Below are 108,614 nucleotides of genomic sequence, written 5' to 3'. Positions count from 1 at the left end.
CGTTATCTCCCCTGAGCCTCTGTCTCCTCATCTGTGACAGGCACCCATGGCATAGGGCTGTTGGGAGGATCCAGTCAGGTGACATAGCTCCAGCCTTTGGACAGCTCCTGGCACATGTCAGCTAATGAACATGTGTGAGCCCCTCCACTCCTGGATGTGTTCTTTGTCCCCATCCACACATTTTCCTGTGTGTGAATGGAAGGGATAAGAAACTCAGTGTCAATGTCACTGAAGTTTAGTTTATGGCATAGCTCAATAGCCGAGTGAGACCAGGACTGCATTTCCATGGAGCCAAGACTCTCCAGAAAAAGAAACGGGATTCCTATGATAAAATTCCATAGTACAAGGTGGAGGGAGAGATCCAGGGGCCAGTGTACCCCAAATCCCAACAAACAGGCTACCATTTATTCCACTTAGGCACAAGCCCAGTGCTGACACCCCCATCCCAGAAAGAGCTCAAATGATGTAGCCTCGTGCAGCTTTGGCTGTGAGAAGCCAGGCTGCCTTACAAACCCTAGGCCACCTCCACGGGCATCAAGATCTCAGTACCTCACTCTTCCACGCTTACTCACTTATTCCAGGAACTGCCAAGTTCTGAGGGATAGTGCTCAGCGACCCTCCTTCCTGGCCCAGAACAAGAGAAGATGCTTGATGGGGTGAGCAGGTTGGGGTAGGAGGCACAAAGGCCTCACTATTAATATCAACAATAATAGCTCTATGACTATATAGTTACACGCTAATAACTGACCCATCGTTGCACTTGCTCAGGGCCAGGTACTGGGAGGAGCATTCTGTTGCAGGATCGTCTCTAATTTTGATGACACTTGTAACACATCATTAACTCCTTTTGCCTTTGAGGAAACAGGCTCAGAGAAGTTAGGAGACCTACTGAAGATCCGTGGGGCTGAGATGCAAGCTCAGGATGAGATCTGGAGAAGCAGTCCCACCTTCTCGGAAAGCTACCCCCAGCCAGTTCCGTGCCTCTCTGTTCTTCATGCCTCAGGCCATCTGCACTGCTCAGTCCCCTCCTTCGCCTCCAAGTCCCTTGGCCCATCAGCCGCTCATGACTCGGCAGGGCTGCTTGCTATGCTATGTGGCCCCTCCTCCTGCCCCCTCTCCCTCCATCTGCTTGGCTGTGTTCCTCACAGGAGCCTTTTTGAGTGAATTCTTCTCTGCTCCTCTAGGTCTGGTGGTCAAGCCACAGGCATTGGCATCAGACTGACCTGGGTTCCAGGCTGGACATGGCCACTTGCTGGCTGTGTGTCCTCAGACAAGTCACTTTGCTTCTCTGAGCATGGTGTCCTCAGCCATGGGGGAACGCTAGAGCTGGAACATGGAATTATTGGAGGGCAAAGCTGAGAGAAAGGTCCTCAGGCTTCCAGCCTCAAAGTCTTCTTTGAATTCCTTGAGTTCTTTGGCTTCAGCTGGCTTGCGCTGGGTTTTTACTTGCTCCCAAAACACAGCAAAGCAAACTGGAAAGCCTTTGACTAATAAGGCTTCTGTTACTGCCTGGATTATTCGGTCCAACCTTCTTAGTGTGATGTTTAAGGTCCTTCACAATTTGACCTCAGCCCACTTAAAAAAAAAAAGCACCTTTGAAAACAAAGTAGTATGGAAGTATAATTTACACACAGTAAAATTCACCCATTTTAAGGGTACAGTTGGATGAGTTTTGACATGTATGTAACCACCCCACAGTCAAGACACAGAACTTTTCCATCCCCCGAGCACATTCCCTATTGCCCGTCTCCCATTCATCCAGCCCCCGCGGCCACTGATCTGGTCTCTGTAGATTAGTTTTGCCTGTTTTAGAACTTCATATAAATGACATCAAACAGTGTGTTCTTTTTGTGTCTGGCTTCTATCTCTCAGCATAAGGTTTTGACATTTCTCTGTACTGTTAGGCACATAAGTCGTTTATTCTCTTTTATTGCAGAGAAGTACTGGTCCTTTGTGAGGAGGCCCCGCCGTTTGTTTATCTCGCCCCTGTTCTGGACATCTGCCTTTCGACCCACTTTCTTTAGCCACGTCTGCTTTTCTTCCTCCCTCGTTGCACCTGTCCGCCCTCCAGCTTTTAGACTCCAGTGGCTCCTGCACAGCCCTGCACCTCCGCATCCTCCAGCCTTTGGGCCACTCCTTCAATCTGGAACGAGCGCTTCTGTTCCTCTGCCTGGCAGACTCCCTCAACCCCGGGGCCCAGTTCCAGCCATTCCTCTTCTACGATGCCTCCCTGGTCCCCTCCCTGCCCTGCCCTGGGCTCCTGGGGCTCTCGTTCCACTTGGGTGGCTGTGATGACATTTATCAGGTCTTCTGCCGGGGGAAGCCCACGTCTGGCTCCTGGGCCAGACTGAACTCCAGGAGAGGGAACAGTGCCTTACTCACTCCGTGTCCCATGGACGTGGCCCAGTGCCTGGAATAGAATAGATGCCTGAGCACTGTCTTGCCTGAGAAACAGACTCTATAAAATCAGGATGTGGATTTTCACTTCATCCTGAGGGGGATGAGGGAAGGCAGGCGGGTCACCTCCCAGCTGGGGCCAAAACCGTCTGGGGAGGGATCAGAGAGGCTCCGAGAGAAAGGAGGGAGTCAGTCTTTGAGCCCAGTTCTTCCTGCCTGAGCTTGGTTGGCACATCCAAAGCCCCTTCTCCCAAGCCTGAGACCCCGCCCAATGGAGACAGGCCTGGGTCTCTCCTCACAGCCTTTGGGTCTGAGAGCCTTAGACTCAAACCTTTTGCCCCAGTGAATGATTTGGTCTAACCCTTGGGAGGCAGGAGGGGCTGTTTCCATGCCTGGGACCCAGAGGGTCAATCTTCTTGATGTCCTCACACATCCCCCTCTGTCCCGCCCTCACTCCTAGGCCACAGGCCTGTACTTGATCTGGCTAAGCCTTTTGGCTGGATCTCGAGGCAGAGTGGGGGTGTGGGTATGCTAAAAACAGCTCTTGTCTTTGCAAAGGGGAGTGGTCTGGAAAAGTCCAGACTAGGAGTCCTCGGGGGCCACTTGACATATTTATTGCACAGTATTTAATGAGCACCTGTCCTCCTGGAGGGGCTGCAGGCGCTGGGGACACAGCAGTGAGCACAACAAAGTCCCCTTCCAGGAGCTTCCATTCCACATACACCCCCTTTTTGGGGGGTAAAAGTTTTTATGAGATATAGTTCATATACCATACAATTCACTCACTTAAAGTGCACAATTCAGTGGCTTCTAGTATATTCCAAGAGCTGTGCAACCATCGCCACAATCAATTTTGGAGCATTTTCATCTCCCCAAAAGGAAACCCCATGCCCTTTAGCAGTCACCTCACATTGCCCCCAGCCCCAGGCAACCAGCAGCCTACTTTCTGTAGAGATATGTCTATTCCAGACATTCCATATAAATGGAATCACATAATATCTAGACTTTTTGTGTGTGTGTGTGTGTGAGGAAGATTGGCCCTAAGCTAACATCTGTGCCAATCTTCCTCTGTCTTATGTGGGACGCCGCCATAGTGTGGCTTGACAAGTGGTGCTAGGTCCATGCCTGGGATCCAAACCTGCGAACCCTGGGCCGCTGAAGTGGAGTGTGCGAACTTGACCACTACGCCACCGTGCGGGCCCCTAATGTGTAGTCTTTTGTAATTGGCCTCTTTCACCTAGCGTGTGTTTTCAAGGTTCATCCATGTTGGAGCACGTGTATGAAGTTAGACGGGCAGTTCAGAAGACCACCTTCACTTCTGATACCCACTGCAAGTTCACGTGTCCCTAAGACCACCATTAGAGTTGATGATTTGCTAGAAGGATTCACAGAATACAGGCAAGCTGTTTTACTCATGATTATTGTTTATTGCAGCTAAAGGATACAGCCACAAGAACAGACATGTATGGCAGAGGCCAGGAAAGTTCCAACCATGGAGCTTCCAGTCGTCATCTCTCACGGGGTTGTGGACAGCATTACCTTCCCAGCAATGATATGTGACAATATGCATGACTGCTGCCAACCGGGGAAGCTCACCCGAGCCTGGGTGTCCAGACTCCCTCATTTATTGGGGCCCCTTCACATAGGTGTGGTTGACCACCCACGTGGCTGATCTGTCTCCAGTCCCTCTGGAGGTTGAGGGCACTCAGTGCAGGGGAGAAGAGAAGGTCCAAAGAGAAGTTCAGGCCTCCAGGTCATAGTCTTTTCAGAAAATCCACTTGGGCCCTTGGATTATGGCAACCCAGTTTCTGACAGCAGGGACTCAGGGCTTGGGTGGGGGAATGCTGGGTTACTCTGGTCAGGCCCTCCTCCAAAGAATTAAGATCCCAGTGCATAAGACAGGGAGATAGGAGTGAGAGGAAACACGGTGCGTGGTGGGCTAGGGAGGAGCGTTCAGGAAAAGAGATGGTCAGTCCTGGGAAGGACAGTGAGGGGCCCAGTGAGACTCTCTCACAGTGCTTGGGAGCCCCCTCCCCCACCTCCTATCCCCAACCCCAACGCTGGTTCACGCAGGGAAGCGATGGCATCCTCCCTCCTGGCCCCCCGAGGCTGAATGCTCACCACTCCAGGGTCCTGGGTCTGGCTGCCCAAGGATTCTGTGGTGGACTCAGGAGGGGAGACCTCCAGCACTAGACAAACTCCCCAGGTTTTAACTCTTACCAAGAATGGGTCATTTTTGGTAACTGCAGTGGGGGAAGCAGGAGTGGGCTGCTGGGGAGGGGTGCTCAGGATCCCACAGTGGCAGAACCCAGCAATTCCCTACATCACACACCCACCCCCACACCCCCACACTGGCTGTGAGTACAGACTTGTGCATATGCACAGACACAGCATATTGCTACCCTCATATGTGCATCTGTGCACACAGACACACAAATGCATCATGAACACAGTCATGCACATGTAAACACATACCCACAGATGTGCCCTTGCACACACCTCGGGCACACTTAGACCCATGCTTGCTGTCTGTGTGTGCCAGTGCACACCTCACAGGTTTCTGCCCACCTGGCTCAGGAAGGCCCAGAGCTCCTAAGGGGACGCTGCCACCTGAGCACTTCTTTCTGCCTACCCCAGGGCTGGTCCTTTGGGAGGGTGTAGGGGTCAACCAGAAGGGGGAGTGCCCAGGGAGTTCCTGCCATCAGCACTGACTGTACCCTCCTCTCCCTGCACCTCCATCATAGGCCCTGAGGCCTGCTGCCAGGACCTGAGCACTCCCAGTCGGCTTTGGGTGATGGTGGCCACCCCCCCACTCTCTGTATTGGTGGGGGTGGGAGGGCAGCCGCTGCAATGGATCTGGCCTGGAAAAGGACAGTGGCGGTGGTGATGGGCACAGATGATCTAGACTTCTCCCTCTCCCAGGGCCCCACCTACTCCCCACGCCAGCACCTCGGGACAGGCAGCTGGAGGTGGAGAAGCCAGAGTGCTCAGAGCCCCTGTGGGATGGGCAGGAGGTCACCGACTCTGCCCCCAGGCACCTCAGAGAGGACAGGTGCACAGGGCGGGCCCAGGGTGGCTAAACCCCAATGCAGAGGGCAGGAGAAGATCCTGGGGGGAGCTTGGAGCTGAGCAGTTGGCGCCAAACAGGGCTGGAGAAAAGAGCTGTTGCTGGGCAGTGGCGCAGGGGAGGGACAGAGAATGGCTCTGGGACTGGGACCTCCCTGCATTCCCAGGATGGGTGGCCAGGCCCTCCCCTCCCCCCACCATGGTTCACAGAGCACTTTTGTATGGGTTATCCCCTCAGGTCTACACGGAAACTGTGGGTGGATACTGCCCAGCCCAGGCCTGCCTGAGGCCACTCAACAAGTTGTCCCAGTGCTCTCCACAGTCCTTGGCTGTCCCCTCTGTCTCTGCCCCAACCCACTCTGTAAGTGTTCCCTTGGCTCAGGGCAAAGGGGGAGGGAAGCAGCACAGGGCGTGTGTGTGTGTGTGTGTACATGCAGCCCTCCTCCAGGTCACCAGTTCAAGTGGAGACACTCTTCTCTCCTTTCTTTCTGTCTCCAAATAGCAACTCAAGTGCCTCCTATAGTCCCCAGGGCATCTACTCCCACTGTCCGGAGCCTCCCTCCACTCCCTCACCTTTGGCCCCCACCCTTGCCCTCTCCAGAGTCTACAGGGGTGCTCCAAGGCACAGTCGGCTTGGGGAGGTCTCAGCAATGGGCAGTGGCTCATTGAGATGGCTAGCAGGACGCCCTTTCACTCCCAGGGTCTGCCCTGCCTTTTGCAAGCTCTTCCCCACTCTGGCGATGGGCTACCTGTTCCTGGCTCCCTTACATGGCGCCCACAGCGAAGCCCTTGGCACCTCAGTGGGGGTACTGGAGGGAGAGGAGGACAAGAGAAGTGGGTGGCTCAGATAGGGCTGGGCAAGATGCCACTAATGGGTGTGTGGGCAGCGGGAAGAGGGCATGCTATCCGTACCAGATACCTGGGGCTCCAGAAGCCCTGGGTGGACCCCCACCTTCCCCAGAAGGACCTGAGGTCAGTTAAGGGCACATCAGACAGCCAGAGAGAGACTAACTACCCACTGCCAAGCTGGCACCTAGCTAGAGCCTGCTTAGACCTACTCCCAGAAGGGAAGCACATTTGTGGAGCAGCTTCTGTGTGCCTGGCACTGTGGCGGCCGCTCTACATCTGTCCTCTCCCAAGGTGGCAGCTGTTAGCCCCATTGTACAATGAGGAAATTGAGGCTCAGAGAGGTTATGTAACCAGCCTAGGACACAAACACCACGTGGCTGAGTCAGTATGTCAATACAGAATTGTCTAGTTCCAGAACTTCCCACTCCATGGGGTTGTGGCCGAGTAAAGCAGACAGGCAGGATGAAGCATGAGTGGTGGGCTAGGGCTGGGGTGGGGGGACAAGGGCAGGGAGGCTGCTTCTGGGAGAGGTTTTGGGTCTCTGTCTTCTAAACGGGCAATCTGATGTGGGTGCAGGGCAGGCTAGTGGTGGTGGTGGTGGAGGGGGTTTCAGGGTCTTGAAGGTTGTGAGGGGAGCAAGGGGCCAGCACACCTGGCCCTCCAGGGGGGGTTTGGATTGGTGGTGGTGGGGAGGCAAAGCTACCTGTCTGGATGCCCTGTTGAGCCTGGGCTGGGGAGGGTGGGGATACAGCTTTTTCTTTAGAATTGTGGTTTCCAAAGTAAGCATGCACCTAGAGGTGCACAAGATGATCCTTTGGGGTGTAAGAAAATGCTGGCACTTCTGTTTATAGTTTAAAAACATATTCATTTTTAAATTTCCTTTTTTAAATGCATATTTTAGTTCAATAGCATAGATATAATAAAACATAAATGTAAACATATGTAAATATATATATACGCTCTAAGAGTTCCAGACTTTTTTCTACTGAGATATATAGCCAATAGAAAAGGTTTCCAGAACAAGACTGGCGAATCGCAGGGTGGGGGCGTGGAACCGAAGCGGGTGGATGTCCGGGAGGAAGATAGACTCGGGATAGCTGTTGGCGGCCCCTGCTGGGCATTACCGAAAGTGCAACATCACTCAAGACAGTCTGATCCGCTGGAAATTCAGAACGCCCGCTCTGAGTTGCATTTCTCTCGCGGCCCTGACTCTCAAAGCCCTAGGATGAACATCCACCAGAGGGAAACCTTGATTCAGGGGAAGCAGTGACACTGCCTGCACCCTTGTGACCTCTGAGGCGGAGGCAGGGTGGAAGACAGAGGGAGACTGAAGCTGGCACCTTGTCTGGAACAGAACAGGAGCATCCTGCTCTGCATTGAGAACTGTTTCTCTCCACTCTGTCACCTCCCCGGGGCTGTTGTAAAGAACCAAACAATTTATCAATCGTAAGGTCCTGAACAGATGTGATGGGCTGGCATTTTATAAGGCTCTTATTAGAGAGATGATTGCTGACTGACTAACTGGGGGAGGCAGCTTGTAAGAATAATGAATTGGGCTCCACCTCCCTAGTGGGCCAGAATCTGGGATCCCACCTTGTCTTGGGGATCCTGAATGGAATTGAAGGTTTGCTGCGGGTTGTTATGGGGTAATAGTTGCCTGACTGAGTAGTAATTAACATTGTGGAGGATTTCAAAATCCTTCCACTTCCCAACCAAATGCAAATAACTGAGTGATTCCCTGCCCAGAGGTGGACAGGTGAGAGTGGAGGGTGTCCTTCATCATGGGAAGGGGACTTCCTCCTGAGTTGAATTAGGAGGATCTTCTGACTTGAAGGCAGAGGGGGTTGGAAGCAGTGTGCTCCAGGAAGCCTCTTTGGTCCGAGACCGAAGCCTGCAATTCCAGTCCCCGCCATCTGGGGTCACTAGCTATCTTCTCCTCCCTCTGTTAAGGTGGAGGGCCCCGAAACCTCCGGGCTCTCAGTAGTTTGGCCTGGTTCTGTGGCTTTCTCCGTACCTCAACATATTCCTTCCCGAGTTCCGGGGCGAGCTGAATTTCTTGGGACCCGGGGACTAGTTCCCTGCTTCAGGGATGTATTCCGAAATCAAACCCATTTCTGAGATTGCCAAGCAAGTTTTCCAGGTGCAGGCCACTTCTGATCTTAGGAGCCCAGCTAGCAAGGAACAGGGATAACCCCTGCATATTCCAGAGGACAACTGGCGACGGGGAGGAGGGGGGACGACACGAAGACGACGACATCGAGACCGGAATAGTACCGCGGTAGGCCCCAAATGCGCAGCGCACTGAGCGAAGGGTGGTCTCCGGGCTGAATTTCCAGTATTCTGAGGCCATACAGTATCTTTTACTAGCAGGTCTGGGGTGGAGCCAGAGGCCGGGCAAAGGCGGGCAACTGGGTTTAACGCTTTATTTACTTCTTGAGATCGAACTCTGAGGAAGGATAGCGAGTTACTTCTTTCTGTATTCCATAGATAGATAGACCAGCTCGCCCGTGCAGGCTTATTGTAGGGTCTCGAACTCCTTCGCGAAGACGCTTCCCCTTTTTTTGCAAATTATTCTGGAGAATCTGGGATCCAAGTATCCACCATTCGAGTCCTTAAAAGGTGCCCCTGAGCCGGAGGCCCTATGGGGCTGGGTCTCCTGCTCCTTGGGGGTCTCCCTAAACTCCTCTGGTTCCCCTTCCCAGTTGGGAAGCACGATAACAGGGAAAGTGAGGCATGCCTGGGACTGGAACGCGGGTCCAAACTGAGAGAAGGGGGCGGAGTAATCTTTCACCATCGCCCTTTTAAGGGATCTCTGGGCGCCAAGGGACACCAGTTGGTACAGGTCCCAGTTCGTGCTTCCCCGAGTGGGAAGCGAGCAGGGGGTCGTGGGCTGTGCGGTGTCTCCCAAACCCCCACCTCCCCGCCTACCCACTAGCTGTTCGGAAAGACGACTTTCCCCGGGTCGTCCCACGGCGTCCACATCCCCCTCCCCTTCTCTCCCCTGTCGGTCTCCGCCCCCTCGCGCAGAGGAGGCCTCTCCGCTTTAAGAGCCTGGTAGCGATTGACAAGCAATAAACGCGGAGCGCCGGGCTGCGCTGGAGCCGCCGGGAGATAGGGGCTCCCCCGGGCGCAGGTAGGCGCCCCCTGGTCCGGTACCCACCCCAGGTCCCCTGTCTCCTCTTCATCCTTGCACGGCACTTGGGGCCCTATTCTCTGGGTCCAATCTCCCCCGGCCCCTTCTCTCAGGCCTGTCCCCTCCCTTCCCACCTCCCGCTCCCCCCTCCCCTTCCTCGGGTGCTCCGAGAGAGAGACCAAACCCACTGCCCATTGACGCTGGCCCCCGCCCCCGCGGTGAGGGCTCCAGAGTGACGTAGGGCGCAGAGCTGGTGAGCTGTGCGGAGCCTGGGTGTCCGCCCGGCTTCTCCAGGCGCTGAGCGCATTCGGGGGACTTTGGAGCCGGGCATTACGTAAGAACCGCGCTGTTTGCGCTTCCGGGGGGTGGGGGCGCGAGACAGGGGTTTCGTGGGTCCCCGTGGCCCCGTTGTTCCGTTGGGAGGCCAACACCTCAGTCTTCCCTGGGAGGGGGTCCCGGGAAGGGGTGCGCTCCTTCTTCCGCCTCTCAGGCTGTAGGGGGGTCGGGTCGGGGTCGGGGGCCAGGGTTAGGGTCTGGTGACCTGGGAGGGGATCCGTGCCAGGAGCGAGGAGCCAGGGTCGGAAAGTTAGGTCAACTAAGGGGGCAGAGTGAGGACGGGGGCGGGGGGGACAGCCATTCAGTGACCTCATCCCCCTGGTCTCCCGCGGGCGCGCACGCAAAGAGCCTTCTTTGATGGCTCGCTACACGCCCCCCTCCCCCCAGGTCCTAGCGCCCAGCGGGTTAGGGCTGCGCTCCTGGGGCGGGGGCGATCTCATGGTGGGTGCGTGCAGGTCCGCCCGGCCTCTAGACCCCCGTCCTTCGGCCCTCAGTCTAGCTACCCCTCCCCACGAATTGTCGGTCTTCAAAGCGCCTTTGTCAGACCTTTCTCCGCTGCATCTCTTTGTATGTGTATTGATGGAGGGGTGGGTGTGAGGTTGGAGGAAACCTCCCCCTCTCACGCTGGCCTGCATCACCTACCGACCCTGAGTGATGTGGATAGCCTGGAGGTAGGGGTGAGAGGGCACCTGGGCCCAGGCTTTTGGAAGTCGAGGTGCAGGTTCCCAGATGCCTGGGCCCCTGACCTTGGCACGGAGCCAGGCTGGCTCGCCTGGCACTGCTGTTCTCCTGTGGGCAGAGCCGGGCCCCGCCCTCTCAGAGGCTTGGGTGGGGGTGCGGCAGAGCTAGCTGATACCGTGGGAACCGACTCCCCAGCGAGAAAACTTGGGCAGGCTGGGCGAGACTTCTGGGGACAGGATCCCGCCTGCCTCTTCCCTCCCTTCACCCTCTAGAGAAGGAGGCTGTCAGGAGTCCCCTCTGACTGCCACTACCTCTGTCAGGGAGAGCGGAGGTAGCTAGGAGAAGGCTTCAGGCTCCAGTTCGCCAGGACCTGGGATGGGGAAGGAAGGGTTCCCTCCTGGCAGCTGTCTAGGAATAGGGACAGCAGACGTTGGCACCGGAGGCACTGGCTGGCACAGTAGATCCTGAGTGTTTCTCCCAGCCTGGGGTGCTGGCCTGAGGGGGGGTGCCCTTCCTCTCCTTGAAGGCTCTCTCCTTTCATGTCCTCAGGGGCAGATCCTGGAGGAAGGGGAGCTGTCCCCTCACCTTTGTAGTTTCTGCTACCTGGACTCAGGTGACCAGCTCATGTCTGGGAGGGGGATGGGAGCAGAGAGGGTTTTATTAAAATCAGGTAGCGGTCCCTCTGGGGAGAATCTTTTTTTGGGAGGAGATGAAGTTGCAGCTCCCCCACCTCCAGGGCCCAGCAGGCATTCAGACCTAAAGTGGGCACTGCCAGCTGCTTCCCCCCACACCCCCACCCCTGCTGTGAGCCACTGCCTCCTGTTGTTATGGCAACTGGGAATTAGGGTTTTCTCCAACAGCACAGCCCAGGAAGGCAAAGGGAGGAAGGGTGGTGGGTTACCCCCCTGCCCCCGCCCCTGGAGAATGAGGGAGCCAACCTCAGCTTGGGAAGGCCCTGGGATGGGAGCTGGGGCTGTAAACTCATGGCTGGTTCTGCCCAGAGTCCCCTGCTGTCCTTGTCCCAGCTCTGGGCTAAGAAGGGGTGAGGGGAGAATGAGGAAGCCAGAGAGGCCTTGGGGAGGTACGACACCATTTCTGTCAGCCAGATGGACAAGTGTTTGCGGAGCATCTACACTGTGCTGGGCCTAGGATCCAGAGGCAAATAAAACAGGTGTAGCTCTTGACCTCATGGAGCTTACAGTCTGGGAGCACCCATCTTTCCTGCTTTTGACTCAAATTCTGGACTCTTATACCCACTTCCTCTCAAAAAAAAAAAAAAGAAACAAACAGATGGCAGGCAGAAACACTTAATTATTTTTGAGAGTCATAAAGCCTGGGTGTTCATTGTCCCTTTCTTTATTAGCTTTGTGACCTTGGGAAAATGAATTAACCTCTCTGATCCTCTGTCTCCTCCTCCTCCTTGGAGAAATGGACATGTAATATCTGCGTTTCCTGCCTCCCAGGACTGTGGGATCATCCAGTCTCTGGGCAATGCCCTGTCCTACCTTGTTAGCTGATCCTGAGGGGGAACCCCTTCCCCATTGCTTTGCCCTTGTGCCTTCTCATCCTCCTCTCTCCTCTCCTCCAGGAGAGACATTTCAGAGCCCTTGCTGACCTCACCATGCCTGTGGCCGCCACTAACTCTGAGACTGGTAAGAAGGGGGTGAGGATGTTCAGAGGGTGCCAGGCAGGGACTTGAGGGTGGGGAGCAGCCGTCAGGCAGCCCCACAGCTCCCTGCAAGAACCAGCTGCCTTGCACCGCTGCTCCGCCCAGCCACTCAGCCATTCTTTCAGCTGGCTTCTATGACTCTGCTGCACCTGCCCCATGGTGGGGCTGGAGACACAGCGCAACTCACCTCTGTGGAGGGCAGGGGGATGCGTGCCCCAGAGATGATCCACACTGTTGCTGGAAGGCAATGGCCTGGGGCCAGGCTGCTTAGAGCAGGGGCCTCTAGGAGCTGGGCCTTGGGGGGTGGCTTGGGGATGGAGGGACTGCAGCAGCAAGGCCTGGGGCTCAGAAGTTCGTGGAGCAGTGCCCACCAGATGGGTGGGGTAGACCAGCGAATGCTAGAGATGGGGGCGTGTATGTGCTGTGGTGCAGGAAGCTGTGCGTGGAGAATGCCAGGTCAGGAAGCCTCAACTTGGTTCTGTAGGAGGTTTGGGGGCAGGGGAGTGGGCCACCCAGACAAGCTCCGAAGCCTCAGGAGCAAGCTACGTAACCTCTTGGAGCCTGCGTCTCCTCTCCTGTGAAGAGGCCGAGTGAAACTCCCAGGCTGTGGTGGGATAGCGCAGTACTGTTAAGAATATTCAGTTGTTGTGCTGTGCTGCTGGGGTACCTTGGCTGATTAACCTGTGACCTTGAGTCAGTCACTTCCCTTTTAGGACCCAGGTTTCCCCATCTGTAAGATGAGGTGATGGGACAAGATTAGTGTCCTTAACTTTTATCGGTCCTGGATCCTTTGATCCAGGTGAGAATCTGGTGACAGCCACAGGCCCTCATTGGAGACAAATGCTTCTATGTGTGAAATCTGCATTCCACTCCGGGGGTTCGTGGGCCCCCTTAAGTGCATTCAGGGACCCGCCAGGTGAAGTTCCCTGTGCTAGAGGCTCACTAAGCGGCCTGATAACCACTGGAAACTGCTGTGGTTTGCCCTGATGTATCCTAATTTCCCCTGCCTGCATGCTTGCCGCCCGTGCAGCTCCTCCCTGCACTCTGGGCCCTGCTGCTCCCTCGGCAAGATGTTGCCCAGTCTCTCCCATTCTGGTTAGCGTGGGTGGCTCCCCTGTCCCTCCCCTTTGAGAAACTGAACCAGGAAAGCGAAGGCTGCTGTGGTAGGCCAGAGCCCAAACTGTGACACCCTTGTCCCCCCCCAGGAAAGGCCTCTTCTCTATGCAGTGGAGGGACTGTGCCAGTATCCCTCAGCTTCTGCAGCCTGGGAGGGCTCAGTGCTTCCACCTCCTGTCCAGCCTGCTGTGCCCCCGGGCCTCTCCCCCTGCTCTAGCCTGCCTGGGCCCCACTGTAAGCTGCTTAGGGGTTAATTAAGCCCATCCCTGAGCCCGTGATTAAAGGTCTATCAATCTGGGGCTGCCCAGTAAACCCATTAATAGTGCCTGACAGGAGTGAAAACGCTCCACAATTTGGCTTCCCTGCTGCCGGCCGCTTGATGGTGGTGTGGTAGGATGGGGTGGGGGACAGGGCAGGGAATGGAGCCCAGGGGTGTCGGTATGCGGCCTGCTTCCTCTGAGAACTCATGGGGCCCCTGATCCCCCGGTGTTGTGCCATGGGCTGCTTCTGCCTTCCCATATCCAAAGGAAGGTCAGGAGCAAGCTGCTTAACCTCTTGGAGCCTGCATTTCCTCTTCTGTAAAGAGATGATGTGAGACCAAAAGGCTCTAAGTTTCTTAGCCTCCCCCTCAGGCAGCCCTCTCTGCTTGCTCTGGGCTGGATGGGCTCCAGGCCTCAAAAATCTAGCAGTGGGTTCTGCTCCTTCTCATTTCACGGTCATTACACTTCCCACAGACAGCTGCGCCCTGGCCTCTGGGGTCAGGTTCACCACCCCCTGCCCCGGGAGATCCCTGCCTTGGGCTCTGCAGAGACTGAAGCTAGCAAGGTCCTCTCCCACCCTTCCCACTGATCAACATGGTCGTTGTCATTGTGGAGGGAGGGAAATGTGTTCCTCTTGCAGAGAGACCCCAAGTCTATTTCTAGTAAGGTGGAGAAACCCTTTTCCTGAGGGTTGGAAGCAGGGTGGAGATGTATGGGTGATGGCCTGGGCTGAGAGTTTAGAGAACTTGCCCCTGGAGACTCCAGACCTGCAGCTTCGCCCTCTCTTCCCCCTTGACCCAACTCCTTCCTTTCTTTGAATAAGGCAGGGATGTGGGCTGCTTTCAGGTGGAGCTGTTCCTTTAAATCTCTCTCTCATCCCTGGGTTAAAGTCCTGGTGTGTAAGCCCGCCTGCTGCCATGGCAACCAGGGGTGCAGTGCAACCTGGTGCCACTCCTCAGGGAATGGCTGGCTGCTGGCCTCATGTGGCCAGGGTCTCAGAGGAATAAAGGTTCTGGGCTGGGGTTAACTGTCAAGTCCCCCCTTCCTGCCCACCCTTGTCCCTGTTGTGGGAATGTGCTGTCACCTTTTCACTCCTCCAATTCCAAGATGCCTGACTTGCCCACTGGGCATCACCCCCTTACCTAAGGGCAAGAGCTAATGGGAGATGGGGGAGGGGAGAAGCCGCTGCTGAGATGTAGGGTCAGAAGGGCTTGAGGTACCCTTCCCTGCCCACAGTGGTGCTACCCGCCTTCCTTTTCCTCCCTGTCCCCTCACCACCCTGCCCCATGGCTGGCAGCCAAGGGGAGACAACTGGGGCTTGAGGTATTTGCCCTGTGCCAGAGTGGTGCCACTGGTCCTGGCGGAGAACTGAGAGTCGTACTTGGGGCCTTCCTTTGATCCTGAGGGGGTCATTGGAAAGGGGCCTGGAGAGGGGACATAGAGTAGAGGTCTGAGGGCAGGAGGAGGAGGTGGCACAGGGTGTATTTGAGGAGGGACTTCCAGGAAAAGGGGGCGGGAACTAGATGGTGCCAAGTCCCCACCCCCTTGGGTTTCGAGCTTCCGAGATCAGGCCGTCCTAGGAGAGGGATTCTCTCTTTCCCATTGCCCCCTCCCCACCTGTCTGCTCCAGTCAGGGTTTTGGCCAATCAGCAAGGCGGTTAGAGCGGCTGAGCCTTGCTATTGGCTGATCCTGCAGAGGGCGCTCCCTGAGTCCCGCCTCCTCCAGCGCAGCCCCCTCTGGCTGGGAAGGCGCCCACGGTGGCGTGGAGGCCACTCCGGCAGCCTGGGCGGGTGGAGGCGGCCATGGCGGGCAGCCCAGGCAGCGGGGCCTCCTTGGAGGGCATATCCCTGGGCTCCTCTGAGGAAGCCGAGCTCCGGAGGGAAGGTAGGGGAAGGCAGGAAGGGGAGTTTGGGGTGAAAGCTAGACTGGGGGTTGGGGGCGTCTGGAGAGGTGCCCTAGGAGTGGGCTCCCGGGAACCTAAGGGTGTAAGGGCATGGCCCACCAGGAGTGCTGGCCCGGGCAGAGGGCACCGGCTTTCCCTCATGGCTGGCGGCTGGGGAGGATGACAGGGGAGGGTGGATTCCAGGATACTCTGGCAGAGTGGGAAGGGTCCTGCCCTGGCCTTTTTCTGAGCCCACTAAGGGCCTTGCAGGTCTCTGAGCAATGCCAAGCCCAGGCCTGGGAAGGAGAGGCCTGGAGGGCAGCTTGGATGTTGTTTCTGGAGAAAGTAGGGTGGAGGAGGGGGAAGAGGGTGAGAGTCCAGGAGTCCCTGAACCTTGTCTGCCTGCTCCAGTGTCACTGCCCCCTCCTCCCCATCCCCCTTCCTTCCTGGAGGAGGGGGCAGTGACAAGAGCAGTGAGAGGTGCCAGGAACCATATCCGCCCCTCCTCCTCCATGGCTTGGGTGCTGTTCTGCAGATGTAGGCGTGGGTGGCAGAGTGGCAGAGTAATGATACCCCCTGCCCATCTCTGCCCCCAGCTGGGCACACTCTGCTTCTTCCTTCCTTCTCCCAGAACCTGCCATAGCCAGAAGCTCCCACCTCTGCCAGTGGGTGAAGACAACCCCCACTTCAGATCTCAGCAGCCAGTGCTGTGGCCCAGCACCAGGTGTTCTCATGTCCTTGGTTATGTCCCATCCCAGGCTAAGGGTTTGCTGATCCCTGAGATGACTTGGTCCGACCACTGCACTTGGGTGCCCACAGCCATCCCAAGCCCTAGGGACCCTATTTCCCCGACTCCTGCTAATGTTCCAGGCCTCAGCTTTGGCTTCCCATGATCTATATTAATTTCTCAATGATTACAGATCATTGTCTGTCAGAGCTAAAGGGCCTGTAGACACCATCTGGTCAAATCTACCCATTTTACAGGAAGGAAAGACTGAGGCCAGTGAGCAACAGTGACTTGTGCAAAATTACACTGAATGACTGGTGCAACTGGTGCTGGATGTTGTACAACCCTGGCTTCCTGCATGACTGCCTGCTGGACTCTAGGTCTGCACTCAGGGACATGCTCCAAATGCTGTCTCTCTCCTTCCTGAGCCCGCCAGGTGCGGGTGGCTCAGTCCTGGGGCTTCAGCCCGTCTAGAGATTGAGTGAGGCACCTGTGGTTTTCTGGTTCAGGGCAGAACCTGGAACCTGACACCTGCTTCCCTGTCTCCTCTCCCCCACCTCAGAGTCCACTTCCTGCTATCTGGAGCCTCCCGCCTGCCCAGGCTGGCATAACCTGGAGTCTAGAGAACAGGCCAAGGAGACTCTCCCTAGCCCCCCAGGGCCCCTGCCCCAGGCGTTCCCATGCTGATAGGGAGGGAAGTGCTGTTGGGCAGGGGCTGTCTTCTGTGGGATGTGGGGTGGGCGCGGTGGGGTTGTGTGGTGTATTTTGGTCTCCTGTGCCTTGCTGGAACCTGTGTGTCTCACCACCTGCACCTTCCCCCCAGCCATGCAGCAAGTCCTGGACAACCTGGGATCCCTCCCCAATGCCACGGGGGCTGCGGAACTGGACCTGATCTTCCTTCGAGGCATTATGGAAAGTCCCATAGTCAGGTCCCTGGCCAAGGTATAGTGCTCCAGGGAGGTGGGCACAAGGGGACTGGGTCTGGGGAGGCTCAGTGGGGATGGGGTGTTAGCCACAGGGGGCCCTGGGAATGGAGCGTGTGGCACAGGAGACCTGTGGAGGGGGGTGTGCCCAGGTGAACACCCATGCCCAGGTGAAGAATCTGAGCGACTAGAGGTAGGAGGTCTGCCCCCACACCTGGCTAGGGAGTGTGTGGATACGCCCGTGTGGATGCACGGTTGGTGGCTGCCAGCTTGTGGAGGGTGTGAGTGGTGGGGGCCAGCGTGCCTATGTGTTGGACTCTCCAGAGTTCATCCTGCCTGTCCCTCTGCCGTTGGGCGTTCTGTGCAGACATCTTTTCAAGGTCACCTGCCACGTATTGGATGGAGCAAAGACTCGCTAAAAGAGGAACTTATAAAACCACTTGGTCATGGCAGTGATAGCGGCAGATACACTAGGCATTTTAGGAACATAAAGGACAGATGCCCCACCTAGCCCGGAGTGGGCAGGGAAGGCTTCCTGGCGGAAGGGCCACTTGAGCGGAGTCGTAAAGAGTGAGGAGAGGAGGGAGGGCGTTCCAGGCCACAGGAAGAGCTTGAGCAGAAACAGGTGAGAAAGAGCCAGAAGTATACAGGGGCTGTGAGTGTCGGTGTGAGGCTGGAGCTGCAGGGGTGAGACAGGGAGTGTGAGCTGCGCAGATGTTGGCGGGTGTGGAGGGTGCTGGGGGCTGTGCCTGGGGCTTGGGCATCGTCCCGTGATGTCCTGTGAGTGACGTGGAGCCTTTCGTGAGCTTTAAGCAGGGACGTGATGATGGCAGTGGACGTTTTGGGCACATCCTTCTGGCAGCACATGGAGGACAGAGGGAGGGTCATGGCTGGAGTTGGAGAGACCAGAGTTGGGGGTGGCGCTGAGCTAGACCTGTGTCACAGGGCTTGAGGGAGGGGAGGCTGGAAGAAATATTTTGGGAGTAAATTGGCAGCACTTGGTGTTTGGGTGTGAGAGGTGAGGGGTGGGTGTGGAAGGCCCCTGGGATTCTGCACGAGGTGGGGGTGGGGGGGAGTGTGAGGCTGGGGCCGCCTTCAACTGAGAGAAGAAGCAAGCATGGTGAGGAGAGAGGCGGACCCCTCGAGGAAGAGGGAGGAGGTGAGAATGGTGTGAATAGCTGTGTTGGAGGCAAGGCTGGGAGTGGCAGGGAATTATGCCTACTTGCTCAGATTTCTGAGGGGAGGGGGACAGCCATCTGCTGGGAGTTAGGGATCAGAGCTTGGGGAGGATTTGGAAGGGAAGGTTTGACTAGTTGCTGAAGAGGAGGAGAGAGGGACTCCGCCAAAGCCAGGGAGCAGAATTGACAGGGCCCCAGGCTGTCTGTGGCAGGTACCCGATTGCCCAGGGTGGGGGTGACTCAGTCCAGAGATGCGGAGATAAAAGGGGTGGCTTTGGTCCAGGACTTGTGCTGGATGGGGACTCTGGGAGGCTGAGTGCAGGGGATGGTGTGAAGGGGACAGGGGAGAGGGGCTGAGAGCATCACCTCTAAAGCCCAGGCAGGCCAGGGAGGGGAGAGGAACCAGGAAGAGACAGAGGCAGGGAGAGAATGGAGGCGCAGGCCTGGGGGCTCTCTGAGGTTGCTGTGTTTGGAGAGAGAGTGTAGCTGGAAGAGAAGAAGGCAGAGGTCAGAGAGAGGGAGGTGGGAGGTGAAAGATTTCCAAGAAGGACAGTTCTGGGGGGATGACATGACAATCTAGGGTGTGGCTGCAAAGGATGGGCAGAGGTCCAGGGATGGAAGGCTCGGATGTGGGATGGCGTTGGAATCTGGGGCTACAGCAGCTGTTGAGGTGGGGAGAAGACTGAGGCAGTCCCAGGTCTGCATGGTGGTGGGGGTGACTAGGAAGTCGGTAATGACAGTGACAGTGGGGAGGGAGAGGGTGGTACAGGCAGCTACAGGGTGAGGATGGGGACTCAGCTATGACCGGCTCTGGCATGGGGTGTGGAGGGGACCAGGCCCCAGTGGAGGGAGAGAGCTGCTGCAGGGGACACAGCCTCGTCACGTTGTCATCTGTGGAGTGGCTAAAGGGTTGGGGAGGTTGTTAAGGATGGAAGATGAGAGGGCTGAGAGGGTCCATAGTGGGAGGTTCTAGGGAAGAGAAAGCTGAGCAGATTGGAGGAGGTTGGAGAAAGGCAGGTTGCTCTTCACTGGGTGGTCAAGGATTGTATTCATGTATTAAAAATAGAAACAAGGAATTATGCATGTCTCAGACACAGAGAATGGGAGCTCCATGAGGGCAAGGATGTCTGTTGGGATCCCTACTGTGTCCCCAGAGCCTAAAACAGTGCCTGGCACATAGTGGCTGCTCACTGGATATGTGCGAATGAATGAATACTAGAGAGTAGGAAATTACATACCAGACCTCGGAGTGCCCATCTCCATGATGGTGTGCTGGCTGGCCATATTCGCTTGAGTTCTGGCTCTTCCTTTTTAAGAAATAAAAAGTATGACACAGTCAGTGCCTCCCTGCGTTTCCTCGTTTCCACTGCTTTCCCTCCCCACAGATAACCGCTGGCTGGAGGTTGATGATGTCCTACCCCTGATGTTTTCATGTCTTGCCTACGTATGTACTTTATGTAAACAGTGTGCCCCCGCATATGTGTTTTTCAGCTTTGCATAATGGGATGCTAGAGCGAGCTGCTTAGGTTTTTGAGATTTCTGGCTCATATGCGGAGTGTGGGTATGGACATGAGTGTGGATGTAGACAGAGAGAGAGATGGGTTCATGGTAACTGGTGTGAGGAATCCCAGTGTATGACAGAGCCCAGCGTCTTCATTGATGAGTTCCCCTGCTGAGAGACAGGTACCTGGGTGCTGACTTACCTCTGCTGGGGACAGTGCTGCAGGGAACGTCCTCATGGCTGTCTGCTGCACGTGTGAGAGCTTCTTGAGGGTGGACACTTGGCAGTGGAATTGCTGGATACGTGTGTTTTGAACCTCAACATCTGTGACCTTCCGAAGCTGATTTCAGAGTTGGGTGTATTAGGCCACGTTGTCTCTGGGTCACGTTAGCCGTTGCTTCAGTAATGAGACGGCCAGTGAAATGTGGAGGGGCTCTCGGGATGGCAGACTCTCAGGGTGAGAAGGTCCTCTAGCCAGCCCCCTCCAAAGCACAATCCCCTTCAGTAGCCTTCCTCTCTGCTGGCTTTGTCTGATCCATTTGACAGCTCTCCCGTGATGGGACTGCTGGCTGGCTGGCTATGTCATTCACTCCGTCATTCAGTTACCCATCAGCTCTTCAACAAACTTCTGTTGCATGCTCACCAAGTACCAGGCACAGTGCTGGGGCCATGGCGATGAGCTGTCAGAGAGTTTGTTCTTCTCCCGATGGAGCCCAAGTCTCATTTTCTCGCTGAGCTCTGCATTGTCCCAGACCTGGGGCCTCACAGTTCAGCCTAGTTGAGAACTTACCATGTGCTGTATCAGACTGAGAGTAAACTCCCTTCTCCAGAAATGTTCTTGGGGATAGCTGGTCAGAATTTCCTCCCAAGAAATTCCTAGTGTGGTTCCAGATGCACAAAGCACAATAGAAGGTGGTGTGGACATTTCTCCAACTCTGAGACCCCCAATAAGAGGCTCCTGGACTGAGGAACCCCAGTGATTTCTTCTCTCCGTCTAGTTGTGAAATGAGCAGGAAGTGACTCTCCATAAAGGCCGGTCTGAGCTCCTCCGTGTGTGTGTGTGTGTGTGTGTGTGTGTGTGTGTGTGACACTGCAGGGGGGCTTTGCCACCCCTCTTCAATGGTAGAGTTTCTCTCTCCACTCTTCAATCTGGGCTTGACCACGAGACTTGCTTTGGACAGCGGGACCCACTTCTTACTCCTTCTCAGCACTTTTAATGATTACGTCTACATAGGTAAATTTCTAACCGAATAGACAAAGTACTTTGATCAAAGATCCAGCTGCAAACACTTGGTTCTCCTGGCGAAGTGACCCAGAAACCCTCAGGAAGGGAATCAAGTTGGATCTGCGTGTGGTGGCTGTTAACCTCCTTCCCTCTGCCTTATGGAGCGGCTTGACTCTCTTCTCTGGGGACGTGACAGAGGGTGTGGGAGGGGCCAGCCTGGGTAGATCTGGGACCAGGGAGGGGCAGGGCCTGAGGGGACTAACCCAGAGAGTTAAACACTAGAGGGAAGTCAAATCTGGTAGGCAGATCACAAATCCAGGGCGTTGGCTGCAGACAGCAGGTGGCAGCCCTGGCAGGTGGGTGGCATCTGGGAGGGCTGACATGGATCCAGCAGCAGGTGTTTCAACAACAAGCAAGGCCAAGGTGAGGAATCCCAGGCAGGTGACATTCAGAAATTCAGGCAAACTGTTGCCAGTGGGGACATCTGCCAGCTGGCAGGCCTGGGAACTGATCCACATGAGATGAAGAGGAAAGAGATTAGGGTTTGGAGTCAGAAGATTCACTGACTGGCTGTGTGACTTTAGTATGTCTGACAACCTCTCTGAGCTTCAGTTATTTTCTTCTGAGAAGTTGAGATAATGATGCCCATCTCTCAGAGTCATGGTGGGAGAGGGGAGGTCATGGACATGGAAGTGCTTTTTAAACCATAAAGAGTTGTTATAATGTAGTTTTGGCCATCGGCCTGGAGTTCATAGGGAGGACTCTAGTCCTATGGTGAGGCTGGGGTGAGAGAGCTAGCAAAGTAAGACAAGGCCCTAGAAGAATGAGGGTCAAGGGAGGTCACTAAGATAGAGACTCTTGACCAGGGGACGTGACAAGCAGAGGCTACAGTGGCAGGGAGCCAGATGGGTCAGTTAGCTCTTGCTGTGTAACCAAGCACCCCGCCGCATAATAGCTTAAAACAACTGTGCTTTACTTCTCATGATTTTGGGGATTGGTGGGTGGTTTTTCTGGTCTGGGCTTGCTGTGTTGGGGCCGGTGGTCTAAGATGGCCTCACATGTCTGGTGGTTCAGCTGGGAAGGCTGCCACGTCTAAGATGGGTGGTCTCTCCTCCTGGGAGGGTGGCCCAGGTTTCTTCACATGGCCATCTCAGCAGCAAGGGGGGACAAGCCCCAAATGCCAAGCAGTTTGCAAGGTTCTGCTTACATCACGTTTGCTAATGTCCCGTTGGCCAAAGCAAGTCACACGGTCAGATCCAGATTGAAGAGCAACGTTACCTCCTGCACACCCGTCTCAGGCTTCTCTCGGTATGAACTATTTAATTATGAGCGGGGCTTCAAACGAGAACTCCCTGTCTTCTGCCGAGATCAGAGAGGTTGGAGTGGGAGGGCGGAGGGAAAAACTTTCCAGAGAAATGGCTGTGTGGCCTTTCTGCTTTTGCAGTCTACTGCTGGCTCTGGCTCAGGAGCTGGCAGATCTGGGTTCGAGTACCAGCTCCACTGTTAGCTCGCTGGATCCCTGGCCCAAGCTTCTGCTCTGTGATGAATCTGAGCCTCTGCTGTGCTGAGGATGATTTTCAGAGGACAATTAAACAAAGGGTTACCGCAGAAATTCAAAACCACTCTCCTGGTTTTGGGACCTGGGCCTTGTGCCTGTCTTACTGCAGTGTGTGCTGTACCAACAACATGGCTTTCCAAAAATAGGTGCCCAGAGAGTGACACCACAGCTGTGGGGAGCTCAGAGAGTCAGGAGACTTTGACTGGAGTCCCTGGGGTATGCCAGTGAACTGCGTGCTCTTAATGAATTCATTCTATCCTTTCAGTCCTCGGACGCTTTATTGGACTTAATGCTGCTAATCTCACAGGGGCATTGTGACGGGTAAAGGGGACGATGTTCTGCAAGTGTGCTGTTTGGCCATCGAACATGCACATACCCCACGGCCCAGCAGTTCTGCTCCTGGGAGAAACTCTCACATGTGCACCAGGAGGCACAGACTAGAATGTTCACAGCAGCATCATTCGTAATGGTAAAGCCTGAAATGACCCACATGCCTTCCAACTAGAGAGGAGATAAATAAAATGTGGCCTGTTCACACAACGGAATATAATACAGCGATTAAAAGGGAGGAACTAACGTGACGTGGGAAGGAAGAATGAATCGTAGCAAGATAATATTAAGTGAAAAATTATTTCACTTACTATTGTTTACTATTATTATCCTAAGATTTATGCTTATTTCATATGATTAAATGAAAAAGTTGTTCCTTAATAATTATTAATAATTATTTGCTTATTAATAATAAGCAAAGTATTTTGCTTATTAATAATTATTAGTAATTAATAATATTTCTAATTATTATTAGTAGTAATTAGTAATAAGCAAAATACTTTTTCACCTAATATGAAACATAGGAATAAATCTTAGCACAATAATAGTAAACAATAGTAAGTGAAATAATTTTTCACTTACTGTTATTAAGTGGGAAAAAATCTGGCTCCCAGAGATTATATATGGCATAATTCCATTTTTTTTTTTTACTTGTGGAAGATTGGCTCTGAGCTCACATCTGTGCCAGTCTTCCTCTATTTTGTATGTGGGACTCCGCCACAGTATGGCTTGATGAGCAGTGTGCAGGTCCGCACCCAGGATCTGCACCCACAAACTCCAGGCCATGAAGCAGAGGGGCGAACTCAACCACTACGCCACCAGGCCGGCCTGTTAGAATTCCCCTTTTTTAAAGGCAAAAATAAATAAAAACAATATTCATTTTAGGAATATGTAGAATACATATAGGTACAATAAAACTATGTAAAATGGGAGGTTACCACACGATGAACGTGACGAATCACGATGGTGGTTTCTGTGGGTGGATGGTTGGGTGGGGCAAGTGGTTAGATGTAGGAGATCGCTAAGATCCTCGTTTTTGGTTTCAGTGGTGGCTTCTTAGATCCTCATTATAGTATTAAAAATATCTAGTTTAATACTGACTAACTGAAAGGAAGCCGTGCATGCACCAGCGATGAGAATATATCATGACCCAAGGATTGTACTTAATCCCACTCTGAGTGTCCAAAGCCCGGAAAAGTGGGGTGCAGATTGTGATACACGCTGGGTGTTCTCAGCCCTGGGCTGTCAGCTGTTCACATTGGCCCGGGTCGTGTTTTTTGTATTTGAATGATTAAATGTTCAAAGTCTCCTCTGGACCCCGAAGGTAGAACTTCGAGACCTGAGCTTTTATGTCTGTGAGTGAGACACCGGAGCGGCCTCAGGAGGAGCAATGGATCAGCCTGGGGAAGGGTCATCAAGTCAAAGATGGGAGGGAGGTGGCTTGGGAGACGGGCTGGCTTCCCGCTTGGTCATGCAAGGCCTCCTAGAGAAACTAGTTCTCCATCCATCAATGGAGCAGAAGATGCTGAAGCTAAAATGAGTGACCTCTGCGCTCATGTCAGGACACCTGGGCCAGAGCCAGCTCCTGTTACCCTGAAAGAGCCCAGCCGGGCTCGCCGTGGTGAGATCAGTGCAGGCCTGAGTGCCTTTGTTCGTTCTTCAGACACGGTTCCTGGGGCCCTAGACTCCAGCGTTGACCCAGACACGTGGTAACACAGAGCTGGGGAAGTTCCTTGGGCTGTGCTGAGCTAAATGACTGGGGATCACGTAGGGATCGGTGGACCCTTGCAGGGCATGTCTCTGCCCTCCAGCTTCTGAGGGACATCAGGGCATAACAGGTCTCCGAGTGCTACCCCTTTGCCCCTTCGATTGTCCGTTTCCCCAGCAGGAACATTCTGCCCAGCCAGGCTGTGGGAGTCAGTCTGAAATGCTGCCCACCTAGGAGAGGGTAGTTTAGGTGACTGTGGGGCCAATGTGCAGAAAGGAGCTAGCCTTTATTGAGCACCTGCTCTGTGCCAGCCACTATGTCCATCTCAGTGATTCCTCGGATTATCCCTATGAGGTGTCATTAAAATCTCCCCATCTCATGGGCTTGGAAAACTTTCTGTTGTGACAATTTTTGAAAATATCTCCCGATCCCTCATCATTCATCACCCCACTTCAACATTTAACAACTCTTGAACAATCTTGTTTCATCCATACCTCCACCCACTTCCCTCTCTCCTGAATTATTATTATTATTATTATTTTTAAGATTTTATTTTTCCTTTTTCTCCCAAAGCCCCCCAGTACATGGTTGTGTATTTTTAGTTGTGGGTCCTTCTAGTTGTGGCGTGTGGGATGCTGCCTCAGCATGGCTTGAGGAGCGGTGCCATATCTGTGCCCAGGATTTGAACCGGCGAAACTCTGGGCCGTCGAAGCAGAGTGTGCAAACAACCACTCGGCCACAGGGCCAGCCCCCTCTCCTGAATTATTTTTAAGCAAATCTCAGACATAATTTTATCTGTATCTTAGTATGTGTATCTGAAAGATAATTTAAAAAAAATAATCACAATACTATTATCATATGTAGAAAATTAAACAATAGTTTTCTTATGGATTTTCTTCTTCTTTTTTTTTTTTGGTGAGGAAGATTCGCTCTGAGCTAAAATCCATTGCTAATCTTCCTCTTTTTTTGCTTGAGAGAGATTAGCCAGGAGCTAACATCTGTGCCAGTCTACCTCCACTTTGTATGTGGGATGCCTCCCAGCATGGCTGATGAATGGAGCGTGTCTGCTCCTGGGATCTGAACCTGCGAACCTGGGCCACTGAAGTGGAATGTGCAGTAGTTTAACAATTTGGCCATGGGGCCGGCCCCTGGATTTTTAATAAATGGTATTGGGACATCTAAATAGTCATTTGGAAAGATATCAAAGTATATCCATACCTCACACCAAACATAAGAATGAACTCCGCACAGATCAGAGATCTCAATGTGAAAAAATAACCATACATGTACTAGAAGAAAACAAGGATCTGTGTGTGAGGAAAGCCTTTCTTTAAAAAAAAAAGGGGGCTTCAAAATTCAGATGCATAAAATATTAATAAATTTAACTACATTAAATATTTTTTTGCATTGACAAAAAAAACCATAAGCAGAATCAAAAGACAAATGACAAACTGGGGGAAAATATTTGCAAGAAATCTCACACAGTGCTTCTCTTCTTAACATAGAGAATGTTTAAAAACTGGGAAAAAGAAAAAAACTAACACCTGGTAGAAAAACTGGCAGAAGACGTGAACAGATAGTTTGCAGAAAAAGATACACAGATGGCCCTTAAACATACAAGGAGATGCTCAGCTTCACTCAATAAGCAAAATGCAAATGCAGCCCCAGGGAGAGATGGTTTCTCATCCTTGGGATTGGCAGACATTCAGAGGCTTGATCGCACTCTCTGGTGGCAAGGCCTCAGGAAAGTCTCTCCTCAGTGGTGTGGGAGGGCAAGCGGCCCAAGCCCCATGGAGGGGAGCCTGTCAATATCTAACAAAACCACATCTGTATTTACTGCTTGACCCAGCAGGACTTCTAGGAACTGCCATGGAAGATGTTGTCCACAGCTGCAGAACAGCTATGCCAGGGTTATGCACTGCAGCTTTATTTGCAATAGTAAAATACTGGAAACAATTTAAATACCTGTGGAGACTGGTTGAATAAACTGTGGTACTCCAGTCACGCAATGAGTCAAATGCAGTAATTAAAAAATGATGATAAAGGAAGCTCTTTGTGTAGAGCATAGAGTGATTTCAGGGCGTATCATAAAGTAAAAATCCAAACAATAAACCAAATCCATTAAACAAACAAAAACCCAAGCTATCAAAGAGTGTGTATAGTGTTCTACCTTTTATGTAAGGAAGAAGGGGAATTATTTACTTATTTTTGTGAAAAGAAACAGGTAGGATAAACTAGAACCTGATGAAGACGTTGCCTCTAGAGTGTGGGAGTGGATGAGGATAGAGGTGAAACTTCTTTGAGTTTCCTTTTTGTAGAGATCTGAAATTTGAGCCACGTGAATGTTGCACGTATTCAAAAAATAAGATTAAATTAAAAGAATGAAAAAAGCAAACCATGAAATTAAGTGCAGATAAGTGAATCGATCTATATAGCAAATTTTTAGCATGATCATACTGAAAAAGGAATTAATACAGGTAACTTTTCTCACAATATTCTGACTGTACCCTACGTGGGATAGATGCTAAGGCTGTACTCTTTAATATGGTAGCTGTTAGCCACATGTGACTATTAAATACTTCAAATACTTAAACAAAAATGCTGGTATAAAACTCAAAATCCAGTTCCTTGTCATCCTAGTCACATTTTTTTTTAAAGATTTTATTTTTTCCTTTTTCTCCCCAAAGCCCCCCGGTACATAGTTGTATATTCTTTGTTGTGGGTCCTTCTAGTTGTGGCATGTGGGACACCACCTCAGCGTGGTTTGATGAGCAGTGCCGTGTCCGCGCCCAGGACTCAAACCAATGAAACACCGGGCCGCCTGCAGCGGAGCGTGCGAACTTAACCACTTGGCCACCGGGCCGGCTCCCCTAGTCACATTTTTCAATAGCTGCAAGTGGCTAGTGGCCACTGTATTAGCACAGAAAAAGAGCATTTCCATTAAGTTCTTTTAGACAGCACTATTCTGAAGACAGAAAGAAGTGCAGATGAATCTTGATTTTTACGTAGTGGGTTTGTGATAGGTAGTAGAAATAGTTTAGCAATTCTGAAACTTTCTTGAATATTGAAGGACAGAATAAGTAAATATATTAATGTTACTGGGAAATAAGTTCTCACTGAAGGAGAAGGGTGATACAAATATGGAATGGGGGAAAATCCTGCAGAGTTTGCTTTTATTCAGAACTATCAGTATTGGTGGATGTCTGCTGCAGACATGACAACCCAGAGGCAGTGAGCACTGAGCGCCCAGGTCTTGGTTTCTAACACCATTCCCTGACAAAAGGAGTCAGAGTTCCTTGGAGAAATTGCTGATTCCAGACCTGGGGTGGGGCAGGTGAGACGAGCCTGTGGCAGAGGGAAGGTGCCCAAGGACTAGTGGGAACATGTGAAAAGGACACAGGCTTTTTGTGCTTGGGGCTCCTACTGGACAAATCTGGGATAAATTGAGGTGATGAGAATAGTGATGGTGATGGATTAGAATACACTGAGTAAAAAAAATCTGTAGTGATATGGAGAGAGAAAGAGAGGGAGGCGGGGGACGGGGAGCATGTGGGAGAGAAAAAGGAAAAGCTCTTTCCTGTAGTAAGATGCCAAGGAATAAATGTCAAAAGAATAATGGAGTAAGGTAATCACTGTTTTGCAACCCCCCAGATAGTAATTGATTCAGGCAAGGGTCATAAATGGACACTAAATCCATTAGTGAAACGTTGTTGGGGAACGGAATAGTCTCACGGTCGCAAGGTGTGGGGAAGACACAAGATCACTGACAGAAAACTCTTGCCAAAGTGATTAACCTGAGTCTAATCAGGAGGAAACAATCATGGCTCTCGGGGAAGCATCAGGCCTCACTTGTTCCGTCCCCACCCGCAGGCCCACGAGCGGCTTGAGGAGACAAAGCTGGAGGCTGTGGGAGACAACAACCTGGAGCTCGTGCAGGAGATCCTGCGGGACCTGGCGCAGCTGGCCGAGCAGAGCAGCACCGCCGCGGAGCTGGCCCGCATCCTCCAGGAGCCCCACTTCCAGGTTTCCGCCCAGGCTGGCATGACGACTGGGGGAGGGGCTGGCAGGAAGTTAGAGCCAGGATGGGGCAGGGACCACAGGGCACTGCCCCATGGTCACTCCTCTTTCCACCATCTCTCCAGTCCCTCCTGGAGACCCATGACTCTGTGGCCTCAAAGACCTATGAGACACCACCCCCCAGCCCCGGCCTGGACCCAACGTTCAGCAACCAGCCTGTGCCTCCGGACGCGGTGCGCATGGTGGGCATTCGCAAGACTGCTGGAGAGCATCTGGTGAGGATGTCGGGCAGGGCCAGAGGTGGGGTTTGGAGGCGGGGTTCAGAGTAACCGACCGGGATCAAATCTGGTCAGGAGAGGGCTAAAGAGGCCGATGGGATCAGCTTTGCCCAGGGAGGGGCCCACGCAGACCCAGGAGCCCGCAGGCGCTGTGCCTATGAGCCGCACACATCCGGGCGCCTGGGCGCTCTCCATTCGGCCACTTTCCTTCCATTAGTGCTCCTATAAGTGAAGAATTCGGGTGGCAGGATGGAAGAGGAGGACTCAGGGCAGGGGCGGAAGGGCGGGGGTGGGAAGGGAGAGGCTGTTAGGAGACCCTTTTGAAGATTCTGACTTGGAGCAGTTGGGGCCTCATCATACGCGCTCTCTGTCCCCCCCAGGGTGTGACGTTCCGCGTGGAGGGCGGTGAGTTGGTGATCGCACGCATTCTGCATGGGGGCATGGTGGCTCAGCAAGGCCTGCTGCACGTGGGTGACATCATCAAGGAGGTGAACGGGCAGCCGGTGGGCAGCGACCCCCGCGCGCTGCAGGAGCTCCTGCGCAGCGCCAGCGGCAGCGTCATCCTCAAGATCCTGCCCAGCTACCAGGAGCCCCATCTGCCCCGCCAGGTGGGCCCCTGCACCAGGCCCCTCACCCGGTACAAGGCCCAAGGGTTGGCTGACAGGGTCGTAGGCCTCGGGGCAGGATCCTCTGTTCTCCAATCGGTGTTCTCAAAGCAAGACATGGGGCTGGACCTGCGGGCTGGGGCGGACGACCCAGCCACCTACAGGCCTCCGCGTGTGGTGCACATGCACCTTCATGCATTTACCCTGGTCTTGGACAGTCATGCGCATGTGCAAGGGACGTGTGTGCATCCAAGCCCTGGGCTACCCGGTTGTACACGTGAGCGCCTGCATCGTGTGCAGTGGTCCGCGTGCGTATGTGTCTCTGTGGGTGTGCAGAGATGTGTGGTCACGTGTCCTGTATAGCTGCCTCCTGGTTGGTGGATTATGGAAGTTTGGCTGCTCTACCCGCCTCTCCTATTGGCTCTCTAGCGTCTGCCAGAGCCCTCTCCTCCAACGGGACGGGTGGAAAGATGGAGGGATCTTGCATTGGATGCCAGGGTCCTGTCCCTCACCCAGTGATCCTGCCTTCTCAGTGGGTGGGGCCACGGCCCCAGGCCTGAGCAGATCTCCCATCCCTCCATCTGAGTCCTTCTGTTCTGGATGCCAAGGGAGGCTGGTACCAGAGAGCCCGTCTAGGCAGCCCTGGGGGCATCACAGCTCTAGAGGCAGTGCCAGGGCCGCTTGTATCTTTGTGAGGGGAAGGGGCAGAGGGTGGACCGTGTGACACGCCCTCCCACCCCAGGTTGGGGGTGGGAGAGGGCACATCCCCTCCAGCCTTCCGCTACTTCTTCCCCTGACCCTTCATTGATCCCCGGCCCAGGTATTTGTGAAATGCCACTTTGACTATGACCCTGCCCGAGACAGCCTCATCCCCTGCAAGGAAGCGGGCCTGCGCTTCACCGCTGGAGACTTGCTGCAGATTGTAAACCAGGACGACGCCAACTGGTGGCAGGTGAGCCCTGGGCACCCGTACAGGCTCTCCAGGTATGGCGTGTGAGGGAGCTGAGGGCTCGAGGAGATGTCCTCTCTCTCAGGCAGATCTCTGTCCCACGTCCACTTCAGGCATGCCACGTGGAAGGGGGCAGCGCAGGGCTCATTCCCAGCCAGCTGCTGGAGGAGAAGCGGAAGGCTTTCGTCAAGCGCGACCTGGAGCTGACGCCCACCTCAGGTATGCGGTCCCCCCCTCAGCAGAGCCTAATCTGGGATCTGACATGGCCCTGCTTGTCCTCACCAGCCCATCTCCCTGTGGCCAGGAACGCTATGTGGCAGCCTTTCAGGAAAGAAGAAGAAGCGAATGATGTATTTGACCACCAAGAATGCAGGTGAGTATTGGAGGCCCCCTCCCCTGTCCTCCTCTGACGTGGCATGCCCCTCCCTCCCCCACCGATGGCTGGTTCTGATGCCACCAGCCTTGTCCCTAGGCCACGCCCGGTTCCTCCCTGCTGCCCTGGCCCCAGCCCTCTTACCCTTGGCCTCCCCGAGAGCCCAGCCCCTGATGAGCAGTGCCATCTCCCTGTGTCCAGAGTTTGACCGCCACGAGCTGCTCATTTATGAGGAGGTGGCCCGCATGCCCCCTTTCCGCCGGAAAACCCTGGTGCTGATCGGGGCTCAGGGTGTGGGTCGGCGCAGCCTGAAGAACAAGCTCATCATGTGGGATCCAGACCGCTATGGCACCACGGTGCCCTGTGAGTGGGAGCTGGGCCTGCTGGGTGGGGGGCAGGGAGCAGGGACTGCCCTGGGGCCAGGGCTGGGTCTACTCAATGGACATCTGCATGGGCACCAGGTCAAGCGATACCTTTGGCTGTGAGGTGTGGGTGTGCGCCCTCTGTGGGTGGCTGGGGGAACTGCAGGCTGGGAAGGGCTGGGTTACCTGTCGCTGGAACCTGTGGCCAGGTGGGCTGGGCTGGGCTGGTCTCTCCTTTCCTTCTCTCATGTTTCACTTGCTAAAAGCCCAGCTAGGGACCCATGTGAAACAGGGCTGTGAGCCGCCTTGTGTGCCCTTGTGGAAGACAGAGCTTCTTGGTGACAGAACCAGTTGGGGTGGAGAAAGCTCCTGGTTCCTGGAGGCAGGAACCTGAGTGCTGACCCCAGGTCTGCTTGGCCTTGCTCTGTGGCTTTGGGCTGCACATTGCCCTCTCTGGGCTTCAGCCCCCCGTCTGTGAGCACTGGGTTGGAGCAGGTGATCTCCGAAGGTCCTGGCAGTGTGGATATCTCGAGTCTGTGTGTGTGCCAATGGTGAGGGTGAGGGCAGTATGTGGGGGGCGGCCGCGCTGCGAAGGTAGGCTGTGCAGCCGTGTGGAACGTGTGTGTCTGAGTGGTGTGGCCTGCCTTGCCCGTTCTACTCCTCTTCCCCCAGACACATCCCGGCGGCCCAAGGACTCAGAGCGGGAAGGCCAGGGTTACAGCTTTGTGTCCCGTGCGGAGATGGAGGCCGACATCCGTGCTGGGCGCTACCTGGAACATGGCGAATACGAGGGCAACCTCTATGGCACACGGATCGATTCCATCCGGGGTGTGGTTGCTGCCGGCAAGGTGTGCGTGCTGGATGTCAACCCCCAGGTACCACCCGGCCTGCTCCCCCTGCCTGCCCGATGTCCTCTCTGCTCACTCTGCTTGCCCCCAGCGCTGCCCCTTATGTTTCCAGGCACTTGTCTCTCAAGCACCCCCATAAAACCCCTCAGCTACTGCTAGGGACCCAGCCCACCTACAGCCTCCTTCTCAGCCTCCTGGGTCCCCCACTGTAGTCTCCTCCAGTTACCTCAGCCCCAGCCCCTGTCAACTGTCCCTCTGCCAGTCATCCCCAGGACCTGCGTCCCAGAACCCAGGTACCCGTCCTCACTCCCATCACCCAGATGCCTGTGGGCATATACTCCCCCACCCTCCTCTCCTGCAGGCGGTGAAGGTGCTGAGAACAGCTGAGTTTGTCCCTTATGTGGTGTTCATCGAGGCCCCTGACTTTGAGACCCTGCGGGCCATGAACCGGGCTGCGCTGGAGAGTGGGGTGTCCACCAAGCAGCTGACGGTGAGGGGCTCTGAGGTGTGGTGGGAGGGGCCTGATCCTGGCCCGGGTCGGGGCAGGCTGGAGCTGGTGAAGAAAAGGAGGTGGGAGAGGCGCCCACCCGAGGTGTCAGAGAGGGAGAACTTGACAGTCTCGCTTTAAGGTATGGGAACAGGTCTGAGGGAGGAAGCGCCCGAAGTCTCATAGAGTCAGGGACACAGGTAGCCCAGGGTGCAGGGGCTTCTGCCAGGCCCACTGCTCGGCCCACTCAGCAGGGACAGAGTGCTGACCAAAGGGAGCCCAGAGGGCCAGCTGGAGATCTGTGGCAGAGGTGGGCCAGCTGGGCTCAGGGTCTTTGCAATGGGAGGAAAGGCTGAGGGAGGGGGGAAGCGGTAGGCTAGGAGTCTGGCTGGAGGGAGGAGTTAGCAGCAGGGAGCGGGCAGCGCTGGGAGGAAGGCTAAACTCAGGCGTTGCAGACCCCAGGTCACCCCACCTCCAGGTACCCCTTGGAGCAGCCTTTCCCGGGAGCTGTAGGGTTTGCAGCGCTCTGAGCTCAGGGGTCCCTCTGCTGGCCATACGGGGTACCGCAGCTCTCGGAGCGAGGCTGGCTGGGCTGGGCTCCCCTTTGCTACAAGCCCCTTGGCCACAAACACTGCCTGCCGACTGGAGCCGCTGGGACACAGCCGGGCCAGCCCGAGAGCTCCTGCCTCAGCTTATTTAAGTCTGTTTTCAAGTTCCCCTCCCACCCCTGCCTGGCCCGCTCCCCCTGGGTCTGGGGTGGGGGTTGCCTTGGGCACTGTGGGCTGCCGGAGTGGCAGGCGAGGCTCTCAGTCTGCCTAGGTGAGAGGCCTAGTCAGACTAGAGGGAGCACTGGCTTCAGAGTCAAGTAGACCCTGTTGAGCCACTGGCCAGCTGTGTGACCCCTTTGTACCTCAGTTTTCTCTGCTGTAAATGGGGATGATTAATGCTGCCCTGTAGAGCTATAGCGAAGATTAGGCCATTGCAAAGCAGGTGGGGCCGTGCTTGGCATTTACTAAAGCTATTTCCTTCCTTCCTTCCTTTCACTCATCTGTCTGTCTGTCCGTGGTTGCAGGAGAGCCACCTTGGGGCATGCAGGGAGGGGCTCCTGCCTCCCTACCCAGGGAGTCCTCACCTGCCATGGTTGGGCTCTGGGGAAGGGCTAGATGGGGCAGTTGTAGATGCCCCTGATGATGGGGTGAGTGGGGGACACTGACGGGCCCCCTTGTGCCGAGCAGGAGGCGGACCTGAGACGGACAGTGGAGGAGAGCAGCCGCATCCAGAGAGGCTACGGGCACTACTTTGACCTCAGCCTGGTCAACAGCAACCTGGAGAGGACCTTCCGGGAGCTCCAGGCCGCCATGGAGAAGCTGCGGACCGAGCCCCAGTGGGTGCCTGTCAGCTGGGTGTACTGAGCCTGATCACCCGGACCTAATGCCCTCTGGCGTGTCACCCAGAACCCTGAATCCCTCCCCTTCCCATCTGTGACCCCCAGCCACAATCTTTAGTTCCCCTGGCGCTCTGGCTCTCCCTGGGTTACGGCTCCTGGCGGGCCCGAAGTCTGGCTCCAGCGCAGAGGCGTGCACTGCCAGGGAGGCGGGCGTTCATGGGGTACCTCTATGCCCAGGTGCTGCCCACTCCCGATGCCCATTGGCCACCAGATGTCCCTCTCTGAGGGCCAAGCAGTGCCCAGGAGTGTGTCAGAGTCACTTCCATAATGCTCAGTCCAGAGAGAGAAAAACTACTTTGGGACCATGTGGTCAGTAGTACACTGCCCCCTGCCATCTCTCTCCAGTCACCTTTTCTCCTCTGGACTGGCCCCCCCCCCCATTCCTCTGTTCCTCCCGCCTCTCACCCCTGTGGCCTAGGAGCAGGCTGTAGGCTGTTTCCATGTGGTCAGGAGAGTGCATGGCCCCATGGCCGCCAAGCAGGCCCAGGCGGTGGTGCCAGCCTGGTGCCATCCTGAAGACTGGGGGAGCCAAAGCACCAGCCAGCGGCCACAGCCGGAGCCGGGGGCAGTGTAGCTCTCGGCTCTCTCGGCATGGGGCGGTGTCCCACGAGAGGACGTATCCCCGTCCCTCCCTCATCCACAGCTTTTCACTGCCGGAGTCTCTCCACAGACTTCTCCGACGTGCCCCTGAGAGGTTGGCTCTGCTCCTCGCAAGGCCGGGCTGCAGGGGTCAGCAGCCCAGGTCGGGGTGGGGTGAAGGCTGAGCCCTGTGAGGAGCCTGCTTCTACTGACTGAAGAGCCCCAGGCTCTCCGTGGCCCCTGGTAGGGGTGCGTCCTGCTTCTCAAGCCCGTTTGTCCATCTTGGTCTTCTCTGGCCGGGCCCACTCACATCAGGGCTTCCTGGGGGGCTGAGGAAGGATGCGGAGCAAACCCTGCGAGCACCAGGCCGTGGAGCTTGGGCTTGGCGAAGGACGTTTGTGTGCTAGCAGTTCCTCATTGCACAACTCCAGGGGGTGCCCTCCACGTGGTTTCTGTGCAGTTTATGCTCCGTATGCTGTGGGGCCTGGTCTGTGTTTCTGTCCCTGGCGTGTGTGTGTCAGGCTTGGTTTTTGGTGAGGAGAGGCAAAGGGTGGTTTTGCTTTGGAGGTCACTCTTTGGGGCCTCTTTTTTGGGGTTCCCCATCAGCCCCCATTTCTTATGAGACCCTTATCCCAGATTCCAGAGGCTTGGCCCTCCCCACGTGTCTTCCTCCAGCTCTCCTATTGTCCCCCAACCCTAAATGCCACTCTCCAGTTTTGGGGGAGGGCAATGTGTAAAATAGGAGAATCTCTTTTAAGAAAAGAATGCCATCCTAGACACCCCCAGGCATCTCCTCCCTCCTCTCTGTGATCCTTCCTGGGGTGAGCCTGTCCTTGCAGGGACCACCCCAGCGCCCCACCCCAGGCCCCGTGCTTCCCGGATCTGAGTGTCTAATCTGTCTTCGCTGCAGTGTCAGCCCAAGCTGGCCCCTGAACCACTGTGTGCCCATTTCCTAGGGAAGGGGAGGGAGAAGAAACAGAATATTTATTACAAAGTTAGAAATATATTTATTATATTAGGGATCTCATTTGCATTGGCATAGGATATGCAAATGAGATATAAAGGTCAAGCCTGCTCCCATCTCATTTGCATAGCTCTGCATCCACTATGCAGTGATGTTTATGTTCATCTTTTCCCTCTAGTCAGTGTTCTTTTATTCTCAGTTCAGCTCTCCCTTGCTTCACCCTCACCGTGAGCCTAAGGGGACTGGGAGTGGGAGGAAAACGGGGAGTTTTGCTGCTGGCCTGGGATCACAGCATCATTTGCTAGCGCCCTCTTTTTGTGGGGACTTGGGAGTAGAGCAGCAAGGATCTGCTGTTGTGGCCACTCTCTCCTCCTTGGTTAACCTCCGGAGCCCCTTGGACCACAAGGAATCTTCTCTGATTGGGGTGAGGGCAGCCACGCATGGGGGGCTGGGCATGTTGCTGGGGAGTTGGCACCTGGCTCTTTAGGGCCAGTCTCCAGTGTTGATGCTATTCTGGCACCTTCACCTCTAGTGATGCCTGAATGGAGGGCTGGGCCCCTCTTCTGTCTCCATCCCTCTCTGAACTGTGTCCTCCGTCCCCTGGAAGCCCCATTCTACGTCGGAACAGTTGCGTGTGCCCACCCACCATGTTAGCTCTGACTCTGTCCTCCCTCTCCCATGTGGACACTTGTATTTGCGGGACCTCAGGATAATGAGGACCCTGCGCCCCGCTGTCCACACTCAGTCCCAGCCTGGTTGCCCTTTCCCTCTCCCCTCCCTCAGCCATCTAATTCTTGAGCCTTCTCTCTGACTGGTTTTCTTTCTTTTCCTTTGATTAAATGTGAAAGCAAAGGCTTCTGGGCTCTGTTTCTCTTTGGTTGGGGTTGGGTGGATGGTCGGGAGAGGGGGAGAGCGGGGAGCACAGCACAGATGATTCTGGAATGAAAGTCGGAGTGACATGTCTTGTGTTCTGTGATGTCTTCTGAAATTTCCTGCCCCCCCTCCACACTCCCCATCCCCAGAAGATGCTCTTTCTAAATGCCTGTATCCAGGAGTCTATGAGCATTTATGGGGGCCAGGGGACCCAGGAATTCCATGGCTAATCCACTCAGCTTCACCTGGAACTTGCTGTGTTGCCTTCAGCAGGTCCCTCTCCTTCTCTGGGCCTCAGGTTCACCCTCTGCAAAAGTGTCATGGACTCTTCCGGTGCTAATGCTAGGATTGGTTCTAGGTACTCAACAGCGGAGGCCATAGAGAGCTGGTTGAAATGTCACCCAGATGTCACCATGGGGGTATTTGTGTGTCAAATCCTTCAGGGTTAAGGGGTCAGCCTTCCTTCCCACCTTGAGTTCTCCCTGGATGCTCGCTGAGGATTCTCAGGAGGGGCCTTTGGCTGTGCCCTTCTCGCTGTGACAACCCAATGTGGAACTGACCCCTTTCCTTCAATCCCCCAAAGCATCTGCTCACACAGGGACGAGCGTGGGACTGACTTCACTAGTGATTTGGAGGCAGCCATAGGGGCTTATGTCACCCACCTAACCGCTCTGATGAGAATTCAGAATCGAATATTAAACACCCCAATCTGAAAAGCCCCCTGATCGTTCCTAGCACAGAGAATGTTTCCCTGGTCCTCTTTTCTCCCTGGGTCTCCCTGCCTCCCTCCATATTGCTGGGCCCTCTCCTGTTCTCTTCTCTCATTTCTGCACAACCCTCTTCCCATTTCCTGGGACTCCCCTGGAAACTCAGTATTTCTTTACCGTGCCGAGCAACTCTGCGCTTGTACCTTTGGCTCTCAATCCTGGCTGCACATGAGAATCGCCGAGGGGTTAAAAAAACTGCAACTGCCTGGACCCAGTCAGGAGTTCCAGAAAGGCTAACTGCTGTCACTAAGAACCATAACATCTCCGCAGCTTGACACCTTTATTATTCACGTCTTGCTCACGTCACAACTGATGGGGATTGGGTGGCACCCCTAGCAGTGACTCAGGGATCTTGCCTCCTTCCATCTTGTGACACCACCATCTTTAATGAGCAGGCTCCACAGGTGTCATGGAGGAAGAACAGAGAGTAGGAAATTGCTCAGGGATTTTATGAGCTAGGCCTGTCTGCCCATGTCCATTGGCCAGAACCTAGTCACGTGGCTCTATATTCCTGCCAGGGAGTCTGGGAAATGTAGTCTTCTTGGTGCTCAGGAAAGGAAACAGGATCTAGCCAGTCTCTGCCAGACTGGGAGTGAAGCCTGGGAAACCCTATGGTTTCAAAGCTTCCCATGTAATTCTAATGTGTAGCCTAGTTTGCTGACCACTGCTTGTCTGTTCCGACCGTACCCTCAGGGTGGGGCAAATTTCCTCTTAGCCCCAAATTGTCATCAAGGTATCTTCCTAATAAAGACGATTGAATTTCTAAGAGGAATTGTGCTACCGGTTGTTTGTTGTTGTTGTTTTAATCCCTTTTCTCTCCTGGCACAGTAGCATGTGGTTAGAAGGGCAGAATGGATTCTTATTATAGTTGGGAAAACTGACCTAGAGAGCTGAAGGGCTTTGTCCAATGCCACGCAGAAAGTCATTGGCAGAGCTGGAACCAGATCCCCAGAATCCCGGCTCTCAGTCTGGGGCTCCCCATCCCCCTCCCATGCTGCCTCCCAGAGATGGACGGGGATTGACTGGAAGCCCTGGTGGGAGTGCAGCTGGGGAAGAAAGCACCACTGGAGGAGGACCGTGGGCTAAGAAAGGGACTATGAGGGAAAGTGGGGGCCACCTTGCCATCCCCAGATTCAGCTCTTCAAGAGATCCAGGCGCCACCAGTGGTTGAAGTATCACAGTCTGAAGCCGCCTGGCACCGGCCCACCTCCCTCAGGGCTGGGTTTGGTGGTGACCACAGACCTCTGGGAAGGACACGAGCAGCCGTGCAAGAGAGCAGGGAGGACCATCTAGCTTGTTCCATTGATCGATTTATCTAACCTAATTGCTATTATCAAAGTTTTAATGATTTAGAAATTTCTCTCTTTTACGATCTGCTAAGAAAAATTTCCAAATACTGTCTTGATCAATGATTTTTTCTTAGTCATGCCTTCTTGTTTATTCTGGAAGGTGCACTCTAGGATCATTTTGTCCGAGGACATCCTCTTCCTATCGGGGTCTTGACTGGAATTGCATTAAATTGGTCCATTAATTTGGGAAGAACTAGGACTCTGCAGCGCTCAATCTTCCCCTCCATGACCACGGTCTGCCTCTCCATGGACGCCGCTCCTTTGAGCCCAGGGTCCCCCCACTACCTGTCTGCCAAGCAGCGCTGTTCAGACTGACGTGTTCTCTGATCAGCAGCAATGTGATAAAAAAGACAGGACAGTGCCTTCCTCATAAAACAAAATTCATTCCTCTTAAAGAACTTTATCCCAAGGTTCTCTCTCCTACCCCTACTTTTGGGGTTAAAATGGTCTTCCTTTTATAAAAGAGCTGTGATGTTAGATTTTTTTCTTGTTTCTAAATGTATAAGTTGACAAAATATAGTCTGGAAATTTTGTGGATCTGCAAAATCTCAAAGTTTGGATTAGATCTCTCAGTAAGTTTAATCACACAGGTGCTCTGTGTTTGGTTGGGTATTTTGTATTGGGGTTGCTATTGTGAACAGGGTCATTTTTTTCTATTATGTCTTCTAATACATCATCCAGTTCCTTGAAAAATTATGGCATGGAAACTTAAGCATTCATTCAACAACCATCTGCTGAGCCCCTTTGAACGAGGCAAAGTCCCTACATCCAGAGGCCCAGAGACAAACAGAGCAAATGGAAGATGGTCTTGATCAGGACACCATAATGAGAGGCTGTAATGGGAGCACCAGGCAGCGGAGTGTGGTAGTGGTGCCACGCGCTGGTCTGTGGACCGTTTCATCTGTGGCAATATGAGAAAACTAAGAACAGTGCAGAAAGTTATCATCAAGCTGAATACGTTTACTTTTGAGGATTATCCTTTATTCCGATATAGTGCTTGTAAATTTTATTCGATTGCATGCTGGTGTAAGTAATACTCCATTATTTTTCTAACTTGAATCAAATCTTTCCCTGAACCCCTGCTCATCAGAGTGGAAAGAGGTACAATCTCAGTCCTGTTTTGGGGGCTTCTTCCCTTCCCTGGAGTCACATGAACGTCTAAAGGGCTTACACGGTGCCTGGACAACGGGAGTCAGGGGTTCTGGTTCAGGCAGAGCAGTGAACAAGGCTCCTTGTGCTTTTAAACAATGAGAGCCTATGTGAAACAATTTTTATTGTGTTGCTGGGCTTGTGGGAAGGAAAATTTCCAAGAGGCCACAAAACAAAACGACCCTCATAAGCATGGTGAGTGGACAGGAAAGGTGCAGTAGCCCTAGAGGCAAATGCCAATATTAGCATCACATTTGGAACATTAAGTAGGAAGCCAGGAGCCAGGTGAGGTGACCTGAGATTCTGTAACTAGGGAGCTGGGAGGGGGCTAATCTGACCCTAAGTTGCTGTCACGTCCTGGACTCTGACAGAAGCAAATGCAAATCTTCTCTGGAGGAAGGTATCCTCAACATCAGCCCCTAGATTTTCCATAGATTAAGATCATCCAAACTTGAGCTCACAGAGTGAGATCATGAAATACAAAGAAAAAACACCGTGAGTGATAGTCAACATGAACAATAACATGTTTGTATCTCCAAGGACTTTTGATATTAGGCACAAAACGTAAACTAACTATGTACCTGTAAAATGTTTAATGAAATAAAAGATGGCATTACAAAAATTAACAAGCAACAAGACACTGGAATGACTAGTCAGGTTTGAAAGAGAACCACCTAGAACTCTTGGAAATAAAAAAATATAATGATTAAAATAAAAACTAAATTTGGGGGTTTAACAGTAAATTAAACAAAACTGAAAAGAGATTAGTGAACCAGAAAGTTGCTCCCCTGAGGATGGTCCTTGGACTAGCAGCATCATCAGCCCTGAGAAATGCAGACTCTCAGGCCCCACCCACAACTACTGAGTCAGAATCTGCAGTTTAACAAGATTCCCTAGTGATTCATAGGCATATTTGGGTTTGAGAAGTACTAAACTAGAAGATAGAATTGAAGAAGTTATACGGAACGTAGAACAGAGCGATGAAAAGGGAAATGTGAGAGAGGTTAAGAGATATGGCAGCTATAAAGAGGAGGTCTAAAAAAAAATTTAATCCTGGTCAATGGGGAGATTAAAAAAGAATAAAGTGCAGAAAACATTTGAGGAGAATTTCCTAGAACTGATGAAAGGCATGAATCCACATATACAATAATTTACACCAAACAAGAAAAATAAAAAGTTTACAGCCAGTAGTGAAACTGCAGAATGCCAAGACAAATGGAAAAGCAATCTGAGAAGATGACAAGTCACAACAATCAGTCTGATGGCAGACTTCTCACTAGCAACACCTAAACGGAGAAGGCAGAACAGGAACACAGGTATCTCCAGAATGCTGAGAGAGAATGGATGTCAACCTAGAATTGGACACCCAGCAAAAATCTTTCAAGAATGTTGATGAGGTAAAGAGATTTTCAGGGGCCGGCCCTGCGGCCAAGTGGTTAAGTTCGCACACTCCACTTCAGTGGCCCAGGGTTTCGCTGGTTCGGATCCTGGGCAAGGATAGGGCACTGCTCATCAAGCCATGCTGAGGCGGCATCCCACATGCCCCAACTAGAAGGACCAACAACTAAAAATACACAACTATGTACTGGGGGGCTTTGGAGAGAAAAGCAGAAAAAAAAGAAAAAAAGATTGGCAACGGTTGTTAGCTCAGGTGCCAATCTTTTTTAAAAAAAGATTTTCAGATAAAAATGGATTGAGTTTACCACCAACAGAGCTTTTAAAAAAGAAAATCTGAAATGTAAGAATCTAAGCAAGTGCTGTCTGTGTGAAAGAGCAATTAACAATAATGTCTAATTTGTACTTTCCCACAAAGAAAACTCTAGGCCCAGATGCCATCACTGATGAATTCTACTAAAGAGATAAAGAAGAAATATTAACAATTCTACACAAACTCTTCCATAAAATTGAAGAGGAAAGAATAATTCCCAACTTACCCTGATATCAAAGCCAGACACCTTAAAACAAGAAAACTCCGTATCAATATTCCTCACGACCAAGTCAAGTTAACCCCAGGATACAAGGTTGGTTTATTATTAGAAAATCAAAGAATGGAGTCATATTTATAGATTTAAAAAAAACCCCAAACATATAATCATCTCAATAGGTGTAGAAAAATCATTGACATAATTAACATCTATTCCTGATTTTTAAAAAAGCTCTCAGTAAACCAGGAATAGAAAGGAATTTTCTCAACCTGAGAAAAGACATCTATGAAAAACCTACAGATAACATTGTATTTAATGGTGAGAAACAGTGCCTTCCCCCTAAGATCAGGGACAAGGAAAGAATGTCTGCTTTCACCATCTCTTTTTAACATTCTTCTGGAGGTTTTAGCTAATGCAAAAAGACCAGAAAAAGAAATAAAAGGCATCCAGATTGAAAGGAAGAAATAATTCTGTCTATTCATAGATTATGCAATTGTCTATGCAGAAAATTCTATGGAATCTACAAAAAAAAAAAGCTACTAGAACTAGGAAATGAGTTTGGCAAGATTGCAGGATACTGTTACCACAAATGGGGTTCTCCTACTGATGTGCATAAAAAAGCCAATTAATTACTGCATCAGCATTTTTTTTTCTTTGGTGAGGAAGATTGTCGCTGAGCTAACATCTGTGCCAATCTTCCTCTATTTTGTATGTGCAACACCGCCACAGCATGGCTTGGTGAGCGGTGTGTAGATCCGTGCTTGGGATGCAAACTCACGAACCCTGGGCTTTCAAGGCAGAGCCTGCAAACTTAACCACTGTGCCACTGGGCGGCCCCAAGGCATCAGCTTTTGGGAAGACAAATCAGCTTTATTCTGCAAGATCGATTTGCAGGGAGACAGGGGGCATGTGCCCTCAGATCTCTCTCCCCAATCCAGGGCTTGGGGCACAATTTATAGGATGAAGGGCAGAGCAGTCTGAAGTGTGGAGATGCACGATTGGAGGTAAGAAGTGAGGAAACTGATGATCTGTGCAAGTGTAGTCAAGCTTCATGCCCCTTCATAGGACGCATGTTCACAAAACAGCAGTATTACCATGATCTGAGGGGGAGTTTTTAGTTCCTTGATCTCAAAAAGGTCACCTATTGAGCATTTGCGCAGGCCCAGGGGAGGGGTTGGTAGCCTCAACCAGCCTGAACTGGACAAGGGGTCTCAGTTGCTGAAAAACGCCTCCTAATCACTCTGTTGATAAGATGCCGTCAGCTGAGCTGGTCCTGGAGGACCGGCGGTTACAGTACAAGATCCACACACGAAAGCAATTGTATTTCTATATGCTAGCAACGAACAATCAGAAATTGAATTTTAAAAAGTAATACCATTTACAATAGCATCAAAAAAATATGAAAAACCCAGGGGTAAATCTGACAAAAGATGTCGTGGACCTACACACTGAAACTATAAAGTATTGCCAAGAGGAATTAAAGAAGACCTAAATAAATAAAGAGTTATACTGTGTTCACGGATTACAAGAATCAATATTGTTAAGATGTCAGTTCTCCTCAGATTCATCTGTGTATTCAATATAATCCCAATGAAAATCCCAGCGAGCTTTTTTTGGGGTACAAATTGATAAGACCATGTGGTCCATTCAAGACGGGCAGACCTGCTGCTTCTGCACCAGGCTTGGGGGACCCCACTCTCTGATCCAGCCCCTTAGAGCCCCTCCCAGTGCAGGTGCCTGTCACATTCTCAAAGGGCTACAGATGGAGAGCACGTCCTTCTCACTTTGGGGCAGGTCCCCAAAGCACAGCACACCGCCTTGCACTCTTAGGGGCTTTCCAACTTCTCTGCTTCTGTCTTCTCTTCCACTACGAGCCACAACCTCCTGGATGAATTAGAAAATCTGTCCTCAATGGGCTTCAGTAGATTAGGATCATAACATCCAATTCTTCATGGAGGGGTAGGGTGGGGAAGAGAGAGCTCGAATCATTCATTTTTCCTATCAATAATCCCTTTTGGTGATAAAACGTTTCTTTTAGAGAAACAAATGGGAGGATAAAGAATAGTTTATAATGACTGTCATATTTAATATCCCAATTTGGCAAAACTAAATGTTAGCAACTCTTTGATGTTCCCCTAGTTTTTTCTGAAGTTTTACCTCTCAGCAAGTCCCCAAACGGGAAATGCTTCCTCTCAGGATGGGCGGTGAGCAGTGACTTGTTACATTGTTGAAGGGGATTGAACAGAATCTCACACATCTACAGAGGGCAGAGCGGAATATTTTGGTGTACAAACATAGAACAAAGTGTATCAAGACAGGGGACTTTGAAGTGGCAACTGGTAAGGAAGTGGTCCTTTCCAACTGCCTGGTGGGCGGAGCTGGGTGGGCACCACGGCCGTGGTGGGAGCAGGGGAGTCTCGGAATGATTCCTGAGTGTCTGATAAACCCACAGAAACTTGGAATCCCGCGGACGCCAATCCCAGGTTGCTTTGGAGAGAGCTCTGCCTCACAAAAGACATCCATCTGTTTAGTGGGCCCTTGGTCTGAGAGTGGGCAAGAGGTGGACTGGAGTGACCTGGCTGACCACCTCGGGTCCCCAGGAAGCCCTGGCTGCAGGACGGACGGATGGACGGGCTGAGAGGGCAGGAGGATTCTTCCCTTTCTAGGTCGTCTTTCCCAAAGTTCTCACCAGCCTCCAGCCGAGGGATTTCTCAAGGGGGAAGTCTGCTTTGGGTGAACTTTTGGGGTCTGAGACCACCTGAAACTTGTTGCTCTCTACCCCCCCAACATCTGGGCACACACTGTGCCCAGATCCTGGGCAGAGCCCCAGAGCTCAGATCCGGGGGCTCCCTCTTCAGGCAGAGAAGGTAAGTGGAGCTCGCCCCTCCAGGGGCGTCGGGCACTGCCTGGCACCTTCTGGTGAGCTTCCTTCGCTTCATCAGACCGGCTCCCCCTCGTCCAGCTCTCCCAGCCCCCTGGTGTCCCCTTGCGGGGGCATTCCTCAGTGGTTTCTCCTGCCACACCAACAGGGACAGGTGTAGAGGCTGCTGGGGACTTGGAGAAACACTGACTGAAAAGCCCTGGTGGGAATGAAATTGGTTCTGCCGTTTGGGAAAGCTTTCAGCAGTGGGTCTCAGTAACTTCAAAAAGGTTCCCGCCCTGGGGCCTGGCACTTGCACATTCCCGAATCCTCCTCAAAGAAACCTCCAAATGCGGACAAAGCCTGGGCAAAGGTTCACCGTGCTGTTAGCTACAATAGCAAAAATAGAAACAAGTTAAGTATCTAGTCAGAGAGAACTGACATAAGTTGAAGAAACATTACACAGCGACAAACATTTAATTTATAATAGATTTATAAAAACATGGATAAATGCTTATGATATAATAGTTAAGTGAAAAAAAGCAGGATACAAAGTTGTACATACAAAATATTTGTAAAAGAACACCAGCAAACGACGGGAGGGGAAAAGACTGGAAGGAAATACAACAAAATGCAGTGAGGATTGTCCGGGCGACGGCGAGACCATGGCTGACTTTTCTCCTCTTCTATCTTTCTAAGTTTTGTATACTGAGCAACCCCCCTTTTCACTTTTTAAAGAAAATAGAAAAAGAAAAAATAGTAGTTCTGTAATTCTAACCCCTCACTCCCACCCTGTCTCCAGAGAGCCTGAGTCAGGGTCACGTTCAGGTTCCCCTTAGGTTCCTGCCCTGTCCCCTCTCTCCTGCCCCTCCTGGATTCACCCCTTCTGGTGTGCCCCTGCCCTGGGTCTGGACTCAGGCAGGCCCTGGAAAGCCCCCAGCTGGCACATGGTGTCGTGGGCACAGCAACCCCTACAGGGGGCAGGTGGGAGACCCCACACACAAAGTGTAGATTCAAAGCTGGAGGGACCTGAGCGTTCAACAGGGCCACTGCTTCTCTAACTCGAGTATTCGAATCACTGGGCTCTTGTTAGAAATGCAGAGTCCTGGGCCCAGGAATCACATTTTTCACCAGCTTCCTGAAGGACTGGGATGCAGGTGGTTCACAGCCACGCTTCAGGAAATCAGAACCCAGTCCAACGCCAGCACGCTCCCTCCTCCCCAGCTTATGCAGGAGAAAGCGGTGCTGAGGCTGAGGAGGGAAGGAAGGGAGGAGAAGGTGGGGTGGAGTGGGGGGGAGGCATGTTGCTGGGCACCCAGGCCCTCGGGATTTCCTGCAGCAGATACAAGCCCAGACCAGCTCTCCTGAGCCCTGCCTGGCCCTGGTGACAGTCTAGGTCCAGCGGCTGCAAGCCCTGCCCAGGGATGTGAACACATTGGGGAGGTGCCAGTCTCTGCTGGAACTGTGAGGCCACCACTGAGGGCTCCACGGCCCACAAAGGCTCCCAGGTCAGGCTGGGGCATGCAGGAGGCGGGCCTGGGGAGGGGGAGGGGGAGCCCTGGAGTCTGGCAGGTGAACTCTGAAGCTGTAGCAGAAAGCTTATTAGAGTCGGTGCAAATCCAGCCATTCAGCTTCACAGCAGGCCTGGCCTGGAGGGCATTCTGTGGCTAGACCGAGATGAACTTGGAGAAGTCAAGCTCCTCCTCAGACAAGTGGAGGGGAGGCCCTGGGATCGTGGCCCCCTCTGGGTCCCGGGAAGAGGCTTCAGCTTCCTCTGAAGTCTGTAAAGACAACAGTGGGGGTTGAGAAGCCGAGCTGAGGGGTCTCCAGGTAGCTGCTGGGTCCACCTCAGCCTTTTCCACTGTCTGGGCCTGTGTTCATCTAAGCAGCACAAGAACTAACAAGTTCTCCTCCCCAGAACCCCCAGGCTTTGACTCATGCCCACCTCCCCTCCATCCATCCCCTGAGAGAGCATCCTCATGGCCTCATACCAGGTTCTGGCTGCAGATGTTGGAATCCTGCCAGCCCAGAGCTCTTTAAGCTGTGACTCCTGACAAGCTATTCAAGAATTTTCTGGATCAGGGAAAAAGAGGAGGTAAAGTCAACAGCCCTGGTTTCCCGAGCGAAATGGCCCAAGCCTATGGTTGTGGCGGGGCAGGTGGGTGGACGCAGGGCAGCGGAGTTTGGGGAGCGGATGCTGAGGAAGGAGGTCCCCACTTCCCTGCATTGTCAGAGGAGCCGGGCTAGGTGACTCTGGGCTCCCAGGGCCCTCTGTCCCACCTGGCTTAGGCACCCGATGTCCCTGCAGGGACTGGAGGAGGGCTGGGGGCTGGCTCGAGGCCCAGCAGGCCCTGCAGTGTTGATCTTGGCGCACTCCTGGACCCAGCAGTTCTCCAGCGGCTGAAACAGAGATGGGTCAGAACAGCCCATTCTTGGGCCGGCCCCGTGGCCGAGTGGTTAAGTTCCAGCGCCCTGCTTTGGCGGCCCAGGGTTTTGCCGGTTCGGATCCTGGGCGTGGACATGGTACCGCTCATCAGGCCATGCTGAGGTGACATCCCACATGCCACAACTAGAAGGACTCACAACTAAAAAATACACAACTATGTACTAGGGGGGCTTTGGGAGAAAAAGGAAAAATAAAATCTTTAAAAAACAAAAACGAAAACAGAAAAAACTGCCCGTTCTTGGCAGTAGGGATGGTCTGTGAGTGGAACCAGAGGAGGGAAATGTAGCACGGGGTGGAGGGGAGGAAGCAGGGCTGCGGGGCCAGAGTCCTCAGGTCCAGTTTCCTGGTCTCAGGGGATCTTGGACAAGCCGCCTAACCTCTCTGAGGCTCGGCTTCCTCAGAGGTCAAATGGGGATACGACTTTTCCCCTCAGGGTTGTAATGAATATTCATGATAATGTTTTATCACTCAACAACTGGGAACCCCTGGAATGATTTTTTTGGATCATTTGTTTTCATTATTGTTCATTCTTGTTATTTCTATCCTTTAAGCAGAAAGAATGCACAGGCTGCATGTTCTTTCTAACAAGCCTGGAGACAGCAAAGTCGGATGCCTCAAAGATTCATGAATAACAAACAACACAGGAAGAATTCTTAAGACATCATCAGTCTGAGCAACTCCTCCTTGATCAGATGAGGAAACTGAAGCCCAGGGAAGAGACGTGGGTAGTCCAGAGTGAGCGGGGAAGCCCATCTCCAGCCCCGGCCCCCGCTGCCCCAACCGGTCCTCAGCTCAGAAAGCCAGGCCCCTCCACCCCCTCCTTCCTTGTCCTAGCATCTGGGCAGAGCAGAGGTGGGAGCTGGTGGAGGCCCAAGGCAAGCCTCCCAAGGGCACAGCTGTCCTCAGGTGCCCTGGCCAGCAAATCCCATGGCCCGATGGGCACTGAAGTCAAAGAAAGAAGCTCCCACTTTCTGGACACCTAGAGGTGTCTCACCTCACTCACCCCTAACCACAACCCTGTGAGATGGGAAACTGAGGCTCAGAGAGGTGATATAACTTGCCAGAAGTGACACAGCTGGCGAGCAGCTGAGCTGGGCCTTGTATTCATGACCATTTGACCTTAGACCCAAGCTCTTTTCCCATACTATGCTGCCATCCTGGCAGGGCACGCTGCACACTTCTCTTTATCTCCTTGTCCCTTGTCATGGGCCCCCTGCTTCTGTCAATACCCTTGCTGCAGGTGTTGGGGGCAGAGGTGGCTGTTTGAGTCATCTCTGGTGACACCTGCAGTCTTACAAGATAAAAATCAGAGCAGAATTCCTCGAATGAGAAATGACTGGGGGGATGCGGGGACAAAGGAATGGGGGAAGAGGAATGGAGATTTCACAAATGCCGTCACCTATGGTGACAAGTGCCTCACCTATGGTGAGGACATGGCAGAGCTGGGCTGGACCAGAGGACCCCCGACATCAAGTCCACTTCCTACGAATCCCATATCTACAGCTTTGTGATTCAGTCGAAACCCACACTGCTGACCACCGGCAGCCACGGAAGTGTCACCCACTCAAGGATGGCTGAATCTGAGGAAGGAACCTCACGGCACAGAGACCAAACCACACATGTAGGCAGCGGCCAGGACCACTGCCCTGCGTCCACTGTGGGTCTCGATCTCTCGTTGGTTCCTCTGCCACGCCGTGGACAACCGGAGGCATTTTCTGGGGTGATGGGTACTCGAGATATACATGAGAACCTCTGCTTCTGGACACTAGAAAATAGTAGCGAAGATGCCACAGGGAAGCCTGGAGAAGCTGGGGTGTGTCCTGCCCCAAGCCCCGCTCTCCCACCTGGGCCATTCCAGGAGTCAGGGCCCAGGCCACCCCACGCCCACGGCCCCAGGATGGGCCTTCTCCTGAGTCTGGGGAGACTCTTGGGCCGAGGAGTTGGTTGCAGCCCTCAGACCCCTTGCTCTTGGATGTGGGGGGGCAGGAGCACAGGGCACTGAGGCCACCCCGCAGACCTCAGTGAGTTTTCCTAGTTCTGCCTCTTTCAGGCTGGGTCTCTATGGGCAAGTTACTTATCCTCTCTGAGCCTCTATATGGTATTTTCTAAGAAGGGGGAAATAATTACACCTGGCTCATGCAGGGGTGATGAAGATTTAATGACCTATGGAAAGCCCCTGGCACACAGTAGGTGTTCAAGAAAAGGGTGAAAGGAGCACTTCTAGCAATGGCTCTCTGGGGAAGGAAAATGCTGGTCTGACCCCTAACGCTTCCCTCTGAGTTTTCACACCCCCTGGGGCTCTCTGGCAGAGCATCCCCTTCCCTCTTTGACCTGAATGTGGGCAAAGAAAACCCCAAACGCGTTCAGTTCTGCCTCCAGACTCTGCTAAAAACTGCAGAGAAGCCAAAAGGGAAATAAACCAAAGAAAAGCAAAACCTCTCAGCCAGCCACATTCACAGGGTCTTCCCCTGACCCCCTCCATCCTTCCCCAACAAGGGGCTGCCCCCCCAGCCCCTCTTCCCGCTGGCCCTGTGCCCTTTCCTGGCCCTCCCACAGGGCACTGGCCTCAGGCCCTCTTGTCCTCCCCACTGCCATGGATGCTCTCCCTCCTTCCCCAGACCCTCTTGTGGAGTGGGGTGGGGTGAGCCCCAGGCTGCATAGACAGGAGGCCGTGCTCTGGCGGTGGCAGTGGCATTGCCGGGACCTTTCCCACCATTGGCCTTGTGGAGCTTCCTGAGCCAAGGTCCAGCACCACGTTCCCACCCCAGCCCATCCCTAGGGGATGGGGCCTGAGTCTTTTGTCCTCGCTGGCGCCAGGAAAGGAGAGGTAGTCCTCTTTTCCTGTGCTCACATTTAAGGAAATCAGAGTGGAGGCATCTCAGTAAACAGCCAAGGGAGGAGAGGAGGGCTGGAGGTGGGGGGGGGGGGGAGGCGGTGCAGGTGGGGGGGCGGGGGGGTGCAGGTGGGCTAGCTCCCTGAGTGTGATTCTGCAGCCCTCCCTGTAGGAGCACCGTGTGTGGAGGGACAGTCTCTCTTTGTGGGGTCAGGGAAGGGCCCTGCAGTAGGCAGGCTCCCCTGTCCAGGAAGATGGGTACAGGAACTCACATTCTTTCTGCCCCCTGGTCCCCAGAGTGTCACCCTTGGCCTGGGTCTCAGGGCAGCCACACCACCTTGGTCTCAGAGCAGAGGAAAGCTCAAAGAAAACATTAGGGTGTTCTGGAAAGAAGAGAGATGAGAGTCGAGAAATCTGGCTCCTGCTCTCTATTTCGGCTAGCACCTGCTGTGTGGGCTTGGGTAAGACTTTTACCCTCTCTGGGCTCTGTTTCCTCTTCTGCAAAAGCAGACTAGAGTCTGAAGTTGTCATACTCTGGTGTGCTGTCAGAATCCCTGGGGGCTGTGTTTAAAATTCACGTTCCTGGGCCCCCCGAGAGGTTTCTGTTAGGATTGGCATGAAGGAGGCCCCTGCCAGGTGATCTGAAGGAGGGTTTGCACCAAATCTAGAGGAAGTCTGACTAGATGATGTCAAAGGCCTCCCCTGGATCCAGCTCTGATGTTCTCCAATGGGCAGAGGGCGCTGGGCCTGGGGAGGAGCCCTGCCTGGCACCTGCTGGGAAGCTGGGGTGATGGAGGGGACTCTGCTGGCTCACAGCCTGAAGGGCTGGTCTCGGGGCTCACACAGACTCCCCAGAGGTGGGAAACAAGCCAGGCCTTGAGGTCAGTGGTGGAGGACCAGGCAGGGAGCGGCAGGGGGGGGCCCAGGAGCCTGCCTTCCAGCCCCGCCTCCATCCTTACCGAGTGTGGCAGGTGCACCTTCTCCATCCTCTGTGTCTCAGTGGCCAGTTGAGCTGAAAGAGACGGGAAGCCGCACCTTGAAGCCAAGGGCAGCCAGGAGTAGCCTGCAGCTGCTCCCACAGAAGAGGAGCGGCCCGTGCACCTGGGCTTCCCCGAGGGAGGTGGCAGGCAGTCTGGGCAGGGTAGCCCCTTTCAGCTGGGACCCTTGGCAATGACCCAGCCTTTGGGATCAGTACACGGAACCCCCCTGTGGGGCAGAAACCAGCTGGGGACGTAATTCTGTGCACTAGGTCGTTGCTTCTTAAAACTCAGGGTGCATACAGGACCCTGGGAAATTCTATTAAAATGCAGATTCTAATTCAGTAGGTGGGGGGTGGGACCTGAGAGTCTGCATTTCTAACGGGCTATTAGGGGATGTCACTCCTGCTGGCTGGGGACCACAATTTGAGAGGCAAGGTGCTAAGAGGCTCTGAGGCGACGGGAACGCTCCCATGCTGTGTCCTCCCTGACTCTCTGAGGGAGCCTGGGGACATTGGTAAAGCCGACAGTTCTTCCCAGGGGTCACACAGGGAGGAGTCGGGAGGCAGGCCCAGGATCCCCCCACGGCCACCGCACTGGGACAACATTGCCAACTTGCAAAGTGCATTCACACACATCTTCCTGGCGCCTCTGATTCCTAGCTGTGCAAACACAGGGCAAGCTACTCAGCTGCTCTGTGCCTCAGTTTCTTCCCCTGTAAAATGGGGGAACTTGTAATAAGTAGTTCCTAACTAACTCCACAGTATGGAGATTAAAGGAGATAGAAGCACTGTAAGCCACCCAACAATGCTTGGCCCGTCGTGGCTGCTATTACTGTTATTTCTGTTAATGCTCTTAATCTGTGCTGTCCAGCACAGGCATCACGAGCCGTGCCCAGCCACGGAGCACTGGAAAGTGACTACTCTGAATGACACCAGGTTTCCAAGGAAAAACATGAATGTAGAATGTGTATTATTAATATTTTTATATTTATTCCCTGTTGAAATGATAATGTTTTGGATATATTGTGTTAAATAAAGTACATATTAGGACTAACGTCACCAGTTTCTTTTCACTTTTTTTTCATGTGACTACTGGAGAATTTTAAATTACATATGTGGCCCGTACTCTATTTCTGTTGCACCCATATCTGAGGAAGACTGAGGCTCAGGGAAGTGAGGTGATCTGCCCAAGGTCACATAGCTCAAAAGTGGCAGAGCTGGGATTTGAACACAAGCCTTGAAAGGGACTGAGAAGCTCTAGAAACCCAGCAGCAGATGTGGGGCCATGATGTCTGTCCTGCTCAAGTTCAAGTCCTCGGTCCTGTGCTCTTCCCTATAGTCAGCCCTCAGGCAAGGAGTTGGACCTGCAGTGGCCCAGACCCTCCCACGCCCTCCCGTCTGCCCTGCTCACCTTCCTTCCTCCGCCGGAGCAGGTACCTGCCGAGGGCGGCCAGGCCTGCGGTCAGCAGAAGGCTCAGCAGCACCAGGACTGGGGCCAAGATGCGGACCATGGGGATGGACACCCTGCGGGAGGGACGGAAGGAGCCCGGTGGCTGTCACCAGACATCAGTGGCACGTCGTGCACCTCGGCATTCTCATTCTGAGTCCCAGCCATGTCCCTTGTCTTCCCAAGGAGATCAGAGGGCACCAGGGACCACAACGCCTGGTCGGTCCCAATGGAAGGGACCTCAGCCCCCATCGCCAACCCCAGGAGACACTTTCGGCCGGGTCTGAACTTGCCAGCAGCTACCTGGATGTCAGCACCCGAGCACGGTTATATATACAACCCCCTAGAGCCAACCCTGCAGGCTGGGACTCCAGGTGGGTAAGAAAGAAAATTTTCTTATGTCGACTGAAAGGAAGAGTCTGGGTAAAGGTTAATTAAGGGAGTTTATTTGATAACGCAAGTGAGGAGTTTGAACCCCGGGAAACAATTCAACAGCGTATTCTGAGGACCTGCTCTGAGGCGTGTGAGTCTAAGTGCAGCTGCGACTCTTGCACAAACAGCGCACACGCAGGGAAGAGGGCAGGACAAATGCCTTACAACCAGAGTTCATAATGTCAAAAAAGAGAGAGGACATCCGGGCTTTTCTCTGGATTATACACGGAAGGTACACAAACAAGAATGTCTTGGTTGTACATCAAACAAGGTCAGAGATGCCGACGTCTACATGTGGGGGAGGCAAGGCCCAGGGCTGTTGATTAGTCCCTCGGTCTCTAAGAAACTCCCCCGGGAAATGTGTGCGCCAGCTACCCTTTGTTTCTTCCTGTGGGGGGTCTGTCCCGCTGGTGTCTTCGGTCATGAGGTGAGGGGCTGCAAGGTCATTTGATGCAGGCTTCTGAGGCTGTGTCTCGGGACAGCACAGACGTTGTCGTGCTGACTCTAAGCCTCTCCAGTTTGCTTGCTATGTTCGCCCGTTAGACCAGGGAGAGGGTCCCACATATGCTTGGCACCAGGTCCAGTGCAAAGTGGACAGGCGAAAGCTACTGAACTGGGTGGCTGTCTCTGAAGCGGAAGCAGGGAGAGAGGTGGGAACTGCGGCTGCGGTGGACCCCTCACCGTGGTGGGCCTGTGTGTCCAGCAACGGGGCCACTGGTCCCTGAGTGTAGGCCGTCCCCGACTCGAGGGCCCTGCTGAGGGGGACGGGGACAGAGTCTGCCCTCTGTGCTACGAGCTGTGGCCACGACCAGAAGCCGTGTTTGCCCGGAGGAAGGAGTGTCAGGTTTCTATTTGCTCAAAGGCACCTTGTGGTTTGGGGATGGCCCGAAAGGAGACCAAGGGCTCACCTGGACTTGGAGCTGCGGCTGCTGGGAACAAGACTGGTCTCTGCCGAGGTGGAGTCCAGCTGCGTGGCTGGGCGGGAGGTCCCTGCATGAGGAGAGGTGGCTTCGTGAGGAGGGGTCCCCGTGAACGGAGAGGTCACTGCGTGAGGAGAGGTCCCTGTGTACGGAGCGGGTCCCGCGTACAGGGAGGCTTGCGTGTGCCTGGACGCGGAGGTCCCTGTGAACGGAGAGGCCTCGGCCCCTGTCTTCTGCTTGGCTGTGGTGACTGTCGGGTGGAGACCAGGAGAAGCTACAAGTCCAAAAGCAGTGCCTCAGCACCTTCCCTGACCCTTGAATCCCAGCCTCCCCAGACCTCTGACCCTTGACCTCTGAACCCTAGGCTCCCTGAGAATAATGTCTCAGAACATTTGCAGCTAGAAGACACCCCAGGAAGCAAACAGAGGCCTAGATGAAGCCATTTGAAGGGAGCAGGCCACCCCTCAGGCTCGCCCCAGGCCTCTGCAGAGCTTCCAGCCCCTTTTCGGGCCGGCAGCCTGTTCTCTCTGCCAGGAGACGCAATCACCCCCACCTCCATGATCCATTCCAGGGACCACTAAGCAGACACCTTCCTGCCCCCCCTACAGTCCCAGCCAACTGGCACCTCTGCCCTCACCGGAAGGTCCTCATGTCACCATCACATGCCCACTCACCACCTAGGCCTCAGGAAGGGCTGAGCTCCTTCAACAGCCATGGGGTTGGCAGGGCAGGGTGGCAGGGACCAGTCCAGAGGCCAGAGCCCAAGGCCTAGCCTCTCCTCTCTCCCCTCAGACCCCAGGGGGAGCACACAGAGCATAGACTGGGTCTACTTTCCAGCTCTGCTGCTTCCTGTGTGACCTTGAGCAAGTGGCCCAACCCGTCTGAGCCTCCGGTTCCTCGGCTGAGAGTCCAACTCCAGGATGTGAGGGCCATAAAGTGTCTGGCACCAGGCAGGCATTCACTGGATGTTTCTTTAAAAAAGAGCAGAGGAGGGGCAGGGAAACCATTCACTCACTCAATTCTGGGGGCTGCGTTTGCCAGGTTTTTGCCTTGGGCTGGAGGCTCCTTGTGGCAAGAGGCTGGAAGGAGGGCGTGGGGGAGGGAAGACAGCAGGGACCTAGAGGAAGGAGAGAGGCTGGTCTCAGGGGAGACAGGATCACTGCTCTGAGCCAGATTTCCTGTCCTGGGAGCAGCCAGCGCTTTCGCACCCCCACCTCTGCTCAGAGCATCGCCTCTTCTCTCCCCAGCCACTCAGGAGCCACGGACAGGAGATTCCAGCTGATTCTTCCCCTTCTGCAGTCCCCTTGGCTTCCTGCTTAGCTCAGACCTTCTGCCTCCCTTGTCCTCTAACTGCCCACCCGCCTGCCCTTTCTATGCCACCTTCACACCAATGCCAGCTCTGTCTCTGAAATACATCTTGGATCGCATCGCTCCCTGCTTCAGAACAGCCAGTGGCTCCCCAGTGCCTATAAGTGAAGTTCCAACTTTTTAGCGTGCCTTTCAAACTCAGACTTCAACCCACCTTGTCAGCTTCACCTCTTCCCCATCCGGTGCGCCAGCCATACGCAGTCGGCTCTATTCCCAATGAAGTGAGCTTCCAGCCCGCTTCCACGACTCTGACATACTGTTCCTCTGTGTGCGATGCTTTTCCTTTCCATCTCTGCCTAACACACTTCGTTCTGTCCTTCGGGGCCAGCTCACAAGTCAACTCCTCCCTAACGCCTTCCCCAGAAGGCGCAAATCCCTGTCCTTTGTGTGCCCACAGTACCCTGTGCACCGTCAAGGCAGCTGATACCCAGTGATGCTGCAACAGGTCGTTTCCTGGGTCTCCCTACTAGGCTGGGACCCCTCAAAGGCAAAACGCCTATTCTCTGTGCCCAGTGCAGTGGGCGGAAATCCCGTGTGGCCAAATCCCCAGGAGCCACCGAGCTCCGGGCTCCCCCATGTCCATCAGTCGGCCCCTTCTGCCTTCATGCCCTCACACTCTCCCGCTCCCTGCCACTCTCTCTTGTGATACCAGGCCAGTTCTTCTCCAACGTTTCTGAGTAAATGATCAAATCTTCTGCAGATAAAGAGTATTTATTTTTTCTTTTCCAATCTTTATACTTCTTTACCTTGCCATATTTCATTGCCTAGGGCCTCCAGGCAATGGTGAACAAAAGAAATGATAGTGGGTCCTCTGGTCTTGTTCTGACCTTCCTAGAAATTCTTCTAACGTTTCCCCAGACTCAATGGTGTGCTGGAGACGGCTCACGCTGGCTCGGGAGAGCTGAGCATTCACTTCTCAGGGATTTGGGGAGCCAGTTGTTAAATTGTTAGTAGCTGGAAATTGGCCAAGCCAGGGGCATTTACAGCACAGAAATTGGCAGGCACTACAAGTCAGAGTTTCCTCTGCCAGTGGCTAAACATTTTTAGCCTTCTTTATTTTCAAAACCCCAACTGTCATCAGAGAGAGGTCCACAAGGTCTGATACAGGAGGATAATATAATTCTGCAGATATTATACATAAATAAATGATTATAAATGAGGGTGAGAATAAAAACAGGAGAGCCGAAAATATAGGTCAAATTGATCACACTAGGTAAAAATGAGGTCTGAATACTGATAAGAACTGGAAGAGATCATAGAATCTTGTAAATAATGGAGAACAAGTTCAATGTGTTTTTGGTGCTGCTGTTATTACTTGCTGAGTTTATCTTTATTTCCTTAAATTAAAATGAAGACCCACGGCTGACGGGGACCTGGCAGTGGGGATGGGCCTGGGGATGGGATGAATCCGAGCGATGGGGCCAGGAGAGGGACAGAGCAGACACCAATGCCTGAAGGGACCTGCATTCGAATCCCGGCTCCACCACTTCCTGCCGGGGGATTAGAGGAAAATCATTTCATCTCTTGGAGCCTTGGTTTCCCATCTGTGAAGTGGGACACAAAGACTGACCTCGCCCTCACTGGCCGGCAGACTCGGGCTGCCCATTCCCCTGGGCCCTCTCTGGCTTCCTTCTCCTCTGCTCAGCAGGTCCAGGTGGGATTCTGGGCACCCAGAGAGGGGCTCCAGCCCCAGCCCGGGCCCCATGGCTCCAGCCCCAGCCCCCTAGTGTCCCTGAGCCCCACAAGCCCCTCCGAGGCTGGTCCCCAGGCACTGCTCGCACCTGCCCTCGGGACTTGAAGATCTGGGGAAGGGGAGGCCAGAAGGGAGAGCCGAGGCCACAGCAGAATGAGGCCAGTGTGGCCATGGCTTAGGTGACACTGTGGAGCGGGTCCCAGAGCCACTGATGGTGGGCCGAGCCTGAGGAATCACTCAGGAATCTCTCTGACCCCAGGGAGGGAGTCTTTCTATTCTGTGGCGTGTCCATCTTGTCCCCAGCCCATGGCAATCTCTCTCCCCCATGTGGGCAGAGAGGAAAGGCCCTGAGCATGAAGGAGACAGGTCTGTGTTCAATCCTGCTCTGCTACCTACTGTGACCTTGGGCAGCAGGAGTGACAGAGCAGCCGAGGCTCGGGTGACACTGTCTGTGCCCCCGATGCTGCTGAGCACTGGACCTCTGCCATCTCACCGAGTCCTCCAGACCCCTGATGAGGTTGGCGCGAGCATTACGCCCCCTTGCGACGGGGAAACCGAGTCCAGCAGTGATTACCCACCCACACTCCCTCCTCCCGTCTGCATCTCCTGTCCCCCAGCCCGGGAAGGAGAGACATGTGTTACCTGGAAGGACACGCAGAGACACCAAGAAACTCCAATCAAAGCCCAGTCTTGAGACCCCACACCAGTACTTCCCGGCATCCTGCAGGGTGAGGTTCCTCAGGGTCACGGTGAGCGTGAGCTCCTTGGGGCTGTCCCAGACGGACACCCTGCCTGCCGTCCTCTCTTGGCCATCTTCCTCCGCATAGATAGTGCCTGAGCAGCGGGAGATCAGGAGACCGCCCTCCCTGCACCAGTATTTCTTGTGCTTCCTCAGCTCCTCCCCGTAGGTGCACTGCAGGGACAAGGTGTCACCTTCAAATCCGCTGATCTCCTTCGGGCCCACCAGGACTCCATAACCTGAAACCACAGCAGGGATGAAGGTCGGAATTCCCTGGATTCAAGTACCAGGGTCAAGACCAGGAGGCACCTCCTGAGTCATCCCCTTCTGGGGGCAGCCCTGTAAGACCTGGTACTCCCTTTCCCCACCAGGGGACCTTGGGACAGAGCTGTGGCTGCTTCCCCAAACCTGGTATGTTGAAGGGAAGCTCTAGATTTAGACAGCCTGGAGTTTGAATCCCAGCACTGCCACTACATAGCTGTGTGACCCTGAGGAAGTTGCTTGACCTCTCTGGACCTCTGAGTTTTCTCATCTATAGATGACGATAATGTCCTATTTCATTGAATTAAGATGCTATCATATGTAAGATCTACCATAATTTTGTATACCACTAACAAAAAACATTTTCGACTGAACAACTGACGTCAGTTATAAGATGCATCCTGATTTTTTATGTTAAAAGGTAAAAAAGAGAGAAAGAAAGAAAGAAAGTAAGAAAGAAAGTAAGAAAGAAAGAAAGAAAAGCAGGCCTGTGAACTGATGAAATGGGATAATTCTGTGTCTCTCAGGGTTGTTGCGAGTGGTATAGCAGAGGTTCAAGAAATATTTGCTGAGTTTAACACGGCAACCATATAGGCGTGTCTGGTGGGCTCCAGGCTTGGTGCAGGATAGGGAAAGGACGAGGGAGGTAAAGCTTCTCTCTCAGCCACCCAGCCCCGAAGGGGTTGGTACCCATGGGTCTGGGAGAAGATCTGGCTCTGGATTCCAGAAACAGCAAGTGGCGGCCCCTCTGAGGGCTGAGGACCAGTGGGGTGGGGTGAAGCCTGCGAGGAGCCCGCAGCGGGGCTGGGTCACACCAGAGCGCGTTGGGGAAAGAAAACGTTGGTTCAGGAGGTCCTCTCTCTGTGGACCCGAGGGGCGAGCTCGGGGATGAGCCCCACATCCCTCCACCACTCCCCCTGCTCCATCTCACCTGGGAGCACGAGGCAGCCCCACAGCAGGACCAGGGGCCGCATGGTGGGCGCTGGACCCGCGGAGCACACGCCGGGAACTGGGAGCTCCTCGCTGGGCCGCGCGGCTTTGACTTCCTCCAGATGTGCCCGATCAGGACGAGGAAGGGAGGGGAGGCGCCTCTGCCTTCCCTTTCCTTACAGCCCCGCGGCTCACCTCCCCCTCCCCGCCCTAAAACCCTCCTAAGCGCCCCTCTCAAAGCCGCGCCCCTCCAGGGGGTCTTAACCATCCCGCCAGCCGAGCGCCCTGCGGGGTCTGTGTGTAGCATTCTGGGAGTCCATGAATTTGGATGTGAAAAAATTACATATTGACTTTCACTACCCTTTAAAAATTACATATTGACTATAGCATTTATCTTTTCCTTCTGAGTGTTAGCTACGCCTGTCACCAATAAAAAATTACAGACACTGACACATCAAGTTGTCGCCCATAGCTCGAAATATCAAGTGTGCTCCTTAGTGCTCGGAAAATAGTTACCGGACGCACCACTAGAGCTGGTTATTTAAAGCGCTAATGAAGCACGTTTCTTACTATGTTACACAATTATAAATATTTTGATAACCACTTCAATATTATTGGTTTTCTCTTAAGTGTATGTATTTCATTTCGTATATTTAAAAGACCATTGCTCTGAAAGGGGGTCCATAAGTTTTCTCAGACTGCCCAAGCGGTCAATGGTCCAAAGGTTAGGGGCCCCTGCAGCCGTGACCCCTGCGCCCTGGTTCCCCAGCGCCTCCCGGAGGGCGACGTACCGCCCTTGGCCACAGGGCGGCGGTGCAGGCGGAGGTGAGGACGGCTGTAGGGCTGGGCCGAGCGGGGTGCCGGAGCCGCCGGCAGGCGGCGCTGCAAGGCCGGTCTCTGCACGCGCGCGGAGCTGACTCGGCCTTTAAAAAACCGGAATTCCAGGTTTTCCAGCGCAGAATTGAACGCTCCTTGAAAGGAACAAAACAAACACGCGCGCTAGGGGGAGCCCGGACACATCATTTTCAAGAATAGTTCCGTCGGGTTTTTTCTGATGGCAAAGTTCATAAAGGTTGGAAGCAAAATTTTACGCAATACAGAAAGGCAAAAAAAAAAAAGATAAAAAAGAGTGGGAACGTTTCCTGTCATTCCCATTCTCCCTTAGAAAACCAGTTTGGCACATATGCTTCCATGTGCACAGCTGGAATTGTACCCACCTGGCGGGTTAGTGTTTGAAGCGTTAACTGAGGGGTTCTGGGAGGGGAGACTGTGATTCTGGTGACATGAGGAGATGCGTTTTGATTTCGCAGTGACTGGGGGGCGCTGCTGGCTTTGAATGGGCAGGAACAGAGATTCACGTTGCTGAAAACCCTGTGACAATGATCTCAGCCCAGGTCCTGACCCCGCGCACACGTACACACTACAAAAGGATATTGGTTTTTGCAGTTTTAAAAACACAGATTAAAATAATATTTATTCTAGCGTTCGATAGTATATTTCTGTGCTTTCTTTTTTTTTGTCCTTTTACAGAATAATTTCTGATCTTACTTTTCTTAAATCCTAACTTATTTATTATAAGCAGGGCAAGCATCTGACACTTCATTAGATTTTCTAGTGTCACGGGGTCTGAGCACTGACATTTTGAAATATGTGGTATTTGGCTGCAAGCTGTTTTCCTTTTATTTTCCTCTCTATTACAGCTCAAGTATTATATTGTGATTTTTAAAAATTAAGTGTGTGAGAAGGCATATTATTTATGATTGTCATTTCAGGAGAATAAAGGAAGTGTTACCAAAAATTTTATTTTATTTTATTATGACTTTTTTCTGTGAGGAAGATTGGCTCTGAGCTAAAATCTGTTGCCAATCATCCTCTATTTTGTATGTGGGATGCTGCCACAGAGTGGCTTGATGAGTGGTGTAGGTCTGCACCCGGGATCCAAACCAGCAAATGCCGGGCTGCCAAAGCGGAGTGTGTGAACTTAACCACCACACCACTGGGCAGGCCCCCAAAATTTTATTTTTAGGAAGAGGGTGTTGGGTCTGCTGTGCATCAACCCTGCCCTCTTCTTGCACACTGTGAGGTCCTTCCCTCTGCCCCTGAGCCCCAAACCCAGCGGGAGCTAGGCCTGAGGACCCCTGCTCCTACTGCAAGGGGTGTGTGGGGGCAATGGATAGCTCCCCACCGCCGTGGGTTTGGGGATCTGCGTGGAGAGGACACTTGTGTCCTGCTTCCTGTCCAGGATAGTGGGAGGTGCCCTGCCATCACAGGACGGGAGAGCACATAGGATGGGGGCAAAAGGCTCCTGGCCCAGTGGGCTTGTGGCAGCCTCATCACATCCGCCTGACATGCGTGTGCCCAGGAGAGGCTTGGCTGTGCCTGGAGGCCCACGGCTGGGATGAGGGGCTGGACAGCGGACATGGGGAGGAAGAAACAGCCACACCAGAGCCCAGAGGAAGCCGGAGAACCCAGCGGATGCTAGCACGGCAGGCAGTGACGAAGGCTGCCCCTGCTGCTCTAGGCTCCAATGCTTACTAAAGACCTCCAGGACTGAGAACCCCCTTAGGGAGAAGGGAGGGTCGGGCAGAACTCTAAAGAGACTGTTTACTCCACTCATCTAAGAAAACATGGACTGAAACTTAAGTCCCAGCTGCAGGGTAGGGTTTAGAAAGGTCTGTTAACAGGACAGACAAAATCTGGCCAAAAAAGGGCCAGCTGGACAGGTGCCACTTAGTCACCCCAGTCCAATTTCTCTCTGGTTTGGACTTGCTTGAACTAAGTCACTTCCACAGACCTAAGATGGTTCTTTGTTCCCCTTAGATCAGGGTTTCTCAACATCAGCACTAGTGACACTTGGGGCCAGATAATTCTTTGTTGGGGGGCAGGTATCCTGTGCATTATAGGATTATGTCGTCACAGGCAGTGCTAGAAAACGGCAGCCCTCTCCCCCGAGTGTGGCTGGGGCCGTCCCTGTCACCCTCCAGCTGTGGAGCGGCAGTGCAGATCACACCCCCGCTGCAGGCGAGCCGGCTCCCAGGAGAAAGCGATGAAGAGGCACACGCCTGGATGGAAGGCTGGATGGCACACGCCTGGTTTCTCCTTCCCATTCATCAAATACATGAAGGCGTGGAGAGAGACCGGGGTGGTACCCCAGGAGGGCTCCCTCCTCCCGGAAGGAAGTGTCAGGAGTGAGGAAGATGTGTCCCCAACAAAGATGGGTGAGCCACAAGCTGGAAAGAGCCTGGGCCCCCACATCACCACTTGGAAGAAAGCTGCCCCCACAGCTACCAAGCCTGCTGCAGCTTTGGGGGGAGCAAGCCGACTTTGATGTTTTACCACTGAGACTTTATCGTTGGCTTGTTGCTGCGGCATAGCTAACCCACCGCAAAGTTTTTAGTTTCTTCACACACATTTCATCCTCTATTCCACCAGCAGCTCCTCCATCCCTAGCAGGTTACAAACTCAATTTTTGAAATTCCTCCGCTGAAGCAAATCTGAAAACTCCTTTCAAGATTTTTTTTTTTTTTTTTTTGGTGAGGAAGATTGGCCTGGAGCTAACATCTGTGCCAATCTTCCTCTATTTTGTATGTAGGATGCCACCACAGCATGGCTGGATGAGTGGTGTGTGGGCCTGTGTCCAGGATGTGAACCCACAAATCCTGGGCTGCCAAAGCATAGCATTCGAACCCAATCGCTACACCACCGGGCCAGCCCCTCAAGATTTTTATGTTGACTGTTTTAAGGATTTTTTTTACTTCTAGGAATGACAGCGAAATGATGAGGGAGGGCAGCCATGGAAAACAACGTAATTAGGACCATCCTCCCTCAGAAGCTCGACGAAATACACACACTTTAAAATCCTCTCAAAAACGTTGAAAGCTAAATGCAGTGTGGTAACTTGGGTCGGATCCCAGAGCAGAGAAAGGATATTAGCGGAAAAACCAGTGAAATACTAATAAAATCTGGAGTTCAGTTAACAGTACTGCACCGACGTTAATTCCTTAGTCGTGACCGATGTACCACAGTTGTGTAAGGTGTGAATGCGAGGGGAAGCAGACAGAGGGTAGGCTATTCAGGGACTTTCTGTACTACTTGTGTAACTTTTCTGTAAATCTAAAATTATTCCACAATATAAAGTTTATTTAAAAGAAAAAAACAAGCGGTGAAGAGCTAACAAGAGCCTGAAGGATTAGCAGGCCGCGGTCTGCAGGCAGAAGCCCAAAAAGATGGGCCGAGCATGCGCGGTGCGTGCGCCCTGGGGAAGCTCTTACTCATTCAGAAGCAGCAGTTCAGCCGCGAGCCTGGAGTCGGGGGCCCTCCAAGGCGGGATCTGGTATATGTACGTTTCCTTTTTCTTTTTTTAAAGATTGGCACCTGAGCTAACAACTGTTGCCAATCTTCCTTTTTTTTTTTTCCTGCTTTTTCTCCCCAAATCTCCCCGGTACATAGTTGTATATTTTAGTTGTGGCATGTGGGACACTGCCTCAGCATGGCCTGATGAGCGGTGCCATGCCCGCACCCAGGATCTGAACCGGTGAAACCCTGGGCCGCGGAAGCGGAGCGCGGGATCTTAACCACTCGGCCACGGGTTGGCACCTGGTATATGTTTCTTAATCCCTTTAGGACCCCAAAGGGCTGCACTTTGAGAGAAGGGCCACCGTGGACTTTCACTCAACTTCCTGTCACTTAGGTGTCCCAGGAAACTTCAAGCTTTGAACTTGAATTAAAAATGGTACTAGTCTGGTAGCACCCTCCCTACACCTAGTCCCCAGGTACCTTAAAGATACCAATGGAAAATTCCTTCTGGAGGAAAATAGTGTAACCCTAAGTCTTGAATTATTTTAAAAATTGTTTTTTCACATCCAACTCAAGATACAATCAAAGATAACCAGATGTGTGGGGAGACGAGACTCCATAGAGGAGAACGAGCAGACAGCCACAACCGACGGAGCCGTGGAGACCCCAGGTACTGCAAAGAGCGGGAACAGCCTTCGCACAACTGTCCTGACTATGTTCAAGGAGGTAAAAGGCAAGCTTGAAATTTTTGGCAGAGAACTGGAAATTATAAAAAATGACAAAGCAGGGGACAAGGGTTTTGTTGGTTTGGATCCTGGGCGTGGACGTGGCCCCGCTCGCTCATCAGGCCACGCTGAGGCAGCGTCCCACATGCCATGACTATAGGACCCAAAACTAAAAACATGCAACTATGTACTGGGGGGCTTTGGGGAAGAAAAAGCAGAAAAAAAAAAAAGATTGGCAACAGTTGTTAGCTCAGGTGCCAATCTTTAAGAAAAAAGGAAAAAATGACAAAGCAGATTTTAAAAAGAACAACATAAAATTCTATAATTGAAAAAATACGATAATTAAAATTAAGAATCTGGTGGATGAGTTCCAGTTTAGACACAGCTGAAATGATAACAGTGAACCAGAAGATGTATCAGGAGAAGCTGTCCAGAAGGAAACACAGAGACACCGAAGCACGGAAAACGGGGAAGAGAGGGTGAGAGAAATGGGGGTTAAAACAGTGAGAATGTGGAACATGCATTTTACTGGAGACCCAGAGTGAGAGCAGACAGAGGCTGTGATACAAGCAGCAACGAAATAAATAATTGCTGAGAATGTTCCGAATGTGAAGAAACACCGTGTGTTCTTTAATACATTTGTGTGTGTGCATGTGTGTTTATAATATTTGGGGTGCTGAAGCCTCTGGCCTGGGGCATGGGACGTACAGCCCCATGGGACATGATCGATGATGACGTTGGCTCCCTAGAGGAGTGGGGGAAGGTGTCTTTTCAGTAAGTAGCGTTGGGAAACGCAGGTACCCACAACGAAAAACTATGACACTTGATCCCTGTCCCCATAACACACACAAGTCAGTTCTAGGTGGATTATAGAACTAAATGTGAAAGGCAAAATGATAAAGCTTTTTGAAGATAATATAGCATATCTTCATGGCCCGAGGGTAGGAAAAGAGTTCTTAAACAAGACCCAAAAAGTACAGACCACAGAGGAAAAGACTGACAAATTAGGCTGTGTTAAAATTAAGAACTTCCTCAAAAGATACCATGAAGAGCAAAAAGACACACTCACAGGGTGGGAGAGAATATCAACAACACACATTACAGATGACAGGCATAAATTGTAGGGAAAAAAAAAGATAATGTCGAGTGAAAGAATCCAGACATTGGAAAGACATATTGTGTGATTCCATTTAGAGGCAGTTTTGAAACAGACCATATGAGAGGGTACGGTGTTGTAATATACATACTTAGATGGTAAAACCAGAAAGCAGAAGCAATCACTGAAAAAGTCAGGGCAGTGGTTATCTTCGTGGGAAGATGCTGTGATCTGCGAGGGGCACACGGGGCTTCTGAGGGTGGCAGAGTTTGTTTCTTCATCCGGTGGTGGCTACACAGGCGTTCACTTTTCATCAATTTGTGAAGTTGTCTTGTTTATGCACTTGCCCGTGTGCGCATTCTATTTCACACACACACACACACATTTTTTTTTGAGATGGGGTAACAAAAACAATGAACAATAGGAAAAGCTATCAAAAATCTCCAAAAAAGGTAGTCACAATGCTTTCCTTGTTCTCACTGAGATGTAAATGGGCTGAGGCCACCTGTTCTCAGATCCTCCTGACTCACCTTGAAGCCCATTGGGGAGGGAGCCCATTTCTCCTCTTGGAATCATTCCCCGTTGCCTCTCCGTTTGTGCCTGGGCTGAATGCCAAACCAAATGGTGCAGACCTCTAGGCTGAAGCAGATTCTCTCTGTCACCTCTTCGAGGAGGATCATTGACACTCTCTTTTCCAGACTGTGCTTCCTATAGTCTCCTGTCCCGGTGAAGATGGACCCCCAGATCATTCAATCCTCTGACATTGAAGTCATCTTCCTGTTTCATCCTCGGCTGCCCCGGCCGGTACATTCTGACTGGGTCCTGGCTGGGTGAGGCGGCCCCTTCCTGAGCTTCCAGCTGTCTTGGTCAACTCTGCTCTGAGTCACCTTCTCTGTCCTGGGGCCAGCCCTCCCTCGCACTCCAGCTCTAAACTCTTGCTCATCCAAATATTTCTCCCTGCTTGCTTTTCTTTCCAGCCTGCTTGCCCACGTATCCTCTGGGCTGAAGGACATGTCCATATCAACATTTTAGTAAATAATGCTAAATCGTCTTCCAGAAAGTTTGCACCAGATAACACTCCTTCCAACTGTGTAAACATGTTTATTTCCCTACATCCTTGACAGTACTAGATGTCAACACACTTGAACATTTTTGTCTTAATAGGTGAAAAGAGACGTCACTTTTTATTTTGGTTTAGAATTCTTTGATTACAAATGAGGTTGTGCATCTTTTTGTGTGTTTATTGGCTGTATGTATTTCTTTTGTAGCAGCTATTTTCTTTGACCATTTTTCTTTTTTTTAAATCTTATTGATTTGTGTTTACTTTTTTAAATTAAGGGATTTAACTGTTGATTGCATATCTTGCATATGATATATCATGTTACAATATTTTTGTCTATAAAAATGTTTACATTTTAGTGACATATCTGTCTTTTTTTTTTTCCTGAGGAAGATTAGCCCTGAGCTAACATTTGTGCCAATCTTCCTCTATTTTGTATGTGGGACGCCTCCACAGCATGGGTGATAAGTGGCGTAGGTCCACACCCGGGATCTGAACCTGCAACCTTGGGCTGCCGAAGCAGAGCGCACTGAACTTAACCACCATGCCTCAGGCCAGCCCTTCTATCTTTTTCTCTATAAACTGGGTTTGGATTTCGCTTAGAAAGGCCTTCCCTCACTCCAAGATTATAAAAATAAATCCACTGGCAAAGTATTTTGGTATGAGGAGTGAGGTAGGGATCCAGGTTCCTTTTTGTCCTTTTGCATAAAGAGTAGCTAGTTGTCCCCACACTATTTTTTTTTAGTAATTCCTCTCACCCACTTATTTATAATGTCATCTTTCTAAAAAGTTAAATTACCATATACATGAGGACTATTTCTGTACTTTCTCTTCTGTTCTATTTGTCTAGCTGTTGATGGTTTCTTCAGTGCTAAACTTTAAAAAATTGTTTTCACATCAGAAGTGTTTCGGATCTGATAGGGCTAGCGCTGCCCGCCACCCACCCCACCTAGTCCCATAGCTCTTCCTGTTCAGAATTTTTCTGATATTCACCAATGCTCATTTTTCCTGATAAATTTTAGTAGCATTAATAAGTTCCCTCTGAAAATCCTTTTTATATTTTAATTGGCATTACATTGGGTTTGGAGATTATTTTAAAGTGAATTGACATATTTACAGCATTGAACTATCTTTGTCCTTACCTATTTGAGTTATAGCTTGTTGTACATGTCCTTTACTAGACTTTTAAAGGTTTTTTTCCCCACATATCAAAAGATCCTTCACTTTTCCTATTAAGTTTACAACTTGGTATTTAATGCTTTGGTTGGCATTTTTTCTTTCCTTATAATTATTTATTTTGATTCATAGGAAAGTCATTGACTTTTTAATATCAATTGTGTACTTTGCCATCTTATTTAATTTTCTCATCATTGCTATTTTTAGCCAATTCTTTGGCGTTTCTAGGTACACCGTGTATCACCTGGGCTGCCTCCTTCTTTCTAGTGTCTACGCCTGTCATTTCTTTTTCTCCTCTACTCACATTGACCAACAGGCCCAGAGGGACGTTAAATGACTCTGGTGACGGGAGGCCCCTGAGGTTGGATAATTACATTCAAGCTCATTTACAGTTGATATGTCTTCTTGATCAATTGATCCCTTACCATTATGAATATCTCCCCTTATCCCTGGTAATATTTCTTATTTCGAGGTCTACTTTGCCTAATATTAGTCACTTCAGCTTTCTTAATCAGTATTTCCATGGGAAATATTTCTTCGTTCCTTTTCCTTTAACATATCTGTGTCTTTATGTTTAAAGTGAGTTTCTTCTAGCTAGCACATAGTTCAGTCTTGCTTTTTTAACCCCGTCTGACAATTTCCGTCTTTTAATTGGAGGATTTAGACCGTTTACCTTTTACAAAAGCAGCTTTATTGAGATATAATTTCCATACCATAAAATTCATCCATTAAAAGTGTGCACTTCAGTGGTTTCTAGTATACACACGGAGTTGTAAGACCACTGCCATAATCTAATTTTAGAACATTTTCATCACCTTAAAAAGAAAAGTACCCATCATCAGTGACCCCCCACGTCCATGCCCCGAGCCTAGGCAACCAGTAATCTTTCTGTCTCTGTAGATTTGCCTGTTCTGGGTTTTTCATAACAATGGAATCATACACTACGTGGTCTTTTGTGACTGACTTCTCTCAGTGGACGGGATGTTGCGAGGGTCTTCCGCGTTGACACATGCGTCAGTACTTCTCCCTTTCAATTGCTAAACAATATTCTGCTGTGTGGTTATATCCCAATCGACTTATCCACTTATCAATTGATGGGCATTTGGATTTTTCCCACTTTTTGGCTATTCTGAGTAATACTGCTTGCACGTTCTTGTGCAAGTTTTCGCGCTTTCATTTTCATTTCTCTCGGGTGTGTATCTAGGAGTGGAGTTGCTGGATCACGTGGTAACTTTATGTTTAACCTTTTATTCACCTTCATTTTTGAAAGATATTTAAAAAAATCATGTATGGATGCCTTTTCAGCATCTATGGAGATAGTCATATGAATTTTCCACTTGTTATAGTAATAGATTTTTTAGAGTAATCGATTTCCAAATATTAAACCATTTTAAGAATATACTCTACTTTATCATAGTGGATTATTCTTTTGGTGTTCTGGTGAAATTGTCAGCTAATAGAGTTTTTAGGATTTTTTCATAAGTGAGACATTTGTAGGGTTTGTTTTTAGTTTTGGCTCTCTTTGACAGGTTTTAGTATCAATGCTATGTTTGCTACATAAAAGAATCTTGAAGCTTTCCTTCTATTTCTATATTCTAGAAGAGTTAAAGCGATCTGTTCCTTGAGTGTCTGGTAGAATTCTGTGGAACTATCTGGGGTTTTGAAAGGAGCAAGTCTTTGACAACTCTATTGAAATTGATCCGTTAATATTTCTCTATCTTCTGTAGTCATTTAGGTAATTTGTATAATAATAATAAACTGGATTTCTGGACCAGCCAAGTCAAGGCCTCTGAGTACAGTGACAGCATCAAGATCACAACACCCCTGGAATCATACAGTATGTGCTTTTCGTGTCTGTCTTCTTTCACTTGGTATGCTATATTCCGACATTCACCCATGTTGTTGCCTGATGGGGATAATCTTCGAATAGTAGTTTGTTTCTTTTTGCTGATTAGTAAATATCCCACTGTACGGCTATACCACAATTTATTTATCCATTCACTTGTTGATGGACATCTGGATTGTTTTCTGGTTTTGGCTATTATGAATTAAAGATGCATTGAATATTGTCGTACCTGTGTTATGGGCAGATGATTTTATTTCTCTCAGATAAATACCTAGGAGCAGAGTTGCTGGATCACAGGGTAGATGTATGTTTGACTTTTTAAAGAAGCCACCAAACAGTTTTCTAAAGTGGTTGTACCCTGTTATCCCCACAGCGCGGTCTGAGAGTTCCAGCTGCTCCACATCCTCACCCAGCCTGGTGTCCTCAGTCCTCTTTGCTCTAACCCTCTGTGCAGGCATACGGATACCTGCTTGTGGCTTTAATTTCCATTTCCCTGATGAAAAATGATATTGGATGAGCACTTTCTCATATGCTTATTTTATGTATCTTCTCTTGTGAAGTGTGTGTTCACGTCTTTTGCCTGTTTTTTGGCTGGGTTGTTTGTCTTTTTATTATTGAGTTGCAGGAGTTCTTTATTCCAGATGTAAATTTTTTTGTCAGATATATCTGTTATGAATATTTCCTCTCAGTCTGTGGCTTGCCTATTTCTTTTTCTTTCTTTTCTTTTTTTTTTTTTGAGGAAGATTAGCCCTGAGCTAACATCTGCTGCCAATCCTCCTCTTTTTGCTGAGGAAGACTGGCCCTGAGCTAACATCTGTGCCCATCTTCCTCTACTTTATATGTGGGACACCTGCCACAGCATGGCTTGACAAGTGGTGCATAGGTCTGCACCTGGGATCCGAACCAGTGAACCCTGGGCTGCTGAAGCAGAACGTGCAAACTTAACCGCTGTGCCACTGGACCAGCCTCTGTATTCGTTTTCTTGATAGTGTATTCTGATGAACAGAAGTTAAAAAAATTTTTTTTTAAATCACATTTATTACTGAAAACTTTTTTTTTTTTTTGGTGAGGAAGATTGGCCCTGAGCTAACATTTCTTGCCAATCTTCCTCTTTTTGCTTGAGGAAGATTGTTGTTGAGCCAACATCTGTACCAGTCTTCCTCTGATTTATATGTGGGACACTGCCACAGCATGGCTTGTCGAGTGCTGTGCAGGTCCATGCCCAGGACTGCCCCTGGGGTTCAAACCTGAGAACTCTGTGCTGCCAAAGTGGAGTGTGTGAACTTAAACACTGTGCCATGGGCCAGCCCCAGAAGTTTTAAATTTTGATGAAGTCCATTTATCGACATTTTTTAGGGTCTATACTGTTTGTCTTTTCTAAGGGAACTTTGCAAACCAAAAGATTGAGAAGATATTCTCCTATGTTTTCTTCTAGAAGCTCTATCAATTTAGTTTATGTTTAGGCCCTGGTCCCTCTTAAATTGAACTTTGTATGTGGCGTGAGGGAGGGAGTGAGTCCCTCCCCACCACACACATACACACGTCTGGTTGTTTCTGTACCATTTGTTGGTGTCCTTGTCAAAAACCATTTGACCCTGTTTCAGACGCTCTTGATAGCTCTCTAACACTGAGCACCCCAGGTAAGAATGTGTCTCATGTAGTCTCTCTCTATTCAAAGTGAGGTCCCAAGATAAGGGGCCTCGCATCACCTGGGAGCTTGTCAGAAATGGGAGTCTGGAGCCACTCCAGCCCTACACAGCCGCAGGGGCTGCATAGGCACCTTACATTTTAGAAGCACTGGTGGAGATAACATTGAGAAAGGAGGGAAGTGTCATCATGATCCTCTGCTCCTGACAGTCTCCCCAGCATTGCAGGCTACGGGCCTGTTGACCAAAATCTCTCCTCGACATGCAAGACTTGCTCCCAGACTTAATCTCGGGGTCCCCTGCTCCCGACGTGTGCTTCATGTTCTTTGCTGCTGGAGGAGAGGGGAGGGGACTCACTCGCCCACTTCTCAGCCTCTAATACCCACAACCACCTGCTCACTCACCCGGCAGCTCCTGCCCTCTCCTCCACATCCGTCCTTCCACTCCTGAGCCTCAATTTCCTCAGTTACAGAGCACGGCAGTTACAGAGCACGGATCGTAATGGTCTCTCTCTCTCAGGAGCTAATGTGATGGGAAGTGATCTGAGGAGTTATCTGAGAAAGCACAATAAAAGTCAGTGATCGTCACGGCCATTTCAGAGCTGGTCCCCCGGGCGAAGCCCTGCACACGAGCCGCTTTCCCCCCGCAGCCCCACCCCCTGCACAGGGGCCGACTCGAGCCTCGCAGTCTCCCCAGCTCGACTTCCCCTCCCTCTCCGCGGCCCCGGCACCGCGCACCGATAAATCTTTCCCAGCACGTTGCATTGTTACGGCGAGTGGCCCTCGCGTCTGGCCGATCCTCCGCCCCGGCCTGCGAGGCCCTCAAATCCAGCAGCTCTGTCTTGGTCGTCTTTGAACCCCCACCCCCTGGCACAGTGGCTGGGACTTGGAGGGCGCTCAATAAACGTTTGCAAAATCGAATTATATGTTAAGCAAGTGTTCACTTCTCAGCACGCTGTGGCGGGGGGGGGGGGGGGGGGAGCTTATGCGGGGGCGGTGGGGACAGAAGAGAAGACTGGTTGAGTCCGGGTGACGGGACACAAGCAGGGGGCTGCTCAGGGCTCGGGTGGGAGGACACTGAGGAGGGGGTACCACGCAGGAGAGCGGAGGCCGGGCCAGCAGAGGACTGGCGGTGCCAGACGCCGCGGGCTCCCTCAGCTCCTCCTCCTCCCCTTCCCGCGTCCCGTCCCTCGCCCCCTCCCCTTCCCCTCACCCTCCCCTCCCCCTCCCCTCCCCTCCTCCTCTCCCTCCCCCTACCCCTCCCCGCGCCTCGCCTCCTCGGGCTCCGCCACCCCCGCCCGGCGCGGCCGCGGCAGGGAGGGGCCGGGAGGGCGGAGCCAGCGGCGGCCGAGGCCCCGGGCACCCGCGCGGCTCCGGGTCGGAGAGCCGCGATCCCGGCGCGCCCAGGTAGGAGCCCGCGCGGGCAACAGACAAGGGACGGGGGCCGCGGCGGGTGGGGCCCGGCGGGGCGGGGAGGATGGGCCGAGACCGCCCCTCGTGCACACCGCAGCCTCGCGGCCCACCGAGCCCCCCGGGGGAGAGGGATCAGTCCCCGCCCCTCGGCCCCCAGCCTTCCTCCCCGCACCCGCCTCCCCCGGGAGCGCCCAGCTCCTTTCCCGCCGCTCGGCATCCTCCGAGGCAGCCCCGTGCGTCCCCCCCGGTTTCGTCTGTCCTTTTCCCATCCGCGCTCCTTGTTCGTCCCACAGGTTCCTTCCTTCCGAAGGCGAGCTGGAGTCTGTGCCTGGCCGCTCGAGGGTGGGGGGGAGCGGTGGGCACAGCTAGAAGAAGCCAGAGGGTGAGTCCGGCGTAGAGGGGGGGCGGTGGCTGGAGAGCCGGTACGATTCTTATTTATGCATCTTGGTGGCACCGGTGCTCGGGCGCAGTGGGGCTGGCTCCTTGTTTGCGGAATGAATGAATCATTACTCTCCTTGTCCCCTCTGGAGGAGGACTTTTTGAGGTCCACGTGCTGCAGAGCACGTTGAGGGGCCTGCTGAGACAGGGCTCCCTCCTCCCGCATCGGAGACTCTCGTTTCTCCTCCTCCTCTCTCCCTATGCTCGCTCCCTTCAGGTTGGGACTTGGGGATGGTGGGGAAGGAGGGAGCTTGAGGCCCAGCCAGGTACTTGTTGAAAGTGTCACAGGCAAGGGACTTCAGAGAGGCCTCTTAGAAGGTAACAGGGGAGGGGCGATGCTGTGGGGGACAGCACCCACTGTCAGGCAGGGGCCACTTCCCACCTCTGAGACCAGCCTGGAAGAGCCACCGAGTATGGATGCTGACCCCAAAGTTACTGAACTCCTCCAGGCCTCTGTTTCTTCCTCAGTAAAATGGGAATATTAGTACCCATTCCTCAGAGCTTTGGGCAGACTAAGAAGAATGTCGTATGAAATCACCCAGCACAATGCTTGGCACCTTGGGAGCACTCCGCAAATCTTAGTTTTCTTTCCTTCCTCTGTGAAAAAAGTGAGCAGAGAATTAATTGTTTCCGTTGCCCCTGTCCCCAGAGTGGTCACGGACAGACACAGTACGTGTGTAATCACTGTTTGTTAAATGAATATGCTTGATGGAGCTTCATTCTCCCACCCCCTTTCTCCCAGAATCCACAGGCAGACTTGGGATCTGACCAGCACAGACATGCCGGTGCTGTCCGAGGACTCCGGTGAGCGCCTCCCCTGGCTGGGCCCGCCATAGCCCTGAAGACAGCCTGCCAGCAGGCCGGGACTGGAAAGAAAGCAGGCTGCTGCCAGCCTTGGCTCACAGGAGCTGCCCTGCCTCCAGGCCCTGGGAATGAGAGCCTAGGCAGAGAATGTCCACATGGCAGGGCTGAAGCGTTGTTTGGGGGTCCACTCGGGGTCCCCCATTGCATTTGCTGTACTTTGTTGTTGTCACACTGTCCTCAGGTTTGCATGAGACCCTGGCGCTGCTGACCTCTCAGCTCAGACCTGACTCTAACCACAAGGAAGAGATGGGCTTCCTGAGGGATGTTTTCAGTGAAAAAAGTCTCAGTTACCTAATGAAGGTAACACTCTGGTTCATCCCACCTGGTGAGGGTGTCCAGAGGGCTTCCTAGCTGACTTGGGGTCATCCTGGCCAGCCTGCTGCCCCAGCAAGGTTTCACTAGCCCGCTATGCAGGGCTCTCTCTGATGCTGACCCGTTAGGGCCCCAGGCTGCAGCCTTAGGCATCCTCACAGCCGTGGGTGGGTTGTGTGGTGTCCAGGGTAAATCTGGGCAGCTGGCCTGGGAGGCCCCAGCCTGAAATCCGCTGTCTTTGCAGATTCACGAGAAGCTTCGCTATTACGAGACGCAAAGTCCAACCCCCGTTCTGCACAGCGCTGTGGCCCTCGCGGAGGATGTAAGCCCCAGGGTTTTTCCTTACCGTGTCAGCCCCCCGCCCCGTAGAGCTCCTTCGTCTTGACTTGTCACCGTTTCTTAGCCTAGGGGACATCAGGACTTGAGAGCCCAAAGATGAAGAGGCGTTTCCTTCCCTTCTCCTCCTCCCTGGGCCTGCTAACAGGCAGGGAGGAACTCGAGAGCCCTGGGCTGGGCCGGAGGCCATGGTGACATGATGACGCCCACTTACTCTGTATTCCCGAGAGATTCTGTTTCCCAGCTGTGAAGTGAGAGCGTTTGGGTCAGATCAGCAGTTCCCAAACTGTCGAGGACCGGTGACGTGAATAGGTCAGATGAGCGCCTTGCATCTGTGCTTTGGGGAGGCCCAATGTGAAGTCCTGGGGTCAAGGGACTTGCAGTGCGTCCTCACTTACTGGCGCAGGCTTCTTGTTTTTGTTTTCTTCTTTTCCCCAAAGCCCCCCAGTACATGGTTGTATATTCTAGTTGTAGGTCCTTCTGGTTGTGGCATGTGGGACGCCACCTCAGCATGGCTTGATGAGTGGTGCTAGGTCCGCGCCCAGGATCCGAACCAGCAAAACCCTGGGCTGCCAAAGCGGAGTGCGTGAACTTAACCATTTGGCCACGGGGCCGGCCCCTGGCTTCTCGTTTTTTAAAAGAACGCTTCTTGGTGTCTTGTGGACCTGTCCTCTGTGTTGCCTGGTTTGGGAAAAGCTGTCCTGATTGGCTACTAAAGCCAGCTCCTGAATAAACTCACCTGACCCAGGAGATGGCCTGGCGAGGATGGGGCAGCCTGCGGGGGCAGGTCTCCGTGCCTTTCTCCAGTATGGAATGTGATTAGGGGCACAGTGGGTTGCCGGGCTCCCAGGCTCAGCACCACCTCTACTACTAGCTCTGTGACCTTAAACAGATCACTCAACCTCTCTGAGGTCGACTTTCCTCATCTATAAAATAGGGTAGTGGTGAGGGCACAGACAGTAGAGCCAGATAAGCCCAGGTTCAAATCCTGGCTATGCCACTTACAAGCTTTTCGACCTTGGACACGATATTTAATCTCTCTTGTTTAATTCTCACCTGTGAAGTGGCAAAATAACGAGTATGAGCTACACTGAGTTCATCGTGAGAGTTCCGTGAGAAGGTCCACATGGGCGAATAGGGCCCAGTCATGGCTAACTAGGTCAGCCCGCGTTAGGATTACCCCGCAGAGCTGCATGCTCTTCTGACCCCTGGCAGGATTTCCCTGGGGGTGTTGGTCCTGGGGTGGCTGAGGGTCCGAGGTGCCCCGGGTGCTGTGGCAGTTGCTGGGAGGGCCCTTGGGTCTAAGGCCCGGGGTGCAGGCTCGCAGCAGCCGTCTGCGACCTTGTGTCTCCTTCCCCACAGGTGATGGAGGAGCTGCAGGCCGCCTCCGCGCACAGCGATGAGAGGGAGCTGCTCCAGCTGCTGTCTACCCCCCACCTCAGGGTAGTCACGCCGAGTCCCTGCCCACCCACGCATCTCGTGCCTCCTGGCATGGGGGCAGGAGAGAGCCCTCGGTCGGGAGGCTGAGGAGAGGAGACTCCTGAGGGAGGTGACCTCAGCGCCAGCGTCTGGCTGGTTGTCTCTCTGGCATGAGATCCGAGACCCCCCAACCACTGTGCAGCCCAGACCTCTGACCCCTGTGAGCTCTGGGGTCAGCCCTGCTTTTCTCTTGCTTTCCTGACAGGCCATGCTCATGGTACACGACACGGTGGCCCAGAAGAATTTCGACCCTGTTCTCCCCCCTCTGCCTGATAATATTGAAGAGGATTTTGAGGAAGAATCAGTGAAGATTGTTCGCTTGGTGAAGAACAAGGAACCCCTGGTATGTGGCATCCACCTCTCTTCCCTACCCTCTCCACCCTCTTCCTGTATCCCACCCCCACCCACCTAGAAAAGTGGGAAGGGACCCTCCTGAAGACTTTGGAGTGAGTGGTGGCAGCTTTGTCAGGGCTGCCACTAGTGGCCTCAACCGTGGCCAAGCTCCTTTGTGCAGTAGACAACCTGCACAGCTGTATATGGCAGCTTGATCATCATGCTCTGAACCAGAGGTTGGCAAACTACAGTCCAAGGGCTAACCCGGCCCACTGCCAGTTGTTGTAAATAAAGTTTTATTGGCACCTGGCCATTCCGTTCATTTACGTATCGTCTGTGGCTGCCTTTACATCGCAACGACAGAGTTAAGTAGTTGTGATGGAGACCGTGTGGCTCACAAAGCCTAAAATATTTACATTTGGCTGTTGATAGAAAAAGCTTGCCAGTCTCTGCCCTGAATACTGAGGAAGCACAGGGCAGCAGCCATTCTTCTCCCCAGATGACAGATTGCTATCATTTTGGTCCTGGTTCAGCATTGATTTACGGAGCGAAGGGACAGAGTTGTTTATGAGATAGAGGGAAGCAGTGGAAGCCAGAGAATCGAGTGCTTGCCCTAGATAGTGCCACAGCTGGCTCTCTTCACTTCCCCTTTCACCAGATGGCCTCTGATGAACCGCATCTGCAGACAGACGGGATCCTTCCTCTGCCTCTATTTTTGTACCTTCAAAATGGGGCCGTCGCCCATCGGCTCAGCAAACATCATGAGCCCTCCTGTGTGCCAGGCACGGTGTTGGATGCCGGCAGTTCAGAGGTGGTTCAGACTTAGTCCTTGCCCTCTGGGAGTTTACAGGAGGGAGTGGCCAGGGGTTTCCTAGAAGGGATGATGCCCACGCTGAATTCCAACAATGGAACAGGAGTTTTCCAGGAGGAAAAGGGAGAGGAAGGGCCTCCCACATGGTAGAACTGCATGGGCAGAGCCATGGGAAGGTAACCGGCATGGTGTTTCCGGGAGCTCTGAGCAGCCTGGGGTGCACATGGTGCAAGGCTGAGGGAAGGAGGTGAGGCCAGACCAGAGGAGGTGATAAAGAACCTGATTGTCCATACGCAGTTGCTGAGCTTGACCCCAAAGGCAGTGGGGAGCCATGGGAAGGTTTTAAGTAAGAAATAACGTGACTAGACTTGCAGCTTAGAAAGATCACCCTGGCTACCAAGTAGAAAGTGGCCTGGAGGATGAGGCCAGAGCAGAGGACTGATTGGAAGGTGGGGGCCAGATCCTGAGGCTCAGAACCAGGGCTTGACCCAGGCCCGTGGAATAAGGAAGAGAAATCCAAGAAGTATTTCAGAAGTAAAATTAATGTCGCTTTATGACTGCCCCAGTTTGGGCAGCAGTCTCGAGGGGCACCTAGGATAATGCCCAGGTGTCCAGCTGGGATGACTGGTTGGCGCTGGGGCCATCATTCAAGAGGGAGAATAAGGAGGAGCTTAGGGCCTATGGAATTCAAGGGACCTGTGTGACGGCCAGGTGGAGATGCACAGCGGGTGGAAGGCTTACGTGTCCAGAGATAGAGACGTGGCAGCCGCCAGCATCCAGGAGGGGTTCAAAGCACGCCTGAGATGTTGAGGCCACCTGGGGAAGGAGTATACAGCATGAGACAAGAAGAGGGCAGGGGTGAGACTCTGGCCCTTTCATCAACATTTAAAAGGCAGATAGAGAAGGACTCAGCAAAGGGGATGAATTGTCATTAAGAACTGGGAGAGGTGTCACCAGGCCCCAGGCTAAGGGAGAATTCCAGAGGGAGGGCGAGCCCCAGAATCAGACAGGAGGGAGATCAGAGGAGAGAAGGCTGAGTGTGGCGATGGAGCTGGCAGCTGGTGGGTCGGCAGTGCTTTTGCTAGTGTGTTTGAGGTTGTGGGAGGTGAGTGACTCAGAGGACAGGGAGCAGAGAGACCAGACACACACTGCTTCTTCTGAGAAGTTTGCTCCAAGGGAACCAAGACTGGCTGCTGGCGGGTGGGGCCTGTAGGCTTTTTACTGATGGGAAGGACTTGATAATATTTTTAGGACCAGGAGAAGGAGCCAGTAGAGAGGGGCCATTGAGATTGTGGGAGAGGGAGGGCGGGGTTAGAGGGACCAGCCTAGATGGGAGGAACCCATCTGCCGAGATGGAGGAAAGGAGCAAAGGATGGACAGGGATGCTAGAAAGTTCAAAGGTCTAGCAGGCAAGAAGCCACGGGGTTCTTAGCTGAAGGCCTCTCTTTCCAGCAATACTTATCTTATGTACAGTCATGCACTGCCTAACAATGTTTTGGTCAATGACAGCACTCCCATACGATTGGTACCCGTAGCCTAGTTGTGCAGTAGGCTCTACCATCTAGGTTTGTGTAAGTGCACTCTATGATATTCACACAACGACGAAATGACCTGACGGTGCATTTCTCAGACTGCATCCCCATCATTAAGCGACGCATGACTAGACTTCAAATAGGTGACATGAATGAAGTGAATTATAAGTGTGCCAATGTGTTTGCAGTTACAGCGAATAATAAAATGGTTGGCATTTGTTGAGCGCTTACTGTGTGCTAAGTACCTTGCATGCATTACCTCATGTAATCCTTGCAACAACCCCGTGAGTTAAATGCTGTCCCACCCCGCAGAGGAAACAGACTCCGAGAAGATAAGGGGCGTCCTTGCTAAGGCCACATGCTTTTAGTAAATGGCAGGGTGGATTCAAACCCAGGGCCATCTGCCTCCAGAGTTTAGCTCTCCACCTGCCTGCTGCCCTGCCTCGCCGCAGTCCAGCCACGCGGTGCACACAATCGAGGGCTCATTAGTGCCTTTCTCATCCTAGACATCATCTCTGCTGAGCTTCATGGGCCAAGTGCTGGTCCTGAAGCTCTGGCTGGGGCGTAATTGGTTCCACTCGGCAACAGCAGGAGGCCCAGAAACCTGTGATGGGTTGGAGGCGGGTTGAAAATGTGCTGGCACATATTCTCCTCTTTATTAAATGTCTTTGCAAGTAGCAAGGACAGTGATCAGACAGAGAAAGCACTGGCTTGGGCATCACAAAAAGCTTTATTCCTCACCAGTGGGGTGACCTCGATGCTTGTCTTCTCTGGGCCCCGGTCCCTCACCCCTAATGAGATTCTCACAGTGCTGTTGTGCTTTGTGTAAACTGTAGATTGCTGTACTGTACTAATGCAAGGTGTCAGTTTTATTGCATTCTCAGCATTGGAAAGGTCCCCTCTGATGTGTCCTCTAGGGTGGCGGAGGGAGGGACGGAGGAAGCTCTTTTGGGTCCAGAGAGTCGGAGGCTGAGGTTTGGGGCTGCTTCTTAGGAGGCTACGCGCTCTGTCTCCCATGCAGGGGGCCACCATCCGGCGGGATGAGCACTCAGGGGCTGTTGTGGTGGCCAGGATCATGCGAGGAGGCGCAGCAGACCGGAGTGGTGAGTGCCATCAATGCTGGCCTGGCCGAGATGGTGGCCATCATTCCCCAGCCTTTCCCTTTGGCCACAGGACTCCTTTCCTGCTCCTGTCTGGTCTCCTCTTTAGGATATGCTTTGCTTTCTGGGAGTGGAGCTGGAATTCTCTTCTTCTTCCCAAGCACAGCAGAAATTTTAATTGTTTGAAAATATCTCAGGTGTGACACTTTGGGGGTGATCAGAAGGGCTCATGTGTTGGCTAAGCCCGAGGACTGTGTTAGTAAAGCATACAGCATGGGCTTGGTGGGTAATTCCTAACTGGGGCAGGGACACCCTTGCCCAGCAGCCCGTTGCTGCTGTTACCGAGGTGGATGTTTCTGTCCCAGATTTGTTTGGGTGGAAAACGGATTGAGAATCATTGGTGTGTGGAAGAGCTACTAAGTTGGGAGACAAACCTGCTGAGGTCGGGGAGTGTTGCCCCAAAAGTCTGGGGAATTCTCGTTGTGACCATCCTAGACCAGTGCCTCTCAAACATTAACAAGCACATGAACACCCCGGGCATCTTGATAAAATGCAGATTCTGAGTCAGCAGGTCTTGGGTGTGCCCAAGATTCTGTACTCCTAACCACCTCTTGGGTGGCATTGATGCTGCTGGGCCAGTGTCCACTTTGAGTAACAAATAGGGGCTTAATATACGGAGACACTTGTCATTAAAGCCAGCGGACAGATGGGTGTATCACTTTTGACGACATCCTCCCTGATGCCGTTCATTTCCTTGTTAAGATTTGAGAAAGATGTTCTTGGATATGTCTGTAAACCCACGAAAGTGAGGAGTTAATGATATTTTTACCGTGCTTAGGTCATAGCAGAAAGAGCACCAGCTTTCTATGTCAAAAGAACTGTTTGAACACTGGTTCCGTTATTCCTTAGCAGTGTGGCCGTGGGCAAGCTGCATAATTTTTCTGGATCTCAGCTGCCAAGGTGTAAATTGGGGGTTTCACCGGGTGGTTGTGAGGCTGTGATGCTGAGGGAGGCACCCAGCGTGCAGTAGGGCCTCAGTTCATCACAGTCCCACTCACCGTTTTTAAACCTTGAGTCTGCCCTGCAGCGGGTTCCTCAGGCGGGCCCCGCAGTGCCCAGAGCTCCAAGTTCTGGGGGCTGAGGCCCCCTTCTTGTGCTGACGGTCAGCCCCTCTGTCTCCTAGGCCTGGTCCACGTTGGAGACGAGCTCCGAGAAGTGAACGGGATTGCCGTCCTGCATAAGCGGCCCGACGAGATTAGCCAGATTCTGGTCCGTGCTGCACGCGTGCTGGGAGTGTTTTTTGGAGACACAAAGCAGGGTGCTTCCTGGAGCCAGGACAGATCTGGCTCAGTCTTCTTGTTTTCATGGGGAGGCCTCAGGCAAAGCAGCCTTACAGTGTGCCTGGGCTGCGGGGTGGGGGCCAGGAGGAGTGGAGCATCCAGACCACCAGCCTCTCTCCAACCTTCTCTGCAGCACAGCCACCCCCTCCCCCAGCCCCCTTGCCCGATGACCCTACTGGGAGGGCCCCCCAAAAGAGTCCCCTCTTCCAAAGGACTGAGGAATGTGGAGTACAAAGCTGAGCACAGGGAGGACCGAGAGCAAGGGCTCTGGGGTCAGCTGGTCCTGGGTTTGAATCACTTTCTAGTGTGCAGCCTTGGACGAGTCATCACGTCCTTCTGAGTTGCAGTTTCCTTTCCTGTGAAGTTGGCATACAGATGGTTTCTCAACCAATGTGTGCTTATCATTAGGATGAAAGCATCTGGGAAAGGACGCAGCACTTCACAACTGTAAGGGGACTTTAGAGTATTAAATGCTGGGACGAGAGTGACCTGAGTCCATTCTGGGGGTTCAAGTCGAAACCAAAATTGTGAAAAGCCCCGATCACAGCTTTGTCCTCGGGCATCCTCCCGCAGTGTGACATTCTTTGCTAACTTCTCATGGTTTGGGGAGCAGGGCTAGGATGATCTGAAGAGAGGAGGCCCTCTCTTTAAGGCCCCCGCTGTAGGGGGCGCTGGTGGCAGGCAGGCCCTCCGGTCTCCCTGCCCCCACGGCCCTTTCCCTGGTTCTGGGCACTGAGTGCCTTGTGTTGCAGAGCGATGCAGGGCCGGGGAGACCATGGGGTGAGATGATTTCATGGACTGACAGCATCCTTCCTCGTGGGACCCCCACATGGGGGTGCAGAGCCTCTATCCAGTAGAGGCAAGGGGAACCCCTGGCAAAGTAGAAGCAGCCTGAGATCGCATAGCCCGCTGGGGAAGATGGAAGCAAAGAGGGAAGTTCTGATTGGGCACCAGCCCCAAATCAGGCAGGAAGGAGGGAAAGGAAGCGGAGCTAGGTTATTAAAATAACCCTAGAGGGGCCAGCCCCGTGGTGCAGTGGTTAGGTTCTCACGTTCCGCTTCTCGGCGGCCCGGGGTTTGCTGGTTCGTATCCCGGGTGCGGACATGGCACTGCTTGGCACGCCATGCTGTGGTAGGCGTCCCACATGTAGGGTGGAGGAAGATGGGCATGATGTTGGCTTGGGGCCGGGCTTCCTCAGCAAAAAGAGGAGGACTGGCACTGGTTAGCTCAGGGCTAATCTTCCTCAAAAAAAAAATAATAAAAATAAATAAAAACAAATAAAATAACCCTAGAGAAAAGGGAGAAGGGCAGCCGTCAGGGCACCCCTCGTCAGGAGGGCTGGCACATTGGAATTCAGTGCCTGCATTGTCCTCAGGTTCTCATTTAAAATCTTCTGTCTCTTTGTCCCATGAAAATGCAAATACTTGGTTTCTGAGTTTTGCTTTAGTTAAGTCAAGCCAGTGCCACGGTAGAAGGGTGGGCCACAGGGGAGGCAGTGCGTCTGACTGTCCTTCTGAACGTGAGTTTTCAGAGCTGGGAAGTGAGACGTGAGCTCATGGAAGGTTAGGCCTGGAAGGTGGTAAACCTGTGCCCTCTCTCCCTTCAGGCCCACTCGCAGGGATCCATCACCCTGAAAATCATCCCAGCCACCCAGGAGGAGGACCGCTTAAAGGAGAGCAAGGTATGGCGGGTGGGAGCGGGGAGGGCTCTCGCCCAGCCTCTGAGACGGTCATTCGGGAAGGGATCTCGCGACTGGTCCCCGGAACGTGTGCTCGGGAGAGAACTGTGAATCAGTCACAGTGTGACTCATTTGTTTGTACCCTGCCTCTTTCCAACCAGGGTTTGACGTAGCTCACTAATAAAAGACAAGCTTCTTTTAAGTGAAGTAGAAAGTCAGGGCCGTGCGGAGGAGAAGGTACCAAATGTGCTGGCTTTGGGACCAATTCAGTAGCTGCCATTTGTTCAATTTTCCGTTGAGCCTACCGTCTTGGGCACCTCCTCTGTGCCGGACGCTCTGCCAGGTGCTGGGGACAGCGACGGTTAGCAGCTTTGAGGGTCCTGGTCCAGAAGAGGAGTGCTAGGAGCAGGACTTTCCTCGCTGTGTGCTGAGTGCTTCGGAAGGAGTCCGTGTGGAGTTGCGGGCGCCTGGGAAGGTGTTGCGTCGTAGGGGTGTTGGAACGAGGCTTGAGCCAGGTGAAGATGAGTAGGACCTCCCTGGTGAGGAAGAGGTGGAGGGATGCTTAGGGGGAGCTGCGCATGCAGAGGCTCAGAGGAATGGAGAGCAGTGTGGTTTGGGGTTGGTGAGAACTGTGAGGGGGCTGCAGGGAGGGGGTCGTGCTGGGGACATGGGTCAAGGCTACCCTCTGAATGGCCTCAGATGTTTTAAGGGTTTTGGTACAATCCCTACATAGTTTGGGGTTCAGAAGCCAAGCCTGAGACCAAGATTCCAGTGCACATGGTTTATTTGGAGGTGACCCCAGGAAAAGCCGGTACAGGAGTGGGGAAGGGAAGGCGGCCAGTGCAGCAAAGGGTGTGTCGTCAAGCACATTACCACTGTGGGCTTCATGCTGCTGGAGAGCTCGGGCTCCCCTGTAGACACGTGCCTCCGTCATCCCACCCCAGAGTCCGAGTCGCTGGGGGCATCTGTGCACCACCTCCCAGCAGGCTGCATGAGGGGCTTGATCGCCAGCAGCTCCTGCCTGCTGGATTAGGATAGAGCAAATCCCAGGGGCCAGAGGAAGCCTTTGGGCAGAGATGCCGGTGCTGGCAGCTGGAAGTCAGCCTGGGGTGCACTGAAATGGTGGGGCCCTGCGGGATATGGGAAGGCACCCCACAACCCAAGTACAACCCAGTAGGCGGTAAGAAGCGCTTAAAGATGTGTTTTTTGTTGTTTGTTTGTTTTTTAAAGAGGGGAGTGATGCAACCATATTTGTGTTGTGGAAAACCCCCTGGGATAGCCACCTGGAGAAGCAGGGAGTGGGTAGAGCCTGGAGGCGGGAGACTTGGCAGGAGGCTGGCGTGAAAGCCCAGGTGAGGGATTAAGATCTGAGCTGAGGGGCTGGCAGAGAGGATAGCAGAGGCATTACTTTGATTTCAAGTAAATTTGGATCTGAACTTCCTGGCAGCCGAGGCAGAAAGGAGACCGTAATGAATTACAGACTCTTCATCAGTGGATGGAAGGAAGTGTGCCAGTTTTTCAAGAAAGCTGATTCCCAGCCCCGGCCTCCCAGTATGAGAAAAGGGACATTACGGCACCTGGCACAGAGTTCATGTCAATAAATATTTTGATGAATGGGGGTTGATAACGGACAATGTCTTTGATGTCAGTTTTTGCAGCAAATGAAGACATAATCTTTACATGGCTCATTTCTTTTTTGCGCTCTTCTGTTGACTCCCAGGGTGTACATGATACGGACTCTTACCTGAGGGAGGGTGGTTCTTCCTGGGACCAGCTGATGCGGTCCTCATCGGCAGCTTTCGCAGGTTCTAACTTGATACAGGGAGAGAACTTGGTTTTCCTGGAGGACAAAATGGGTAGCCTGTCCCCTACCCCATCCTTCCTAAACATTTCTTCTTGAGCCAGGAGCTTGATCTGGGCCGGCCATTTAAGATTATACTGTCCTCTGAGTGCCTGGGACCCTGGTAACATCTATGGCTGGATGAGGGTATCTATCCTCACAGTGTCTGGCCAGAAAGTTCTTATAGTCGTCCAGCTGAATCTAGGAATATGATTTGGATGTAAGGAAGCCCTCTAGCCTTTTTTTTTTTTTTCTATTTACTGTTAATAAAAATAAATAAAATAAATTTATGCCGCTGAATGATAGAGGGGGTGACTTCAGGGTAAAGGGGAGTCTTGGGGTTTGGCCGAGTATGTGACAGATGAGGCAGGAGTGAGTTGTAACACCCGTCGATGTCAATTACCCACTGAAGAGTAACGAAGAGGAGTCAGTAACTAGTTTTGTTGATGTTCATGTTCTTACGGAAGCATCCAGATTACTTACTTGCCAGATGGCTGCTGACTTCCTTGGGGGCAGTGAGCATCTCAGAGGTAATGCTGGAGTTACAAATTGTGCTTGCCTTTACTTTTTGTTCCCAGGACTAATTGTTGCCTTGTGCGTGCTAAGAGGCCTTTATGGGGACAGCAGATCTGGTAAATAAGGAAATATTTAGGTTGGAAAGAGAAATTCAGACATGGGGCCCATCTATTCATTGTCTGATTCTTGATGGATTTTCTGACTGTAATATTTAAAATGGTTGAAGAAGAAGAAAAAACAGGTGCAGTGTGTTTCTGACTGGCTTTCTATTCTCAAGGCTACTTGTTCTTTGTAACTGTGAACGGTGGTTGTCTTTTGGCCTTCGATGTGGCGTCACGCATCTTTGCTTCCAGCATGAAGGGCCGCCTCACCCAGCCCCTCCTCTGCAGGTGTTCATGAGGGCCCTCTTCCACTACAACCCTCGCGAGGACAGGGCCATTCCCTGCCAGGAGGCAGGCCTGCCCTTCCAGCGCAGGCAGATCCTGGAGGTGGTGAGTCAGGACGACCCCACGTGGTGGCAGGCCAAGCGAGTCGGCGACACCAACCTTCGAGCTGGCCTTATTCCCTCCAAGCAGTTCCAGGAAAGGTGGGTCTGGGGTGTGTTGTAAGGGGGTGGTTCTGGAGTGGCCAGAGGCATAGGTACATGACAAAGCCCCCGATCTCTGCCAGCACAGCCAGAGGGGCCCACTGTGTGTTGTTCCCTGAGGTGAGTACCAATTACGCTTGTGTTTTTCCTTCTTGACCCATAACCAGAGGTGATGACTCTTTGAGATTTAAATAAATATATAGAAATCTGTTATTAAATTAGTGTATATTTTATGATATATACTTAGAGAAAATTGAGAAATGAAATATAAAAATACAGAGGAGGAAGGGGAGGAAAAGAAAATGACCCAGTCTTGCCACTATCTAAACAGCACGATTTATTTCCTTCTTGTACCTTTTATGTGTGTTACATATGGAATTTGAGGTCTTGCTTTTTTTTTTAAAGATTTTTTAATTTTTTCCTTTTTCTCCCCAAAGCCCCTGGGTACATAGTTGTATATTCTTATTTGTGGGCCCTTCTAGTTGTGGCATGTGGGATGCTGCTTCAGCATGGCCTGATGAGCGGTGCCATGTCTGCACCCAGGATTTGAACCGACGAAACACTGGGCTGCCACAGCGGAGTGTGTGAATGTAACTACTCGGCCACGGGGGCCGGCCCCGACGTCTTCCTTTTTTTTTTTTTTAAACAACATTTTGACATTAGTATTTCCCACATTATTGCCTATTCTTTATTGTGTGATGTTAGTGGCTAAATATTTCATCGGGGGATACACCATTCATTCCTAGGCAGCCAGTGTTTATCAGGAGCTGAGCTGGCCTGTGCCAGGCATCAGTTTAGTGGGAAAGTCACACCTGGTTCAGATGGACACTTGCTGTAGGTCTGATGGGTGTGCGGGAGGAGGACGCAGGGCTCTGCCAGGCCAGGTAGGAGGATTGGCCCTGGTCCAGGCGTTCGGGGAAGGCTTCTCCAGGAAGGGTCGTACCTAAGTGGCTTCACTCCTTCTCTGTGGCTGAACACCTCCAGTTGTCCCTGGTGCTTCACTGCTACAAGGCTACGATAATGATCTTCACATAGGCTGTTCCTCATATTTCAAATGATTTCCTCAGGAGAGATTTCCCAAGTGTAAATCCTGGGTTGGAGGGGGTGGCAGTTATGGCTGCCTTGCCTCCCCTGAGGTTTGTAGCCCTCTTCCATCTTTTTGGGTCTGGAATGTGGTGACGAGAGACCTCAGGGTTCATCCATTTCAGTGCCCCTCATGGTGTGGTCCCCAGGTCGGGCGCATCAGCATCCCCTGGGAACTTGGTAGAAATGCAGGTCCCTGAGCCCTGCCCCAGACCCGCTGAGTGAGAGACGCCGTGAGCAGACTCTCAAGTCTGTTCTGGCAGACGTGCCAGGTGATGCTGAGGTGCTGAAGTTTGAGAACTCCTGCTCTATTTTCTCAGAGGAGCCCCAGCCCCATCTGCTCCTTTGGCTTCACAGGTCTTGAGGGAAAGCTCGTTAGCTGCATTTAAGTGTAGAAATCTAGGCTCCTCCAAGAGCCCAGGGCGTTTTCTCAGCTCAGAGACGAGGCTTTGGCGGCTGCCTCTGTGCTGGCGGCCATGTTGGATAATGTGCCAGGCTGAGGGGAGAAGAGTGTTGACTTAGGGTCACTTTTGCCCTCTGCTTCTCCTGGGCATCGTTCTGCCATTTTCCAGCTTCCTCAGAGATGGGAAGGCCGAGTGAGAGTGGAGAAGGGGCCTCCCTTCCTTGAGAGTCAGTCACGGGAAAGTAATGACCAATCACTGACCGTGGGCACTGGGCTGGATCCCTGGGTGTGACCATCTTGGACTGCGTGAGCTTCTCCCAGAACGAGAGACTCGAACCCGTGTTTATGAAAGTTTCCCTCTTCACTGGAACTCGGTGCAAAGCAGGAGACCCTTGGTGTGCCAGGCTGTGCCACCTGTGGGATCCGGGCCTCGGTTTCCTCAAGTTTTCCAGAAGGCTCCCTCTGACTGGTTCTCTGGCCCAGCTCATGGGCCTGCCCATCCCCTTGTGTCCTTGCAGGCGACTAAGCTACCGGAGAGCCACAGGCACCCTGCCGAGCCCCCAGAGCCTCAAGAAGCCCACCTGTAAGTAGACTGGCAGGGATGGCACTTCAGGGAGGGGCTGGGGTTAGGACTCAGGGACTTTGTGTGGGGAAGAAGCAGGCACTTGGCTGGAGGGGGCACCAAGGGTATTGTCTGAGCTTCTAGGCCTCCAGCGGGAGGAGGAGGTTGGGAGAGGCCTGAGGAGGGGAAATAGGGGGCAGTTGGGGAGAGCTATTCCCCGGAGAGGAGCTTCTCCCTTTGGGGTCCATAGATGATACTGGGGGGGCATGTTAACACCTCTCCCAAAATTGTGTGCAAACCTCTATGTGTGTGTGTGTGTGTGTGAGAGAGAAAGAGAGAGAGAGGATCCATAGCTTTCATTAGATTCCTGAGGAGCTCTCTGACCCTCTGATCTAAGAGCCACCACTGTTGGAAGGGGACAGAGATGGCTATGAGTGATCTCATGCCTGTGTGTTAGCGGCCGCAATTGGCAAATAAAGGATGCCCAGTTATATTTGAATTTTAGATAAACAGCAAAGCGGTTTTTAGTATATCCCATGCAATATTTGGGACATGCTTATCTAAGAAATTCTTTGTTGTTTATCTGAAATTCAAATTTAACTGAGTGTCCTGTATTTTATCTGGCAACTCTACTCTGTGTAGCATTTTACCTTCTAGAAAACGCATCTACCTACCTTCTTGCCTTTTAATCGTCACAACAGCCCTGTGAAGTGGTGGAGTTGGGGCATCCCCTTTTCCAAGATGGGAAAACGGAGGCTCATGCGGTCAAGGGAGTGGGGCTGGGGTCGCCTGTTCAAGGGTCTGGCTAGAGCCTCCAGGTTACAGCCCAGTGGGGAGAGGAAGCTTCCCAGGGTGCAGCCTCTCTGGCCCGGGAGCCTCTGAGCCGAGTGAGGGCCGATGGGCGCCAGGTGACCAGGGTGGCAGCGGGCCCGCAGCTCGGCTCTGCGCTGCTCCATCCTCTGGCATCTGCATTTGCCCAGGCAAGTCTGAAATCCCAGAAAAGAGAGAGCAGGTCCTGGTCGCACTGCAGGCATCCTGGAGTGGACTGCTCCCCTGGCTCGGAGGCCGCTGCCCACGGCCACTTTCCCCGACCTGCTCCCAAGTCAGAAGCGCTGCTGAGTAACTTGGCCTTGAGGCTGCCCACGCCAGTGATGAGCTGGCTTTCTTTGGGCTGCTAATGAGACACACACAGGAACACTAATTAGAGAAAGTCTTGGTTTAATAATGTACTGCAGCTCAGATCACAGGCTTGTTGGAGGAAAGAAAGGGGACAGATGGGGGCTCCTCAGGCACACGAGGCTGCGGCTGCCTCTCAGCCGCAGGGCCTCCGGGTTCCCCTCCACTAACACTGTTCCATCTGTCTTTTGTGCAAACCACAGATGATCAGCCTTGTGACAAAGGTAGGCTGGTATTTGTCCCCTGCGCGCACAGACAAGGTCCCTTTTCTGTGGAATGTCTGGGGCTGGAGGGGCTTGTTTCCTCCCCCGCTCTGGGGTGGCTGTGCCCTTCTGGCTCTTTCCATGCCTCTCCCTGCGCTGCCAGCCGGACCAGCCTGTGTCCTTGCGGCACGCGGAGCCAGTGGGGACAGAGCTCCTGCCTGCTGACTGGCACGCGGGGCCCAGCCTTCCCCGGACTCTGGCCGGGCTGACCGTGTGACGGCCCAATAGAAGGCAAGAGACGAGGGGGTGGGGCGGGGGGCAAAAGTCCCCCCCTTAGTTGCGCTGATCCCATTCACAGGGGCTGGCCTGGGCCTGGAAGGGCTGTTTGGGCCCTAAGCACAGAGCACTGAGCAAAACAGAAGAACTTGTTTTCCTGGGGTGGCCAGGACATGGCATTTCTCCCAAGCTCCCCTGAGACACCATCCCAGAGGGCTCTGCTGGGCCATCCCCGGCCGGGTACCTCTGGGCCAGGGTGTGTGTCCAGCCTGGCTCACTGGCCTCCCTCTCTCTGTTTGGTTCCCAGAGACCTGCGACTGTGAGGGGTACCTCAGGGGGCACTACGTGGGTGAGTAGACAGTCCCCCATCCCACGCACAGCCCACCGTGGGCTCTGCGTCAGGAAGAGAAAGGCAGAGTGATCGGAGCCCCAGGAACCCTTCAAGAGCAGCTGGGCCTGTGGGCCCCGCATTTCCCTGCGGTCTCTCAGCCAGAGGACGGGCGGACTTGCCCAGACCTTGGGGCCCCCCCAACTTTTGCCCAGCCACCGGGAGCAGAGCCCTGGCAGGAAGGGGGCATGGACCGCTACATTAATACCGATCTTATTATTATCGTGGTCTCGACTGTATTCTGTTCAAAGTTTACGCCACCCCACACAGTGAGGGAGCCTTTCACCAGCCTCCAAAGTACCTTCACTTTTATTTTGGTTGATCTTTTCAGAGGCCTTAGAGATGGGCAGAGTTTTTTAACTTCTCATTTTGAAGTAATTCAAACTTACTGAAAAGTGTAAGAATTGTACAAAGAACTCCCACGTCCTCTACACCCGGGCTCACCGGCTGTCAACACTTTGCCGTATTTGTGTATCCGTCCCTTTTTCTACAGATACACATTTTTCCCGAGTCACATGAGTTAGTTGTGGACATCATGTCCCTTCTCCCCTAAATACCTCAGTGTGTATTTCCTAAGGACAAGGACATTCTCTTATATAACCCAGGGCAATTAGCAAACTCTGGGAATTTAGCATGCATACAATTCTACTGTCTAACTTACTGTTCATATTAAATTTTACCAGTTGTCCCAATAATGTCCTTTAGAGTGTTTCCCCTGACCCAGGATCCAATCCAGGAGCACACATTGCATTTGTAGATTTGTGTTCCCATTTCACAGATAAGGGAACTGAGGCTCAGAGAGGTGATGACTTGCCCAAGGTCAGTCAGTGACACGCCAAGTAAAACTGTGACCTTCAACCTTAATTTTGGATGTCAGAGGTCACCCTTTCATCTTATTACTGTGCATCCCCATCAACCCCTTCCTGTAGCAGGAGGTGGTCGGGAGAGGCCAGTGGGACTCCACCCCACCTCCAGGTCTGGCTGGGTGGGGAAAGTCGTTACCAGGAGATCCTGGGACAAAGGTCACGCTTCCCTCTGCCCTGCCCCCAAAGCTGGTCTTCGGAGGAGCTTCCGGCTGGGCCGCAGGGAGAGGCTGGGAAGCCCGCAGGAAGGAAAGACGGCCTCGGTAGCTGAGTCTCCAGAGCTGCTGACCTACGAGGAGGTGACCAGGTACCAGCACCAGCCCGGCGAGCGCCCCCGCCTGGTGGTTCTGATCGGTAGGTGACGTCCTGCGTCTCCGGGAAGTGGGCAGGTTTCCTCCCTAGATGTGTGGGAAGGGAGCTCAGCAGGGACCCCAGTCAGCCTTCCCTCTGTTTCCCAGGGTCTCTGGGAGCCCGACTGCACGAGCTGAAGCAGAAGGTGGTGGCAGAGAACCCACAGCACTTTGGTGTTGCCGTTCCACGTAAGAGGGCCCACACGCGGGCACACACGTGAACATTTCATGGGGACTCGACTCCTCATATTCATCCTAATCCTTCCTTTGGGTCTGAGGGACTGCCAGGCACTACCTCCTATGGGCAGCTTGTGGGACCTAGGCATGATAGGAAGAGACCCACTCTCAGTGGTCCACTAGGACCCTCTGAGGCAGAAGCTGGAGGACTACTTGCCCAGTTCCTGCCTGGGATGGGAGATGAGTCTAGAGTGCATTGCAGGCAAAGTGGCAACCTCGACCCAAAGCCAAGTGCCCCCAGCAGTGGGGCATTCTAGACTCCTCTGCCCAGTGACTGACTCCTGAGGCCCCTGCTCTCTGCTTGGGTAAGAGAGCAGGTCGGAGAAGCCAGAGAGCCTGGTGAGCAGAGTTGCTTGGGCACTCCCTTGTAGCTGGATCTGGCCCAACAGGGCAGCCAGGTACACTCCTGAGTCTAGAGGCAGCTGGGGAGGCTGATATCCAGAAGGCGGGAGGTCCTGGTTCGGAATGTGATGAGGAAGAGGGGAATGAGATGAGAAAGATTGCTAGGAACAGTACGAAAAGATTTTATGCGTGGTCACTCCTTCAGCCTTCCCAGTACCCCTGAGAAGAGGAACCATCATCATCCCATGCTGTGGAGGAAGACACTGAGGCTCAGAGAGGTTAAGTAACTTGCCCAGTGTCACACAGTTGGTAAGTGGTGGAGCCAAGATTCAAACCCAGGCAGCCTGCCCCAGTCACATTCTTAACGAGGCTGCACAACAGCCTCTCACCTGCTGCCCGCCACTTCCTGTCCTTGGCTCTCCCTTTCCTCTCTGGGACTTTCTCTCAGGCCCTCTGGCCTCAGAGGGATGCAGTGTGGCACCTGGTGGCCACTGAGAGGAGATGCTGTGGTGGCAGTAACACAGCTTTCCAGAGTGTTCTGAGGAAGAGTAACTACAAAGCCTTTCTTTTACCATACCGGTCCCCTGGGTCTCGGGGCCCATAGCTCAGTGTAGGGGTCGTGAGAATTGTCTTCCAGAGCCCTTGAAGTGGCAGGGGTCAGGGGTGGTTAGGGAGGCCACTCCGGCAGCACACCTGTGATGGACCTGGTAGGCTTCAGGGGACCACAGCCTTCTAGGCTGATAGAATGGACTGAAACAGGACATACAGAAGTTGCTCACAGATGGATCCTTCAGAAACCCTCAGACCCATCTCCGGGGGGAGAGGGGTACCTGGATGGTCAGGCCTACCTGCTTCCAGGCACCTCACTGACTTTCCTCCTTGCTTTTAGGAACTGAGGGTGTCAGGGAAGGCTTCCCAGAGGCAGTGACTTTTATGCTGGGTTTTGAGGAGTAAGTAGGAGATTTCCAGGCAGAGAAGAAAGGAAGAGTTTTTTATACAGAGGGAAGAACATATGCAAAGGGACAAAGGTGTGACCCGCATAGGACTGTTAGGGACTGAGAGAGTTAGTATGGATGATGTGGGGGGAGATGAAGCTGACGGGAGGCTGGGTTTCATATACTCATCTAAGTAATCAGTGGGTGAATAAAAGTTTTAAAGCAAGGGAATGAAAAGTCAGAAAAGTGACCCTAGCAGATGCTGCCTGTAGAGAGAGCACAGCGCATCCCCCTGGGGGGCCAGAAAACAGTCCCCCAAGACACCGTCTTTTCTTTTGGAATGTTATGGAAGAAGCTGTGTGTTGCTTTGTATGCACTCTTTTTCCGTGGAGGTGCTGATTTTCCCCAGAAGTGTGGGTCTCAATTCTGTTACGGAAATCAGTGGGAACACGTTATGTGTTTTAAAGTCGTTTGTGTGAGAGCCAGCTTTGCTGAAACACGTCTAGTCCATAAACGGACTGTCTGTCTGCATGTCTCCTTTTCTCTCCAAATGAGAAATAATTGGATAAAGAGTTAAAAGCATACTGCAGGGTGATCCGTGTTTGTGCCCCACTGGCTTTCAAAAAACCAAACAATTAGGAAATAAAAGCTTAGGACTGGGGATCCCTTTGGTGATTCTCTAAACGCCACGGCACTAATGAGGCAGTTTGGCAGAGTGGTCAAGGGCCTACACTTGGCATGAGACAGAGAGCCATCAGAGCCTGGCTCTGCTCCTGCTGGCTGTGGACACTGGCCCGGCGCTTAACCTCTCCGCGCCTCTCAGATTCCTCACCTCCAAGTGGGGGGCCTCCTCTTGCCGACATTGCAGAGTCGTGCCAATCAATGATGTACCTGGAAAGGGCCCCGTGCCTGACACCTGGGGACACTGGCTGAATGGGAGTGGTTTGCACACACATCAGCGATGCCCTCCTGAAAGGACTGAGACACCGGCTCACTGCCGTGCTTGCTCACTGCGAGGTGACGTCTCTTTGCCCAGCTCTCCTCTTCTTTCTTTAAAAGATACCACCAGGCCTCGAAAGAGCCATGAGAAGGAGGGGGTGGAATATCACTTCGTCTCGAAGCAAGCATTTGAGGCCGACTTACATCACAACAGGTATGTTTGCCCTCTGTGCAGCTGTGGTCCACCTCTGTCCACTGTCCCACTGGACCTCCTGGGGGGGCTTCCGGAAAAGACGGGGGAAGCGGGAGAGATGTCGTGGTGGGAAGTCCCTTCGCCTTTCCGTGCTAATTTAGGCAAGCTCAGGCACTAAAGGCCTTTCCCCCTTTGGTGGTGTTTTAGGTTCCTGGAACATGGTGAATATAAGGAAAATCTCTATGGAACCAGCCTGGACGCCATTCAGGCTGTGATGGCCAAAAACAAAGTTTGCTTGGTGGATGTGGAGCCAGACGTGAGTTCCTGGGCCAGTTGGGTGTTTCCTGTTAACAGAATTTGTAAACTAGGGGATTGTACCTTTTACAGAACATTTGGCCTCTGTCTAAGGAATTTTTAGTCCAGGTGTTAAGATTTTCTTGGATCTCCCTTTGAGAATCTAATGAAAGCTTTGTACCCCAAAACGTATACCTCAGTACACAAAGACTGCCTCCGTTGTGGGAGCTCCTGGACCCTCGTGGCAGCCTCTGTATGGAGTGAGTCCTGCAGTAGACGGTGGGCTGACTGGCCAGTAGTGATGTGACAGTCAGGGAATTACGTGTAAATGCCCAGGGGGAAGCAGCTGCTCGGCTCTGAGCATCAGGCCACCCCCTTCCTGACCACGACAAGTAGAATCAGTGGTTTCAAGAACCGCTGAGTGGGGCGGTCAGAGGGCAGTTTGAAAGGGAGAAAGGCAAGGAGACGTGGCCCTGGGCAGTGCTTCAGGAACATTTGCATTCTGCACACCTGCACGCTGTGTGTGCTGGACGGGGCTTCAGTGTCTTTTTAACCTTGCCTTTGAGAAAAACTTCGAAGCTTTGAAGTCAGTCTGGGGGTTTTCTTTCCTCTATAGAAACAGAGCTCTGGTTTTATGATAGAAACCGTAGGCTCTATCTTACAGAAGTTTGCTTGAAGGAGAGTCTGAAAAGTGCATTATGTCTGTAAAGGAAAAGCCTCACTAGTTTGGACTTACAGGGAGTTGGTAGTCGAAATTAGAAGTCTAAATGTCAAAATTTTATTTGAAAAGTGACTTTATTGATCTTTGGGGGGTGTACATTGTGTATACAGCAGTTTCCTACCAGTGTCTCCGAATAGAGGCCTGACCTTATAGATAAAATGCACAAATCAACAGGACGATTTGCATATTGAAAACCTTCTAAAATCTTTACAGTTTGTTTCAAGTGGTCTCTTCCTCTCTTCATTTGCTTCTCGAACCTTCTCTTTTTTTGAATATCATCCGGAGGCCTGTGCGATAGCCCACATTTTGCATCCGTGTAGGTCACATCGATGACGTTTGACTAAACAGATACACATGGAATCCTGCTGGCTCCTCTGTCAGGAGTGGGCAGGTGGAGAAGGGCGTCAGAAGGTTAATTATAACTTTTGGGGTCAGAGCAAAGAGAGATGGCAACTCTCAGAGCCGAGGCTCAGGCACCCTCGGTCCTCGGCGAGCGGGCCTTCAGGGCCCAGCTCAGTCCATCGTCAAAGTGGAGGGCAGGAAAATGAGCAGTTTGTCTGCCCAGGTGAGGTCACGTGACCACTGTAATCGCGACCTTTGCTATCAAGGTCATGTGATGAAGCACACCATTATCGAGCAATTGCAAAGGATGTTTCACAACAGAAGATTTCCAAAGTATATAATATTCCTGAACTTTCTTTCTCAGGCACTGCAACAATTGAGGACCTCAGAGTTCAAGCCCTATGTTGTATTTGTAAAGCCTGCAATTCAGGAAAAAAGGAAGACACCACCCATGTCCCCAGCTTGTGAGGATACAGCCTCCCCACTTGTAAGTTTATTGATCATTTCTTTTCTGAGGGCCTAAAGGGGCCTGTTACAGGCCTCCTAGCTGCATAAGGGTGCTCGTGCCTTCTGCACAAGACCGTCTTTCCACTTTGCCAATTGGCCAGTCTTAGATGGTCATGTGACCAAAAGGCTCCAAGTGGGGCAGCCAGGAGTGCCTCCCAATTCAGATGAGGTGGCTTTGCCTCTGCTCACTACTTTCCAGTCCCTCACATAAGCACCGCCCCGGAAAATAAGGGCCTGACATCTCTCTGGGACCTAATCTGAATGTGACAAGCCATACTAATCTGTTGAACGCCTAAACCAAACCCAAGCTTTTTTTTTTTTTTTTTCCTTCCTGAGGAAGATTAGCCCTGAGCTAACATCCGTTGCCAATCCTCCTCTTTTTTTGCCGGAGGATGATCAGCCCAGAGCTAACATCTGTGCCAGTCTTCCTCCACTTTCTGTGTGGGTCGTCCCACAGCATGGCTGACAGTGGTGTAGGTCCGCCCCTGGCATCCGAACCCACGAACTTGGGCACACCAACTTAACCACTTGCCACAGGGCTGGCCCCCTGAGCAGTTTTTCATTGAAACACCACCTAACATGGTCATTATCATTGCTTTCAAACCACTTTGAACCATCAGCGAATTAATCTATTTGTAAAGCTAGTGGATGAGATACTCCACTGTATGTCTCAGTGAACTTCTCTTTGCCTGTCATGGATTCCTTGCTCAGCCCAGTCTGTGTCAGGACTGCCACTTGAAACCTAAATATTTGGCACAGTTCTCTCAGGAGACGTGGGCTTGGTGACTCTTCTTTTCTGGTTCTCAACAGAGTCAGAGGAATCGGCTGGCAGTTGTTACTGGGAGGGGGTCAGAAGCAATCCAGTTCCAGTATAGACTTGGCTTGCTGTCTAATCTATATGACTGGTTCTATCTGACAGAGGCCCTCTTGGATCCTCCTCCTTGGTCAAGAAGCTCCCTCCCAGTAAAGATTTGCCGCAATCCTAGTTCATACTAACTCTGTGTTATAATTGTCCATACCGATAAATTAGAATGGCTTAGATAAATTAGAATTAGAATGACTAAGTAATGGCTAGAAGGAACATTAGAAGTTTCCCCTTTAGAAACTCTAAAGAGAACATCAGCTTGAGTCTAGAACCACTTAGAAATACACAGTATGTTCCTCATGGTGGTGCTAATAACAACAAAATCAGAAACAACCTAAATATCCCATAGTGGGGATCAACTCAATACATCACCACACTAACGTGACGTTCACAGGGTGGAGTGGAATGTTATATGGCCAAGTAAAAGTCCCATGTTTGAGGAATATTTGATAATATAGCCAAATGCAATAAAATGTTAAATGGAAATAAATCAGAAAATTAAAAGGTGTGATTCTAATTTTGTGTCATGCACAAAGAAAATACACTAAAATGCTAAATGTGTTTTTCTCTGAATATTGGGCTCATGACTAATTTTTGTTTTCTGTTTTTTACTGTATATTTTTTTTTCTAGGAGGGAGGTTTAACAGCTTTATTGAGATAAAATTCACATACCATACAATTCACCCATTTAAAGTATATAATTCAATAGTATATACTCACAGATCTATGCAGCCATCCCCACAATCAATTTTAGAACATTTTCATCATCCCCAAGAGAAACCCTGAGCCCATTAGCATTTCCCATTCTCCATTACCCCCCAACCCCTTCCTGGCCTCAGGCAACTGCTAATCTGCTTTGTCTCTATAGATTTGCCTACTCTAAACATTTCACATAAATGGAATCATACAATATAGGACCCTTTGTATCTGGCATCTTTGACTTAGTATGATGTTTTTAAGGTTCATTCATGTATCAGTACTTCTTTTTTTTTCTTTTTTTGCTGAGGAAGATTAGCCCATCATCTGTGCCCATCTTCCTCTATTTTATATGTGGGATGTCTGCCGCAGCATGGCTTGATAAGCAGTGCATAGGTCCATGCCCAGGATCCGAACCCCTGAACCCTGGACCGCCAAAGAGAGCATGTGAACTTGACCACTACGCCACCAGGCTGGCCCCAGTATTTCATTCTTTTTTTGGCTGAATAATATCCCATTGTATAGAATACCACATTTTGTTTATCCATTCATCAGTTAATGGACATTTGGGTTATTTCTACTTTTTTAGCTATTATAATGCCACTATGAACATTCTTATACAAGTTTTTGTGTGACTGTGTTTTCATTTCTCTTGGTTCTCTACCTAGGAGTGAAATTGCTGGGTCACATGGTAACTCTATGTTTGTTTAACATTTTGAGGAACTGCCAGACTCTTTTCCACAGCAGCTGCACCATTTCACATTCCCATCGGCAGTGTTCAAGGGTTCCAATTTCTCCACATCTTTACCGGCACTTGTTACTGTCTTTTTTTTTTTTTTTTTTTAAAGATTTTATTTTTTCCTTTTTCTCCCCAAAGCCCCCCCCCCCCCCCGGTACATAGTTGTATATTCTTTGTTGTGGGTCCTTCTAATTGTGGTATGTGGGACGCTGCCTCAGCGTGGTTTGATGCGCGGTGCCATGTCCGCGCCCAGGATTCGAACCAACGAAACACTGGGCCGCCTGCAGCGGAGCGCGCGAACTTAACCACTCGGCCAGGGGGCCAGCCCCTTGTTACTGTCTTTTTGATTACAGCCATCCCAGTGGGTGTGAAGTGGTATCTCATTGTGGTTTTCATTTGCATTTCCCTAATGACTAATGACGTTGAGCATCTTTTCATGTGTTTATTGGCCAAGTGTCTATCTTCTTTGGAGAAACGTCTGTTAAATACTTCGTCCATTTTTCAGTTGGATTATTTATCTTTTTGAGTTGTAAGAATTCTTTATATATTCTGGATACAAATCCCTTATCAGATGTACGACTTACAGATATTTTCTCCCATTCTGTAAGTTGGTCTTTCACTTTTTTGATATGGTCTTTTAAGCACAAAATTTTAATGAAGTCCAATTTATCTATTTTTTCTTTTATCACTTATGTTTTCCGTATCATATTTAAGGAATCATTGTCTAATCCAAGGTCATAAAGATTTACTCCTTTGTTTTCTTCTAAGATATTTATCATTTTAGCAGTTACATTTAGGTCTTTCATCCACTTAGAGTGAATTTCTGTCTGTGGTGTGAGGCAGGGGTCCAGCTTCATTCGCATGTGGAGACCTAGTTGTCCCGGCACCGTTTATTGAAGACTGTTCTTTTCCCATTTAATTATCTTGGCACCCTTGTCAAAAATCAATTGACCATAAATGTGTTTATTTCTGGACTCTCAATTCTATTCCTTTGATCCATATGCCCGTCTGTCTTTATGCCAGTACAACAGTGTCTTGATTACTGTAGTTTTGTAGTAAGTTTTAAAATCAGGAAATGTGAGTCCTCCAACTTTATTCTTTTTCAAGATTGTTTTGACTATTCTTGGCCCTTGGCATTTCCATATGAATTTTAGGATCAGCTTGTCAATTTGTTTTACTATGTTTTTTTTTTTTTTTAACAAGCATTTTAGGATTAAAAGAATAACGGGGGGAAAAGACTTACCTAAAAAGAGTCAAGAAGACATAAGGTAGAATACGAGGCAGTTTCCTAGGGCACAAAGAAAGTTCAGCCGAGTCGTAAGGGCCCCAGGAGATCTCAGTTTTCTGGGAGTCAGAACCACGTGCGCACCCCGCCCCCCTCCCCCCTACCACCCCCCCCCACCCCCGGCCCCGTCCATGGCTGTCATTTCAAAAGAAGCAGAAGTGCAGTCTCTTACCGGTGGCCTTTCAGCCTGACCAGTTTCATCATGTATCCGTCTCTCTTATTACCCACTGAAATGCTGCATTCCAAGCAGGCAGGCTGATGACTGAATACACCCGGCTGATAATGTTCGTTGTCTGCAGGTCAGCTCGCCGCCCACCAATGGTGACATCTCACCTTGCTCCTCTAGCGTCTCCAGTCGTTGTTCTCCTGTCCTGAAGCCTGTGTCCTTCTCACCACAAGGGGGCATCAAGGTCACAGGGAGGCTATTAAAATACAGAGTCCTCGGCTCTACTCCCAGAGATTTTGACCGAGGAGGTTTAGAGTGGGCCTCAGGCGTCTGCATTTTTCACACACACCCTTTCACATGATTTTGATGGAGGTAGGCAGAACTCAGACCACATTTGGAGAAATTCCTCATAAAGGCCTGAGTTTTGCATAACATTAAATATTTGTCCACTGTCTGGCACCCGAGTTCCAAGTCAGGGAACCTACTGGATAAAACACCTTTCTGGCACATCCTCTGCACATTTATTTGCTGCCCACAGTGAATGGGCATTCTGCCCTGGGATCCGGCAAGCTAATCCAACATGGGGGTGAGGGGCAGTACGGAGGGAGTCTACCTATGTGCTGTGCAGGACTGTGCCTCCCTTGCAGAAGCCGTGGGTGGTAAGTTCCACCTTTACAGGCCAGGAAAAGGATTCAGGGGATTTATGGCTGCAAAGCAAATGTCACACACTTTACTCCATTAGAGATTTGCTTGAGTTCTTTCAAAATGCAAGTATTTATTAGGAAGATGGAGGTTCTTAGCGGCAAAAATGTTCCCTCTATAATTTCTCGAATAGCTAAATGCTTCCAGGATGAACAATGTGGGTGCCTGGAGGAGGGGGAACCTCCAGAAGCAGCAGACAGGGCTACGGGGGTGTGTGTGTGTGTGTAAGTGGGTGGGGGAGGTGGGGTTGAAGATCCTGGGACAGACTGGGACACTGCAGAGTGCTTTTGGGTGTGAGAGGAGCCCTGGAAGACAATACAGAATTGGGAAGCCTCTCTCAATTTAATCTAGTTTTTAAGGAGAAGAAATTATCTCAGCCTTCTCTTAGGTCTCTCCTGTCCTTGTAGTAGCTTAAAAACTGTTTCCTAGACCTTTAGAACTTCCCTTCTGAAACTGCAGCGCTCTCACTACAGTGGGAATCTGGTTTTGATCCGTGATGTAGAGAAGAGGGGAGGGAATATTTTGGGGTGTGGGTCTCCTTGAGGGAGGACAGACCTCACCCGCCTCCATGGCAGCCTAAACACACTGAGCCCCCAGCAGCAGAGAGAAGGTAACAGAGGACTGGAAAGAGACAGGGAGGTGGATGAACGCCAGGGACAAATTTTGTTTTTCAATTTTACTTAGAGTGGATCTGCCACTTTCCTTTCTTCCAAAAATGAAGCTAATTGTCAGTCACCTACTCACTTGAAATTCTACTTATTAGAGGTTCTTTTGAATGAGGGAGGAAACACTGTGCAGGTTGGGTGAAGGAGGGTCATTGCCCGTCTATACCTTAGTGTTAGGTGTCAGGAAAGCAATCTGATTAAAGAAATCAGGTACCCTAAGGAAATGGGGAATTTGATCATGGCTGTCTGGGCACTTTCTTCAGTAACTCCTTTGCCGCACTAGTGTTTGGCCCTGGTATGAGGAAATGAAAAGAAGAAGTGAGTTCTACATTATGAATTTAGGAGTCTTCAGAGGGCATTAGAGTTACTTACTGTCTTTCTTTTTCCCCTAATTGATTCCAGAAATGCTTGCTTTGCTTTTACATAGTTAATATTATTTATAGTTCTTTCCTGTAATTATTTAGCCAAACTGTCATGCAACACAATAGTACTGCTTCTCTGGAAATACCCTCGGATAGAAGTGTGATACTGACATAGGCACACGCGGATCTAGAATCAGCATCCCCCAGAGCGCTGTGTATCGTGGCTGGCAGTTAACAGGTCCTTAACAGATGTTCTGTGAGTGAATGACTGAACGCTGATTATGTTACTGCCCATTAACTTTCTTGGAAGTTTGATATTGTCACTACACTCTGTTCTTGTGTACACAGTTGGATTTAATGGGCCATTGTCATCCACTCATCACTTAAAAGTTAGAGATTGGAACATTGCCCAAGACAAAAGCTGTAGGACTGTTATTTGGGGGAGAACAACCCAGTTGCTCCATAACTGCCTCTTTTCTTGCAGGATGAGGAGCAGCAAGAGATGGTCGCCTCTGCCGCCTTCATAGAGCAGCATTACGGGCACCTGGTGGACGCTGTGCTGGTGAAGGAGGATCTCCAGAGTGCACACAGCCAGCTCCGAGTGCTCTTGGAGAAGCTGAGCCAGGACTCTCACTGGGTACCTATTAGTTGGGTCAGGTAACTGCATCCTAGAACATCCAGGTTGGAGGGGACCTAAAAGACCACCTCGTCCAGCCTCCCCCATGTTACCACGAAGGCATCTCAAGCACGGAGAGGGGCAGCATTTTCCGTAAACTCCGTCATCGAGGAGAGTCTATGTGGGAAGTCACGTTGTTGGTTTTTGTCTGTTGATTTTCACTGCACCCTTTTGGAGCAGAAAACATGAGTTGAAAGGGGCGTGTCACAAAGAAACACACTTCATTCATTAAATTATCACAGGCAAGTTGACCCTGATTCTTTGTACCAAAGTCAAGTAGCCACTGTCTTTTGGGGGTGGCGGTGGTGAATTTATACACTACCGATTTGCAGAGATGGTTGAGCTTTATAAACAGTGACACTTTATTCGCCCAGCTTTGCTGGAAAGGAGTTGTTTTGCCCAAGGGGATTTTCCAGGCAACTGAAGTTCCCTTGTCTTCAAGCCCTAAAATGTTGATTTTAACCTTATTGATGGTGAATGCTTGCCTGGCAATGGAAAAATTGGTTCTCTGCCTTTTTAAATAGTAAGCATACATGAGCTTTTTTGGAAGACTGAGGCACACTTCACCCTCACTGTGAATTACTGTACTATTCTATGATACAATGCTGTTTTCAGGGACTCTCGAGGAATGTAAGGCTGCCGGTCCCCTTTCTAATATCCTCAGCCTAAAATGGAGCCCACGGCTTTGTTCGATTATTCTATTCCATCACTTGTCCCTCTTGTTACTGACAGTTGCCTGGTTCTCGCCTCTCCCCATCTTCAGATCATCTGGGCCCTAATCTCCTGTTGTGCCGGATCAAACTAGCTGATTCCCCCACCAACACTCTGTCTAAGCCGTGATAACTCAGTCCTGACCATCAAAGTCAAGGTACATAGACTCTGAGTGTGGGCCTGACTGGTTGTCTCTGAGCAAAAGTGTTTAGGGTCGCACAGGATTTGTGACATATCTTTGCTGCTCAGAGAATTTTATTTCTTATTAATAGGCAATGTAGGTAAGTCTTTATTCTGTGCCAGGGGCTATGCTAAGGCCTTTATATACATTACTTTGACAAATACACTAAGCCTATAAGGTAGGATTCTTAACCCCCATTATATGAATGAGAAGAATAAAGCTTAGAAAGCTTAGATAACGTGTCCAAGCTCACACAGCTTAAAAAAAATGGCAGAGCTATAGACTTTGATCCCAGGTCTCCCGAATACCAGAGATGGTCGTTAGTCACTGAACTGTGCTGCCTCCTTCTGTGGCTCCGTAACTGAGGGTACCTGTTAAATAATTGACCTTTAAGTGGGGGATGTGTTCCTAGGTAGAATCTACAGTACTGTGCAGTGTGGCTGTGACTTCTAAGACTGGAAAGAAGCTGCTTACTCATGTACATTTTCAAGCTCTTTTCCTCACGAGAAGAAAAGGAAGCCAAGTTAAGGGAGAAACAGCAGGGAGATTTGCTGCCTGTCTAGAAATTTCCATTTAGGCTTCTGATACAAGGACACCTTTGCAATTTTCCAGCTCACTAACCTGGCAGGTCCACCTAACAGGATCACCTTCTTCAGACCTTTCTAGCAAAAGGATGAGGACTTCTCGGTACTTCCAGAGTACTGGATTCTTATCAAGTGATACTAGTCTTGAGCTGTTCCACATGGACCCAGGGCAGGAACAGCAGCTGCCCCTTCAAGTGTGAATGGCACAGGCAGAGTTGTGTGTATGATACAGGAGGGCCAGAAGCTAAAGTCAGCTGTCAGGCAAAAAACACGTGAGTCAAAATTACTCTTGAAAAATCCCCTTGATGGAGAGCCTAACCAGCTCTTAGCAAGTCCCATCTGGGTGGTTTGCCTGCAGTGGAGGAACACAGTGGTGAGCACCAGATGACTTTTTTTGCATTTCATACCTCTCAAAAGACATTTTCTGCTTCTTAATATTTTTACGCAATTTTCAGATGAAATGGTAATAATTCTCTTCATGTATATTATGAAGCAAGGCATTAAAATGTGATGGCTGCTGTACCTCCTGTCCCAGTAGCCTCCTCACCCCTAAGACGGGCTGTGTCTACAGCCATTTGTCTGCTCTTAAGTCCGTGAGAGTAGAGTGGATAAGGCCCCAGAGACAGAGGTCATGTGTAAAATGTTTTTGCTGTTGGTAAAAAGCAGAAAAGCCTTGTTAAAAAAAAAAAAGTACCTGTTTACAAATACATATTGGTGGAATGTGTATAAATGGAATCCCAAGTCCCCTTCCAGCTAGCATTGTACATTCTGAGCCCCTGGGCAAAATTTTTACAAAGTTCATCACTCTGGGCCCCTACACCAAGAAATCTCCACATTCCATACCCTCAAGATGTCCTTTTTTGGTTTGTTTTCTCAGGCCTTCAAACTCAGGTAAGCTGTCTGCCTGTGTCCACAACCAGAGAGAATGTGGGCTCTAGAGGACTTTTCTAGGTCAGGGATGTTAAACGGGTGGGGCCTATTTGCTGCCTCGGCCCATTCTTACACCCGTGGTGGACAGTACTAATTGACCATGACCATGGCACTGTCCTCCTGAATCCAGGCTCTGCTTTTGGACCTGTTGGGACACAGTATCCAGTATCAATTGAGCAGAATTAGCAAGTGAGTTACTCCTATTTGCCATCCCTGCTCCAGCAGTTTATAACCTCTGCCACCCCCTGCAAGAGATGGGTTAAGAAGGTCACAACCATCACTCCTCCACAAGCAGTGCTCAGCTATGTTAAACATGATCCGTTGTGCTTTGACTGTTGTATGCTCGAATACACACATGCTTTAAGACACGTGGCCCATCAAAATTTTGCATCCGTTTATCCAGTGTCGCATCATTTATGCCACCGATCACAGAATCATGCATCCAAAAAATGATAGCACTTGGCCATTTGTTTAACAGTTACAGACCAGCATATGCACAAAGCCCATTCTTGAATCCTACTGTTCAGAACCAATAAGCAGCATTTCTCTATCTGGTGGAGTTAACGTGAATCAATTTGTTACTCCATTCTTTTCCTGCTCTCTGAATACAGTCTCAAACCCTTGCTTCCTTTAAAAGTTGGGCCTGTGGTTTCAGAACAAGATTTAGATTCACTTTTCTCTCTTCCTCTCATCTAAATGCAACTAAATACCTTGGAAATTATTAAAAAGATAAAAGGACTCTGAAAGCTGGAAAGAAGATGCTGGGCTGACCAGGGACGTCAGGACTTGAGGAACAGCAATGTGGTGAGTTTCCTGGGTTTTCTTTTCGTCTTCCATATACCCCAGACTGGGCTCTGGAGAGGCCTGCAACCCAGAACCACCAACAGGCGTAGATGGGAAGGACAAAAAAAAAAAGGAAAGAAAAGCGTGCTTTCTGTGCCAAAGGATGGGGAAGTCCAGTAGGGACCTATGGGGAGCCTCAGTCCCAGCTTCACACCGGGGCATCAGCACGTGGCCCAGTTCGTTCACGGCAGCAGTGAAGCCCTGTGTCTCCCTGCCCTCCACACTGTGGCACAAGGAGATGCAGGCCCAGCACTGTGTGCCTGCCCCTCTGCAGAAGGCGGCCCAGCCACACCGTGCCGCCCAGGGAAGCACCTTCTCCCACCATAGAAGACACTGGCAGGTACTGAGTAGGACCCAGCAGCACCCAAAGAACAAAGCAAACCAGAATTGTATCGCAAAGGCTCAGAAAACTGAATTGTCATTGGAAATAAAAACCGTAAAAGAAGCAAGAACCTATACACTACACCTAAACGGGTGCTAAAAAAGATGTAAATAGGATGAAGACGTTCCTAACAGAATAACCCAAATGTCCAGGATACAATAGCAAATCGCTCATCATCTCCCAAACCAGGAAAACTCCAGGCTAACTAAGAAAAGACAATTAACTGATACCAATATTTGTATGAATCAGATGCTGGAATTTATCTGACAAGTATTTTAAAGCAGTTGTAATAAAAATGCTTCAACAATTAGAAATTATCTTGAAAAAAAATTAAAAAATAGAAAATCTTAGCAAAGAAATAGAAGTTATGAAAAATAACCAAATGGAAATTATAGAAATGAAAAATTATTGTAAAATAAAAATCTCAGATGAACTTGATAGGAGAGTGGAAATGACTGAAGGTGAAATCGGGGTACTTGAGGACAGATCAATAAAATTTACTCAATCTGAGTGACAGACTGAAAAAGAAAAAAGAGCCTCAGGGACCTGTGGGACAATTAACAAAAGAGCTAACACTTGTATCAACTGAGTCCCAGAAAGAGAGGAGAAAGTGTGGGACTGAAGAGTATTCAAAGAAATCATGGGTGAGAACTCCCCAAATTTGGTGAAAGATATAAACCTACAGATTCAAGAAGCTGATAAACTCCAAATTGGATAAGCCCAAAGAAATGCATACCAAGACACATCATTAATTAATCTTCTGAAAACTAAAGACTAAGAAAAAAATCTTAAAAACAGGGAGGAACACCCCGGAAGCAACACCAATTCAGGTTCCATTTTAGTATTGCCCATAAAGCCAACTATGGAGGCTAGAAAAAGTGACACGTGTGTCAAGTGCTGAGAACCGTCAACTTTGAATCCTATGTGATGAAACTATCCTCCAGGAATGAAGGGGAAAGGAAGACATTCTCAGATGAAGCTGACAGAATTTGTTGAGACCTACCCTTAAAGAATTGCTCAAGGAAGTTCTCCAAACAGAAAGAAAATAGCAAAAGGCCGGGACCTTTAGAAAGGAAAAAAACAACAGAATAGGTGAAAATAGAAGTAAACATAATGGATTATTCTTCACCTCTTGATTTTCTTTACGCATATTTGCTGGTTGAAGAAAAATTTATAACACCATCTGATGTGGTATGCGATGCATGTAGAGGAAATACATATGGTAATTATAGTTTAAAAGTGAGGAGGATAAAGTGACCACTTAAAAGACAGAAATTGGCAGAGTCGATAAAAAAACACCACAACTATATACTGTCTACAAGCGTACATAGGTAGGCGGAAAGTAAGGATAGAAACTGGTGTATTATGCAGTTTTTAAAAAGCAGTAGTGGCTGTATTATCACATAAAGTGGATTTCAGAGAAAGAGAATTGCTAGGACAAAGAGGGACACATATAATGGTGAAAGGGGCACTCCACCAAGAAGATATAGCAATCCTAAATGTGTAGGCACTCAACACCAGTTTTAAAATACATGAAGCAAAAACTGATAGAGCTGAAAGGAGAACGAGACAAATCCACGGTTATAATTGGGGATCTCACACCCTAGTCTCAGCAATTGATAGAACCAGAACAGAACGTCATCCAGGATAGGGAAGAACTGAAGACCATCAGCCAACGGGGTTGAACTGACATTTACAGAATCCCGCCAACAGCAGCACAGTACGGACACGTTCTTTTCAAATGCCCATGAAATATTCCTCTATAGACTATATTAACAAATGGTTGGAAACTAGACTGTGTTCTCTGACCGTAATGGAATCAAACTAGAAATCACAGAAAGACAACAGGAAAATGTCTAAATATTTGAAAGATACCTAATATAACCTGAGCAGTTCAAGGTGACTTCCTGGAGAATGGCCTCTCCTGGATATATAATGGATAGGGGTTGTCCAGGAAAAGAGGCAGAACTATGGGTTTTCCAGTGAGAGGAGACAACAGGAAAATAAATGGGATGAGAAGAAGCTGTGTCTTCTGTTAGTTGAAAAAGGCAAGGAGTGATGAGATACAAGCTTACAGACGTTTGTCATTTTTGTGGAATTCTAGTGTCTGAGCCTTATTCTAATTTGGGGGAAATTTCCTATCTTGTGAATTCTGGTGAGAAGCAGATGCCATGCCCAGGAGTGGGAAAAGCCAGACGCTCATTCCCCTAGCCTCCCTTGCAGCTGAGGAATGGGCATAAGATCTAAATTACACCAATCAGTACACCTTTACTGATGTGGAATTGGGAACTAGTGACACAAAATGGCAGGGACAGTGGTTGTCAAAGGCAGCTGTAGCAGGTCAGCAAGATCTAGGTGAAGCGGGGGCAGCAGGGCGAGCCACCACACCCGCAGACCAGCTCCACAGCAAGATGGTGGATGCTGTTCCTCGATGGGCAACTTGAAGCTCGGTTCTGTGGTTTTCTAGCAAATACCGTTAACTGATTCATATTCTTTAATAAATTATTCCACTACTTAAATCAGACAAAGTCAATTCTGTTGCTTGAAACTAAGAATTCATATTGATAGAGTCTGCAAAGACAGGAGCAACAGGATCATGGGAGGGTCATATGTACATATTTTGTATGCCACATTTAAAAGTATGGCTCATTCTGGGAAGAATGGCAAGTCACTGAAGGTGTTACGCTAGAAAGTGATATGGGCATATTTTTGTGTTACTCATACTGGTCGTAAATCACAAGTGGCTGAAATCTGAGCAGTAACACATACAGAGACTGAGAAGTAGGCCTGGTAGATTTAAAACATACAAGGAGGGGAAGGGATAAAAGGGAGGGAGTGAAGTCAAGGATGACGGCCAGGTTTCTAAGCTGGATGTCTAGAAGAATGATGGTTCCTCAAACTGAGATTAACTGGAACTAGTTCATCTCATTAATTAGTAGAATTCATTAATTACTAGAATAGAAACTAGAAATTCATTAATGATGAATTTATATTTGGACTTACTGATTTTTTTCTTTCAACTTTTTACTTTGAGATAATTGCAGATTTACGTGTGTGTAAGAAACAAGACAGAGAGATCCTGTGTACCCCTTCCCTAGTTTCCCCCAGTGGGTAGCACAGTGCAAAACTATAGCACAAAATCACAACCAGGATATTGACACTGATACACTCAAGATACGAATGGTTTCATCATTGATAAATTGGATGTCATTAAAATTAAAATATTTTGCTCTATGAAAGACGCCATTAAGAACACAAAAAGAGAAGTTACAGACTGGGAGAAAATATTTTGCAAATCACATATCCAACAAAGGACTTGTATCTGTAATATATAAAGAACTCCCAAAATTCAATATTAAAAAAAGAATAATTTGATTAGAAAATAGGAAAAGATATACACAGACATTTCACCAAAGAGGATGTACAGATGGCAAATAAGCATATGAAAGATGTTCAAGTTCGTTAATCATTAGAGAAATGCAAGTTAAAACTACATGAGATGTCACTACACACATATTAGAATGACTAAAATAAACAATAGCAATAACATCAAATACTGATGGGGATGTGGAAAAACTGAATCACTCATTCATGCCGGTGGGAATGTAAAATGGTACAGCCACTCTGGAAAATAGTTTTGTAGTTCCCTTCAAAATGGACTTACCATACAACCCAGCAATTGCATTCTTGGGCCTTTATCTCAGAGAAATCAAACTTATTTTCATGTAGAAACTTGTGCACAAATGTTCATAGCAGTTTTATTCATAATGGTCAAAAAACAGGAAACTACCCAAATGTCTTTTCATGGGTGAGTGGTTAAATAAACTGTAGTGCATCCATACCGTGGAATATTACTCAGCAATAAAAAGGAATGAGCTATTGGTACACACAGCTTGGATGAACCTCAAGGAAATTATACAGAATGAAAAAAGCCAGTCTCAAAAGAATGGATACATTCTGCATGATCCCATTTATGTAACGCTCATGAAATAACGTAATTATAGAGATGGAAAATAGATTAGTGATTGCCAGGAGTTAGGGATGGGAGGAAGAAGGTGACTGTGGTTAAAAGGGGTGGTACAATGGAGTCTTTTGATAATGATACAGTTAACCACCTTGAATGTGGTTGTAGTTACACAAAGCTACAAATGTGATACAATTGCATAGAGCT

General features: G+C 51.2%; 3 protein-coding genes across 23 annotated transcripts; 2 read left to right on the top strand and 1 right to left on the bottom strand.

The window, feature by feature from the left end:
* The first annotated feature begins 9,169 nt into the window (after positions 1–9,169).
* MPP2 (MAGUK p55 scaffold protein 2) lies at positions 9,170–36,305 on the top strand. 7 transcript variants are annotated; one of them, XM_014849330.3, is made up of 13 exons: positions 9,170–9,779; positions 12,051–12,114; positions 16,941–17,059; positions 28,411–28,563; positions 28,683–28,832; positions 29,216–29,443; positions 30,261–30,392; positions 30,503–30,608; positions 30,694–30,762; positions 30,964–31,125; positions 31,797–31,999; positions 32,334–32,462; positions 33,695–36,305. In XM_014849330.3, the coding sequence occupies exons 2-13, from the start codon at positions 12,084–12,086 to the stop codon at positions 33,869–33,871; spliced, it is 1,659 nt and encodes a 552-aa protein (XP_014704816.1). In that variant the 5' UTR covers positions 9,170–9,779; positions 12,051–12,083; the 3' UTR covers positions 33,872–36,305. The 7 variants fall into 7 exon arrangements, with proteins under 7 accessions (XP_014704816.1, XP_014704815.1, XP_044602125.1 ...); XM_014849329.3 differs by having other exon boundaries at positions 9,343–9,445; XM_070483322.1 differs by lacking the exon at positions 9,170–9,779 and adding an exon at positions 11,017–11,075.
* Positions 36,306–43,136: 6,831 nt separating this feature from the next.
* On the bottom strand, positions 43,137–58,601 carry CD300LG (CD300 molecule like family member g). Of its 13 annotated transcripts, XR_001399344.3 has the most exons (9): positions 58,422–58,601; positions 57,133–57,468; positions 54,445–54,546; positions 53,418–53,703; positions 52,042–52,154; positions 50,611–50,663; positions 46,653–46,772; positions 46,364–46,445; positions 44,848–46,153 (listed from the first exon to the last, which is right to left on the bottom strand). XR_001399344.3 is itself a non-coding variant. In XM_014849321.3 (8 exons), exons 1-8 carry the CDS (start codon positions 58,462–58,464, stop codon positions 46,040–46,042), a joined length of 1,167 nt encoding a protein of 388 aa, XP_014704807.1. In that variant the 5' UTR covers positions 58,465–58,601; the 3' UTR covers positions 44,848–46,039. The 13 variants fall into 13 exon arrangements, 12 of the variants coding, with proteins under 12 accessions (XP_070339426.1, XP_044602138.1, XP_014704807.1 ...); XM_014849321.3 differs by lacking the exon at positions 46,364–46,445; XM_014849326.3 differs by lacking the exon at positions 46,364–46,445 and having other exon boundaries at positions 53,418–53,499; positions 58,422–58,578.
* A 12,932-nt stretch (positions 58,602–71,533) lies between these two features.
* On the top strand, positions 71,534–101,069 carry MPP3 (MAGUK p55 scaffold protein 3). Of its 3 annotated transcripts, XM_070483318.1 has the most exons (20): positions 71,535–71,671; positions 71,971–72,059; positions 72,858–72,919; positions 73,161–73,279; positions 73,536–73,613; positions 74,990–75,070; positions 75,312–75,449; positions 78,804–78,885; positions 80,066–80,151; positions 81,829–81,903; positions 84,646–84,842; positions 86,847–86,911; positions 88,270–88,290; positions 88,853–88,894; positions 89,986–90,150; positions 90,255–90,335; positions 92,720–92,813; positions 93,000–93,108; positions 94,514–94,636; positions 100,621–101,069. In XM_070483318.1, exons 3-20 carry the CDS (start codon positions 72,895–72,897, stop codon positions 100,795–100,797), a joined length of 1,758 nt encoding a protein of 585 aa, XP_070339419.1. In that variant the 5' UTR covers positions 71,535–71,671; positions 71,971–72,059; positions 72,858–72,894; the 3' UTR covers positions 100,798–101,069. The 3 variants fall into 3 exon arrangements, with proteins under 3 accessions (XP_070339420.1, XP_070339419.1, XP_070339421.1); XM_070483319.1 differs by lacking the exon at positions 90,255–90,335 and having other exon boundaries at positions 71,534–71,671; XM_070483320.1 differs by lacking the exons at positions 71,535–71,671; positions 71,971–72,059; positions 72,858–72,919; positions 73,161–73,279; positions 73,536–73,613 and adding an exon at positions 73,818–73,939.
* Positions 101,070–108,614: the final 7,545 nt, after the last annotated feature.

The sequence above is a fragment of the Equus asinus genome, chromosome 13 (genome assembly GCF_041296235.1).
Source record: "Equus asinus isolate D_3611 breed Donkey chromosome 13, EquAss-T2T_v2, whole genome shotgun sequence".
Classification (NCBI taxonomy): Eukaryota; Metazoa; Chordata; class Mammalia; order Perissodactyla; family Equidae; genus Equus; species Equus asinus.
This window is presented reverse-complemented; position numbering and strand designations above follow the sequence as displayed.

Excerpts from the sequence above, each read along its gene's own strand:
- MPP2 (XM_014849328.3), top strand. The coding sequence starts at position 15,311 with ATGGCGGGCAGCCCAGGCAGCGGGGCCTCCTTGGAGGGCATATCCCTG. Across the intron at positions 29,444-30,260 it reads AGCCCCATCTGCCCCGCCAG|GTATTTGTGAAATGCCACTT; the intron begins GTGGGCCCCTGC and ends TCCCCGGCCCAG. Across the intron at positions 30,763-30,963 it reads TTTGACCACCAAGAATGCAG|AGTTTGACCGCCACGAGCTG; the intron begins GTGAGTATTGGA and ends CCCTGTGTCCAG.
- CD300LG (XM_014849321.3), bottom strand. The coding sequence starts at position 58,464 with ATGCGGCCCCTGGTCCTGCTGTGGGGCTGCCTCGTGCTCCCAG. Across the intron at positions 52,155-53,417 it reads AGCCGCAGCTCCAAGTCCAG|GGTGTCCATCCCCATGGTCC; the intron begins GTGAGCCCTTGG and ends TCCCTCCCGCAG. Across the intron at positions 46,773-50,610 it reads AGGTGCACCTGCCACACTCG|CCGCTGGAGAACTGCTGGGT; the intron begins GTAAGGATGGAG and ends TCTCTGTTTCAG.
- MPP3 (XM_070483318.1), top strand. The coding sequence starts at position 72,895 with ATGCCGGTGCTGTCCGAGGACTCCG. Across the intron at positions 75,071-75,311 it reads TGTCTACCCCCCACCTCAGG|GCCATGCTCATGGTACACGA; the intron begins GTAGTCACGCCG and ends CTTTCCTGACAG. Across the intron at positions 93,109-94,513 it reads TGGTGGATGTGGAGCCAGAC|GCACTGCAACAATTGAGGAC; the intron begins GTGAGTTCCTGG and ends TTTCTTTCTCAG.